Raw genomic sequence first — 106,133 nt, 5'->3', positions numbered from 1 at the left:
GTGAGGACTGACAACAACAAAAGAAGAGGATGCAGACACATATTCACGCCAAGAGGGAGAGGAACTGAAAAATGTCCTTTCGTCCATGAGGAATGCAGCGGCTAAGGTCTGAATCCTATCCTCTATGTGTGTAATAAAACTTGTTCAGAAACCTGGGCTTCCTAGGTGGCATTGGGAATAGAGGTGGCATCTGGTCCATTATCTGGTTGAGACTCCCTCCTGGCGCACAGTGATGTGAGGCATGGTGGTGGCACAGAAAGAAGCAGCAGACAGGCAGTACTGACAATGGGTTTTAATCATAATTCAGTAAGCTCGTGTATGTCAGAAGAAAAAAAAAATGGGCAACGGATTTGAATAGACATTTTTCCAAAGAAGATATACAAATGGCCAATAAGCATATAAAAAGATACTTAACATCATTAGCCACTAGGAAAATGCAAATAAAAACTACAATGAACTGTGTGGCCAGTCTGACTCAGTGATTAGAGCATAGGCCCACACACAGAAGGGTCACAGGTTCAATTCCCAGTCAAGTGCAGGTACTCAGTTGAAGGTCCAATATCCAGCCCAGTCGGGTCTGTCAGAGAACATGGGGAAGGCAACCAGTAGATGTGTTGCTCTCACATCGATGTTTCTCTCTCATTCCCTCCTTCCCTCCCTCCACTCCTCTCTCCATTCCACTCTCTCTCTAAAGGTCAATGGAAAAATATATTGAGTGAGGATTAAAAAACACACACAAATGAGATACCACTTCACACACATGAGAATGGCCATTATAAAACAAAGAAACAAAGAACAAAAATAAAAAATAAGTGTTGGGTGAGGATGTGGATGTGGAGAAACTAGAACCCTAGTATATTCTGGTGAGAATATAAAATGGTACAGCTGCTGTGGAAGATAATTTGGCAATTCCTGGGGCAAAATGTTAAACATAAAGTTACTAAATGACCCAGCAATTTTGTGTCTAGGTATATACCCAAAAGAATTGGTAACAGATACTCAAAAACTTGTACAGGAATGTTCACAGCAGCACTATTCATAACAGCCAAAGGTTGGAAATGTCCACCAATGGAAAATGGGATAAAGTAGAGTACACAGAGTAGAATATTACTCAGTTATTGAAAGAAATTAAGTACTGATAGATGCTATAACTTAGATGAATCTCAAAAACATTATAAGTAAATACAGCCAGAACAAAAGGTCACATTGTATGATCCCATTTATATGAAATATCCAGAACAGGTTAAAGCAGAAATAGAAAACAGATTGGCATTGCCAGGGGCTGGGGAATGGGGAGTGACTACTTAGTGAATATGGGGTTTTTTGGGGTGATGAAAATATGTTGAACTAAATAGAAGTGGTGCTGCACAATACTGTGAATATACTAAATGTCACTGAGTTATACATTTCAGTTAATTTTATATGTATTTCACCTCAATTGAATAAAGATTGAGAGATCTGTGTTTGCTGCTGTACATGCACAGGCTATACACACACACACACACACACACACACACACACATACACACACACACACACACACACACCAAAAAAGAAAAAGAACACTAGGAAAGTATTAACTTGGGCAGTAATGTTAAAAAAATAAAATATTTGTTTAGGACAGTGGTCTGCAAACTCATTAGTCAACAGAGCAAATATCCTAGGAGAAAATTACCTGTGCTGCAGGGTTTGGTTTTAAGCATTAGCTGTGTCACTTTGCAAATTCTACTTCCCAGTCATACTAACTTTTACTAAATGGGGTTGCTATACATAGGTTCAATGACAACATATGTTGAAGTGCTTCATAAATTGTCAAGTGGTGGTCAGAAAGCTTGGCTTTAGAAAGGACGAATGGCAGTGGGGGGAGTCCATGGCTTTAAGTCCCAGCTCTGCCACGTTTACATGCGATAAGGAGGCAATCGGACTTCAGCTGAAAATCTCATATTAGGCCCTCATTAGCTATACTAATATCTGAATTTGAGTTTCCTCATCAGTAATAAGGTAATAATTCATACCTTGCAGGGTTTTTGTAAATATTAGAAATGTACAGAAAGTGCTTAAGGCAGTAACTGGCGAATGGCCAATGCTATTACTACAAGTATATATCCCCTGGCCTATTATAATAAGTATGGGAAAGCAGCTATGCAGCAAATACTTATTGGCTAAGGAAGCTGACATACAAGCATTTCCAAAAAAGAGGGGTAGACTAGTACAAATGCAATCAGGGAACCAGTTAATAAAAGGACAGTAACAGCCAAGAAAACAAACAGGTTAGCCCATAGCAGAGAAGAAAGATGAAAAAACAGAGAGGGCCAAAGGAGGAGAGCTCAGGAAGTAAGGCAGCCTTAAATTAAATGCCAAAATAAGTATCAACAAACAAGTGGCAATAAGGAATCATTGCAAATCAAAGCATGAGAATGGGACTCCAGGGGTACTTGACTAACTAAAGGAAATGGTAATAGAAATAACTACTTAAAGACCACTGATTTGACCAGAAGGTGGTCAGTCACTGGTTAATTCCCACAGTCTGTTTCATTTGCTAATGACAAATACTAAAAGACTTCTACTGGTAAGGCTCTGGTTAGGCAGCCTGGGGCATGCTGATAACCTGAAACTACTCACTGCCCTACAGTCTAGCCTTCTGCTGCAGGCCTCTCTGCAATCCCCTCTTCTTGTGGAAGCCTAGGCTGGTCCCCTCGGCTGATTCCTAACGGGGCTTTTGTACAACCTGTTGCTTCTACCTCACTGTGGAATCTGGCAACCAATTTGCCTCAGCCTCAGGGCTATGCTTTCTATTAGCCAAGAGCTATTACACTGTAACTGGAAAAACACTTTAAAAAAGAAACAGGGGATTTAAAACCTGTTCAAAATGTAAATAAAAGGAGGTAGACAGGCAATAGCTGGACAGGGCAGAAGAGAATTTTGTTGCTCTCATTTTATTTGAGGGTTGGGGATATGTATTCATAGCGAATGGATTTGTTGGAAGTCTGTGGAGTAGGACCGAGCTTGCTCAAGTTTATCACCCAGGAATCTTGTCAAAAGGTAGTTTCTGATTCAGGAGGTCTAGGGTGGAGGCCCAGACAGTAGGGTGATGATTCAGAGAGCTTGCTTATCTCCTTGGTAACAACACTCCCACTGTGGCAATTTCATGCTACCAAGCAGCGTTGGGAAGAGATGTATACAATCAGGGGAGACACAGTAAAGCAGGGGTCCTCAAACTTTTTAAAGTGGGGGCCAGATCACGGTCCCTCAAAGAGCTGGAGGGCCGGACTATATGAACTACTAATTCCTACTGTAACACCTTGGCTGCGCTCACTGCCCAAAAAACCTGGCGGGCAGGATCAGACTCCCTTGGGGCTGCATGTGGCCTGCGGGCCGTAGTTTGAAGACCCCTGCAGTAAAGGCTGGCTCCAGCACATCCACATTGCTGCGTTTCTAACAGACACAGGTGATACAAATGCTGCTGGTCCATGGACCATATTTTGTGTCTAAAGGGAGAAGATAACAGCAAAGGGATTAGGGTAGGATAAAGGAGATGTGAGATGATTTGGGAGAGATAGCATCTAGATCAGGGTTTCTGACATTTTGACAAAGCTCAGTGTTATTGACATTTTGGGCCAGACAACTCTGGGTTAGGGGGTTATCCCTTACATTGTTGGATGCTCAGCAGCATTCCCAGGCTGTTACCCACTAGATGCCTGCATCCTCCTCATCCGATAGTCACAATCAAAAAGGTCTCTGGACAGCTGAAACTGGTTTGGCTCAGTGGATAGAGCGTTGGTCTGCAGACTGAAGGGTCCCAGGTTCGATTCCGGTCAAGGGCATGTACATTGGTTGCGGGCACATCCCCGGCGGGGGTGTGCAGGAAGCAGCTGGTTGATGTTTCTCTCTCATCGACGTTTCTAGTTCTCTATCCCTCTTCCTTCCTCTCTGTGGAAAATCAATAAAATATATTAAAAAAAAAAAAAAAAAAGGTCTCTGGACACCAGTGATCTAGATTCATCTCTAACAAATGAAGGAAGAAGGAATGGGTACCACTTCTGCTAGAAAAGAGACATTGAAGAGGGGGGGGGGAAAACACCAAGCCATGAGACAATGAGCTCTCTTTAGACGTGAGCAAGCTCAATCAAATAGGAATAAAAGGTTATCCGTTTAGAAAGAGTGCAAGGAGGATTGACAGTTTAAAATTCCAGAAAAGTTCTAGGGAGTAATAGAAAGAATGAGTCCAACAACAAAGAAGTAGAATCAGGGATATCTTTGGCTCTTGGGAGTCCAAATTGCCTGGGTTCAATACCACGTACCAGCTGGATAACCTTGAGCAAATTATTTAACAAATATAAGCCTTCTCATAAGAAAACTTCCTAGAGTAGTCGTAAGTACTGAAATAAAACATGGTAAGTTCTGAGCACAAGGTCTGGTACACAGTACATGCTCAATGTTAACTACTACTATCAACATCTTTTATTTTCCTTGAAAAATACCTGCTTCACTTGGCTATTGCTTTAAATTTCTCTGATGAAACGAAACACACGGAAAGATCTGCGGCACTATTTGTTGATGTGCTTTATAAATACTACACTCATTGTGTAAGCAGAAACTTTGTAGCTGAGGAGGCATGAGAGTTGAAGACGCCAACCAAGCATTCATCTACTGATGCTCCAAAAATCGCAATGAATGGGGCAAGGTAAAAGGGAATGAAAAGCCAATAAACCCAGGGAGAACACGTTAAATTTTCACTGCAGCTGGCAGGTTTGCATAGAACTCCAGTTAGCACAAAAGAGGTGTGATGAACCCTAGCACAGCCGCCAACAACGATAGGTTTATAAGAACAACCTGACTTCAAGTTGTTCATCCTACGTAACAGTGACTGTTGCTGCTGGGTTTTTATCTAAGTCAAGAACTGATTACAATACAGAATCTATAAGTAATCCCTTTAGATCTCAAATAACATTCTGCAGTGTGGAGGAGTTACAATTATCACAGTGTTCTCTTTTAGGTTTGAGCAGGTACTGAAAAAAACCTATTTCCAGAGTTCTCCATTTTCCCCTTACTAAAATTCTTGGGAGGTTAAGGTGGGTTCTGACTGTCCCGTGACCGGCCAACAAGGCATGGGAAGCACTCGGGTTTAAGTGGCTCCTCAGTGTCTGCGGAGGAACAATTAGAGATTCTCCAAGGGAAATGCAGAATGCTATGGAAAATTCAAAATGACGTCCATTCCAACATGAAACTTATCAAGATGAGGGTATAAGATCCCCATATAAGATTCCGTCAAAATTCCATCAAGATTCCATCAACCCAGCCTGCTGACGCCAAGCATTTTACATCATCAACAAAAGAATGCAAAAGGGCAAACACTATCAAGCATACCAAGCTTATCTGCCTGCATGGGGCGAAGCCCCGGGAAGAACAGTTAATGTCATCACCGCACAGGGCGCCAGGAGCCAGGGCACTCCGGCCAGCCACAGCCACCGGATGCCCACGCTCTCCAAAAATAGCGATGACTTACGAACAAGTGCTCACCAAACCCCTCACAGGCAACAGGCTCAAACAGACAGTGATGGGTGGTGGTCACGCCTCAAACTGTGGCAAAGGGGAGTGAAGATGCCTATGGTTAGCAGGCACGTGGCCTCAACTAACAGGAGTCCTGAGAAATGTAAATAACTTGCTCTCCCTTAAAATAGTCTCTTCTCTAAATCAACTGTCTCAAAACTAAGATCCCGTGTCCCCCCCCCCCCACACACACACAACTGTTTTCAGTCACTGCCCTAAAAACGGATAGATTTGATCTCTGAAAGTAGAGAAATCCTGACTTAGGTGGGGTGCCGGCAGGCCCTGGGGAACACCTGACAATGCTATTTCCATTAGAAAGCAGCAAACTTCTTCCATTTCGAAGCCCAGGGCGCGGAGGTCTCTCTTACTCCAGAAGCTCTAGAGGAAGTGGGTCCACCTTCTACGCTACCGGCCTCTGAGCGCATGAAAAGAGGAAAAAGGTATCAAAAGGCTTCCGGCGGCGTGGAGGCATCTGACGGCTCTGTGTTGTGAATATTTTATGAAATTCCTCGCTTCCCAACTCGCCTCTGGATACTCGGCACAAGTTTCCCATATTGCCTTGTTTAGGGGGGGGGGGGGGGGGCGATGAGGAAGCGTGAGGTTTTAGCATTTCGAAGTCACATTAGAAGACATTCTCAAATTGCTCACTTTCAGGTGTCTGTCTGCCTTTGGGTTTCCCCCCAAACCAGCGTTCTCTGCCTCTCACCACCTGAGCCAGGAACCCCAGAGCTGCTTGGATCTTCTCCTCCGACCCCAGAACAGGAACACGCCACCCTCACGCCTCCAGCTGGGGACTCGATCTCCCTCCTCCGGACCCGGCGGGGCCCGCCACCCCCGCGGCGGGCGGGAGGGAAGGAGGGAGAGAGGCGGCTCCGGGAAGCGAGGCTGGCGGCGAGGGCGCGGGAGGGTCCCAGGACCCGGCCTCGCCCCGGGGCTGCCAAACGCCGGGCTTCCAGTGAACTCTCCCGGGGTGAGCCTCTCTGAGGCAGCCCCGCCCCAGCGCAGATTTCAAAATAGAAACAAAGTGCAAAGACCACCGCCGCCGCCGCCCCGGGAAGCTCCGCAGCCCCGGCTGCGGCCCGGGGCGCTCCCCCCCGGACACCGCGCTGCAGACAACACAGCCCCGCGCCCGCCTTCAGGCTTCGTGTCCCAAAACACCTAACGCCCCCCGTTCCGCGCCGGAACCCCAAGCCCAGGACAGACTCCAGCCTCCTCCCGAGCCCCTTCCTTCCCGGCGCTCGCCCGCACCCACGCCCACGGCCTGGGTCCGCGGGGAGCCCCTCGCAGCCCCCGCGCCCAGCCCGCAGGCCGCCGCTCCCGCCCGGGCCCCCCACCCCTCCTCTCCGACCCCGAGCCCGCCTCGCCGGCGCCCCTCGCCGCCCCGGAGCCCACCGGGCCGCGGCCATCGGCTCCTCCGGCCGCGTCGTCCTGCTCCAGCTCCGCAGTCATGGCCGGGTCACCGGCCTCCCGCCACCGCCGCCGGCGCTGCCTCGCAGGAGGAGGAGGAGGTGGACACTGTGCCGCCGCCACCGCCGCCGCCTTCGCCCCAGCGCGCGCCGGAGGCCCCGCCCACACGCCCCGCCCATCACCCGCTCCGGTCCCGCCCCCTCCTGAGCGCGCGCCGGGCGCTCTGCGTGCCCGCGCACAGCCGGCTCGACCCCAGCGTCGGCCACGTGACCTAAGCCCCACCCACAGCTAGCGGTCGGAGTGGGCACTCGGGGAGGTAGCGTTCTTGGCGGAGGTGCCCGGGACGTGGTTTTCGGGCGACTGCGTCTGCGTCCCGCACTCCTTCCCCGTCCTCTGCTTCTAAAACGTGCTCATTTCTAGGACCTACTCCCCGCTCAGTTTTCCCCTCCGAGGAGGGAAAGCTGCTCCCCAATTTGGGACCCTGTCTAGGGGCAGCGTAAATAAAGGGTTTCCCATCTGGCCAAGTAGCCATTCCTAAGTCCAGCAGCACAAAAAAAATATTAATCATCTTTTAGAAAAGGAGAGACAAGTTGAATGAGCGGCCTTCCTAAACTTAACCAAATCTCTGTTCACTGGTGCCCAGCGTGGTGCCTAACACTGGCATGGGCATGGCCATGGGCATGGGCAGTATGGACAGTAGCCACTCGGTGTTCTGTTACCAAAAAGGATAGGGTCGAGGGAGAAGGGGTTGCAACTCAGCACCTACAGACCCGGCCAGCCACGAGCACACGCGGCGCTGCTGCCTGGATGGAAAGGAACTGAACAGGGGGGAAGAAGTGAAGGAGAGAGGCGTTTGCAACCATAGAGGCTGATGTAAGCCTAGTTCTTTCTGCAGGGTTCTCTGGATGGCCAAGGTGGAGCGCTGGTTCCAACCCACAGTCCCTCCCACCTATCTTGTCACTCTAAAGTCTTAATCCAAATATGCATCAGGAGCAAGTGCACAAAAACCCTTCTGGGACCCAAGTCCATAAGTCTAGAGCCTATGTGTTTTTCGATGTATCGCTCCAGGTCTTATATTCAAGTCTTTAATACTTTATAAGTTAATTTTTGTGTATGGTGTCAGTGGCTTCCAATTTTCTCAACACCCTTGTATGGTTGGAAGTTAGGGAGTGTGATACTTTTGTACTTTTTTTCTCAGGGTTGCTTTAGCTTATTGGGGTCTTTTGCAGTTCCATATAAATTTTAGGAGTATTTGCACTAGTTCTGTGAAAAATGCCACTGGGATTTTGATGGGGATTGCATTTTGATGGGGAAAGCAACTGTATGTTGCTTTAGGCAATGTGGCCATTTTAACAATGGTAATTATTTCAGTCCATGAACATGGACTATTTTGAGAGTACTATGTTAAGTGAAATAAACCAGACAAAAGAACAAGAACTGAATGGTTACACTTATATGTGGGAAATAAAATTAAAAAAAAATTTTAATATATATTTTATTGATTTTGTACAGAGAGGAAGGGAGAGAGAGCGAGAGCTAGAAACATAGATGAGAGAGAGTCATTGATCAGCTGCCTCTTGCACACCTTGACCGGAATCGAACCTGGGACCCTTCAGTCCCCAAGCCAACGCTCTATCCACTGAGCCAAACCGGTTTCGGCATAAAAAAAAATTTTTTTTAAACCTAGATACAACAAAGGAATGGTGGTTACCAGAGGGGAACGAGGGTAGGGAAAGGTTAAAGAGGGTCAAGGGGGCCGGATACAAGGTGTCAGAAGGAGACCTGCCTTCACGTAGTGGGCGCATGATAGAGTGTACAAATGTTGTAGTATGAGGTTTTACCCCTGAAATTTACATAATGTTATTAACCAATGTGACCCCAATAGATTTAAAAACAATAAAATAGAAAAAAATGCTTAAGTTGTCAAATTTTAGATTTTCTGGAGTTCAAACTAAAGTTTTGTAGTGTTTTGTAAGTTTGAGCCAGATGCTTATGCAGATAGCGTGTTAAAGGTAAGGTGCCCTCAACTGAGTTTTATTTTGAACAATTTGTTGGGAATTGTAACTACTGACCATGTTTCACATTCACACGTATAGGCCAGTGGTCGGCAAACTCATTGGTCAACAGAGCCAAATATCAACAGGACAGCGATTGAAATTTCTTTTGAGAGCCAAATTTGTTAAACTTAAACTTCTTCTAACGCTACTTCTTCAAAATAGACTCACCCAGGCCATGGTATTTTGTGGAAGAGCCACACTCAAGGGGCCAAAGAGCTGCATGTGGCTCACGAGCCGCAGTTTGCCGACCACGACACTAGGCACACTTTTGGCTCTCCAAAATCTATGCTTAGGCTGGGAGTAAAAGCACCTCTTTTCTTTAGGGGGTCACTGCTTTTACCATTGCCCTGATCCTAGCCCCAGGCAGCATTCGTGGCCTTCCCTGTGCTCCCAGCATTGGCATTGTTGTTCGAGTGACTGTGATGTTTCACTGGCAGGTTTTTCCAGTCTGCATGTGACCCCACCTGGTCTGAGGACACAGCTGAAGCTCCCATGGGAGAGCTGATTACTCGCAGAAGCCTGAACTAGGACTAGCGATGGATACTTCTTTCGCCTGGAGCTACAGGGGCCCCCTTTCCCGGACAGGGAACTTTTGAAGAGATCAGAATCTTCCACATTCAACAGGCTGTGTTTTTGTCTAATGGTTGTAAGACTACTTTTTTGTGGCTTTACCCCCTTTCATTTTTTTTAATGAGTAATCGAAACCTAGTGTTCATGGCCTCAACCTTGGGGGTCAGAGCAAAACAAGTTGATTTCTTAGTTTAGCTTATTTGCAGCCTTGCATACTTGTACATTGCTAGAAAGCTCTATTTTTGTGTGTCTTTAGCATGTCTCTGGAACCACTTATTTCATCTTTGCACATTTGTTATAGGAAATTGCTTATTTATTGTGTGCAAGTAGGTGGAGACCTATTACACTTACTTATGAAAACTTCCTTGAAAGACCAGTGAAGACTATTTATACTCATGTCTCTGAAAGGGATATGTACAGACCATGTGGTAAATACTGGCCCCTGAGTTTTGATTAAGCAGCTTTCTGCTATGTGGTTTCAAACAAGACTCCATATTAATAAATTTGTCCTAATCAATTTGAGGGCTATAGCCCCATGGGGTTTAACCACCAGCTGGTCCTGGACATGGTAATCAGATAGAGACACCCAGTCCCAGCAGCGTATTTAATGAACACTCTACGTCAGTGCTCCGCCATCAGCTGGCAAACTACATGGTGATCAAATAACAAAAGTGGGTATCATGGAACATACGCTGTCACCTCAGAAAATCCCTTCTCATTCCTCTTTAAAACCCATTTATGAAGGCTTCACAATAATTACGTCTTTAGTTGATAATCATTTCAAGGGTATTCAGGAAAATATAATATTAATATGGAGCAATAAATAGTTGACCTATTGAAAAGGGGGAGTAATTTTCAGAGTATTTTCCTAAGGAAGAAATTGAATTATGTTTTCCTTTCTTAGAAAACTTTTTGTCCCAAGGCACAGTAATTTTCTGAGACAGTGTATTTATAGTTCTGCTTCTGATTTATCTCAATCTCCGAATATAGTTTGTATTATAATAAGTTGATCCTATTTCAATGTTGTTGAATGCTTCTGTCAAACTTTGTGGGGTAAGTGAGAAGGGAAGGAAGGAGTTAGCAAAAGAAAAAAGGAAAAGGGGAGGAAAAATGTATACTTGCATTTCATTTGGGCTTCACTCTATTAATAGGTTTTGCCACTGGCTTCAGACCAACTGGAGTTGAAAACTGATGGCCGAGGCTGATTGACAGGAGGGGCTGTTCTCTGAGCCATAGGATCTTTTCCAGGAATGACCTAGACAGAAATATCCTTAAGAGCCAGCTTCTCAGCAGTTACAAAAAGGACCTTTCTTACTACGAGGAGAAAAGGAGAACAGCTTAAAGATTTAGATGATGTATAAGTGTTGGGATTAAATTATAGGTGTTGTTTTTGCTAGTTGGAAAAATCAGTTCCAACCTTCCTGAAATTTGTACAATAGGGAAATATGGTTTTTGGAAATTGATACATCTTACAGTAAAGTTCATTTTTATTTTAGAAGTATTTGACCTGGGTATTCAAAGGGTCTTCTTTAAGAAAAAGAAACAGAAATTAAAAATAATAATTATAAAATGGCAATAAATACATATCTATCAAAATAACATGCCTATGTTCCCTTCCTTTTGCTTCTCTGCTCCTTAACAGTCTACTTTATTACCCTGGCCTGCTCCCCTCTGCTCTAGTGAGACATCTTCAGTGTTTCAACTAAGCCAGGGGATATAGTCTTCAGTCTTCCGTGGAAAGTACACTCTCTGGCCAGAAGGAAGCTGGCTTACATGAACAGAAATCCTGCATCTGGTCCCTGATTGGTCTGTCCTCATGCAAAATCCTCACAGGTTGGTCCAAAAGGCACTGTCCTGATTGGTTGGAATAGAGCTGCTCTGATTGGTCGGATCTGTGCAGCTTTGATTGGATGTGGAAAGCCTCAGTCCTATTGGCTGAAATATTCCAGGACCTCCTTTATAAGGGCTGGCTTATCTGGTAGACACATAGTGCAGGAGTTGAGTGTAGAGACACCAGCTTCTCTGTGAAATGCAATTTGTGTGAGAAGACCCTGTGTAGATATGGCTCCTAGACTCTGTTTTTTATTTTTGTTTTTTAATTTGTTTTGTTTTTGCTTGTTTATTTGTTAATCCTCACCCAATAATTTTTTTTTAAGAGGGATAGAGAGTGGAAGGGATGGGAAGAGAAAGAGATACATCGCTGTGAGCCTGTCCAGCATGGCTCAGTGATTTGAGCATTGGCCTATGAACCAGGAGGTCATAGTTTGATTCCCGGACAGGGCACATCCTGGGTTTGTGGAATTTACCCACCCCCCCCCCCCCCAGTGTGGGGCGTGCAGGAGGCAGCTAATTAATGATTCTCTCATCATTGATGTTTCTCTCTCTCTCTCCCACTCTTCCTTCCTCTCTGAAATCAATAAACATATATTTTTAAGAAACACATAAATGTGAAAGACACATTGATTCAATGTGTCTTTCACATTGGGTGGGGATTGAACCTACAACCCAGATATGTAGCCTTGACCAGGAATCAAACCAGAGACCCTTGTTGCATGGGCTGATGCTCTAACTACTGTAAACACTGGCCAGGGCTGCTCTGTTGTTTTTTTTACATTTGAGCCTCGTTAGCCATCAAGAGGCCTAGTTAGTAGGTGTTATTTTTCCCCTCAGGATTCACAAAGGGTAAAGACAAGAGTATCTTAAAAAGCAGCAAGAGAAAGTGATTAGTTACCTACAAGGGAACTCCCATAAGACTGTCAGCTGATTTCTTTATAGAAAATTTGCAGGCCAGAAAGGATTGGCATGAAATATTCAAAGTAATGAATAGCAAGGATTTATAATAAAAAAGACTCTACCTAGCAGAGCTATCATTTAGAATCAAAGGACAGTTAAAGAGCTTCCCAGACAGGAAAAAGCACCAAACCTGTAGTATAAGAGATGATAAAGATTCTTCTTTAAGAAAAAAGAAACAGAAATTAAAAATAATAATTATAAGCTGAAACCGGTTTGGCTCAGTGGATAGAGCATCGGCCTGCAGACTGAAAGGTCTCAGGTTTGATTCCAGTCAAGGGCATGTACCTTGGTTGTGGGCACATCCCCTGTCGGAGTGTGTGTGCAGGAGGTGGCTGATGGATGTTTCTCTCTCGTTGGTGTTCCTAGCTCTCTATCCCTCTCCCTTCCTCTCTGTAAAAAATCAATAAAATATAAAAATTATTATTATTATTATTATTATTATTATTATAAAATGGCAATAAATACATATATATTAGCATATGGCATTTGTATGTATCTATGCCATATGATTTCACTTATATGCAGAATCTAAAAAGACAAAATAAAGAAGCAGAATACAAAAAGACTCATAGAAAAAGACTCATAGATTCAGAGACCATTTTGACGGTTGCCATATGGGAGGGGAGTTACAGGGATGGGTGAAAAAACGTGAAGAGATTTAGAAGTACAAATTGGTAGTTACATAATTGTCATGGTTGAAATAGTCATGAGATGTAAAGTACAGCATAGGAAATATAGTCAATAATGTAATGACTATGTATGATGCCAGATGGATGCTGGATTTATTGAGGTGATCACTTTATAGTTTATATAAATGGCTACTTACTGAATTAGACATCCAAAACTAATATAACATTGTACATCAATTGAAAAATAAAAGGTATTTTTAAAGGTATAATAAAATAGAAAACTAGAATTTCTGCAATCTTTATTTTTTTCATGTATTTTTTGTTGACTTCAGAAAGGAAGGGAGAGGGAAAGAGAGATAGAAATATCAACGATGAGAGAGAATCATCGATTGGCTTCCTCCTGCACATCCACTACTGGGGATTGAGCCCAAAACCTGGGCATGAGCCAAGCTACCCGGGCTGCAATCTTGACTTTTTTTTTTTTTTTTTTTTTTTTTTTTTTTTTTTACAGAGAGGAAGGGAAAGGGATAGAGAGCTAGAAACATCGATAAGAGAGAAACATCGACCATCTGCCTCGTGCATGCCTCCTACTGTGGATGTGCCCGAAACCAAGGTACATGCCCTTGACCGGAATCGAACCTGGGACCTTTCAGTCTGCAGACCGACGATCTATCCACTGAGCCAAACTGGTTTCAGCTGCAATATTGACTTTTAATTGACCAGCATCAAAGACCAGTGAAAATAGGATGGGCTTATAATAAATGGTGCTCAGACTGATAGTTATCCATATAAAATTTAATTTTAGACTCTTACCTTACATCATAAACAGAAATCAATTTTAGGTATATTAAAGACTTGCATGTAAAAAAAAAAAACCACAAAGTTAAAAACTTGTGAAACACCTTTGGAGAATCCTATGCTTTGAGAATAAGAGATCTTTCTTAAATTGGGCACAAAAAGCCCAACCCATAAAAGAATAGATCAATAACTTCAATTATGTTAAAATGAGGAATTTCTCTTCATTAAAATATACGATGAGAAAAATGAAAACATCCAGAAACCGGGAGAAAATATTTCGAACACATATAGCTGACAGCATTAGTATCTAGAACAAGGATTCCCAACTTTGGGACTATTAACATGTTGGACCAGATAATTTTCTGTTGTGGTGGCATTGTAGGACATTTTAGCATCATCACTGGCCTTTACCTTCTAGTTGCCAGTAGCTCTCCCATATCCAGTTGAACCATTAAAAATGTCTCCAGACGTTGCCAAGTATTTTCAACATTTGTATCTCCTAAAGGGCAATATCTCCTCAGAACCACTGATCCAAACTAGGAGAAAAACTCTTAAAATTAGAAGAAAAAGACAATGCAATAGAAAAAGGGGCAAAAGGCTTAAGCAGACACTTCACAGAAAAGAATCCCAAGTGTATGAAAAGATGCTAAACTTACTGGTCATTAGGAACACATGAATTAAAGCCATAAAGATAGCATTTTATGCATGCAATTGGCAACATTTTTTAAATACCACAATAACATGTTGCTTAGAATGTGGAGTGATGGGAGGACCTTACACTGTTTGGTAGTATAAATTAGCACAACTACTTTGGAAAGCAGTTAATATCAACTACTAAAATTTGAAGTTGTGCATCCTCACGGCCAACAATTCCTCTCTCAAATAGTATCCTAGTAAAAAAATTTTTAACAGAATAAAAAATTCTGGATCTGGGTGCATCACCCAAAATCAGAGAGAAGGGAGCCTGATTCCAGGGTGAACCACCCTCTCATAATCTGGGACCCTTCATGGTATGTTGGAGAGCCAGTTTTGGCCCAATCCCCACAGGCCAGGCCGAGGGACCCAATCAGTGCATGAATCTGTGCATTGTCCCTCTAGTTAACTAATAATTGACTAGGGAGATAAACACATGGTTAAACTACAAATAAAGGCAAGTACATTGTAAACACAAAATTCTGAGGGAAGGAAAGAGAAGGGAAGAAATGGGGAAAGAGCATATAAGGATTTCACAGATATTGGTAATATTTTATTTTCGTAAATCAGGTGGTACATACATGAGCGTTTGTCATATCATTTTACATAGATTTTATAACTACTTAATAAAACAAAAGATCAAAAGAACACTATTCTAATAATAAAGATTAAAAACACACCATCCTCACTCTTTAATAATATATTTGTGTCCACCAAAAATACTAAGAAATATAAAGTATACAGAAGATAATTCTTTTATGCTGGCTTATGCATGAGGCAAGCATTTAACATTCTCTCTTATTAAGTAGAAATTATGATTTGACTGTCTTTAAGATAAAACAAATGAATAATGTTACCATTCCATTTTATGCAAAAGTGTGCAAAGAGAAAAAATCCAGATTATTGATGATGTCCAAGGAGTTTTTGAAGCCTATTTTGCAAATGATTTTCTCTTTTAGCTTCCAAAATTTAGGGGAAGAATTCTTTAGAAGCTGCCTGCAGAAAGCAAAAACATGACTTAGAATGAAAACCAGAAAGCTACCCAGAAAAAGCAAATAGAAACTTGTGCAATGTTGCAAATACTGGGACATAAATTGGGACACCAGGTAGCTGAATTTTTTCATCTAGGACACCCCTGAAGTAAAAAGGTTTTACTTCAAAATCTTTTCAAAATTTGAAAGAATAGCCGAGGCAAAATGTGAAAACAAACTGGCCTTTAGAAATGTAAACGTTTTTACTGAGGCTTTATAGATTCTGATACTTGAATCTAGAAAAAAAAAAAAATAGAACATTTTTAGAGAAAATAAGAGCTAACTTTACCCAGCACTTGGAAGTTAGGTGGTGTTCTAAGTCCTTTCTGTGTATGAACCCATTCTACCCTTACAATAACCAATGAAATGATAAAATCTTCATCTGGACATAATCAATTGGAGGGACTATAGATGAAGCTCTTGCACCTTATGTCCTGGAAAAGCCTGAAGTCTTCCCGAACTCTGTGTCTACAACAGAACTCTCTATTGTGGCAGCCCCTGAACAACAAATGAATGGATTACTATGACACATGGTTCTGTGAAAGAGAGGGCTAAGGGGCTGCTTGGCTATAGGAACCAAAACAGCACCATTTGCCTGCCTCCTTAGGCTTTTATTGTAACAACAGCTTGAACTAAAGTTGACTATTAGATACTATCAGCAGGGTAAGCATTCTTTTTTAAAAAAAATATATTTTATTGATTTTTTACAGAGAGGATGAGAGAGGGATAGAGAGTTAGAAACAACGATGAGAGAGAATCATCGATCAGCTGTCTCTTGCACACCCCCTACTAGGGATATGCCCACAACCAAGGTACATGCCCTTGACCAGAATCAAACCTGGAACCTTTCAGTCCGCAGGCCGATGCTCTATCCACTGAGCCAAACCAGTTTCGTCAGGGTAAGCATTCTTGAGAAGACACTTGCGTCTGTAGTGTCCTTTAAACAAGGACATTTTGAAGTCTAAATATAAAGATTCCAATGAAACACCTAGAGGCTCAGACTTGTTTGAAAAAGTCAAAGCAGGGGCTGCTGCCTTTGGTAAGTCCCCCTAGAGGTCCCTGATCTTTCAGAGATTCTTCCTTACAGACTTTCCAACCAAATCCTGTGCTTCCCCACAACTTCCTCTTCCCCTGGATAAAGTACCTCCTTTATCTGAGCATGACGTTCCACAGTTCCACAAGGCTCACCAGGGCTGCAGGCTCTGCACTGGATTGAAATCTTTTCTAGTTCCTGGATAACTTCTTTTTGGTAATACAGTACCTAATCATTTCAGCCTTATGGTCAACAAAAGTAAGTGCTGTTATTATAAACTAGAGGCCCAGTGCACAAAATTCATGCACTCAGGGGGTTCCCTCAGCATGGCCTGCACCTCTCACAGTCTGGGAGCTCTCAGGGCATGTCAACTGCTGGCCTAGGCAGAGCTGGCCTAAGCTGTCAGTTGGACATCCTTAGTGCTGCCACAGAGGCGAGAGAGGCTCCAGCCATTGCTGCTGTGCTTACCAGCCGTAAGCCTGGCTCAGGGTTTCTGGCTGAGTGGTACTCCCCCTATGGGAGTGCACTGACCACCAGGGGGCAGCTCCTGCATTGAGTGCCTGCTCCCTGGTGATCAGTACACATCATAGCGACTGGTCTTTTGGCCGTTCGGTTGATTTGCATATTAGCCTTTTATTATAAAGGATACTAGAGGCCTGGTGCACAAAATTCATGTGCGGATATGGTCTCTAGGTCTGGCCTGCAATTAGGGCCATCTCCCCTGGTTTTTCACAGCTGGCCCTGCCCCCCACTGCCACCCACACCTGGTTTCCCATTCACAATTGGGTTGTCAGAGCTTGAAGGCCAGGGGAAGAAACCAAGAGGCCAGCCGTTCTACCTGCTTGCTGGCCCACTGTGAGTTGCCCTCTGTGTGTGGGGCAACTGGTGGGGCAGGAGCCTTGGACTGGTGCTGCTCGTGTCCCCTGATACCTACCCCACAGATCCCCATTTGCCATCGGGCGATTGGAGCCTGCTGGCCAGGGAAAGGGACCGAGAGATGGTCAGTGTGCCTCATAGTGACTGGTCCAGTAGTTGTTCTGATTGTTCTGCCATTAGGGTCAATTTGCATATTACCCTTTTATTATATATTATTATATAGGATGTGCTTTACAAATGAGTTAACCACTTCAGACAGGTTAAGTAATTTGCCCAAGGTCTTTCTACTGATAAAGGTAGAGCCTGGCATCTAAGTCAAGCAGGCTAGCTTTTTCTACGGTGTGGAGCAAAAGATAAGATTTTGGTTTAGAAAAACTCTCACTGGGAAAGATGAATAATTGAAGGAGCAGCCTGTAAAGACTCTTCTTAGTGCCACCTGAGTTGAGTTGAGAGGCAGGGAAAGCTGATGTGGTTGGGGTAATCACAAGTCCCACTTTGCCTGGGGCAATTCTTGTTTATTTCTGTTTTTCCAGCTTGATTATCAGTAGCTCCTCCTTTCTCAAACTCTCAGGTTGAAATGATAAATTGTAGGGTCACCCTCTTACAGAGCCATTCATCTTGAGTTTAAGCAATGGTTCTAGAGACTCTTAGCATAGAATTTCCCAGTCTTTCAAATGCAGCTAAAACGCAGATCCCTAGCCAAATCTGATAAGCATGCATCATTAACAAAAATTGGCTAATCTGTTTCTGAAGAACATAACCAGAGGTAATAGGAGGAACCCTGCTGAAAGTGGGTGGGATCACTACCTGGAGTCCTGTGCCCTTAAGTACTGCAACTTTTCCAATTTTGTAAGCCAACTTCAATCATCGTTTGAGGCCCAAGTGTCCTCAAGGCAATCGTCAAAGAGCTGGAGACCAAGTGGAGTTAAAAGGAGAGAAAATAGAGGATGGTCTCTGCCAGAGAGGTAGAAAATAAAGCCGGAGATGAATGGAGCTTTCAGTCCCCGTTGGAGAAGAGTTTAGAATTTCAGGTCTGGAATGGCAAAGGTACAAACTCTGAAGTCCTGAAACAATTATTTTTTGTAGTATTTATGGTCTCTAATACTTCTGCAGAGTAATCCATAATGTGAAACTTAAAACCAAAGAAACGGGTGCTGAATCGAGTATCTGGACTCCAGCCATCTTTGTGAAGAGCTGTAACCCTGTAGAGTGGGTGTTGGTGCTTTAAGGAATGCAGGTGAAGAACGGCATTCCTGGGGCCCGCAGATCAGAGAGTTGGCCTACGTCAGTCAAGGAGCTCCAGTACGTAGGAATAAAAGCTTTAGGAAAGTATTTCAGCTTAACGTTACTAGTCATGTTATTTAAAAAACTTTATTTCTTCAGTTTTACAAAATGATGAACAGTGACCTGAACAACTGTTGTTTTATGCTGTCTCATTATTTCATTGGCAAGACAAAAAGAATGGGATGAAGGCAAAACTAATGCTATGACTTGATCATACTGAGTATCTTTTGGTATCTGATCTGGTTATAATATTATATGAAGAACATGAAAATAGTTTGAATATTTTGCAGTGATGCTTGATTAAGTTTTTATTTTTACAAAAACGAAATATGCATTGCTCAAACTGGATAAGATAAAGAGCCTCTTTTCCATCACTTTGTGGTCATTATCAAATAAGCCAACGTATTCATAGCAGATTCTAGAGATTGCTTGAGGGAGGTTGCTTAAAACAAGGTTATAAAACAATAATGTTTACTTATTTTCATGGCTAGGAATTCATTCTCAGTATTTAACCATACTAGAAATGCTAAGATATACACTAAGATATGTGATCTTTGAACACATAATAATCTGGCCACTCAGTGCATATCTGCCAGAAGCCAATTCCAGCATGTCATAATTACAAGAGTTTCATCAAAAGGTTGATGAAACCTGGGGGCTCAACAAGGGCTGAGTCACATGTAATTGCCTGTTGGAGTGGCTAAAGGGCACTTCCCCATACCTGATTGTTTACTGCGGGACAGCTCAGGGCTTCTTATCTACATGTTTTGCCTCCTGTTGGCCAAGCACCTAAACAGCTGTAGGCTATTCCCTAATCTGACAGTGCTTTTGTAAACCCTACCCTTTGAAGAGTATTATCTCCACCTTGCTTTAGGACAAATTGTGTTAATAAAAAGCAGGGGTCCTGAGACAATGAGAATGAAGAACTTAGAACTTTAGCTCCTTTAGCTGAAGCTCCCTGACCTCCAGTGCCTTTCAAAATTATTTTCATCTCTGGACTCTTATTTAATCTATCCATAGCCTTTCTTCAGATTGCTGAACCCTTTGAAATGCTGGAACAACAACCCAGCATATATACTATATAATAAAATGCTAATATGAAAATTGTCCCCTTGATCAGGAGTTCGACCAGCAGGCAGGCCAGCCAACTGCCCATGTCCTCTCCCCCTGCCCAGGCTGGCTGGACCCCACCCATGCACGAATTCATGCATCAGGCCTTTAATACACACACACACACACACACACACACACACACACAGTGGTCAGATTATTATGTGTTTAGAGATAATAATAATCTGGCCACTCAGTATATATTTTGCCCTTTTGATTCGTTTCAAGTTTGATGTTGGCAAAGGGATATGCTGGTGGTTCTCCCCTCCAAGAAAATTTTGTTCTGAGGAGACATTCAGCAATGTATGGAGACAGTTTTGGTTGTCACATTGAGGGGTTGGTACTAATGAGTAGAGGTCAGGGATGCTGCCAAATACCCTATAATGCTCAGGAAAGCTCCCACAACAAAGAATTATTTGGCCCAAAATGTCAATAGTGCCAAAGTTGAGAAACCTTATGATAGACAAACATATCAATGCAGCACAAGAGAGTCCAGAAATAAATTCAGAGTCAAGTGATTTTCAGAAAGATGCTGATTCAATTCAGTGGGGAAAGTAAAGCCTTTTCAATAAATGGTGATAACAAATACTTGTATGAGAAGAAAGTGAAACAGCTTCAATCATTCTTTATACATAACAACTAATTCAAGATGGCCATATATAAATTTTAAATTAAAATTTTAATGCTTCTAGAGAGAATACAACATGAGAGTACCTTCTCTACCTGGATATAGGCAGGTTAGCTTGACAGGACATAAAGTACACTAAACATAAAAGAAGAAATGGATAAATTGAATTAATCAAAATAAAAAAATTATGCTCCACAAAAGACTGTTAACAAAATTGAAAGGTAAACTATAGGCTGGGAGAACATATTTATAATATATAATCTGAGAAAATTATTCATAACCAGCTGTCTAAAGAGCTCCTACAAATCATTGAGAAAAATACAGTTCAGTTTAAAATGGGCAAAATAATCTTGGAGGGAAAAAGAGAGAGGGTGGGTGTGTGTTAAGTAATCAACCAAAGACTATGCATATATGCATAACCCATGGTGGAAGCACTTGGGTGGTGAAGGCCTGGGGTGGGGAGCAGGGTTGGGCTGAAGGGGGTCAATGGGGGGGAGGGGGCATATGTAATACTTTCAACAATAAAGATTTTAAAATAAAAAATAAATAAAAATGGGAAAACAGCCGAAACCGGTTTGGCGCAGTGGATAGAGCATCGGCCTGCGGACTGAAAGGTCTCAGGTTTAATTCCGGTCAAGGGCATGTACCTTGATTGTGGGCACATCCCCAGTTGGGGTTGTGCAAGAGGCAGCTGATCAATGATTCTCTCTCATTGATGTTTCTAATTCTCTATCCCTCTCTCTTCCTCTCTGTAAAAAATCAATAAAATATATTTTTTAAAAATGAGAAAACAACTTTAACATATAGTTTACAAAGTAAGATACATAATATAAATGGCCAATATAGCCTTAGTCATGAGGGAATTACAAATTAAAACTATAATGTAATACTACTACACACCAATTAGAGTGACTAAAATTTTAAAGGCTTTTAAAAAAGTTTTTAAAATTGATTTGTGAGGGGGCAGGAGGGAGAGAAACATCGATTGGTTGCCTCCCACACATGCCCCTGACCAGGGACCTAAGCCACCACTCTTTGGTATATTGGACAACACTCCAATCAATGAGCCACCTACCCAGGCTAAAAGACTTTATAACGTGTTAGAAAGGATGTGGAACAACCCAAACTCACATACATTGCTAGCAGGAATATAAAATGGTAAAACTACTTCGGAAAACCTTTAGTTTCTTAAAAATTAAACATTCACATCTTGTATCCAGCAATCCATTCCTGGGTTTTTACCCAGGAGAAATGAAAGTGTGGATCCACAAGAAGACCTGTTCCAAAATGCTCATAGTATCTTTCTTTAAAACAGTCCCAAATTTTAATGACCCAAATAACTGTCGATAGGAGAGTAGATAAACAAATTGTATAATATCCACATGATAAAATATCATTCAGCAATGAAAATCAAAGGATTATTGATATACATAACAACAATGTGTGAACTTCAAAAACATTGAGAGAAAGAACCCTGACACAAGGGTACGTACTGTCTATGATTATAATTGTAGGAAATTCTAACATAGGCGAAAAACATAAAGGACTTTTTGGAAATGTACCAAATCTTGATGTTGGTTAGAAGAAGTTATACGTTTTCCAAAACTCATAAGACTGCACATTTAAGACTGTGCACTTTAAATTATTACCTCCTTTGAATAGAAACACAACAAAGCACAAAAAGGAAGAAAAGAAAAAGAAGTAATTAAAAATGAGTTGGTCAAACTTAGGGTGAAAACTACAATAAAAATCTTTTTAAAACTGTTTCCAAAAGTCACATGATCATATCAATAGATGCAGAAAAGGCATTTGACAATACCCAACGTTCATTTATCATAAAAACTGTCAATATCCTAGGAATAGAGGGGAACTCCTTCAACCTCATAAAGACATATCTACAAAGCCTACAGTAACGTTATATCATACTTACTAGTGAGGAGCTCTGAGCTTTGCCACTGAGATCAGGCAGAAGGCAAGGATGTTTCCTCTCACCGCTCTTTTTCAACTGGAAGTTCTAGCTAATGCATTAAGACAAGAAAAGGAAATAAAAGGTGTATAGATTGAAGGCAGAAAGAAAGCTGTCTTTATTCACAGATGACATGATCACCTATGTAGAAAAGTCAAAAGAATTGGCAAAACAAACAAGCAAATAAGAAACACTTCTGGAATTAATCAATGTTTATAGCAAGGTTAATATAAAAAAGTCAATCACTTTCCTGTATACCAGAATGAACAAGAGGAATTTGAAATTATAAACATAAAACCACTTATATCACCCTGCCTCAATGAAATACTTTGTATAAATCTAACAAAATGTGTATAAGATCTATGTGTGAAAAACTAGAAAACTGTAATGAATGAAATCAATGAACAAAATAAATGGAGGGAAAATAAATGGAGAGAAACTAGTATGAAATAATATTGACTATAAACTGTAATTTAAAAAATAAAATTTTAAAATAAGTAAGTAAATGAATGAATGAATGAATGAATGAATGAAGAGCTAGCCCATGTTTGTGGATAAGAAACTCAATATTGTCAAGATGTCAGTTCTTCTCAACTTGATCTAGAGATTTAATGGGATTCCAACCAAAATCTCAGCAAGTTATCTTTTGGATATCCATAAACTGATTTTAAAGTTTATAAGGAGAATCAAAAGACCCAGAATAGCCAACACAATATTGAGGAAGAAGAACAAAGTAGGAAGACTGATACTACTCAACATTAGACATTAGAAAGCTACAGGAATCAACACAGTATGGCACTGGGAAAAGAACAGATAAATAGAACAATGGAACAGAATGGAACGTGCAGAATTAGACCCACATAAATACAGTCAACTGGTCTTTGGCAAATGAGCAAACTAATACAGTGGAGCAAAGACCTTTCAATGAAAGGTACTAGAACTACTGGAGATCTACATGCAAAAACATCAATCCTAAACACATGCCTTACACCTTTCATAAAAATTAACTCAAAATGTAATACAGACCTACATGTAAAACACAACTCTATAAAACTCTAAATGACCTTGAGTATATGGGTGATTTTTTAGAAACAACACCAGTTACAATCCATGAAAGAAATAATTGGTAAGCTAGATGTCATTAAAAGTAAAACTTCTGCTTCCTGAAAGACAATGTTAAGAGGATGAGCAGAGAAGTCATGGACTTGAAGAAAATATTTACAAAAGACATATCTAACAAAAGATTGTTATCCAAAATATAAAAAGAATTCTTAAAACTTAATAAGAAAGCAAGCACCCTGATTAAAAATTGAGCCAAAGACCTCAACAAATCTCTCACCAGAGAAGATAAGCAGATGGTGAATAAGCATAGGAAAAAAGGCTGCATATTATTCATCTCTAGGGAAGTGCAACTTAAAGCAACGAGATGCCAGCACACACCTGCTAGAATAGCCAAAATCCGGACACTGGCAGCAGGAACCGCTGCTGAGGCTGTGAAGCAACAAGAATTCTTGTGAACTGTTGGTAGGAATGAAAAATGGTGCAGCAACTTTAGAATATTGGCAGTTTCTTACAAAACTACACATGCTCTTACCATATAATCCCCAAATTATGCTCCTTGTTATTTACCCAAAAGGGCTGAAAACTTACATCCACACTAAAACCTGGGCACAGGTGTTTACAGCAGCTTTATTCATAAGTGCCAAACTTGGAAGTATCTGAGATGTTCCTCAATAGGTGAGTGGGTAAATAAACTACGGTACATCCAAACTACTGAGTATTATTCAGCACTAAAAAGAAATGAGCTATTAAGTCAGGAAAAAAAACAAAACATGAAGAAATCTTAAATTAATATTAATAAGTGGAAAAAAAGTCAATCTGAAAGGTCTGTTTCTAACTATATGACATTCTGGAAAAGTTAACACTATGGAGACAGTAAGCAGATCAGTGGTTGCTGGGGTTAAAAGGGAAGGATAGACAGAGCACAGAGGGTGTTTAGAGTAATAAAAATGCTATATATGATCCCATAATGACAGAGACGTGTTATGATACATTTTTCTAAACCCATGGAATGTACAACATCAAGAATGAACTGCAGTGTAAATGATGGACTTTGGGTGATAATGACATGTCAACGTAGGTTCGTCAGTTGTAACAAATGTACCACTCTGATACTAGGGGAGGCTATGCATGTTTTGGAGCAGGTTGTATATGAGAAATATTTTTAAAATATATATTTCTTTATTGATTTCAAAGAGGAAGGGAGAAGGAGAGAGATATATAGAAAGATCAATGATGAGAGAGAATCATTTACCGGCTGCCTTCTGCACGTCCCCCTACTGGGGATCGAGCCCACAACCCAGGTATGTACCGTTGGCCAGAATTGAACCTGGGACCTTTCAATCCACAGGCTGATGCTCTATCCACTGAGCCAAGCCGGCTAGGGCTGTATATGATAAATTTTTGTACCTTCTCCTTAATTTTGTTGTGAACCCAAAACTGCTCTCAAAAATAAAGTCTTAATTTAAAAAAAAAAAGAAAAGAAAGAAAGAAAAGAAAGCAACATTTAAAAACCTCTATCCGTTCTAATTTTGATAATAAAACTGTGTGCTGTGAACTTATCTATTTTTCTGAAGTTTGTAGCCTCCTCCAAGAGTTAATTATGTAATTTGGAGCAATTCAATCTATATAATGAATATAAACACTATAAGATGCTTTGAAAGTTATAAACTAACAATATGAAGGAGCTGGCACATTTAGCGTTGATTTAAGGCTTTGGTTTGGAGGATTACAGTAGGCCGGTTTCATTGCGACCCACAAAAGTGTCTGGAAAAAATAAATGAGTGAACATATGTTGTTAGGGGCTGAGTTGTGTCCCCTGCAAATTCTCATGAAGTGCTAACCCCCAGCACCTCAGAATGTGACTGTACTTGCAGGCAGAGCCTTTAAAGAGGTGATTAAGTTAAAATGGGGTGTTAGGGTGGCCCTTACTCCAATATGGCCCTTACCAGGAGAGATTAGGACACAGACCGAGGGGTGACCGCATGAAGACACAGCAAGAAGGTGGCCATCTGCAGACCCAGGAGCGAGGCCTCAGGAAAAACCAACCCTGCTGACACCTTCGTGAAAAAATGAGCTTCTGTTTAAGCCACCCAATCTGTGGTGCTTTGCTATGGCCGCCCTAGCACAGTGGTCGACAAACTCATTAGTCCACAGAGCCAAATATCACCAGTACAACGATTAAAATTTCTATTGAGAGCCAAATTTTTAAAACTTAAACTTCTTCTAATGCCACTTCTTCAAAACAGACTCCCCCAGGCTGTGGTATTTTATGGAAGAGCCACACTCAAGGGGCCAAAGAGCCGCATGTGGCTTGTGAGCCACAGTTTGCCGACCACGGCCCTAGCACACTCATACATACGTATTTTTTGACAAGCCTAATAGTTGAATTCAACAACTACTGATTGGACCTCCACCATGCCACTGTACGTGCTGGGTGATGGCTGGGTGATCCTGTAACCTCTGGGGAGGCAGGCAGACGTGGTGGCGAGGAATGTCTACATAGGCCCGGGAGCATATATGCACTATCACTTACACGCCTCTACCTATTTAACCTAACAAAGATACTTTTGGCACAAACTTAGTACCTGGCCAAAGTATCACTTTAACAAAGGCTTTTTAGTTGCAAGTAACAGAAACCAGCACAAAGCAGCTCTGATACATGGAAGGAGGGTGACTTTTTTAGAGACCACATAACAATCTCAATGGAGTCAGCTGGGACGGGTTCTCAGAGAATCACCAGGATTCAGAATGACTTCTCTCTGACTGCTGGCCCGGGTGGTTTCTCCTCCTCACCCCTCTGCCCAGCATTCTGCGCTTCTCTGTGGGAATGGTGGACATTGCCATCCCTCCAGTCTTGGATCCACAATACTTCCCCAGCCCCACACCACTACCCCCGGCTTCAATTCTAGGAGAGAGTCTGGAGGTTCACTTGGACCTGATGTCCACCCCTTGTCCTACTGGCTTTGGTCAGAGGGGTGAGCTAACAGGACACCTATGGCTTCTGGGGCCGGAGAAGAAGGCAATTCTCTGAGAAGGGAGGGCAGACGTGGCAGATAGCCCAACAGTTTCCTTTTATAAGCATCAAATGGAGTTTAATGATAACTGCACGAAGGGAAATGTATTCCATGCATCTGCGTTGGCTTACATGTGCGTTTTTTAGACCTGGCTGCACATCAGAGTCACCCGCGCAGTTTCAGAAACTCGCCAGTCGGGGTCCTCACCCTGTATTCTAGCATCAGCATCTCTGGAGGTGGAGCCCAGGTAATTTTAAAAAAGTTTTTAAATACTCCAGAAGTGGTTCTCAACCTTCCTAATGCCGCAATCCTTTAATAGAATTCCTCATGTTGTGGTGACCCCAGCCCTAACATTATTTTCGTTGCTACCGTGTTTCCCCAAAAATAAGACATTTCTGAAAATAAGACCTACTTACAGGTTTCCTTCTGAGTGAAATATAAGGCATCCCCTGAAAATAAGCCCCCCCCCCCCTAGGCTAAACATGAGAGATTTGGTCCACTGATTCTGAAAGAAATGGAGTCACAAGAAATTCACCAGGAAATTCAGAAATTGGATTGTTATGATGATGTTCCAGAAGACGATGACATGATTGTCATTGAATAAATGAGTAAATTCTTGATACTGTAGGATTCACAGTTTGTCTGGTTTGTGTTGACAACTACCGTACTACCATACCATATACAGGTGATAAATTTCCTTTATTTTCATTTAACAATAAATGTGTACCGTATTCTTCTTCATGAAAAAATAAGACATCCCCTGAAAATAAGACCTAGTGCATCTTTGGGAGCAAAAATTAATATAAGACACTGTCTTATTTTCAGGGAAACAGGGTACTTCATAACTGTAATTTTGCTACTGTTAATGAATTGTAATGTAAATATCGGTGTTTTCTGATGGTCTAAGGCTCTACAGCAGCGATTGAGAACCCACAGGTTGAGAACTGCTAGCAGGGTCACCTAAGACTATCGGAAAATATATATATATATATATATATACATACATATATATTTAATATATTTTATTGATTTTTTTACGGAGAGGAAGAGAGAGGGATAGAGAGTTAGAAACATTGATGAGAGAGAATCATCCATCAGCTGCCTCTTGCACACCTCCCACTGGGGATGTGCCCACAACCAAGGTACATGCCTTGACCGGAATCGAACCTGGGACCTTTCAGTCCACAGGCGGAAGCTCTATCCACTGAGCCAAACCGGTTTCAGCAAACACAGATATTTTACATTACAATTCATAACAGTAGCAAAATTACAGTTATGAAGTAGCAACAAAAATAATTTTATGGTTGGGGGTCGCCACAACATGAGGAAGGCTGAGAACCACTGCTCCAGATGGTCCTAACGTTCTGTCAGGGTTGCAAACTACTTGTTTAGACTTCACATCAGTGTAACTTAAACTTCAAATTTTATGTTTTCATATCTTATTCTTTTTAAAGATAATCCTCACCTGACGATATGTTTAAAGAGAGAAAGGGAGAGGGAAACATCGATGTGAGAGAGAAGCATGGATCGGTTGCCTCCTATAGGAGCCCTGACCAGGAATTGAACCCGAAGCCTTTTGGTGCCCGGGACTACGACACAGCTCCAACCAGCCCAGTCACTCAGCCAGAGCCGGATCTGATTCTTTAAAAATGTGATCAAGTTAGGAACCACGTGCCTCTGCAAAGTTTTATGGTAAACCTTCACTGAGTATTTTGAGGAGAAAGAGCTTCCTTCAGGAGGAAGAGCATTAAGTTGTATATTTCTGTATGATTAGGCTCTGAAAAAGTTGATCGTCAGGTTCCTTAGGGAGTACCTGTCTTTGGAGAGATAAGCAGCGCCCGTCCCTCCTACATCTCCCTGGTCTGCAGTGGTTTTCCCAGACCTGCCCAGGTCCCCTTCCACGGTCCCTGTGCTCCCTCTCGCGGCTTCTGGGTGCTATTGCCCACAAAGGACCACCGAAAAGCTTTGCCTGGGCTACTAAACACTTTGGGAAAAGAGCAGAAAACGCCCGGGAGTTCACTGCCTGCACCCGCCCCGGACAGGTGCGAGTGAGAGTGCCAGCCAGGCTCCCTAACTAAGGAACAAGCTCTTGCTGTTGTTTTCACCATCAGTTTCCTTTCACCACCCTTTCCCTTAACTGTTTCTTTTGTGAGTCATTCTGTAACAAACACGCATACATAAATCCTTTTTAGTTATGCTTCAGAAAAACCCAGTCTAAGTCAACTTTCTGGGATCTTACCCTTTCTAACTAATATTAAAATTCTAGCCCTATCCGGTTTGGTTCCATGGCCATCGTACTGAAGGGTCGTGGGTTGATTCCGGTCAAGGGCATGCACCTCAGAGGCAGGCTCAAGCCCCTGCCCCAGTCAGGGCACATGTGAGAGGCAACCAGTCGATGTGTCTCTCTCACATAGGTGTTTCTCTCTCTGTCTCTCTCCCTCCCTTCCACTCTCTAAAAATCAATGGAAAAATGTCCTTGGGTGAGAATTAAAAAAGAAATCTATGTGGCTTTTAAAAATATATAATTTTATTGATATCAGAGAGGAACGGAGAGGGAGAGAGATATAAAAACATCAATAATGAGAAAATCATTGATTGGCTGCCTCCTGCACAACCCCTACTGGGGATCGAGCCCACAACCCAGGGATGTGCCCTGACAGGGAATAGAACCATCACTCCTTGGTTTGGATGACACTCAACCACCGGGCCACCCCAGCCAGGCTCTATATGGCTTTTAATACTACTGTTTATAACTTTTGGACGACCAAAGCTTTATTTATGCTGCTGTTAGGTAGAGAGTAGAGAAGTTACCCCTTGAGAAGCTGCTGACTTACTGGGGAACGTGGGAGCTCCTAGGGACAAAACAGTTTGGAGGCACAAGAGTAAGAAAGTAGCAGGTAGGAGTCCAATGGCAGTTGTGAGCGGAGTAGAATTAAGTTGCATCATTGGTGTGAGCTGTATTGGGAAACCTGAGAAGGGATACTTAGAGCAAAGAGAAAGAGTGGTGGCATGAATAGAGCATGACATGACTTTCAAGTCACCTAAAAGTGCACAGATAATTCAGCAATGTCCAACTTCTTTCATTGCCCCACCTTCCCCTCCCCTCCACACATATGAGCTAATTACTGAAATTCTGCAGCATACCAAAAATATATATTTTTTTTACCGATCTGACAAAAAAATTCTATATAATAAAAGCCTAATAGGCAAATTGTCCCTTTGGGCAGTCATTCGGGAGGGGAACATGATGGGCTTTGGCAATGTGAGGAGTCTTGCAGGCTACCTGGAGGCAGGGTGACAGGGATGAAGAAGGTGCAGTGAGAATGTGGGGTGTCCACAGAGCTCGCTCTCACTCCCGCTGCTACCCTCCTTCAGTACACCAGGGCTCACACGCCGGGGAAGCCCCCGCGCTCAGGTGCCAGGTGCCCGCGAGGAGCCCACCCTGCACCCGCATGGCCTCTTCTGGGTGAGCCGGGCCTCAGCCGCCAGGACTGCAGGAGCCGCTCAGGCTCCCCGTGGGTTCATGCGAAAAGCCATGGCCAGCCTGGCTTTCGGGTTCAAAGGCTTGGAGAAAGAGCTGAGCACAAATTAAAACACAAGACAAGAAATACAGATTTGGAATTATGGGGCGGGGGAGGGGGGGGGGGGAAGCCAGGGAAAGCTTAACTGTAGTAGTCAAATTCCACTGAGTCTCCATTCTCAGCCGCTTTTATTTACTAGAATACGCAATTGCCTTTTAGGAATGCAAACAGACATATCAATGGTAATGTTTAGTAAACAGTAAGATGATCAAGGTTTTTTTTTTTTGGGGGGGGGGGTTAAAGGAGGGGGAGTTTGCTTTAGACCATTGAGTCAGCAGTAGGTAATAAAATGCAAATTCACCCTGCGAATATCAAAGGAGCCCAGGTCAGCCTTCTGCTAGACTTCTCACATTTATATTAATAACTGTTGATCTTGGTTTCCAGCAGGTTCGCACTGGAGCAGGTCTGCAAGGCCAGCGGGGAGCAAGCTGGCTGCCTGCCCAGCTTCTGTGCCATGCTGCTGGGTGGCCCAGAGGCCCACGCTGCACCCTGGCCCACAGCATCCGGTCATACTCACTGTATCTTTGCGTGGGGACTCGGGCGCTGTGACTCTGGCAGAGGGGGATTCGCAGGGGCCCGGGGGCCAGGTGCTGCCCAGAGCCCAGAGGTCAGCTGGGACCTGCCCTTCCACACCTGCTCACGCTTGGATCACCAGCCAGGCCTAGGGATTGCACCCATGCATGTATTTCATGCACTGGGCCTCTAGTAGGTATAATATTGATTTCTTCACACCAGACAGCTATTGCTGTGTTGGCTATTGTCATTTATTTTATTTGAAAATCTAAGGAAAGAGAGGTCAATATCGATGACTAAATAGTCAGGTATTTTATGTGGGACACCAGTTGAAAATTGCTGGTATAATCCTGTATAATAAAAGTCTAATATGCAAATTGTCCCCTTAGGCAGTGGTTCGGCCAAAAGTTGGACTGCTCACTGTGATGTGCACTGACTACCAGGGGGTGGTGCAGAACAGGGTGGTGATGTGGCGCTGGCAGCAGGCGGCAGTGCAGGTGCTGCTGGCCCCAACGAGAGAGAGCGGGACTGTGCCGGGATGGTGGAGCAGGTGAGTGGGCGGTACCAGGCCAAGGAGGGTGTAAGCAGAGGCCTGATCACCCCACAGATGGCCATTAGCAGCAGCGGCGGGGGGTGGGACTGCTGCCCAGCTCCCAGGCATTGAGAGAGAAAGGGCAAATAGCAATATTAAACTACTTCTTCTAATTATTTCCTTCCAATGTGCATGAATCCATGCATTGGGCCACTAGTAAAATATAATAAATGTTGTTTTCTGGGGCTGCAGGCATGACAGCTGCCACAAGGCGGCGCTCTGACTACATTCACTTTGCTTCCACTGCGCTTTCCACTTCCCCGCTCTGCTTGCAGTCATTAAGGGCTCTAACTAGAGGTCTGTCACCCTCCAGCCATAGTCAGCTAACCTGTTATTAGTGCCAAGCCTTCCTCCTGGAGCAATGACAGTGTGAATCTCAGCAAGGGCAGGAAGGGGACAAATACAGCTGCTGTGCATTTTAGAGTAATTGCTGCAGGCCACTGGGAGACAGCTTTATAATCACAGCACTCACACAGACGTAGACAGTATCTCACTTTTCTATTTATTCCCCTCAACACTTGGTAACGTGAATTTGTTAATCCACTCAACTATGTTCATTTGGATTTACCTGCTCCCCTCACCCCCGATTTTCCAAAGTGAGGCTGGCCAGGTGCTATGCTCTCTTCTCACCATCCTGCCTTTTCACGTGCTCTTCCTGCTGCCGGTGCTCCCCTCTCCCTCTCCTCACCTCGGGGTCTCTCTTTATCAAGCGCAACTTCCCCTCACCCACCCCAAGTCTGGGCTCCTTTTCTTACTCTTCTCTCCCAGGGGTCACTCACCTGCTGGCCTTTATCTCATCGTGTTCTAAGCATTTCCTACCTGTCACCCCCACCCCCAGCTCCTTTAGCTTCCTTACCTTTACCCAGCTCCAGGGTCTACCACAGTGCCCCACAGTGAGGGGATGAATGAATAAATAAATGAGACAAGCTGGAAAGGGTCAAAGACCGAGCCCCATCTTAAGGTCACAGCAGAGATGGGAATATCCAGAACTGTAGACCTGATCCAGAATATCTTGTTGGCTGCTGTGGTTGGCAGCATCCAGGGCTCTCCAGTGACAACTCCTCAACGGGCTGAATGGGAAAGCCCTGGGCCCTTCAGTGAGCACCGAGAGGAGAGGGGTGAGTCCTGGGCACTGGCACAGCAAGGCCCGCAGGCCCGCGATCCACGCAGGGGCCTGAGCAGCAGTTCGCTGGGTGAGACCGGCTGCCTCCAGTGCAGCCTGAGCACTCTGCTGCACGGACACAGTGGGAGGCGGAAACAGAAGCAGTGAGCCCACGGCCCCTGTGGCTCTGGCTTTAGGGGGGACATCTCACTCCAGGCGGCTATGAGACTGGCACCCTCTGAGAGAATCGGGGAGGCGGGAACTGCTGGTATCTGTGCCCATGTTTTTCCTTTGCACTACTTGCTAGCTGGCTGTGCAATCTTGCTTCGAGCCCAGGCTGTCACGCTCACACCTACTTTGGGAGAGGGGTGGTGAAAGGAAGGCATGTGGATGTGGCCGTGGGAAAGCTAGACCCTTCTGTCGGCGGCCATCTTTCGTGTATAAACCAAAGTTCGTTTCTGCCCATTTGGTTATTCCATCCCTGTCTTCCTTCTATTATCCTCCAGCATTCGGTGGGCACTCACCAGGTACCGGGCTCTGGGCTGCAGATACAAAGATGAATAAGATACAGTGCTCTGTCTTCAAGGAATTCACATGGCAGAGCTGAAAATAAACACAGTCACGATGCACTTGAATAAGTGCAATAATGGGGGTACCCATGAGACCTGTGCTTTCCAGGAGCGACCAAGGTGCACTGCAGATGGTCAGTGAGCAGGGGGTGGAGCGGCCTGATGCATAGTGCTTTCTGATTTCCATTGGCACATACCCCCATCGTGGCTGATTCCACACTGCCCCCTGTTCTCCCTGAGCACGCTCGGGGAGGGATGGACACCACTGGCTCCAGGTCACCGCCGTGGCTTCAGCCTCGGGAGACCCGCACAGAGGCACCTGTGCTGTGCCTGGGCTCGGGCCCTCAGAACTGGGAGCTCATGCTGGGGTTAAGCTGCTAAGCGTGTGGAAGCTCATTCTGCAGCCAAAGAAAACAAACCAGAGCCCGTAGCCCTCTTTTCACAGGTGTGAAAACGAAGGCTTAGCAACAGGAAGCAATTTGACCAAAGCCATGAGCATCCAACAGTGAGCAGGGAGGGAAAGCAAAGTGTGCCTGATTTTAAAGCCTGGGTCCCCAGCTCCTGTGTCCTGTGACCTCTCCCAGAACACATGTCATGTGGACCAGGAGGGCCAGAGTCACGGGGACTCTTTCTGCATTTATTTTTATTTTTTTAGGGACCAGAAAAATGTGCATTAATCATTATTAACGAAATTCTGAGCCAGAAGAAAGTCAGATATTGAGTGTGGCTTTGGACTTGAAGGGCTGCCACATGGGTCTTTATTTCAGAGGACAATGCTATGGAGGAAAAGAATTCCATGTGAGGCTCTCCTCATGAGTTATTTGAGTTTGGCGAGAGCGTCCATTTCTGCCTTTCTCCTCTGGCCTGACCAGATGTGCTCAGAGAATCTAGTTCCCTCTGAGTATGTACATCTGTCAAAATCCCTGTCACTTTGAGCAGGACTGCCAAGGGAGCAGACAAAGAGAGCTGGTGATTAACTTCAAAGAACTTTGTTGGAGAGGAATAAAGATATTTAAAGGCCTATTTTGTGAACTAATTGCATTTGCATATTTATGGGATTTACTGATATAGCAGTAATTAAAAACTATTTAGTAGTCTTAAAGGACACATAACACAGTTGCTGTTTGCATAATAAACACTTCCTTATTATATTTGCATAATAAACCCTCTCCCCCTGCTTCCTCCAAAAGACCCGGGTCCATCTGAGAGGGGCCCTATCTTTCCTGGAAACGATGGAGGAGCCAGTGCATGGGCTCACAGGTGTGGAGGGGGACCGCAGAGAGAAGTATGTACCAGGAATCTCCTAAAGACAGGCCTGTCCTGAACCACAGACAGAGAGGGGCAGATCCAAACCTCAGATTAGGAAGTCTTTCTTTCTCCCAGGTGACAATTCTGGTTGTTTATTTAAACACTAATCTGCTTGAAGGACCCAAATGGCATTTCCCCCAATCCCAATATTCATCCTTTCTAAGGAGAGGTATAAGGGTGTGTGTGTGTATGAAATTTTTGACTAATCCATACTAATGAAAGGGTAATATACTAATTAGACTGGGATACCTCCTGGGAGACCTTCCGCATGTCCTTGCGGACAAAGCCATGGTGGTGGGACTGAGGCTGAGGCAGTTAGCGGTGATAAGGCCAGGAGGGGAGGGCACTTGGGGGCAAGCAGGCCAGTGGGGGGGGGGGCAGTTGGGGGTGAGCTGGATGGCAGGCAGAGTGGTTAGGGGCAATCAGGCAGGCAGGCAGGTAAGGGGTTCAGAGCCAGCGGTCTAGATTGCAAAAGGGATGTCTGAGATTAGAGAGGGTGAAGGCCAGGCTGAGAGACACCCTCCCTCACTCTTCCTCTCCGCCCCCCCCCTCCCCCCCCCAGGTGCATGAATTTCATGCACCTGGCCTAGTGGTTATCAGAAACAGTGCAAGTTAAAAGTGCCATATTTAAGGAGTGAGAAACAACAATTTTCATGAGAAAGTATAGCTTGAGCAGAGGAGAGATACCAACTTGGAAGGCACGTAGTAAACCAACCAAATGCAGACAGGATCGTAAAGCTGGAGGAGGAAGACCTAAGCTGCCTGGTTGTACCGGACAGGGTGGCCGAGGAAGGACCAGGAAGCGTCTGTATATCAAGTACCTTGAAGACAAGTCGCTCACACAAAACCTTTCCCTCTTGGCAGAACAATCAGTCAACAAGGAGCTGTAATGGGCAGGAGCACCAGACTGTTGTTGAATTAGCTAATGAAGGTCGTAATGTACCTGTATTACACATCATTAGCAAAGGCCTTCCCGTAACAGATGGGTGTACGGGAAAGTGAGGAGAAGCGGGAGGGTTTGATTTAGAGTCGTGGCTTACTGAAATGCCTGGCAAGAACGTAGTGTCCATCATCGTCTCAATTAAACCTCTGCCTCTGTGCTTTCCCGTGGTGCTGCCTGCAGCTTGCCTTCCTCTGGTCCAGACTCATCTCATAGGTAGAAGCCAACAGTTCGGAGAACTGATGGGGAGTGCTGGGACTCGATGGCCAGATCAATCCCTGGAGGTGATCTTACCTCTTGACGAAGCTCCATTATCTAGAGATAAATATCTCTGAGGAATATTTCTCCAATAAACTTTTTATAACTTTGTATCAAAATTCCTCTACCAGGTACAACCATTTCATTTCGTTTCCTTCAGAAATACCTTCAAATGCACAGAACATTGGAAGAATAGTAGACACCCCCACCTCCACCTCCACCAACCACTTGAGAGTAAGTTGCCATCTGACGCCTTTTTACCTGTGAGCACTTAGCATTTTATTCTTACAGGCAAGAATATTTTTATATCCTCTCCATATAATCAAAGTCAGAATATCATCACTGTTGTCTCATCTACAGATTCCATTTGAGTCTCACCAATTTCCCCCCAAATGTTCTTTATAGTAACAGGATCCAATTCAGAGTCAGAATCTTCACCAACAGGAGTAAACCCATCGGGTACATTTTATTGGTAAGTGAAAATTAGGAAGAGAACTCCAAGGATTCTAACCAAAGGGACTGAATACTTAGGAATCAGGTATATATCCCCTCGCCCAATTTACTTATAAAAACATATGTCACACTTGTGCCTCTATAATCCCATTTATAGTAAGAAGAAGGCAGCTCTTTTTTTTTCTTTTTTTTTCTTTTTTCATTCATTCAACAATCCTTTATTGAGTGTCCACTGTGTCTCTACAGCTATGAGGAAAATGAACCATATGAAGGCAGCTCTTAAAAAATGGTATGAAATGCAGTATTAGTTTTGAGAGCATCTAGGAGTCTACTACTGGAAGATAGAGTTATTATACTATAGGATTATGCAGCTTTAAAAAAAATAATGAAGAGATAATGGTTACTCAATCAAAAAGCGAAGAAAAAAATGTGTTGAATGATGCTAAACTTCAGCAGTCCTCATGTCCACTGAGCCTAGACCACCCTCTCTCATATAGTTACTCTCTGAATTGTGGGCAATGGACATTTAAAAAGCACTCCCACTCATCAAAAATCAGCGCCTCTCTTCCGGAAAGGGGCTTAGGGAACACAAAAAGCCCACGCCAGCGCTTGTCCTCCGTGAGGCAGCACCGGGTTTCCACTCGCTCTGGGTAGTCCGAGGCCGGTAACTCTGTGAATGCTGAAGATGTTCCTGCATGTTTGGAACAGCAATTTGGGTCTCAATTATGAATGAGATTAGTGTCCTCAATGCAAGCAAGAGCATTGCCTTAGGTTGAGGCTGCCAAGGAAATCATATTAGTGTGGAATTTCCCGTCCTCCGGGGCTCCTCTTCGATTACATTATTCACTTAGAAACGTCCTGTCGGGGAATGGCAGTGCTGGCCGTGATTGGATCCTGGGGCAGAAGCGAGTGGAGAAGTTCAGGGTGATCGCGACGGCACCAGTTCCAAAATGTTCCTGTGGCGCTGGGACTGCCTCTGGCTTCCATTTGGTGTTTGCCAAGTGGCACCGGCAGGGACAAGCGGCAGAGAGCAGCCCCGTGGAGAGGAGCCTGCCAGGCAGGACTAAGTGCCATTCCTTCCAACGGGCAGCCTTGCCTTCTCTGCCCGGAGACCCTGGCAGATGCGATGGCTCCTCTGTGGCCCTTGATCCTGGTGGCTGCGTCAGGTGAGTCCTCTGGGGATCTAACAGCAGGAACGCTAACACTCAGGAGCTAGAGACAGTGTCTTCTGCCTTGTGCTATGTGACTACCTCACCTGTCATAGGCCAGTCCTGTGACGCTCCATGGAGACTTTGCTCCTACAGGTACAGACACATGCATACACCGGGCCCCACGGCCCAGCTGCCCACAGAGTGAGAGTGGCCTCGGGGTGCCCTGCTTGCCGAGTCTCTGCTATTCGAGGACCCCTCTCTCTGCTGCAGTTTCCATGGAGCCTGGGGGATGTTCTTTCTCAGGTTTGCTTTTGTGTCTGAGGCGTACATTTTTGTTATCCAAAATAGTCTTGACTTCATCATAAGCTTTTGGTAACCCAGAGAGAGGGTTCCTTGGACGCATCATGCTACAGATGCCTGAAGACCATTTGGTTTCTGGGGCTTCCATCCAGCCACACGGTCTGTGAAGGCGAGTCTGTGTCCAAAGACACACGCTGTCAGCTCACATGTTTTGGGTGCACAGTTTCTCTCTCTCTTTTTAAAAAAAGATATACTTTATTGATTTTTTTTACAAAGAGGAAGGGAGAGGGATAGAGCGTTAGAAACACAGATGAGAGAGAAACATCTATCAGCTGCCTCCTGCACGCCCCCCCCCCCCAAACTAAAACAAAAACTGCGGATGTGCCCACAACCAAGTTACATGCCCTTGACCAGAATCAAACCCAGGACCCTTCAGTCCACAGGCTGACACTCTATCCACTGAGCCAAACCAGTTTCGGCTGCACAGTTCCTCTTAAAATTAGGTAACAATTCCTCTTAGAAGCTAATGTATTTTTCCCCCCTAAAATTTTGGAACTAAACATCCATGTATGAACTCTACTGAATTAAGCCATTTTAGTTAGGACACAATTGATTCTCAGGAAACATGCACAAATAAAGAATTTATCTTTATGCTGCTATTTCCCAGTATCCCCTTTTCTTGAGGGTTCTCCTCGAGCCCAGTTAAAATAAAACTGGAAGTGGAATGAGTCAATTATGGGGATGAAGAAGGAATTTGGTAGTCAAGAAGCTGGAAATGATTTTTTTATTCAAGGGGGGAGGGGTGGGAATAGCCACTTATTATTAAAGTATAAAAATCCTGATTATTGAACTTAAAGGATAAAAGCCTATCTTAATTATAAAAATGAAAACAGAGGAAATTTCATTAAATGCCAAATGGGTTTCCTAGCAGAAAATAATTATGAACATTAAACTAAGATAAAATTGAAAAATGAGGGTAAGAAAACAGAAGAAATTCTTCTTAACAACGTCTCCTCCTAATGTTTTGTGTTATGCTTGATTTTTGTTCTAAATGTTGCAGACAAAGGTGGTTTGACAGTGTCTAGTAATCTGTGCTTCAACATAAATCCTACTGAGCACATCAGTCGCAGAATAACCCACCCTCGGGAATGCTAACGGGCTAGTACCAGGAGGATTTGTCAATATAAGGTCACTGAACCGGCCGCCACTTCACGGCTGCTGCTGGAGTTGGTGTGCTGGGCAGAGGGCCCGGATGAAGAGAGCCTGTTAGTTCCTGCGCCACTGCTCGAGTCCACTAATCTCTTAAGAGTCAGTTTTCCTGCAAGTTAACTATCTAGTGTGTATGTTTATGAAGATCAGACAAGATAGCATGGTGGACTGTGTAAGGTGCAACGCAAACAGAAGCTATGACGGACCTGAAAACACACATTCGCAAAAAAATTACGAGGGGCTGTTTCTGCCAGACAGCGTGCGATGCACCCGTCTCTCTTGGCAAAGGTTGCTCACCGTAGTGGCTAATATTTTCAGGAAGCTGGGCCACAGATCAGTGGCGTTAAATCCCGGCCTCATTGCTTGCCAGCTGTGTGACCTCAAGCGGTACTAACCTCGTCAAGGCTGTAGTCCTTCATCTGTAATAACAGTGACGCATGGGGCTGCAGAGAATCTATGTCACAGGCTGTGGCCAAAGTTAAATGAGATAATTCATGGAAAGCGCCGTTAGCCTCATGCCTGCCATTTGAAAGCATTCCATCCGCAGGAGGTATTCAATAGAACCACACACCTAAACCTCTATTTCCTTGTAACCTCCCAGGTGTATGTACACCTGGCATAATCTTAAAGATAGGATGCTCACTAAAGCCAGAATAGCTCTTTTAAAAAATATATATATTTTATTGATTTTTTATAGAGAGGAAGGAAGAGAGATAGAGAGCTAGAAACATCGATGAGAGAGAGACATCATGCAAACCCCCTGGGGATGTGCCCGCAACCAATGTACATGCCCTTGTCCAGAATCGAACCTGGGACCTTTCAGTCTGCAGGCCGACGCTCTATCCATTGAGCCAAACCGGTTTGGGCCAGAATAGCTCTTTTAATCAAAGTGCAGAACACTGTAAGATAGGTGTGTGTAAGAGAAACTCATTCAAATAAGGAAAACAAAGGAATTATCCTACTGTATTCTTATCTTTTTTTAAAAAAAACACACACCCTCTCTTCACCTAAAAGATTTTTATATCTCAGTTCCTATCACATTCCCCCTTCCCACGATCTTGAGTGAGCTATTGGAAGCTGGTTGTCAGGAGGCAGAGCTAGGCGCACTCTGCCCCGGGTCTGCCGAGAGCGTCCATCAGTGTCTGTTGAAACATCACTTCACGGTGAGTCATTTGGTGCTCGTGGGAATGTCACATTAGCTTTCGAGGGGCATAATTTACTGTTAATTAATGGTCACTTAGATCCTTAATCTCCCTCCTGCTATAGATCTTGCTCCTCAGGCAAATTTGCATGCATCACAGAAATGTAATTTATTATTTCTTCCCATTTTAAACAAAACTCTTTCCTCATACAGTTTACTTAAACCTGCTTCCTTTTGTTTCTTATGTTTCTCCTATGGATGCTCGTTTCTCTTTTGTTCCCAGTTCTGGCTTCCAGAATTTGCTCTTTTTTTACCCAAAGACCTTGACCTGTTCTAGGAAATACGTGTTTACCTAAGGGGACCTGTCAATTGCTTCCTAGAAAAGACGGTAGCGGGGAATCGGAGTCTTTGTGAGCAGAGGGTGTAGGGAACACATGTGTTCATTTCTCAGAATTGTCTTCATTCTGTCTTGGGCAGTTGCCCGTGTTGAAACATGCCCTTTCAGAGTTTCCCCAGCGGGGACTGGAATTGGGAGCTTCCGAGCCAGGTAAAGGTGAGGTCGCCCGCAGCAAAGTTCGCAGGAAAAGCCCCAGACCAGCTTGTCTCTGTGCTTCTGACTTCTGTCCCCTGGGGTACGCCAGCAAGAGGTGGCTTCAGGTGGAGAGTCACAGCACATTTTTTGACAATCAGAGTTCACAAAACACCCTAAACATGATGCCTGATGCAAGCCACGCGCCTTGGCCTGCGCGCCTGACTAGCTCCCGCCACTTCAGGCGCCCCTCAGGTGAGCAGTTAGGGAGTTAATATTCTCATTAGGCTCCCGGTTCCGAGGGTAATGAAAGTGAATATTCCACTGCCCACGACGAGTCTGGAATTGCACCTCCAGCATCGCTGTGAGCATTTTGGTCACAATGACATTGATAAATCATAGAAATTGCTGCCTGTGGCTGCGAGTGACATGGCATCATTCATAGAGAAATGGGTAGAAACAGGACTGTTGCGCAGGGAGAAGATATCTCATTTACAGTTTCCTGCTGAATCCCGCATACCTTCAGCAGCTCATCAAAATAACCATCAAAACCACTGAGCGCCGGCGAATTCGCAGGCAGGACACTACAGATAGATTTCACTCACACGCCCTGGCAGGAGGCACACAATTTGCTTCAGTCCAATGACTTAGCGAGGCTCTGAATCCCCCAAGGGCTGGCAGAGCTTGTGAACAAAATATCTTTCTGCAATTCGGAGAAAGCCCTCACAGATTTGTCACCTCCAATTGTTGACGCTCATTTCTCTGGCTTCTTTCCTCCCTCCCCCAACACCAATCCCTGCTCCTCCACACATCAGGATTCCTGGGCCGGAGGAAACGGGTGCTCCCTGGAACTAGAGAGAATTTCCCCAAATGAAGATCTCATTTTCTGACAAGTGCATTTTATTTAAAGACAGACCGAGTGAGAAAAGTGGTTTTTTTTTTTTTTTTTTTTTTTTTAGAAGAATTGGTATCTCATTAATCCCATTATTTAGAAATCCACGCAGATCTTTGGGTTCATAGGCTCGTCCATGTTTTTGCCTGGGTTTTCTATTTTAACTGTTGAATTAAAAATGGAAAATCAAAAGAAAATTGGCTAAGTGTGTAGGAAGGTTAGTCTCATGTACAGGACGAGGCGGTACAAGAACAAGGAAAGGATCCGTCTCCAAGATGCATGATTGCTTGAAACTGAAATTGTGGGTGCAGCTTGGCTTCCTTGAAGATGGAGCTGATTTATTTATCTTTGCAATGAGATTTCTCTATTGGACACAGAGGCCATCAGCTTACTTACATCAGTTGTTTAAAGCTGTCTATCAAAAAAAATTACCAGCCGGCTCTGGGCTTAGGCTGATTGGGGTGAGCTGAGGCTCTATTCTGCTAGGAATAGTCTGAACTCTCCTGAAGATGCTTAGCTCCTCTTGTTTTCAACTTCACAATGACAGTTTTCTTGTTCAGGAATCCTAGCCATAGGTACTCCTCATCCCAGGAGTTCTGCTCTGCACCATCTCACCAAGCAGCTGCTGCAGAAGTATCATAAGGACGTGAGACCAGTTCATGACTGGACGGAGGCCACCACGGTCTACCTGGACGTGTTTGTCCGTGCGGTACTGGATGTGGTAAGGACCAGTTACCCGTTCCTGTTCCTGCTTCCCTGGTGTACAACTGTGTGCTGTTTTCACAGGAGCTTAGGCATAGTTTTGTTCCTGAGACTCTTAGTTGAGATGGTAGGGGGGTTGTGCTAGGCTCAGTTTTGCAGTGAGCATGAGGTAGAATATTTATTAGGAAAATCATGCTTTCTAGCCCCCAACTTACACTGCAGGCCCGGTACATGGATTTGTGCACTAGTGAGGTCCCTCGGCCTGGCAGATAATCTCGTAGTATGAATTGCACAGAATAAGATGTTTCAAGAATTCTGGTCATGGATCTGGTGCATATTTTATGAGTATTGCTGAAACAAAGAATGGTAATAGGCATTCCACACTCTCCCTCCCTCGCTTTCCCTCCCTTTCGTTCACATTTCTTAGTGATAGTGTTGCCTGAAAATTTAAAAAGAGAAAAAAGTGCTTTGATATTGAGTGTATAAGGGGCCCAAACCTAAGGTTTTTGCTAAGGCTGGTGGGGGAAGATTTGTTTATTAAATCATGTTTTTTTCTACCATATCTGAAAAATGGGTTGCTGTGGGAATGAGAAAAAAATCATATGAATAAATGATAGTCTTGATGATTATCCTTGATTCCTCTTTCTCCTTTTTTTATTTTATTGATTTCAGAGAGGAAGGAAGAGGGAGATAGAGATAAAACATAAATGATGAGCGAGAATCATTGATCGACTGTCTCCTGCATGCCTCCTACTAGGGATGGAGCCTGTAACTCAGGCATGTGTCCTGTGGCTGAGTTCCTGTTCCTGCCACAGGGAATTGAACAGTGACCTGTTGGTTCATAGGTCAATGCTCAACCACTGAGCCATCCAGCTCAGCTCTTTCTTCTTCTTCTTCTTCTTCTTCTTCTTCTTCTTCTTCTTCTTCTTCTTCTTCTTCTTCTTCTTCTTCTTCTTCTTCTTCTTTTTTTTTTTTAATAACAAAGACTTCAATACGAGTAGGTCCCAGATTTAATTTTCTCTTTTTTAAATTTATGTTTTCAATACAGTTAACATTCAATGTTAAATTATTTTTAAGTGTACAACACAGTGATTAGACATTCATGTACCTTATGAAGTGACCCACCCCGATAAGTCTAGTACCCATCTGGCACCATAGCAGACTTTTATTGAGCTTGTTTTGTTAAAGTAGTTTAATGATTGTTTTTCAATTTACTTCTCAAAACTATCTTTTTCTAATTGAAGTATAAGATACATATATTGAAATGCATAGATCTTAAATGTACAATTTGATGAGGTTTGATAACTGTGTGCACCCATATAATCCATACCTATCAATTATCAAACATTTTCATCACTCCAGAAAGTTCCCTCATTTCCTTCCCAGTCAATCCCCATTCCCTCCACCCATAGAAACCACCACTGTTCTGATTTCTTTCACCATAAATTATTTTTGCCATATTTAGAACATTATATAAATGAAATTTTATTCATCTATTGTATCTGGATTTTTCCTGATGTAATGTTTTTGAGGTCACTCATGTTGTTGAGTATTGATAAGCAGTATTTGGCTATGGCTCTACCATGATTTATGTATGTACTCTCCTGTTGATAAGCATTTGGGTTGTTTCTAGTTTGGGGATATTATTAATGAAGCTAGTATGAACATTCCTGTATACATCCTTTGCATTCACATGTTTTCATTTCTCTTAGGTAAAACCTAGAAGTGGAATAACTGAGAAACTGCTAGGCTGACTTATAAAATGGTTGTCATTTTGCTGTCCTTACAGTCAGCACTAGAGTCCCCATTGCTCCACATCTTCATCAACATTTGATACTATCAACTTTTAACCTTTAGCTACTCTGGTCGGGTGTGGTGGTCTGTTATTGTGGTTTTATTTTACATTTCCTTGATGGCTAATGATTTGGGACTCTTTTTCATGTGCTTATTGGCTACTTACATAGCTTATTTGTAAAGTATCTATTTAAGTATTTTCCTTATTTTTATTTGGCTATTTGTCTTTTTATTATAGACTAGAGGCCCAGTGCATGGATTTGTGCACCAGTGGGGTCCCTCGGCCTGGCCTGCAAGGATCAGGTCCAAACCAGCTCTCCGACTGTGGGGTCCCTGATTGTGAGAGGGTGTAGGTCAGGCTGAGGGACTCCATCAGTGTACTAGGGAGGGACCATGGGAAGGCTCCAAGGCATGTCTGGCCATCTCACTCAGTCCCAATTGGCTGGACCCCAGCAGCAAGCTAACCTACCATTCAGAGCATCTGCCCCCTGGTGGTCAGTGCATGTCATAGTGACTGGTCGAACAGTCAAACAGTCGGAAACTTAGCATATTAGGCTCTTATTATGCAGGATTTATTGGAGTTGTTTATATATTCTGGACACAAGTCCTTTGCCAGATATGTACTGTGAATGTTTAGTCCCTGTCTGCAGCTCATTGACTCATCCCTTAATGGGCGTTTTAAAAAAATATATATTTTATTGATTTTTTACAGAGAGGAAGGAAGAGAGATAGAAAGTTAGAAACATCGATGACAGAGAGTCATCGATCAGCTGCCTCTTGCACGCCCCCTACTGGGGATATGTCCACAACTAAGGTACATGTCCTCGACCGGAATCGAACCTGGGACCCTTCAGTCTGCAGGCTGACACTCTATCCACTGAACCAAACAGGTTTCAGCCCTTAATGGGTCTTTTGATAACATAAACTTTTTAATTTAGTGAAGTCTATTTCTATCAACTATTTATGGTACCAAGAAACCTTTGTTACTCCAAGTTCATGAAAATATTTTCTTCCAGAAGGTTTACAGTTTTTAGCTCTTTAGATTTAGTTCTATGATCTATTGCGAATTAATTTTTGTGATGTTATGAGGTTTTTGATGTTGTTTTTGTGGGTTTTGTTTTGTGTTTCTCTTGAAATCAGATAATGTAAGTCCTTGGATTTTGTTATTTGTTTTTAAGATAGTTTGGTTTTTTATGACCTTAGTATTTCTTTATACATTTTATAGTCATCTTGTACAATTCTCCTCTCTCTCTCTCTCTCTCTCTCTCTCTCTCTCTCTCTCTCTATATATATATATATATATATATATATATATATATATATATATATATATATAATTTTTCAAATAATTTAGAAAGTCACAGAGGTAGAAAAGGTGAGCCAGTTGGGCTGTATGGCATCAGGAAACAAATTATAGAGGCAAAGAAAGGACCTTTGAGGGAAAAAAAAAGCAGACAGAAGGAGCCTGGGGAAGGAGAAAGGTGTGGGTGTGCTTCAGAGAGAGAGCCACCATTCATTTCTATTTAAACATTGGAAAAAACAACAACCCCAATTAGAGTTTCTTTCAAATGATAAGGGAAATAGAGATATTTAGGGAAGAATTGACTTTTTCCCATTGATTTTTAGAGAGAATGGAAAGGAAGGGGAGAGACAAAGACATACACACACACACACACACACACACACACTCACACACACGGATGTGAAAGAGAAACATCTAATGGTTGCCCCCTGCATACATTCCAACCAGGGATTGAATCCACAACCGGGGTATGTGCCCTGACTAGAATCAAACTGCCACCTTGTGGTGTATGGAACGATGCTCAACCAAGTGAGCCATACCAGCCTGGGCTCTGATATTGCTTTTTTATTCTTTCAGTGCCCATCAGCAAATAGTGATATTGTCTTTTACATTTCTCATATCAGTAATTTGTGTTTTCTCTTATTTTTCTTTGGCCAGTATTTCCAAAGGTTTATCAATTTTATTTTTTTCATTGATATCTGCTTAGTATATCTTTTTTTCCTTCTTTCTTTTGCATTTCATTTTTCTTCATCTAGTTGTTTTTAAAGTAGAAACTTATTGACTTTGATTCTTTTTCTTTTCTAATTTTGCATTTAAAATGATAAATTTCCCTCTAACCACTGCTTTTTCATTTCTAAAATTTTGAAACATTTTAGAAATGAAACTCATCTTCCTTAAGCAAATCTCTTCCTTCTATCCTCAGTCCCTGGAAGCGACTGAGCTTGTTTTTCTCATTATGATTTTGCCTTTCCATAATGTTGTATAAATTAAATCATATGGCATTTTCCACTTTGTTTTTGGCTTCTTTCATTTAGCATAATGCTGTTGAGATTCATCCATGTTGTGTTGTTGCATATATCAACGGCAGTATTCCACTGTACAGATGTACTGCGATTTGTTTATCTATTTAACAGTTGTTGGAAATGCGGGATGCTTCCAATTTGTGCCTATTATGAATATAGCCACGATAAACATTTGCATATGTTTTCACTTCTTTCGGATAAATACTTAGGTATGGGATTGCTGCGTTGTGTGATACGTCGATGTTTAACTGCATAAAGGTCTGCTGTTTTCCAAGGTGACTATCATGTTCCATTCCACCTGCAATGTATTAGAGTTTCAGTTCCTCACATGATGACCAGCACTTGCTATTGTCAGTCCTTTAACATTTTAGCTGTTCTAGTAGAATTGGAGTGGTGGCTCATGAGGTTTTTATAACTTTCGTTTGACTACAGACTAATGATATCGAGCATCTTTTTGTGAGCTAATTTGCCAATTGTGTGTTTTGGTGGGTAAAGTATTTGTTAAAATCTTTTACCCATTTTTAAAATAGGGTTGCTTATTATCTTATTGAGTTACAAGCATTGCTTATATGTACTTTGGGTCTATTTCTTATATGTATTCTGTACAACTATTCAATATGCTCCTCCTTACACTAGTACACTGTCAGTTACCGTAGCATTCTAGAAATCTTAAAATCAGGTAGTGTGTCTTCTAACCTTGTTCTTCTGTTTCAAAGCTCTTTTGGCTCTTCTACATCCTTTGTATTGCCATGTAAACTTTAGAATCAATTCATCAATTTCTAGTGGAAAGAAACCTGGTAGAATTTCTATTGGGATTACATTAAATCTACAGATCAATTTGAGGAGAATTGTCATCTTAATAGTCTTCCAACCCATGAATACAGGGGATACAGTATATCTCTTCATGAATACAGTATATCTCTTCATTTGTTTAGTTCTTCTTTGATTTTCCCTAGTAACATATTATAGTTTTCAGTGTTTTGTACATATTTGGTTAAGTATATCTGTAAGTATTTTACATTTTAATGCTATTATGAATGGTATTTTAAGTGGAGTCTCCATTTGTTGCTAGCATAAAACAAACAAACAAACAAACAAATTGATTTGTACATTTTGGCCTTGGATGTTGTGATCCTACCATCTTTTATTAGTTTCAGAGGCTTTTTTTGTAGATTCTTTCAGATTTTTTATGTAGAAGACCATATTATCTGTGAATAAAGATAGTTTCACTTCTTTATTTCTGCTTTTTAAACATATATTTCCTTTTATTCTTGCCTATTGCCTTGGCTTGAACTGTCAGTACAATGCTGAATACAAGGATATACTGTTATATAAATATCAATTTAATATATTTGATAGCATTGTTAAAGTCTTTTCTAATTTTTAAAAATTGTTGTTGTTGTTCCATTAATTTTATAGTGAGGAATGTTAAAATCTCCACCTATAATTGTGGTTTGTCTATTCTCTGCTCAGTCCATGGGTGCATACACATATAGGGTTTCATGTATTCTTGGCGAACAGATCCTTTTATTATTATGAAATGGCCCTCTTCATCTCTGGTAATATTCTTTTTTTCTTCAAGTTTTTCTTATGTTAACTTTTACATGGTACATACAAGGATAGGCAAAATTAGGTTTACAGTTGTGGGTACATGAAACAGAGTTGATAAAGCTATTATAATTATCATAACCTGCATATGTTTTTCCATATGAACAACTGAAAACCTACTTTTGCCCCACCGTGTATATTGCCATTCTTTTATTTTCAATCTTTTTGTGTTGTATTCGGAGTCATTTCTTGGAGATAGCATGTAATGGGTCTTGATTTCTTCTCAACTTTTTATTTTGAAATAATTATAAATTTATAGGAAGTTGTAAATCAACTTACAGGGAAGTTTTGTGGACTCTTCACCCAATGTCTCCCAATATTAACATCTTACATTAATATAGTACAGTGTCAATACTAGAAAAATTACATTTGTGCAATCCATAGAGCTCATTCAGGTTTCTTGGGTTTTACATGTATTCACATTGGGGCGTGTGTGCTTCTGTGTAATTTCATCATAGGTATAGTCACCATCACCACCACTTCCAGCTACGCCACTGCCATCGGTATTGGCCTTCCTGGAACTGCTCCTCCCCAGCCCCAGCCCTTTCTCCTCCCAATCCTTAACCACTGGCAACCAGTCAATGTTTTCTTTATCTTTATCATTATATTTTCAAGACGATTATAATGGAACCACTCAGTATGTAACCCTCAAGACTGCTTTTGTTCATTCAGTCTAATTCCATTACTGTTCTTGGAAGCTGTTGTGCATATCAATAGTTCATTCCTTTCTGTTACCAAGCAGTAGTCCAGGGTATTGCTTTTGAAACTGCCAATCTATGCATTTTTATTGAAGTGTTTTATCCATTTACCAATGCCATCTTGCTATTTGTTTTCTAGTTGTCCCATCTATTTTGTCTTATGTTCTTCTTTTTCTCATATCCAACCTTATTTTAGGTAAATTAAAAATTTTTTAATATTCAATGTTAGTTCTCCTATTGGCCTTTTAGTATCCTGCAATTATTATTATAGAATATTTTCCTCCAGTTTATATAACCCTGTAGTTATTATTTGTTTGCAAAGAGGAAAGTTAAACTAATACAAAAAAGATCCCCCTTTTAGAAACCAATTTTACTTTTTCCTAGCTTTATTTTCTCACTCACACTAGTAAAAGTACTAGATATAAGATCCTAGAAAATGTTGTTCAATTAAATGCCAGGAAACACCACCTCTACTCCAAAATGCCTCCTGTTACACAAACTCCAACAGAAAACTTCTTTAATTCTCTTTCCTAATTGGATAATGAACTAGAATTTTGTGAACAATTTCCTGGGGCATTATTGGATGTATCCTTACCTACTTGAGAAATATTAGTCCTTACTACTTAGTTGTCAGTGGGTTATTATCAGACACTGTACAATGAACAAAAGTATGATTTTAATAGTCACATAATATGAACCATGTGATGTGAAACCTCAGGGCAGAGGAATAACCAGCCTTGAGTAGGGGATTAAGACCACCTTCTAAGGCCCTCTTCCTCCTACTTTCTAAATTGATTCACATAGAGTAAAATTGCTCAAACTAGAGGCTTTTTGGAGGTAACTATAGAAAAGGAGTACGGTTTTTATATAAATACTAGAGGCCTGGTGCACAAAATTTGTGCACGGCGGGGGGGGAGGGGGGGTGAGAGGTGTTTCCCTCAGCCCAGCCTGCACCCTCTCCAATCTGGGACATCCCTCTCACAATCCAGGATTGCTGGCTCCAAACTGCTTGCCTGCCTGCCTTCCTGATTGCCCCTAACCACTTCTGCCTGCCAGCTTGATCACCCCCTAACCACTCCCATGCCAGCCTGATTGATGTCTAACTGCTCCCCTACCAGCCTGTTTGCCCCCAACTTCCCTCCTCTGCCAGCCTGGTCACCCTTAACTGTCCTCCCCTGCAGGGTTGATCATCCCCAACTGCCCTCCCTTGCAGGCCTGGTCCCTCTCAACTGCCCTCTCTTGCAGGCCTGGTGCCTCCCAACTGCCCTCTCCTGCTTGCCTGATAGCCCACAACTGCCCTCCCTTGCAGGCCTGGTCCCTTTAAACTGCCCTCTCCTGCTGCCCATCTTGTGGTGGCCATTTTGTGTCCACATGGGGGCAGGATCTTTGACAACGTGGAGGCAGCCATCTTGTGTGTTGGAGTGATGGTCAATCTGCATATTTCTCTATTATTAGATAGGACTAGAGGCCCGATGCATGAAATTCATGCACTGGGGTGGGGGGTTCCTCAGCCCAGCCTGCATCCTCTTGCAGTCCGGGACCCAGAGGGGTCCTTAGCACTGTGCAGAGGTGGGAGAGGTTCCTGCCACCACTGCTGTGCTCTCCAGCCATCAGCCTGGCTTTGGGCAGAGCGGTGCTCCCCCTGTGGGAGTCCACTGACAACCAGGGGGCAGCTCCTGCATTGAGTGTCTGCCCTCTGGTGGTCAGTGTGCGTAATAGCAACCGGTTGCTCTGCTGTTTGGTTGATTTGCATTTTAGCCTTTTATTATATAAAATTTTATCTTAAAACAACTTTTATCAAATTAAAAACTTTTATCTCTACCTACCTTAATAAGAAAAATGAAATTAGATACCTTATGGCAGCTAAGGAGAACACGATTATTTTTTCAATCGTGTTTTTCTCCACTGTTGTAGAATATATTAATTTTCACCAGAATATGTTAGACATATCATATTATTTGACATGGCAAACTTCCCTTATATCCCATTCCTAAATTTTAAAAAATATTTTTATTGATTTCAGAGAGGAAGAGGGAAAGAGAAATAGAAACATCAATGATGAGAGAGAATCATTGATTGACTGCCTCCTGCAGGTCCCCCATTGGGGATCGAGCCTGCCACCTGGGCATGTATCCTTGACTGCATTCAAGGGCATAGAGCAGATAGAGCATCGACCCTTCAGTCCGCAGGTCGATGCTCTATCCGCTGGGCTAAACCAAGTAGGGCTCCCATTCCTCTATTTTTATCCCTATCTTAACTTTATCATCTACATGTGCTCAGGGGTACATTGCAACTGAACCCCTTGTTGTTTCCTGTTTGTATGCCATTCATTCTGCTATTTTCTCCATGAAATGTCTTCCTTTTCATTCTCCAACTGCAAAAGAGTATAGTCCTTCAAATCTTAGCTCCTAGTGTAATTTCCCCTCAGTTATCCAAGCTGACAGCAGTGTCTCCTTTCTTTAAATCCACTGAAGTCTCTATATTTCTCAATGCATATAGTTGTTACAATGTCCCATACCCTAATTTATTAATAAGCTACTTGAGGGAAGGACTTTCTTACTCATATTTCCCCCATTATACAACATTATACCTTTTTAAAAATTTAAATATATTTTTATTGATTTCAGAGAGGAAGGGCCAGGGAGAGAGAGATAGAAACATCAATGATGAGAAGGAATTACTGACCTCCATGTTCATAGGTTGATGCTCAACCACTGAGCCACACCTGCTGGGAAGTACAATATATCTCACTTCAAAGATAGTGGATAGAAATTTGCCTAACAAACTAATTAATTACAACATATAAATACAAATTCTAGGATTGCTTTTATGACTAATACTTGAGGCCCGGTGCACAACATTTGTACACTGGTGGGGGGTCCCTCAGCCAGGCCTGTGCCCTCTCGCAGTACAGGGTTCCTTGGGGGATGTTCACCAGCCGAGGAGCCAGCTCCTGCCACTGCAGGTGCGCTTGCCAGTCCTGAGCCCACTGGCAAGCCCGGCTTCTGGCTGAGTGGTGTCCTTCTGTGCGACCCCCACCTCCCGCGCACCGCCTCCCCTCTAACCCCCCTGACCCCCCCCCCTTTTGTGGAAGTGCACTGACCACCAGGGGGCAGCTCCTGTGTTGAGCATCTGCTCCCTGGTCGCTCTGTCTTTTGGTCGATTTGCATGTTACCCTTTTATTATATAGGATGTTTTGCAAATGACTTTATGATGTTCAGTTGGGCTAAACCTAAAGTTCATTCCAGAGGCAAGGCCAGGTTTGAAGAACTTGATCAGATCACTCACAGATCCTGCTCAGACAAGGACACTCCCAGCATGAACAGATAACTTGTTGGATGCATCTGCTGGCAGCTGAACTGCTGGCAACTTTCGTTTGGAGAAAGAGCTTCCAGCCCAGCTTTCATCACAACACCTCGCTTTCATTATAATGTTCTGCCTCTCGTTCTGTTTCTCTGAAAGACTACAGTCATCTTAGAATTTCTGGGTATTATGAGTACCTTAGGGAAATCTGATTATAGAGATAATCTACTCAACAGTGAAAAGTTTCCATTTGTTTCTGTAGAGTTTTGTCAATCAGAATCGCAGATACCTTTGTATTCCAGTACACTGGGTAGAGCCTCCCGGCCAGACGCTGAGGCATCTGTTTCTATAGTCTTCGGGACTGGGAAAGATAAATAAGAATGTGCGGGAATTATCTATATATTTGCTAACCACCAATTTAGATCTAAATAGACTCCCTCTGTTAGGAAGACTAATGAATTCCAATTCTCTGAAATATCCTCTGCTTTTAACAAGCAAGATGGAAGTTATCTAAAGAGAAAGAGAGAGACACACACACAGAGGGGAAAGCTGTGAATAATGCCACTAGAGAACCAATTATGTTCACCAGCTGGCATTGAGAAACTTATTTCCTTTGACAAAAAAGATTTCAGTTTCAGCCTCAGACTCCTTTTTGACATTGTGTTCTTTAGGGCTGAATGACGAATCCTCCCACACCCCCCCATAAGATGTTAGAAAAGAAATTCTGGACTCTAGTTTTACATAGAATATGACAAAGCAATGGGTAAGAAGAGAAAAATGAGCTAAGGCTTCAATATAGTACTTCATAAGAATCAACCAAAAATAAAAACAAAGTGAAAATAGACATTGAAACACAGAGACCTTCTCCCAGCTGCATGACTGGGTCAACGAGATTCCTGACTTGGCATGGCAGTGACAAACTGCTGAAGACATGTCCTAGATGTACACTGTGTTTGTGGTAAAAGAGTAGTTAACAGCTGTATTTCCCAGTAAAATGAACTGCACTTGGACTTGTTTTTCCCCCTGGAACCCTTGTTGATTGCAACAAAGCCTAGAGGCTTTTGTGATTTCCTGGGTGAGACATGGCTAATTTCAGGGTCTCTCAGCTGGTAAGACTCGAAGGAAGTGGAGTCGCTCAACCTTGAGCTCTCAACAGAGGGCCTTTTATTTTTAATTCCAAGGCCTCCTGCCTTGCTGAGCTTGGCTGGGCGGGAGTCCCCTCTGTTTCTCCTCCAAGCTGTTCCTTGTGGAAAACCTCATGAATTCAGTTTCCCCCCATCTTTGTTTTTATTTTTGTTTTTTTTAAAATATATTTTATTGATTTTTTACAGAGAGGAAGGGAGAGAGATAGAGAGCTAGAAACGTCGATGAGAGAGAAACATCTACCAGCTGTCTCTTGCACATCCCCTACCGGGGATGTGCCCACAACCAATGTACATGCCCTTGACCGGAATCGAACTCGGGACCTTTCAGTCCGCAGACCGACGCTCTACCACTGAGCCAAACCGGCTTCGGCTCCCCCCCACTTTGTATACTACTTTAAAACCGGCCTTTTCCAAGTATCCATTTGGAAGTCCAAAAAATTCTGTACAGTAAGTTCGCTCAGACCAGTCCTTGTCAAGCCCCTAAAACAGGGCCACTCCATATTTGCTCACAATCATTTCTTCTTTCTCAAGGTGCCTAAAAATGCTTATTTATTAGCAACCTGCTATCTTGATTGCAAAAAAGAGGAAGCTTTAATCTAAAAAGTTCATTGTTTCTCTTCCAAACGATGCCTCCTGTGTGTGTCTGTATAGCCTGTGTACTGCACAATTCCAGGGACGCCACCTGCATGGACTAAACAGCAATGGTATCTCTCTACCCCCCACCAAACGTAGACTGAAGAGAGTAGTGGTCTTGACCTGTGTACAAAATTTATACACTTTTCATGTTTTTGGATAATTGACTGGACAATTTGTTTAATGCCATATTTTTCGGACCATAAGATGCACCGGACCATAAGATGCACCAGTTTTTAGAGAAGGGAAATGAAGAAAAAAAGATTCTGAAACAAATAGTGTCCTAAAATATTTTATGTGCATTAAAACCCAACATCACAGTCATAAACACATGTAATCAACCCTGTAAAGTAAACAGCAGCATTTAGAACCATTTAGAACCATTATTAACAAATACAGTCAGCAAAAGACAAAATGTACTGTAAAACACAATAACGAGAGACTTCAGTAATAAATTAGAATAAAGTTGAAGATTTATGGTAAAGGTTCTGCTGAGATCTACAGTACGCCTACCCAGTAGTCAAGCACGGCAACAGAGGGCGGAGAGGAATGATTGGGGGAATAGACGCGGCATTCTTCCGGGCACGGAGTATGGGCCAGCAAGGGGTACAGGCGATGATTACGGTTTGGATTACGCAGTTACCGTACACCGCACCTGGGCTGACATGGAGATATGGCTGCAGCGAGGGCATGGAGGCTGACTACCATTCATGGGAACTCCTCTACCACTCGGGGTTTACAGAGCGGGGCAGACACTCTGGGCACGGAGGAATGGACAGTGGCTGCAGCAAGCACACAGAGCCGTGCAAGCACACAGAGACCACACAGAGCCGGGCAAGTAAAAAAACTTTTTTTTTACAGTATATGTGTAGGCTATATTTGGACCATAAGACGCAGGGACTTTTTCCCCCCACTTCTGGGGGGAAAAAAGTGAGTGTTATGGTCCGAAAAATACGGTATATCCTGTTCTAGGAGGAAATTTGTTTAATATATCCTGTTCTACGAGGAAAATTGAGTTATTTGCTTTATGCCATCAGCCCCCCAAACTCTATTATTTCATTAAAATTTGATATTTTACTAAGTATTTCATAAATACAAAGGTTACCTGAATAACTCCTCAGTTCTGAACCTAAATTATCAAGGGACATGTTTTAAGCATTTTATTTAACATCTTGAATTTTCTATTTCTTTCTCTTTTTTTTGGTTCTATTATACATGGAAAATATGAGTTCAAGGCAATCTCATTAATAGTTTGTATCAGCCTTTTTACCTATAACTTCCCTGAAAATGTCTTCAAAATGCTTTCCTTTTTCTTTATTAATACCATTTTAAAATAGCAGCTTAACAATTTAGAGGTTTTTAGTATTTTCAAAGTTATCCAACCATCACCACTAATTTCAGAATATTTCACCACTTCAGTCACATCCCATGCCCCACCCCCACAAGCCCTAGGCAAATACTAATCTACTTTCTGTCTCTATAGATTTGCCTATCTTAGACATTTTATGTAAATGGAATCATACAATCATCATACAATGACTGACTTTTTTCACTTAGCATATGTCTTTTTTTTACTTAAAATTTTTTTAAAATTACAGTTGACATATAGTATTATATTAGTTTCAGATGTACAACCCAGTGATTAGACATTATATAGCTTATTAAGTTATCACCTTGATAAATCTAGTACCAATCTGGCACCATACATAGTTATTACAATATTATTGACTATATTTCCTATCATATTTTCATCACTGTAACTATTCTGTAACTTCCAATTTATATTTCTTAATCCTTTCATATTTTCACCCATCCCCACATCTCTTCTTATCTTAAAGAAGACCCTTTAACATTTCTTAAAATACTAGTTTGGTAGTGATGAACTCCTTTAGCCTTTTCTTGTCTGGGAAGGTCTTTATATATCCTTCAATGATAGCTTTTCTGGGTAGAGTATTCTAAGTTGTAGGTCCTTGCTTTTTATCACTGTGAATATTTCATGCCAATTCCTTCTGGCCTGTAAAGTTTCTGTTGATAAATTAGCTGACAGTCTCATGGGTGCTCCCTTGTAGGTAACTAATTGCTTTTCTCTCTTTGTCTTTAACTTTTGGCATTTTAATTTTGATGTGTCTTCATGTGGGCCTCTTTGGCTTCAACTTGTTTGGGACACTCTGACTTCCTGAACTTGTATGTCTATTTCCTTCACTAAGTTAGGGAAATTTTTCATTATTATTATTATTATTGCATAGATTTTCAATTTCTTGCTCTCTCTTCTCCTTCTGGTGAATTTTGGTTCACTTCAAGTTGTTCCAGAGGCTTCTTATACTATACTCATTTTTTAATACCCTTTTTTTCTTTGTGCTGTTCTGATTGAATGTTTTCTGCTTTCTTATCTTCTAAATCTCTCATTTGATCCTATGTTTCATCTACTCCACTGTTGATTCCCTGTAATGGATTCTTCCTTTCAGTTAATGACTCTTCCTTTCTGACTGGTTCCTTTTTTGTTTTCTAGTTTTGTTTTTATGTTTCCTATCTCTTTGTTAATGTACTCACTAAGTTCATCTATGCTTCCCTAAATTCATGGAGCATCCTTATAACCAGTGTGGTTTTTTTTAAAGATTTTTAAATATATATATTTTATTGATTTTTTTTTACAGAGAGGAGAGAGGGATAGAGAGCTTGAAACGTCGATGAGAAAGAAACATCGACCAGCTGCCTCTTGCACACCCCCTACTGGGGATGTGCACGCAACCAATGTACATGCCCTTGACTGGAATCGAACCTGGGACCTTTCAGTCCACAGACCGATTCTCTACCACTGAGCCAAACCGGTTTCGGCTATAACCAGTGTTTTTGAACTCTGCATCTGGTAGATAGTTTGTCTCCATTTTGTTTAGTTATTTTTCTGAACTTTTGTTCTGTTCTTTCCTTTGGGACATGTTTCTTTGACTCCTCAATTTGGCAGCCTCTTTGTGGATTAGGTAGAGCTGCTGTGTCTCCCAGGCTTGTGAGAGTGGCCTTATGTAGTAGGTGTTCTGTTGGACTCAGTGGTACAGCCTCCCCTACCACCCACGCTGGACACTCAAGGCATGGCCCTTGTGTGGGCTGTGTTCAGCTTTCTGTTGTAGTTGAGCCTTAATTGCTTTTGGCACATCAAAGGTAGGGATTTACCCCAGATCAATCAGCTGCAAGGACTGGCCGCCACCAGCTGTGCAGAGGACCACTCCCCAGAGCAGTGGGACTCTGGTGCTCACTGAATTTGCTCCTTGAATGTGTCACTGTGGAGGTGGTTCTGGAGCCTCTCAGGAGGTGCAGGTCAAGGTCTGCCACTGCCTAGGACCACCTGGCAAAAGTTACAAAGCAATCTGCAGATGGCTGCTACTTGTGGTGGGCTCAGAGGTGCCCAGGAGAGGCTACACTGTGACCAATGCTGGCTGCTGCCAGTGCTGGGCCTGGGCCACATTAAAAGAAGTATGTGGCACACTGAGGCCAGATGCTGCTTGTTTGAGAGATTTTAGGAAAGTCTGAAACATAAGCTAAGACAGACCATTTGTATGGTAAAGTCTCAGGAACCAGCTTGGATAGGCCTGCAAGTTAGTGGATAAGGGTGGGTGAGGTATCTCATGAAATCACCAAGGCAGGGTGAACAGTGATAACCAGGTTGATGAAGACTAAGATTTGGCACCCACCTCAGAAAAAGAACAATGGTTTTTGCCAGTACTTCTTCCTGGGAGAAAACTACCCCTTCAGCTCTTACCTTGATGCTAGACAATCCAGTTCCTCCCCATATGTTCCTGTTCCTTTGTAGCTGCTGCCCCAGTACTGCAGCTTAGAACAAGTCAGTATGAGTAAGGCCCTTTAAGCGGAATGCCTGGGACTCCAGAAGAACTCTGCCTCCCTCAGCCATAATCCCAACTGGTTTTATAGTCAGAAGTCATGGGGACTTCTCATCCTGGCTCTGGAACCCTAGGCTCGGGCACCTGGTGTCAGAGTGGGACCCCTTCCTCCACTAGAGGGACTTTTGCAGCTGAGCTATCTCTTTCAATTTTTATCTGCCACAGATGGATGTGGAACCTGCCCATTCTGCGTCTCTACGCCTCTCACCAGTCTCCACATGGTTTCTTCTTTGTATCTTTAGTTGTAAGACTTCTGTTCAGCTAGATTTTAGGCATTTCTGAATTATGGTTTTTCTATAGTTTAGTTGTCATTGTGGGAAGATTTGAATACCACATTTACCTCTGCTGCCATCTTGACCAAAAGTCCTTAACATATGTCTTCAAGGTTCATCCATGTTGTAGCATGTATAAGTATTTCATTACTTTCTCTTGCTGAATACTATTCTATTGTATAGATATAACACAATTTATTTATCCATTTATCAGTTGATGGACACTTGGGTGATTCCCATTTTTGAATGTCATGAATAATGTTGCTATGAACATTCCTGTACAGTTCTTTTGTGTAGACTTAGGTTTTCATTCTCTTGGTTATATACTTAAGAATGGAATTGAGCCGAAACCGGTTTGGCTCAGTGGATAGAGCATCGGCCTGCAGACTCAAGGGTCCTGGGTTCGATTCCGCTCAAGGGCATGTACCTTGGTTGCGGGCACATCCCCAGTGGAGGGTGTGCAGGAGGCAGCTGGTTGATGATTCTCTCTCATCCATGTTTCTAAACTCTTTATCCCTCTCTTTTCCTCTCTGTGAAAAGTCAATAAAATATATTAAAAAAAAAGAAAAGAATGGAATTGATGGGTTATAACTATGGTTAACATGAACTATCAGACTTTTCTCAAAGTAGTGCACCGTTTTATAAACCTACTAGCAATGTATAAGGGCTTCAATTTCTCTACATTCATGCCAACGCTTGTTTTTTTTCTGGCTTTTTTATTTTAGCCATCCTAGTGGGGTGAAATGGTATCTCATTATGGTTTTGATTTGCATTTCCCTAAAGACGAATGACATCAAATATCTTTTCATGTGTTCTTCAATCATTTGTCTATTCCCTTTGGAGAAATATCTATTGAAGTCCTTTGCTCATTTTTCAAATTACTATTTTTACTTGGATAAAATACACATAACATAAAAGTTGCCATCTTAGCCATTTTAAGTGTACAGTTTAATGATATTGATTACATTCTTATTGTTGTGCAACCATCACCACCATGAATCTCCAGAATTCTTTTCATATTGCAACACTAAAACTCTATGCCCAACAAAGACTAACTTTCTATTCCCTTTTTCTCCAGCACCTGGCAATTACTATTCTACTTTCTGTCACAAAAAATTTGAGTACTCTAGGTACTTCATATAAGTTGAATCATATGGTATTTGTCCTTTTGTGACTGGCTTATATCATTTAGCAAAATCTCAAGGTTCATATATGTTGAAGTATGTGCCAGTATGTTCTTCCTTTTTAAAGTCACATTAATATTTTGCATACCACATTTTGTTTATCTATTTATTTGTTAATGGACGTTGGGGCACTTCCATGCTTTAGTTGTTATGAGTATGCTGCTATGAATGTGGGTATATAAATATTCATCCAAGTCCCTGCTTTCAATTCTTTTTGGATATTTACTGAGGAGTTAAATTGATGGACCACATGGTAATTTTATTTATATTTTCTTTTAGGAACTGCCACATTATTTTCTATAGCAACTTTATATTCCCTCCAATAGTGAACACGATTCCAATTTCTTCACATCCTTACCAACACTTGTTTTCTTCTTTTAAAAAACAGTAACCATCCTAATAAGTGTGAATTTCATTGTGACCCTTATTTACGTTTCCCTAATGATTAGTAATTGTATTAGCCAATCAGACTGCTGTGACAAATATCATAGATGGGGTGGCTTAAACAACAGGAGGTTTGGAAGTCCCAAGATCAAAATTCTACCCAACTTTGTTACTGGTTAGAGTTGTCTTCCTGGCTTGTAGATGACTACTTTATCACTGTGTCCTCACATGGCGGAAAGAGAGAGATCTTCCTCTCTTTCTCTTCTTCTAAAGCTACCAGTCTTATTGGAGTAGGGCCTTATCCTATGACCTTATTTAACCTCAATTACCTCCTAAAAGCCCTGTCTCCAAAGAGTCATAGGAATTTTGGAAGGACACAGTTGGTCTATAGTAGTGACGTTGGTCATCTTTTCCCCTGCCTATTAACCATTTATATAGTCACGTGTTGCATAACAATGTTTTGGTCAATGATGGATGGTGGTGGTCCCATAAGATTATACTAGGAGCTGAAAATTTTCTTTTTTTTTTTTTTTTTTAATTTATTTATTTATTTATTTATTTATTTTTTACATATTTTCTTGATTTTTTTTTTTTATTGCCCCCCTCCCTCCCTCCCACACATCCCCTCCCTCCCCATAGTTTTATGTCCTAGTAATATCATAGCACAACCCATGACTCACGTGTCTGTGATGATGCTGGTATAAATAAACCTACTGCACTGAATCATATAAATGTATAGCACATACTCTATGTACAATACATAATACTTGATAATGATAATAAACAACTATGTTACTGGTTTGTGTATTTACTATATATATTTTTATTTTTATTTTAAAGTATACTCTTTCTACTTATAAAAAAAATTTACAGTGAAACAGTGTGCTGTGTTATACTGGCAGAGCCACATGCATCTCATGTTACTGCAATTGATTGCATCATTTCCTCTGGTGCTTGATTTATTCCCCTGTTATTTTGTATAGTAACATGCTGGACAGGCTGTAGTCTAGGATCAATAGCCTATATCATAAGCCTAGGTGTGTAGTAGGCTATACCATTTACGTTTGTGTAAGTGCACTCTATGATGCTTGCACTATGATAAAACCACCTAATGACACATTTCTCAGAAATTACCTAGTTATTATCAGCGTATGACTACATATATTCTTTGGAGAAATGTCTATTCAGTCCTTTGGTCATTTTTTTCCTGTAATATATTTTCTCATAGAGAAATTACATTTTGTCCTTACAGTTAAAAAGAAATCAATTGGAATTGTATATTTAACCATGAAGTCAATAAATATTACATAAAGCACATAGCCTTAAAGCCTTTGTAGATGTCCTTTTGTATGCTTTATTTTGAATATTGAAAATTTCTAATGAAATACAACATTTCAGATTATTTTTACTACAAAGCTTTCTCTTCAAATTGTTATATTGTTTATGGTCAAATTTGATTATCATTTGAAAAGCTAATGTTGTATTGTAAGTAGCTGCTTATAATCTCTAAGACTTATAGTGCTTGCCAAAGCACTTACAAGTTGTTCTTTTGTTTTCTTTTAAAAATATTTTACATTTTAATTTAATAAAACTAAAATAACCCCCCAAAACCAAATACCCCCCACTTTCTACCTCTTGGAACCACCAATCTGTTCTCTTTACCTATAAACTTGGATTTTGTTGTTGCTGTTTTTTATTTTTAGGTTCCACATATGAGAGACATCATATGGTATTTGTCTTTCTCTGTCTAATTTATAACTTAGCATAATACACTCAAGGTTCATCCATGTTGTTGCAAATGGCATTCTACTCTTTTATGGTGGGATAATATTCCATTATATATGTGACACATTTTTTTATCCATTCATCCATTGGTTAGCACTTAGGCTATTTTCACAAATTGGGTCTTGTAAATAAATGCTGCAATAAACATGGGGTGCACATATATTTTTAAATTAATGTATTCACTTTTTTTGAATAAATACCCAGAAGTGGAATTGCTGGACCATATGGTAGTTTAGATTTTTAATTTTTGAGGAAAGTCCATTCAGTTTTGCATAGTAGTAGCATCAATCTGCAGTCCCACCAACAGTGTACAAGGGTTGGTTCCCTTTTCAAAACACCCTTGTCAACACTTATTATATCTTGTCTTTTGATAATAACAATTCTAACAGGTGTGAGGTGATATTTCATTGTGGTTTTGATTTACATTTACCTGATGATTAATGATGTTGACCATTTTTTCATGTGCCTATGTGTGTCTTCTTTGAAAAAAAAATGTTTATGCAGATCCTCTGCCCATTTTTAATTAGATAATTTTTTGTTATTGAGTTATAAATGTTCTCTATATGGATATATAACCCTTATCAGATATATATTTAGCAATTATGTTCTCTCATTCAGTAGGTTGTCTTTTCAGTTTGTTGATGGGTTTCTTTGCTGTATAAAAGCTTTTAATTTTTATGTAGTCCTGTCCCACTTGTTTATTTTTGCTTTTGTTGCTTTTGCTTTGGGTGTCAGATTTAAAAAAATCATTGCTAAGAACTATTTCAAGGACCTTACTACCTATATTTTCTTCAGGAGTTTTATTGTTTTGGGTCTTACATTCTTTAATCCATTTTGAGTTAATTTTTGTGACTGGGGTAAGATAGTGACCCAGTTTCATTCTTTTGTATGTGGCTGTCCAATTTCTCCAATGCCATTTATTGAAGAGCCTATCCTTCCCCCACAGTATATTCTTGGCTCCTTCGTTATAAATTCATTAATCATATTTGTGTGGGTTTATTTCTGGGCCCCCTATTCTGTTCCATTGATAGATGCCAATACCATACTGTTTTAATTACCATAGCTTTGTAATATAGTTTGAAATCAGGGAGCATGATGCCTCCAGCTTTATTTTTCTTTCTCAAGATTGCTTAGGCACTTTGTCTATCTTTAATTTGGGTTGTCTGTTTTGTTGTTGTTGAGTTATGAGTTATTTATATATTCTAGATACAAGGCTATTACTAGATATTTTCAAATATTTTCTTCCATTCTGTGAGCTGCCTTTTTACTTCTTGATGATGTCCTTTATAATGCAAAAGCTTTTAATTTTGATAAAGTCTCATTTGTTTTTTTCTTTTGTTGCTTGTTCTTGTGGTGTCATAGCTAAGAAGCCATTACCTAATTCAGAGTCATGGAAGACTTACTCCTGTGTTTTCTTTAAAGGTTTAATAAATTTTCACTCTTAAATTAAGATTTATGATTAATCTCAAGTTAATTTTTATATGGTATAAAAATTTTAAATCTCTAAGGACATAGTAGTTTTAGAATGTTCTTTACTAGATTAGATTTAAAAATTAGTAAGGAGGTTTTATTTTGTTTGTTCTTTTTGGGGGTCTATTAAAAAATCACTGACTCATTGCAGACATGGGACATCACATCTATTTATATCATCAAAATATACCTCATTTACATATCCTCATTTAGTCTATTTATAAGAATGGAAATCCAAACATAAGGTAACTGAGGAATGGCTGCCAATAGTGGCTGAGATAACAGGCATTGAAAGACATGAATAATATCTTGATTATAAATAAAAGCTGGGTCTCATCCTTTTAGCCCAGAATTTGCCACAAGTAAATATCATTTTTTAGTCTGATTAATGGCAGAGCAACTAATTAGAGTGGGAGAGAGATTAGCAAATCATTCAAGATGTCAAGTGCAGTCAAAGTGCCATTTTGTCACAGATAATATAGTAAAGCTCACAGTGACAGGTGTACGTAATAAACAGGGAACTGAAAATATTCCCATCTTAAAGAGTCAAGATAATGTTTCTAAAACCAGCACTATTAATTTACATTTGATTTCCTTCCTCGGAATTGTCATATTGTCGAGTTGGGCTTTGACTTGCTGACATGCTAATGTTTGGTGTATATTTTCTTTGTGCTTTGCAGGATGCACAGAACCAAAAGTTAAAGACTAATGTCTGGTACATTGAGGTAAAGGACTGCTTCCTTCTGTGCATGCTGCCCTTGATCTGTTGAAACATATTACTACCCTGAGGATTGGACTTTATCTTTGTGTTTATAGTTCCTTAGATCTGCAGCAAACCTAATTAGTTAGGATCCAGGTACATGTAGGCCATGTTTCCTGGTTGAGGCTACATCTTTTGGGGTTGGATGGGAAGTCCTCTATCCTGACAGTACCAACGGGCTGATCAGTTAGGCTATTTCTCCAAATCTCTTTTCAGTTCTTTGGTAAGGTTGATATTGCCTCTTTTTGATAAGTTTCCTTTCTGGCTACTCCTAACAGGTTTGGGATGATGAGTTTTTATCATGGAACTCCAGCATGTTTGATGACATTAGCCAGATCTCCCTACCTCTAAGTGCCATCTGGGCCCCTGATATCATCATTAACGAGTTGTAAGTGCATTGGCTATATTTCTGTGGGGTTTAGACGGCTTAGAATATTCAGGATAGCTTCTGCTTCCGTTCACTCATTGTTGCTATTTTTTGTTTCTCAACTTAAAGACCAACATATTGTTGGGAGTATTCAGGTTAAACGTACCACCATAGGTTGACATCACTTAAGATACAGATTTGGTTACTAATGCTTGAGGTTGCTCATGGGTTGTGTTTGTATTGTAACAGTAGCAAGTGAGTTCATTTACGAGGTGTCATTGCTGAGTCCATCTTTGCTTAGAGTGAATCGTCTCGGGGAAAGGTGACCCTGTCTTTGCGCTTCTGGGTTAGTCCTGGGTGTCGCAGTCTCTACCATCTCATAATCAGTTCTGTGCATCGGCTAAAGCTCTCTAACAACGAATCCTCTGGTGTTTCATACAGTGTGGACCTTGACAGACTACCCGACCTTCCCTATGTGTATGTGAACTCATCCGGGACCATTAAGAACTCCAAGTCCATCCAGGTGGTCTCTGCCTGCAGTTTAGAGACATACGCTTTCCCATTTGACATCCAGAATTGCAGCCTAACCTTCAATAGCATTCTGCACACAGGTAAGCTGGGAGAGGCACAGCCTGCTAGAGGCACAGCCTGTGCTGGGTGGTTGGCACACACAGGTGTGATTATATTATGCTACTCTTATTCTTGCACATAATTAACCTTTTGTAAACCTAAATTTCTTGCCATTAGTTGGCTCATGCTGTAATTCAGACCAAGTGCAGTGCTGTGGCCAGATGCACAGCCCAATCGCCACTTTTTAAAAATATATATATATTTTATTGATTTTTCACAGAGAGGAAGAGAAAGGGATAGAGAGTTAGAAACATCGATGAGAGCTGGGACCGGTTTGGCTCAATGGATAGAGCGTCGGCTTGGGGACTGAAGGGTCCCGGGTTCGATTCCGGTCAAGGGCATGTACCTTGGTTGCGGGCACATCCCCAGAAGGGGGTGTGCAAGAGGCAGCTGATCGATGACTCTCTCTCATCGATGTTTCTAATTCTTTATCTCTCTCCCTTCCTCTCTGTATAAAATCAATAAAATATATTTAAAAAAAAAAAAAAAGAAAAGAAACATCGATGAGAGAGAAACATTGATCAGCTGCCTCCTGCACACACACCCTGGGGACGTGCCCGCAACCAAGGCACATGCCCTTGACCGGAATCAAACCCGGGACCTTTCAGTCCGCAGGCCAACGCTCTATCCACTGAGCCAAACTGGTTTCAGCATCTGCTTTTTGTGTAGGAATACACTATCCGGCCTCTACAGCCATTGGGGATCTTATAGCAGTCACAGGGGCAGCTCCATCATTCTATGGATAGTGGAACCCAAACCCTACACCCATAGTTGTTTTTTCCATGGCTAGAAAGACTTTATTCCCACCCCTTTACCCCTAATTCAAATGGTTGTATGGAACTCCACCTCCATGAGGCTGTACCCGGCGGGCAGGAGTGAGAGGACTGGTTTTATGTTGGCGCCGTTGCTCCTGTGATTTCTAGTGGAAGATGTAGACCTGGCCTTCCTGCGGAGCAGAGAGGACGTCAAGCATGACAAACAGGCGTTCTCCAATGACAGCGAGTGGGAACTCCTCTCTGTGTCCTCCGCCTACAGCACCCTGCGGAGCAGCTCCGGAGATTTTGCGCAGCTTCAGTTTCACGTAGGTCCTTGCCCTTCCCGTCGCCGCTGCCCACTTCTCTGCCCTCTTTGGCCTTCTCTCCTCCATTGCTTATTCTCACTCACTATCACTCGGGAACAGCCGACTCTGGACGTCCACTTGCCTTCAGCATTTCAGAGGCCAGAGGTGCAGGCCCCGGCCCTGGACTCCGGCGGGAGCTGTTCCACCCGTGAATATAGAGGGAATGGTTTTCAGACACCAGACACGTGAGCTGCCACAGCAGGAACTCAGGCCTTTAGTTCACACCAACGCTGGCACCTACAATCCCTACGGAGGGGAACCAAAGAGAACCCACGCACAACAGCAGCACCTCAGGAGAACGTGTCTCTTCAGCGCTATTGTCCTGTTTCCAGTTTAGTAAATTATTAATTAATTCCAGATGCAGGTGCATAAAATTACCATATTATTAACTTGGGTATCTGGAGGGATTAGCTAACAAATCACCGGCAGGATCCGCAGGTACCGCTGGTGGTTTCCGGATCAGAGAGAACAACTGCCCTAAAAGGCTGTGATGCAAACCCCAACTGCTCAGACGTGCCACCCAGATGCTCTGGGCGGCCTTGTTCACAGAGGATTTGTCCTGCAGGGCTGGGGGCTGGGGGCTAGGGGTTGGGGGTGGAGCGCAGGACAGTGAAGCCCACTGCTCTGCACTCCCGAGAGCCATTCTCCCTTTCCCGGCCCTCCTGGCCAACCACCCTGGATGTGAGCAAAAGCAGGTTCCTGCAGCCCACAGACTCACAGCACTAGCACGCAGCTCTGCTTTCCTGCACAAAGTCTGCCAGTGGTGGCGGCAGTGTGGGGAGTGGTAGGAGGGGGCATCCTTTATGTCAGGAAAGGAATTCCATTGAAAAACAGAGACTACAGGCAGACCAGGATACACAAGATGAATTGTCCTGAAAATAAGGTTTTTGAGTAAGAAGGAAGGTTGAGACTAGACTAAGGTGCTATGGTTACAATGGATAATTGCATGTTAAGGTGTAGCGGCTGTGAAAGGCTGTGTCATTGTGGGCACAGACGCCACTGCATTGGAGAAAAGGTGCATGCAGCTCCCCAGGAAGGCTCTCGTTAAGTGAGAACCCCTGAGAGACAGCTGCTGTGTGACCCTGGCCCCTGTGTCCCCCTGGGCACTAGCTGATAGCCACTTATATCTTCCTAGTGGTGGGTCTGGGTTCTGGCCTATTTTGCTTGGTTTTTAGCAAAGCCTGTATTGTGGCTTGTTTGTCCACTTTTTTTTTTTTTTTTTTTTTTTTTTTTTTAAGTGAGGGGAAGGGAGTGGAGAAAAGAGAGCTTTTTAAATTTCAATGAGTTTCTTGGCTCAGAGTAAACACCTCATTAATTTTAAAGATATCAGCCCGCAAACATTATTAATGCAGCCGAATAATGGAGAGCATTAAAGGGAAATGTGAGGGAGCAGCACATGCAAGGTGGGGCACAGTCACCTACCAAGCACCCCGAGAACGCTGCACACGCCATTACCTGCACTGCACGGAGAGGGGGGGAAGCAGAAATGGGCAGGTACACGCACACACTCTCTGCATAGGCGGCCATTGTTGGTAGACACATGCCACCCTTCGCCCTCAGTACTAACCTGTCATCTCGACGGTGGCTGAGGACTGTGTGTACTACGCTGCCCAGCTGGGGAGAAAGACTGCCTACGGGAAGCTTCTGGGCCTGTGGCTCCCAGCACTTGGTTCTCCACTCACAGGGTCTGTGACGGGCGTGGCGAAGGCAGGCAGAGATAAGGTTTCCGGCTCCGAGAGCTCTTCCCTGGGCCCTTTGCCCGGGGCCTAAGGTGGGTGATCCAGCAGGGCTGGCGGCCACCTGACCCTCCAGAACAGACGGGGGCAAGAATCCTGAGCAGACTCACAGATCACATTTGGCTGGGCAGGGAGTTAGACTCGGGAGCTTGAAGATATTTGGTGGCTTTCCCAATCCTGTCTTCGTTGACTGCTGCCAGCCTCCCTGCTTCCCCAGTCCTGCTCTGTGCACCGTGGCTGGGCTCAGCTGCCCTGACTTCATCCCACACATCCTACTCTGAGTTCAGCGGCTGAGGCATGTGTCCTTCAGCACCCGTGGCCAATGACAAGACATTTGGAGCCCGGTTCCATTCAGACATTGGGCAGAGTCACCTCCCTCTGAATCTGATCACCTGCTGAGTCCCAGTCCAGGCTGAGACAGCAGGGGGTTGGGGACAGGTGGGCAGGCAGGAGCTACAATGATCTATCTGTTCCAAATACGTTGTCTGCCACCTGGGCCTGAGGTACACTGCTGCCATCGAAACCAAATCCAATGTTCTGGCTGCCCCCCTAGTTCCAGCTAATGTGCAATCGTATCTGCCAGCCATGGGGCACGTACTGCCGAAGCCTGGCATGGGGCTGCAGCCCTGGGGTCCCGAGCACAGCCCCCCTACCTACGAGGGTGTCTGCGAGCAGCCAGTGCCGCCGGAGCCAGCAGCCCCTGGAGGGAGGGTTTCTTCCAATACCCCTCGGAGGTGCTAGTTCCCAGAAACAGCAGGGCCAGCAGTCGGTGTCTGTATGCTGGCATTTTTGTTTTTGTTTTTTAAAGAATGAGGGTAGCCTTGGCCGGTTTGGCTAAGAGGATAGAGCATCGGCCTGGGGACTGAAAGGACTCGGGTTCAGTTCCGATCAAGGGCATGTGCCTTGGTTGCGGGCACATCCTCGGTAGGAGGCATGAAAGAGGCAGCTGATCAATGTTTTCTCTCATCGATGTTTCTAACTCTCTATCTTCCTCCCTTTCTCTCTGTAAAAAAAAAAAAAAAAAAAAAAAAAAAGGATAAAAAATAAAAGAATGAGGGTAGAAGGGGAAGAGGTAGGAATAAAATTAAGAACGCACGTTGGATAGAAGAGAGTGGACACTATGAGAACTAACATGAGTCCAACCACAGAGCCGCACACTGAGTAAACGCTCATTCAGGCAGGAAGGGGGGTTCACAGGCAGCTTCCAGGAAAATGCGGAGGGCCATTTGGGAAAGAAAGGTGCCTCATCTTTTTCTCCTGACGTGATTTTCTTTTCTAGTTTAGGATGAGTTGTTAGTTCAGATACCTATTCAATGCAGCTCATAAACTTGATAGAAGATCCTTCTGAGCACCACCAGGCCAAGAATGGGAGAGATGGGGAGAAGGAGGAGGAGGAGGAATGGCAGGGGATGGGAGGGGTGTGGAGAGAGAGAGAGAGAGAGAGAGAGAGAGAGAGAGAGAGAGAGAGAGGAGATATGAATTTAGAGCTCTAGAAATCTTTCCAGGGTCACTCAAGTAATTCCAGAATCACGGGCTCTGCTAATCCCCCTGAGCTATGGTCCAAATTTGAGAAACTCTCCCTCAGTGGAAAGATCTTAGATAGATGGCAGCCACTTCCCCATTCTTTCTGAATTAGGAATGTGGAGAGGGGCTTAGGAGAAGAGGAAAATGGGCTTCGGTATGAAGCCTGAGTCTGGGCGTCAAAATTCCAACTATGTCATAAAGACGGTCATGCAAAATTGAGTACTGGTGGGGTCTACCATCACAGAGGCAATTAGAGGCTAACCTTGGGGCCTATTCCATCTCCAAGGAGCTCTCCACACACACATTCTGAATTAGATTGATCTCTTTCATTAACAACAATAGGCTCCAAATACCTTTGTGTACTTATTATTACCTGGCTTTAATGGATAATGAAATTGTGGCATAATATTGCTAACACCTGAAGGGTGTCTAATGGAGAACACAGACTGAAACTAAAGTGCTTTTCCTTCCCTTTCTGTGAAATTTAAAGGCACCGGCTCCCTTAGTCCATTAGAAATGATGGGCTCTAGGTAGGGGCAGCTCCACAGAGAGCAGCGTCTCACTGAGCTGGCGGTGACGTACCTCCCCCAGAAGCAGGGCCATTGCCTTTGGCGTACCCATGGAGAGGTAGCCCTCAGAGGGTGACCTCAGCTGCAGAGCCCCCATTTGGGCTACTCCCAGGATCCCACCCCATTGAATAAAAATAGAATTATCAATAGACTACAATGCAACTCAACAAACAGCCTTTAAGCTCTTGTCTGTGCCAGGCTCCACGGTAAGCAAGCACGGAGGACACACACATGAGTGAAACAAGGCTCCTGGGACCTGTCATAGACCTCACAGTCGCTCAGGGAGACATACGAACAATCACCACGGGCGTGAGCATTTGCTCTGTGTCAGGCCCCGTTCTACGAGTTTGTACACGTAACCCCCACACCTGGAGGAGATTGGTGCTCTACGTGTCTGTGCTTCTACAAACGGATGAATTGGGCTGCAGAGAAGTTAAGTCATTTACCAGGGTAATGGGGTGGCTAGTGGAGCCTGGACTTGAACCCAGGCAATCTAACACAAGAAACGATGCCTAGTCCCATGTGATGATGATACAACTAAACATAACGCAGCACATCCAGTCCGTTCTTTGGCATCTGTGCACTGTGCGTTACTGCGCAAGGCCCTGCGTCAGTTTCCCAGAGTTGCCTCAACAGAGCACCACAAACTGTGACTGAAAAGCAACAGAGGTGATTCGTCTCATAGTTCTGCAGCCAGAGCCTGAAATCAAGGTGCCAGCAGGGTTGGTTCCTTCTGGGCTCCCAGGGAGGAGAATCAGTCTGTGCCCCCTCCTGGTTCCTGCTGTTGCTGGCAGTCTTCAGCAGTCCTTGGCTCACAGAGGTAGCACTGCGATCTCTGCCTTCATCTGGACACGGCCTTCTCCTGTTTGTGTTTCTTCCTCTTAAAAGGACTCTAGTCATATTGGATGAAGGGCACGTCTTCCCCAGTGCTACCTCCTCTGAACGGATCACCATTTCCAAGTTCAGTGACACGATGACCTTCCAGGAGGGCATGGGTTCTTGGACTCACTATTCAACCCTCTGCAGTCCACCACCCTCTGGCTCCTGGAAATTCGTGTCTGTCCCAAAATGCACTCACCCTGTCCCAGCTCCCCCAAAACATCTTAACCCACACCTGCTCCAACTCTAAGACCAAAATATCATCTTAATGTAAACTCAGAAGAACCCAAATCTCAGCATCTGAAGCAGGCACAGCCTCTGGCGAGGCCCATTCCCCTTCCTCTGGAGACCTGGGAAACATCTCACGCCAGAGTCTGGCTCCCGACCCCATGAGACGGGGAAGTTTCCTATGAACAGTCCTGACTCCAACATTTAGGATAGAGTCTGACACTCTGTTCATGCCCAATTCATGTCTCCTGAACAAGGGAATAAAGGGCTCTGAGGATTGAAAGAGATAATAAAAACAAAACATTTCTGAAAACTGGGGGATAAAGTTACTAGTTCTTTAGGCTATCCTTGGCTTGTAGAGAAAATTAGCCTGGAGAAAATTAGCCTGCTCCTAAATCAACCCAGAGGGAAAGGCGGCTCCTTTGCTCTTGAAGAAAACCAAAAACTACAGGCACTATTTTGTGTTTTGGGTTTTTTTTTTTATTTTGTTTTTAGTCATTAATACCAGCTTTATTTTAAACACTGGGCTTTCTGCTGCATTAAATACAAACTCTTGAACAACACGGGAATTAGGGGCTACCCCACGTGCCCAGTGCAGCTGAAAATCTTAGCATGGCTGTTAAGTCTCCCCAAACTAAACTACAGTCATCCCTCGGCATGTGTAGAGGATTGGTCCCAGGACCCCTATCGATACTGAAACCCACAGATGCTCAAGTCCCTTCAATAAATCCTAGTCAGCCCTCTGCATTGCAGTTGGTTTAAATCCATAGATGCAAAACCCAGGAATATGGGGTGGAGGCTGATTGTATATTTATTGAAAAAAAAGTCTGTGTATAAGTGGACCTTTGCAGTTCAAATCCACATTGTTCAGTGCTCGACTGTATTGGAGTCTTGGGTTCAAATTAGTCAGTAGGCCCAAGGAAAATTCAGCAAGCTCTGTACAGGCACTATTTTGTCTGTCTTCGGAACGGGAGCTTCCTTGCCAAAGGTAGGAAGATGGATGAGGCTGTTTTGGAGGGCCTGTCTAGATTCACCATTTTATAAGCCAAGCACAGACAGGAGGGGTTTCTGCTCTCTTACACCATAAGCTGCCTCTTTCTGTTCCCACCGTTTTCCTTCTGCTTTCAGCTACTGTTGACCCAGCGATGAATACCCTCCCAACAGGACTGGCTACAGAGTTTGTGTGACCTTAGTGCAAAGTGAAAGGCAGGGCCCCTTGACAAAAAATCACTATGACTTTCAAAATGGCACCAGCAGAGCATTAACAAAGTGCCCAGCTCCATGCCCGGGAGCCACCTGCCCCCCGACCTCTTCGCTCTTGCCACAGCTCTCCCCGCAAGTGCATCTTCCTTGGTTCTGGCCCTGCTTTACCCTCATTCCCTGCAGCCGCTTCTGGCTGGGGAGCAGTCATCTCAGCTCCTGCTTTTTCAGAGGAGCTCCACTTGAAGAGCTTTACCATAATCTCAACTGCACCCAAGGTGCTCAGCAAGGCTACAGTGAACTGCTCTTTCAGAAAGGGAAGCAGCCTGGCCCAGCCAGTGTGGCTCAGTGGTTGAGCACTGACCTATGAACCAGGAGGTCATGGTTCATTTCCCAATCAGGACATATGCCAGGTTGCAGGGCTTTATACCCAGTGTGGGTGGGGCGTGCAAGAGGCAGCCAACCAATGAGTCTCTCTCATCATTGATGTCTCTATCTCTCTCTCCTTCTCCCTTCTTCTCTGAAATCAATATTTTAAATAGTGAAAATCAGGCATGGAGAGGTTAAATATCTCACCCAGGACCACTGAAACCAGCACGGGTAGGACCTTGGGCCGAGGGCTCTGGAGCTCTGTTCCCTGGACTACGTCTGGACTCTCTGCTTTACCAACGTGCCCGCCTATACTTTTCTTTTCACCCCTCATGCAGCAGCCACCATGAAGCCTCTATGGTCTTCTGCTTCTACTCACCAGAGACAGCAAGCTTGGTCACCCCCCAAGCCCAGATCACCAGCCTGGGCCCACACGCCAGGACCTCATGGACTCTGCCCACTAGGCACCCTGCTCACTGCCCCCATCCAACCACAGCCAGGCACAGCGGGATGAGGGGGAGCTAGGGGTGCAGGTTGATGACAGCTCATTTTGTTGTTGTTTTGCTGTTGATTGCACTTCGGTAGAAATGGGTTTTAACCAAATTATTGCAAAGCAGTGAGTGCTGCTCTGGTTTAGGTACCTGCAGCCAATTATGTTTAATGTGAAAGACAACAGCCAGACTGCAATCCGCCAAACACTCGGCCTGTCAAGCACCACTGAGACGAAATATGCTCTCAGACCCAGTGGCAAAGGGGGGGCGGGGGGGAGGGGGTCCCGCTCTCATCGGTAAGGTGCTGTCTGACCTCCCCCATGCAAGCTCTAGCCCTGCCACTGTCTGCACCATCCCTGGCCTCTGTCTGGCTTATTTCTCTGTGGTTCTCTTCCAGAACAGGAGACAGAGGGGGAAGAACACTGAACTCAACTCAGAGGTCTGGCCAGATCGAGAGTTGTAGCTACGCTGTATGAAAAAGAACCCTGGGCTGGAATCGGGAGACATCGGGCTCTTCCCAGCTCTGCCGCTAACTCACCTCACTGAGGGCTGAGCTTCACTTGTTAAAATCTGTACAGCAGGACTATGAGGTTACCTGCCAGCAAGCGCGCAGGGAGGATTAACTAAACCACACCATGTGCCTAAGACCACTCCGAAGGGTACCCTCTGACACGTGGAAAACCTATTGCTTTGAGAATCAGAGAAACGGGAAATTTCAGACATTGTTTTTTTCCCCAAATCCAAAGAGTAAAGGTCCCAAACCAGCCATTTGTTCAGCAAGCACTCATGGAATACCCACTGCAAAATAGGTGTTCCTTTTGGCTCTGTGGGAGATCTAACACATTGCTTTTCACCCTCAGAGGGTCCAACGCCTGGTGAGAAAAGCAGCCCTGTCAGTCCCTGGTTTATCTCAAGGGAGGAAACAGTTTGTGTTTATTAAAGACAATTCCTGTCATCATCCCAGAGAAATGTGATTTTATGAGGCTCAGATTTCCAGCTACAAAACCCACTCAGCACCCACGCCGCAGGCCTCGCTGGGCCTCTCCAGTCGGCCTGTGGCGGGTCCCCTCCTGCCCCTGCTCCCTGCTCCGGAGACTGAGCTGTGGCCTGCAGGGACGGGAGCCCAGGCCTTGTTTGGCCAACTGGGACTCAGGCAGAAGATTGGAGGGAGTGGGTGCTTGTCTCCCCGTTCTCTCTCTGTGGAGTCGCAGTCAGGCTGGCTTTGTCCCTAAGAGGAAGGCACAACTGCTGCAGCCCTGTCCACACAGCTTCTCTCAGGTCCCTTCAGGCCTAAGGGGTGGAACAGCTCACCGGTGCCCCCGACCCTCTGGGACACTGCCCTCCTTCCTGTGGCTTTCCTGTGTCCCGCCCACACCCTGTAAACCGTCTCTTTATTAAGTCCTCCTCAGATTTCCCAAGTCAGTTATGCTTTGCTCCTGCCCAGACTCCGACGGATACACTCACAGGTGCTAAGCAGCTCATGTTCCAAGCAAGAAGACAGACTAGATCCCAAACACACACTATGCTGCATCACACGTGGTTTAAGAGGGAAGATTTCAGTGTAAGCCCTGGTTTTAAACAGTTTCCCACTCACCAGCTCTGTGAGCTTACACAAGCAATTTCATCTCTAGGAACCTGGGATTTGATGTCTGCGAAACGGAGATAATAATGCTCAGCCCTAGAGCTGCTGGGAGGATTGGCTGAGACAAAACAGGGAACTCTTAGTCAGGTGCCTACCAAACAGTAGGTGGTTCTAACCTACAAAACAGTCTCCTGTTTCTGAGCCACATAGACTTTTCACATTACACAACACGGTCAGGACTTCTTGGCTTTGGTTTTGGCCAAACGTTAGTCCATCGGCTTAGACCCTCTTTCAACAGCTTCCTTGTCCCTGTCCAGGTGGTGATTCGCAGGCGCCCGCTGGTCTATGTGGTGAGCCTGCTGATTCCCAGCATCTTCCTCATGCTGGTGGACCTGGGCAGCTTCTACATCCCCCCCACCTGCCGCGCCAGGATCGTGTTCAAGACCAGCGTGCTGGTGGGCTACACAGTTTTCAGGGTCAACATGTCGGACGAGATGCCACAGAGCACAGTGCGCACCCCTCTGATTGGTAAGCAGCCTTGGGGTCGCCAGACATTTGTCTTGCATGACTCGTGGCAAAGATTTGCTGCTGCGTTTCAGATCTGGGGAGGGAGGGGCCCCCGAGACCCCAGCTAACTCCGCCTCCTGGTTCCTTCCCTCAGGCATCTTCTTCACCGTCTGCATGGCCTTCCTGGTGCTCAGCTTATCCAAGTCCATCTTGTTGATCAAATTCCTTCACGAAGAGCAGCACAGCGGGCAGGAGCGGCCCCTCTTATGCCTTGGAGGGGACACCGATGCTGATGGGCTTATAATGGATCGCAGGGCCCATCTTGATGGGGTGACAGGTTTGTGAGAAGCTTTGAGGTCCCGTTCCCACTGATGGAGCACTGGGCTGCGTGAGAAACCTGAACCATCTGCTTGTCGGCCTCTGTGCTGCGTTTGACATGGCCTTTCTGGGGACTGAAGGCCACTGACTCCTGCTGGCTTCCCAGAAAGTCTCATTTCAGCTTGGAGGTCAGGTCCTGGATTCCCTTAGCTTGTTTTATTTCCTAAGTGCCGTGTGCACGGGCGCATGCATAAACACACTGTGTGGCTTTGGATTGCAGTAGCTTAATGTGCAAAGGTTTAAAAATCATCTCTGCCACGAAGCTCCGCTTGGGTCAACCTGGGCTGTCCCCAGCTCCGAAAGCCTCCTGCATGGGTCTGGCCTAGACACCCCACACAGATATGCTCTCCAGGGCTCCCTTCGGCAATTTCACCTCTAGGAACCGGGGATTCCCGGTCTATAAAATGGAGATAATAACATCCAGCCCTAGAGTTGCTGTGAGGATTGACTAAAACAAAACATGGGGAACACAGTCCGGTGCCAAGCAAACAGCAGTGGGAAGTAAATGGTAGCTTCTTCTAGTTATTATAATTATTAGTAATATTGATATTAGTTTTATGTAAAAACTTAAAAGGATTTTTTTCTACATTCTAAACCCCTGAGCAGGTGGGAAGAGATTCCTCGCCCCCAACTCAACCCACTGCCCAGTTTCACCTACAACCTTTCTTGAAGGGGGAGGCCATCAGCCTCAGTGGGAAGTCTGAGGGGCCTGATTGACTGGTGTTGTCCCTGGTTGACTGGGGTGTTCTCCTCTCTCATGCAGAGTCCACTGTCTCTCAAGAGCACCAGGCCCACTCCGGGACCCTGAAGGAAGTCTTGTCCCAGCTTCAATCCATCAGCAAGTACTTCCAAGCCCAGGACCAGGCAGCCCAGCAGGAGGTCGGGTGGTTGGCCCTCCTGGAACGAGTTGACCGGCTGCTCTTCCAAGGCTACCTGGTGATGCTGGGACTCTACGCCGTCACGCTGTGCTCCCTCTGGGCTCTGTGGAGCCGCCTGTGAAGGCGGGTGTGGCTGGCCTCCGTCCATGTGCTTTCACAGCAGGCGGAGGCTGAGAATTTTGTGGGGAGACTAGAGGAGAGGAATGGTGGGTTAAAAGCTCTCCAGCCCCTGCTGCCTCTTTTCATTCAGTCCAGGCATGCACACCTAATGAGAGATTAAATGACCCAGGAGTAATGTAGTCATGATGAAAATGCATAAACAGTTTGGGGCATACAGGGAACAGTGATCCCTGTTAGCAATCTCTTTCAGAAAATTCCCAAGTACATCCAGCACTTAGCGTGTATGTTTCTGCAGGTTTATTTAAGTGTAAGATCCTTCCATCTCCCAGCCCTGTCTTGATCACTTATTTAGTCAGTCCTTCAACAAAACCTTTATTGGGTGTCAAATAAATTCTAGGCATTGTATTAAGCATACCAGAAAATACAAAACAGGTTAGTCACAGCTCATCCTTCCCTTGACTGGATTCCTGACCTTGCATCAACCTTCAGTTCCCTTACGTCCAGGCACCTCCCTGCCCTGTTCCCTGGCTCACACTCCATCTCAGCAGCCCGAGCCTCTCCACCAGCCTGTATCCCGAAGCTCTTGTCCCACTGTGAGCCATCTTCCTCTGCTGCCCCAGCAGCCAGGGCATCACTGATGGAGGGAAACCAGGTGCTGAGACTCCCAGCGCAGTCTAGGTCACACAGCCAGCACACACCACTGCAAGGCACTGAGCTGGGGGACAGGCTCAATGCATAGCCCTTGGGTTCAAGGAATTTATAATCTGCTATCCTGTTTCAGTCTGCTTGGGCTGCCATAACAAAATACCACAGGCTCGGTGGCTTAAGCAAAGCTCTATTTTCTCACAGCTATGGAAGCTGGAAGTTCAAGATCCAAGTGCTGGTGGAGTTAGTTTCTTCTGAGGCCTCTCTCCTTGGCTTGTAGATGGCTGTCTTCTCCATGTATCCTCATGTGGCCTTTTCTCTGTGTGTGCCTGTCCACATTTCCTCTTCTTATAAGGACACAGTCATATGTGTCCTCATGACCTATTTGACCTCATGTCCTAATGACCCCATTTAACTTTAATTACCTTTCTAAAGGCCCCATATCCAAATACAGCCACTTTGTAAGATATAGCATATATATTTTGTGGAGACACAATTCAGCCCATAACTCTGACGTGATTATGGAGGCTGGAAGGCTTGAGACCCTGGGAGAGTTGTAGTCTGAGTCTAAAGGCAGTCTGCTGGCCGGGTTCCTCTCGGGGCAGGTCAGTCTTTTCCTATTAAGCCTTCAAAGGATTGGATGAGGCCCACTTACTTTCTGGAGGATAATCAGTTTTATTCAAATTCTACTGATTTAAATTTTAACCCCATCTAAATAAATAACTTCACAGAAACATCTAGAATGCCACAATGGCCTAGCTATGTTGACACATAAAATTAAACAACCCCGGTGGCTTCTTAGCTTCCTATCTGTGCCCACAGCTCCTCGTCCTGAACAAAGGAACCCTGATCACGTGGCACCTGGGTAATAATCCACTTCTGGCTCATACTCTTTCGTAGCCAAATCTGCATTGATTCACCTTTTTTGTGGCAGTTCCAGTGGCTTCACATCCTGAATCCAAAGATTAGAATTCAAGCCTTCCACAACATTTCCCTCCCCCTACTCTTAACTCTTCATTTCTCACTGCTCCCCATGACAGTCTGCGGTCCAGCCACGCCGACCAGCTGGCCATCTCCTTGGGAGGCCTTTCCTTCCATCTCAGCCTCTCCCCTAAGTTCACTCACCTGAGTGTCACTGAGAGTCCGGCCCACAGCAGCCTCCTTCTCCCAACTGTTGTCACTTTGTCACCTCATGACCCTTCCCTCTTCTCTACCTTCAGTCTTACATTCCCCGTTTTCTTACTCCCTTGGAATGCTTTGTGGCCGTGTGTGTGTGTGTACATCACTTGTCAAATAGATCACGCATACCTAGGACAGTAATTCTGTTTTCTATTTCTAGTTTATCCCTCAGCTCTGCCCAGGTCCACACAGAGTTTTGCTTATGGTGATTCTGCAATAACTATTACAGAGCAACTCATTCTAGCTCATGGACGATGTACATGTTTCCAGTGTGTCTTCCCAAGTCTGAGGGCCAACACCGACTTAAGGCCAAACATCCAGTCCCTCACCATCTCTCACTCCAAGGCAGCCAGGGAGTTGGGTTGGAGAGCACAGTGGGCTGGCTGACACTCACCAGTCCTAACACTGCCACAGAGGATGCAGAAGTCCAAAGCTGTTTGCTGAAAACTTTTCCAGCACTCAAATTGCCTTTTAAAAAAATCTGCCTCCCTCTTTCCCCCTGCCCCCAAAGAAAAAGAATTTAAATTCAAACAGCCTTTACCTGCATCCTCTCTCTCTCATTACCTCCCAGTTAGTGCTCAATGCCAATTGCCCATGAAATTCCACTGCTGCTGTTAATGAAATGAGGAGCATAAGAAGTTTGTGAGCAGGAAGTGTCCATGCAAACCTCCACCTGTCTCCCTCCTCACTTCCTACTCTGTGTCACTGGCTTCCTCCGCCTCGGCCTGCTCAGTTAGCCTCTGAGTCCATCTCTAAGTCCCCCTCCACTTCCTCAGTTGCTAGAGGAGGAAAAAGCCAGTGGCGAACTCCCCACTATGGAGTCTCCTTCCTTTCCAGTCGTGTCTTGGAGAAAGCACCTGATTTTGATTGTGGTTCCACCACCGTCTATTGAGGGACCTTAAGCTTGACTTCTTGGAGCTTCTGCTTTCACTATTTGACAGTGGGGCTCTACCCACATCACAGAATTTTAAAGATCAGCATGAAGCAATGTATTCAACAGCACTTTGAAGAGTAAATAATACACCGCAAAATAAAATACCTGCTTGCTATGAGCAGATGGGTTCCAGGTTTGAGTCTTTGTGGGCTCCCGATCCAGCCACCTCTATTAGAGTCCAGTTATTGTCTCTGGTACTTCCCGAAGCGTTTTATTTCCAAGGTCAAGGCTGGAGCCATCACATGCCTCCTTGTAGGGGACTTCAGGGGAAGGGGGCTGCCAAAGGGACTTTCTATCCCACTTCCATCACAGCTCCTTCCTTTGCTCCCTTCCCAAAGAAGATCTTTCAAGCCCTGGTTGGTGTGGCTCAGTTGGTTGAGCATCATCCCATGCACCGAGAGGTCACTGGTTTAAATCCTGGTCAGGGGCACATGTCCAGGTTTTGGGATCCATCCCCAGTAGGGGACATGCAGGACGTAGCATCTCTCTCTCTCTCTCTCTCTCTCTCTCTCTCTCTCTCTCTCTCTTTCTCCCTCTCTCTCTCTCTCTCTCTCTCTCTCTCTCTCTCTCTCTCTCTCTCTCCTCTTTCTCTAAACTCAATTAAAAATATTTTTTAAAAAGAACATCTCTCAGGTTTTTTACATCAGCTTCTGAGAAGCAGCCCTTTAGGAGTGAAGCTGGGCTCCAGTGTGGCCTCCTCTGTTCACGTGCCAAGTGATGCTGATCTCAGCACGGCAGGCAGGCCAGGGCCAGCTCTACACTGGAGCACAGCCGTTACTAACAAGTGGCACCTGACTGGCATGGCCCAGTGGTTGAGCATTGACTATGAACCTGGAAGTCACGATTCGAGTCCCAGTCAGGGCACAGGCCTGGGTTGTGGGCGGGCTCGATCCTCAATGTGGGGCGTGCAGGAGGCAGCGGATGAATGATTCTCTCTCATCATTGATATTCCCATTTCTCCCTTCCTCTCCCTTCCTCTCTGAAATCACAACACACACACACACACACACACACACACACACACACACACACAAGTGGCATGAAAGTCCTCCTTCTGGGATGATGTCCCTCTACCATGGGAGGAAGACGGGGTGCTAGGAGCCCGTGTTTACACAGCAGCAGTAGCTCAGACCCTCCATGTGTTTATAAATCTCATGTTGCCTATTTCATGGGGGAAGGAAACTGAGGAACAGAGCAAAACCGGGATTCTCCCAGCTGTGAGTGCTCCTACCATCTGCTGCTTCCCAGAACCTAAGCAGGCTCAGCACTCACCGAGAAACCACAGCTCCGATAGGGGATTGGGGATGCGGGCGCCTGGAATAGTGGTCGTTAAGCACGGCCCCCAGCTAGACGAGCAGCCTCTGCTCATCCTCACGTCTCAGAGTAACTGCTGGGGCTGCGGCTTCTCGGAGCCTCTGCAGCCTTTCGGGTGACCGTTCGAGGGTCTTGCTCTCCTCCCAGACGGCCCATCTCCTTCCTGGTTGTGCAGAGGAGAGGAGCTTTGGTGGGGAAGGAGCTGTGCCCTCACCTCTCCCTGGTCTAGGACACAACCACCTGCATAGTCTGCTCTAAGCCTGGACAGGTCAGACCAGGAAGCAAACGAGAGAGCTGCCAGGGTGAGAGCGCAGGGCAGAGACCCTCCCTCAGCACAGGGCTCCCGGTCCCCTCACTTCTCAATTTATAAACACACGGAGGGTCTGAGCTACTGTGGCCCTGAGGTGTCTCACAACTCCACATCTTGGGCTTGCGGGTCAGGAGTTTCCCCACCAGTTCCTGGACGGTGGATGGTCACCGCGGGGCAGAGGCCTCAGTGCCATGTTCCCTCCAGAAAGGCGGTGCCTCCCTCTCTGCCAGGCCAGGCACCTCCCTGCCCTGTTCCCCGGCTCACCCTCCATCTCAGCAGCCTGAGCCTCCCAGCCTGTTATTTACCTGCGAGGGAGGCGGTAACAGCTTCGTAATTAGCAGAGCAATAGCACGGAAGCTCTTATGAGCAGCCTCACCTCGCCACGCTCTGGTGTCTGTAATTGAAATGACCCCCGCCGGCAGCTAGATTGGGGGACTGAGCAGCCCAGTGTGCTGCCCGGCCCTCCCCTGCCCTGTCAGGGGGGTGATGTAGTTAAGTTTGCGCTTCATTTGGCAGAGTCAGTAAACGGGAATGCAGGGAGGGCTCCACAGCGCGGGGGAGGGACTGCTGGACAGGGGCGAGCTCTGTGACAGGCCTGACTCCAGATCTGGAATCAGGGCCAGCGGTGGGGGGGGAGAGGAGCCCCCTTGGCCTCCCTACCTCTCCCCCGGCCCAGTGCCAGGCTCCAAACCCAGGAGTGCTTCCGGGCTCAGGGGGCTCATCAGCTCCTCTCGGGGCCACTGGGGAGCAGGCTGCACGTGGACGGCCGGCCCCGGTCAGACTGCACTCCGGTCACCCAGCGAACCCTCATAGGAACGCTCCAGACCGAGAGCAAGGAAGGCCTTCCACTGCCCCTCCCCTGAGAGCAGACAGCCTCTTTTCTGGAGGACCCAGTTGCCAGCACCACAGTCAGGTGCCTTGTTTTCCCGCAGCACCCCCCGCTGTAGGGGCAAACCCCGAGCCAGCCGGCCTCTGTGTCATGGCCTCAGTGCCTCCAGGGTCCTCCGTGGGCACCCCTCTCCATGTGTGATGTACAGACATAGCCCCTTAGTTCAGCCAAACCCGCTCCTCTCCCCAGAGCTCACTCTGGGAACATGGGTGGAGGCAGGCCTGACACTGTCATCCTTCCTGATCTGTGGCACCTGTGCCAGCCTGGCCCAGAGAACGGGCACAGGGTTTAAATGAAGGAACATGTGCCCCCGTTTCCCAAATGGAGGCCAGCAGTAGAGGAGGCGCCTTGCTGCCCTCACCCATCACAGCACTGGGTGGGTGTAGGGAGGGAAAGAGCCCCAGGTGACAGGGTAGGCCAGCTGCTGCCACCAACCATTACCCTGAGCCGCTCACTAAAGCCGGCATTCTGTCTCCTCTTCAGTCCCCAAGGCTGCCCAGTGCCTGCTCTCACCGCCACCTTGTCTCAGCCCCCGTCCCCAGGAGAAACCAAAGCTCTCTCCATCAGACCTGGCCCTGCTGGTGAGCTTTCAAGTGCCCATTAGGTTTTATGGGCGCTGCTTGCAGGACTGCAGGAGGAGATGGCTCTGGGGCTGCAGTGCAGGCCCCCCGGGTCTCCATACAGCCTGCCCATCCTTCCGGCCACTCACCCTCCCTCTTGCCTTTCAGCTGCCAGGACACTCTCCCGACACCTGGACTTGCCTCTGGGGTACCAGGCAGAGCCCGGGCTTGCCACCGTGGCTTTGTAGGCCTGGGGGCTCCGGGCCTCTTTTGGCAGCAGGGTGGGCATGTGTGTGGGCATGTGTGATTTAGGTGGTAACTCAAAGCTGGAGAGGAACGAACCAGCTCGTTCAAAGCTCTCATGTTGTAGATGAGGGCAAGAAAGGATAACAATAAGCCCAAGATAATGATAAGACGGTGGTAATGATGCTGATTACCCACTGCCTGCGGGTTCCAACATTGTGTCTAATGTGGCCTACGGTAGGGTAAACGTGTAGATGCAGAAACCAAGGCCCAAAGAGATTAAGTAACTTGCCTAACCTCGCACAATGAGTAAGTGACAGAGTGGAGTTTGAACTCAAGGTTATCTGACGTAATATCCAGCTTTGTTAGTGTCCAGATGCATCCAGTACCGCTAGTGTTTAGAGAGGTGATGATAATAAGTGCCTCTCTGTCCCAGGGAGCTGTGGCAGTTACAGGAGCTGTGGGGGTGGGAGCCACAAAGGTATGAGCTGAGCCTGAGGAGACCTGGGGTCTTCTGCTCCCCAATGCAGCTTGAGGTTTGACCTGCTGTAAAGATGCCCCACCCCAGTGCCCTCGAGGGTCCTGGACCAGAATCCCGGGGTCCCCATCTGCTCCCAGCCCCGCCTAAAGAGAAGCACTCAGCTTGGTGGTGACAGAATTGGGAATTGGGAAGGCTCCCATGAAATGAGAGAACATGCTTTGCAAAGTGCTGCTGCTCTCTGGGCTCCTGGAATCGCCTCCAGGGGAGCCAGGGGCGGGGAGTGTCCAGGATGACAATCAGGGGCAACAGCAAAGGTGCAAATGTGATTGTGTCCGCAAATGGGCAAAGCGCTGGACACCTTTGGGGGCCTCTTCACTGAAGGCTAATTAGGCACCTGGAAGCAGGAAGTCAGAGGGTCCTCTTGGGGAAGCTACTCCAGGCCAGCAAGGCACTTCAGGGCCTGGTTCCAGTGTTTGGACAGCTCCAGAGAAGACGGAAGTGGGTGGCTCAGCTCGGAACCACACTCCGGAGGAGGAAGCTATCAGGGTGAATCACTCGGGAGGTTGCAGGGTCCTCCCGCCCCAACCTTGGTTTCTGAGGTTTTGTATGATGTGAAAAGACAGACCTGAGTTTGTGCCTGAGGAATGGTGTGTGTTAGTTTCACGTGGCTTATTACCACAGACTTAGTGGCTTAAAACCATACAGATATATTCTCTTGCAGCTCTGGAGGCCAGAAGTCCAAATTCAGTTTCACTGGATTAAAGTCAAGATGTTGGCAGGGCTGGTTCCTTCTGAAGGGAGAATTCATTCACCAGCCCTTTCAGCGTCCAGAGGTCACTCGCATTCTTTGGTTTGTGGCCCCTTCCTGTACATGCGGGGCTCACCATTCCAGTTTCTCCCTCTGTCAGCACAAGACCTTCTCCTCTCTGTTATCAAATGTCCTTCTTATTCCCTTTTTGCTACAGAGCAGCAAAGACACGTCATATAAGCCATCCATCTATCTATTAACAAATGTCTGTTCATACCTACTGTGTCCTAAAAGAGGTGATTCAGAATTGGGACTTTGCCAGGTTCTCTGAGTAAGACATTCACTCAACAAATATTGATTGAGCCCTAGTAGGTATCAGTCTCTATGACAGGTATTTGGGATACAAGTACCTATCCTATATAATAAAGATGTAATATGCAAATAGTCGTGAGGCTGTGAAGCCTAATGATCGGATCACGGATCAGCAGAAGAGTGGGGCATCGAGCTATAAGCCGGCAGAGAGCTACAGGAGCGGGCAGGGCAGCGAGTTATGAGGGGGGTCCAAGGGAAGGTGAGGTGGGAGGAGCTACAGGAAGGCAGGGGAGTGGGTGGAGAGCTACTGGAGGGTGGCAGTGAGCTACTGGCGAGCTACTGGTGCATAGATTTGTGTGCAGGGTTACTAGTAGTAGATAAAGCCCCAAAAGCTCCCTGCCCTCCCTATTGGTGGAGACAGAGAATAAAGAATCAATGTAAGTCAGTCATGTGGAATGGCACAAAGTGATGGGACCATGGAAAACATAAAGAAAATAGGGCAGGCTAAGAGGGGTAGGGCCAGGACAAGTGAGGAGACTAATGAGTAGTCAGGGTAGCCCTCATTGAGCAGGTGAGATTTCGGTAAAGATTCGAAGGAGGTGAGGGGGGATTAACTAAGTGTCCATGGGTGGGGGCTGAGAGCTTCAGGCAGAGGGAAGAGCTGTAAAGCAGAAGATGCCTGGTGTAGAGCGAAGGCTGTAAAGCAGAAGACGCCTGGTTTGTTAGGCACAGGAAGAAGATTGGTGGGCTAGGAGGGCCTCCGTGGAGCCAACCAGGCCAAACCCAAAAAGTAAAAGAGAAGATAAAGCAACTCCAGGTCTCTAAACCCTCTGGTTTGGGACTCTGGAAATTCTCTGAACGGGAGCCAGTTCTGTGGTTAGGAATTGCATGACCTTGGTGATGTCACTGATTCCCCTTGAGGTTCACTTTCCTCACTTTAAATTATGCCATCCATTCACGTCCTTCATTCACTCATTCATTCATTCACAGAACTCAGTCACTCATGAGGGCCCAGGCACACGGCACAGCAGGCTCCAAGGAGGGTCATGTGCAGTGTGTGCCCTCCCTGTCCAGGGCCCCCCTGCTCCAGTTCTCTGCTGCAAGAAGTGAGGGCGTGGTCTGTCGACAAGAAGGCATGATGGTGGAAGGACTTCTTCTGAACACACCCAAAGGACAGCACTGAATGGGTAGACGTTTTAAGGAAACCGATCTGGGGATTAAAATAAGGCAAATATCTGCAAAAGTATAACGGGCTGTCATGAGAGTTTCCCTCGTCCTTAAAGGTCTGCAAGCAGAGCTGGAAAGGTAATTTTCTGGGATGTGAAAGAGGTTTGGGTGTTGGATGGAGGCTGGACTAGATGGTTTTAAGGACTGAGGGGGTTTTCTTTGATATCTCTAACTCTAGGTGATATTGATTTGAAAGTATGTTATGTCTAAACACTGTAGTATGAAACTCTGGAAAATTCTCTGAACTGGACACTAGTTCTGGGGTTAGGAATTTTGTGACCTTGCTGATGTCAGCAGGTCCAAGGTGAGATGTGTTGAGGGCCTTGCTGAGGGACAGACTGCTTTCCCATAGATGCTGAGGTGAGGAACACGGTGAATCTTAGCCTCATCTTTTGGATATGACACCAAAAGCAAAAATAAGCAAGTGGGACAACATCAAACTTTCTGCACGGCAAAGGAACCATCAACAAAGTGAAAACGCAAAGTATGGAATAGGAGAAAATATTTGCAAACCATATATCTGATCAGGGGTTAGTATATAAAATACATAGTGAGCACATACAATTCAGCAGCATAACATAATAATCTGACTTAAACATGGGCCAAGGACCTGAATAGACATTTTCCCAAAGAAGAAATGCAAACGGCCAACAGGTAAGTGAAAACATGCCAACATCACTAACCATCAGAGAAGTGCAAACCTAAACCGCAATGAGCTGTCACCTCAGACTGTCATAAATGAGAGAAGAAACACATACTGGCGAGAACATGGAGAAAAGAGAAGGCTTGTGCACTCTTGTGAATTGTAAATGTAAATTGGTAGTGCTACTATGGAAAATGGTATGGAGGGTCCCCAAAAAGTTAAAAATAGAACTCCTTATGGCCCAGCAATCCAAAATTTGGGCACATCTCCCAAGGAAACAAAGTCAGGATCTCGAAGAGATATCTGCACTCCCATACTTATTGCAGCATTCTCCACAGAAGCCAAGATAGAAATGGACACAAGAGAAGAGTCTGTCCATGGATGAATGGATGGAGAAAAAATGACATATCTCTACCTAGAGATATGGGTATAATAGGAATATTTATTATTCAGTCATACAAAGGGGAACTCCTGACATTTGCAACATGATGCTAAGTGAAGTAAGCCAGAGAAAGACAAATACTATATGGTATGACTTTTATGTGGAAATGTCCTGGCTGTCCTCCCCACCGCCTCTGAGAGGGGACGAGGACGTAATGGCCGCGTCTGGGCCCTCCGGAGAGAGTTTGTTGTTCTTTCCTCCCAGTAGGTCTCCCCTATGACTTTCTCACTACTTACTCCTATGGGAAAGGAGAAAACAGAGTCAGATCTCACAGGGGCTGCCCTTGCTCGGTGCAGGGTTCCAACAAGGCCTGGTTACGTGTTAGCTGAGTGACCTTGGGAAAGTCACCACGTTTCAGTGTTGTGGTTCTTTGTCTATAAAACAGAGATCATTTCACCTTCCACAGGGTTTCAAAGTGGAAGAGAGGACAGGCATGGACGTTCGTTTACAGACTCAGTGACGTGTGTGCGAGGGCGAGTGAGTGTCACTGCTCTCCGCTCTGCGTCCCTCTCCGGAGGGCCCAGAGCCGGCCACCGCGCCCTCGTCCCTCTCAGAGGCGGTGGGGAGGACAGACAGGACATGGGAGACGTTCCCACAGGATGAAAGGAAATTACTCCAATTTTACCAAGTGCACTTAAAAGTTAGATATTAGAAGAAACTTTGTTTTAAAATCCCAAAGGGACTTGTGAGGTTCCTTTCTTTGAGAATTTCTCAGAAAATTCTAATAACAACATATTAAGATGCTAATATTCCCAGAAACAAGGGAATGGGGATGGATGGAAAGACCTTTCCAGGCCTTTCCTCTCTGGAAATTAGAATTCAAGTAAGAGAGACATTTAAGCCAAATTATCTTCTGTCCCAGGTCCAGCACTGGGGTGGCCATATGGACTAATGGCCAGTCGCCGGCAATGAGATGGCCTCTCTGGTCCCTTCCTTCCTGAGTTTAGTCATTCTCTTGAGTTGGAGAGAAATCTAAGCCCAGTGACATTCTGTGCCAGGGTCCAGCTTCGGGTGAACCAGATGGGCTACTGACTCATCACCGGCACCATGAGGCCTGGCCTTGGCGACCAGCTTGCTAACACCGGGAGCACTTCCCAGTGACCTGCCCTGGACCCCACCCTGGATGGGGCTCTGCTGTTTGGGGCACATAAAAAAGGGTTCCACCCTCAAGGAGGTTGGAAAGCTGGCCTTTGAGAGAGATTTGGGGAAAGGGGTGGGGCCAAGTGTCCTGTCGTGGGGAAAAATACTCAGGAGGCTGGAGTGTCCCTTCGTGGGCACCTGCAGGAACTAGAGGGGAAGGCGGGGAAGTGGGGGGTGAAGGGCAGACCCCCTGCTCTGCTGTTCCTCATGCCAGAGGCCCCTCGTGGCTTGAGGGGAGGGTGGCTACCTCCCTTATGAAAACAAGTCCCCACAAAGGTCTCCAGGCAGGAGGTCACCGTGCTTCTCTCTCTCTCTCTCTCTCTCTCTCTCTCTCTCTCTCTCTCTCTCGGACCGTTGCCGCTGCCACCACACTGGGCTACACAGGAGCAAAGTCTCCCTTCCATGTGGAGGGTGAAGGCTGGAAAGTCAGACATAAGAACACACTCAGGGACAAGACAGGGGACGTGGACTGAACCAGAGGCCCCGTTCTCCAAGGCCTGTCCACTCCTTCCCCGCGGCCAGAACCCTTCCTCGGAGTCCCAAGAGACCAGCACAGCTCCTGGCCTGAGTCTCTTCTTTCCTTCTCCCCGCCTGTCTGTGTGTGGAACTTGGCAACAGCAGCACACACCTTCCAAAAACAAGATCCCCAGTCATCTTGCCCCTGGGGGCCAGCCCCGAGGGAAGAACCCCGCTGTGCTGCTTACTTCCCGATCTTATCCTGTCTGGTTAAAAGGCTAGAAAAGGCCTCTTCCCCAGGTGACAGGAGACAAGAAATAAGCCCAGACTCGGCAGAGTAATATCACCCCTCCAAACGCCAGCATCGCCGCCGGCCACGGGGAGGCCCGCGGAAGCCCAGGTTCCCCGTGAGCCCCGTAGCTGACATGAGCGGGCACGGCTTCGGGGGACCAGGAGGCCGGAGCGCAGCATTGCCGAATCCACGCTGCACTGGGAAACGCTGCACTAATCGCTGTGTATCCTCACTTATGGCACGCTCCAATAAAAATATCTTTAATTAGCAGGCTAACGTGGGGCCCACACAATGGGCCTGCCTTTCGACGAGAGTAATCATGGCAAGACCACGGGCCCATCCGTTCCAGGAAGGGAGCCAGAGCCCAATCCGCTGGGTCTCCTCCAGGAGGATGCTCTGGGACTCAGTGTTACCAGGTGTGCCAGAGCTTGGGCTTTCGGATCCTAAGACCCAACACCACACCCTTCACAGACTGGCTGTGCGACCTCCACAGGCTGCTTCACTCCTCTGTGCCCCGATGTCCTCAGATGCATCATGGAACTAATAACACGTTCTTCATAGGAAATAAGGATTGAGTATGACAAAGAGCTTAGCACAGAGTCTGGCATGTAGTTCGTGCGCGATCAACAGCAGGTGCTGCTGCGGGAGGGTGCAGAGCCGGGCGGTTCCAGGGACCAGGCCCTCGATGGGACAGGACGGCATAGCAAGGTCATTGCCATGCTCCCTTCCCCCTATAACAGCCACTGCTGTCTCTTTAGCAGGGGAACTAGGCAAACAGAATCAAGCACCTTCTCATCCTGCTGGATTCCCCACGGGTGGACAGCTCCTGAACCTTTTAACCTCCTTGCCAGCATGTGTCAGGCCCACAGGAGTAGGTGGAGAAAGGCTGCCCCATCTGTCCTCCCTGTGCCAGCCCCAGAGCATGGAGGGTGGGTCTCCTAGGGACCCTGAGTGGGTGCTGCGTCTTGGGTCCAACCAGGGTGCTTCATGGAGCCCTCTCCCCGAGGCGATGGGGAAGATACAGATCGTCTCCCTCTTAGCACCAGGATGACACCCCTTAGCCCTCCCTCCGCTCTTTCCTGGCAGGCGGCCCCTGGTGCAGCCAGATGTTACTCGGGATTGCAGAGTTTGGGGAAGTTTATAGGTTTTGAAAGGTCAGGGTCTTTGGTGGTAAAAGTTTTACAGACCAGTAAAACTTTACTGCGGAAGGCAGGAAGCACAGCTGCCATGGAAAAGGGTGAAGCTGGAACTCAGGGGGGGGGGGGCGGGGCGCTCAGCTCCATCGTGTCCACCTGTGGGGAAGGGCCATGTCGCGAAGGCTCTCTGGGCTCCGTGTTTTAACCTGGAAAATGGGAACAAGAAAAGTGAGGTGGGCGGATGGGTGGGAAGCTCCTGGCACGTGTGAGTACAGTCCTCCTCTCCAGGGTGCTGGGGGCAGCTGGACACAAGGGAGGCCCAGGCCTGCGGCTCCTGCAGGCGCGAGCTTTTCATTACACTCGCTGGATCGCTGCCATCTGCATGTCTGTCTCCGCTCCTTCGGAGGAGCCGGCGGTCTGCAGCCAGGGCTCGGGAATCAAATTAGCCCTGCCTCCGCCTTCCCCTGGTCCCCACGGCCCAGGGCAGCTCCACGGGCCTGGAGCTAATTCTTGTTTAAAAGGGGCAAAAGTGACTCCACAGTTTCATTGGAGGCAATTTACACCCCACCACTGGCAGCAGCTCCAGCTCCTCCCTGTCCATCGTGCCACCAGATCCATTAATAGGAAGTTTCTTGGGGAAACGTGATTGCTGCTCCAGCCGAGAGGCACGCGGCCTGCCTGGCGCGCTCTAACTCTGTTACCTAAGAAGCTAATTCTCTAATGTGCACCCTGTGCCCAAGACATCCTCTTCCTTCTCTAACGCGATCGGGCGGTCCCAGAGGGGCCGGAGCTCAGTGCAGAGATGAGGGCCTGGGCTCAGGGGACAGGGTGTCCAGGCTGTGGCACTGCCCCCCAGATGGCTCTGAGCACGTGCCCGTGTCTGGCACGCCACTCTACAGTGTGGAGAGCCCTCCTTCCAGACTCCCCTGGTGTAGAGGGCCACCTGGGAAGACACATGGACATTCTTTAGATTGTTGTTGGCTGGGCCCAGGACATTGGCGGAGTCATGTCAGTTGCACTCCTGCCCTGGGAGTGCGGAGATGTTCTTAGTTCCTGGCTTGTGTGTCTGGGAGGAGGAGTGGGTGGGAAGGCTCCTTGTTTTTCTGTGAACCCCTTTGTGGGTTGGAGAATAAACAGATGTGCTGCGGGGCTCAGGAGGGCGGCTCAGGAGGTGTCTGTCTCTCTAGCAGAGGAGATTGGCGGCCTTCCCAGCTCCCAGCTTAAAATCTCTCTCTGTGTCCTCTCTCTTTATTTCTATTATTTCTCAGTCCCTGGGCACCTCCACTTAGAACCGGTTCGTTCATCGCTCTTTCCGTGCAGGACTCGGAAAAGGGAGATCCCCGCAGCATCAGGCCCCCGCACCATGGTGGGCCGGAGTGAGCCCCCTTCAGGCCACCCTGGGCTGACAGCTCAGACTCTCCTGCTGCTGTTGCCTCCCCCTCCCTTCTCTCCCTTTCCTCCTAGACTTTTCCTCCCTCTCTCCTTGCCTTTTTCACTTCTGTCTTCCTCTTCCTCCTTGCTTTCCCAACAATGTTCCTTCTCTCATCTTCCTTTTATTTTCTACTTCACTCCCTTCTCCTCTTCAGATCCCCCATCTCCTATCATGTTACCTCCTGTTTCTTTTCGCCTCTTCCTGCCCTGTCCCCTCCTGTTCCAGCACTGCCCCTTCCAGAGCAAGTTCAGTGCCGGGTGCCTCTCGCTGCTCTCTGTCTCCGCAGCCTGGCTCTGTGGAAGGGACGGGCCAGGCCACATGGGCCTCGGCGTGGAGGGAGGTGGGGATATGCCTCATGAACATGCCCAGGGAGCATTTGGGGTAGCAGTCAGTGTGTGCGGGCATCGGGGGAGGCGGGAGTGGTTGAGTGTCTGTTCTTCAATGATGAAGCAACTATCAGGAAACCCCAAGGGGGTTTGTTACCGCCATAGGAAGGGGCCCCTCAATGAATGGGATGGTGCTAGATGCGGACTTCACCACGCAAACCAGCAGAGGAGAACGCCCTCTAGAAATTCGCAGCGGATTTCTAAGTGGCCACGGAGGTGAGTGAGCAGGAGCCTGAGCGTTCATTCCTGGCTCCGATGTGGGCTCGAGGCTGCATTTGGGAACTCACAGCCGCTCTGAGTCAGCCTCCGCACAGCCTGAGCCTGCCGGGGGGACCCACGCAGCCCCGTCTTCCTGTCCGGCCCGTCCTGCGGGCAACCCTGGAGTCCGGGCACATTCTTTCAGGGGACAGGAGGGGGTGGCTCTAAATTCTCTACAAGTTTGGGGCTCCCTGTTTTCTCCTTTTCTGTCACTTCTCCCCATCTCCGTTCCCCCAAAGGGAATTCTTGGAGCTGGTTCTCCCTGTTTTCCTAGATTGTGCCGTGAGAGAACACATGGCTGGAAAGAGGGGTAGCCCATTCTTGAGGGAACATCCCCGGCCACCCCCTGGCTCGTGGCCCTGTGAGGGACCCACCAACAGAGGGGAACACGCAACACGCAGTGCTCACATGCACATGAACAGGAGGGAAAACCCAGACAGAACCAGAAAGGGCTTACTTCTGATCCAGGTGGGTATTTTTTAACTTAACTAAAATTCAGAAAATCCGCCGGGACCGGTTTGGCTCAGTGGATAGAGCGTCGGCCTTCGGACTGAAAGGTCCCGGGTTCGATTCCGGTCAAGGGCATGTACCTTGGTTGCGGGCACATCCCCAGTGGGGGGTGTGCAAAAGGCAGCTGATCGATGATTCTCTCTCATCGATGTTTCTAACTCTCTGTCCCTCTCAATTCCTCTCTGTGTAAAATCAATAAAATATATTTTTAAAATTCAGAAAATCCTTTCTCCTTGCCTTGTTCTCAGCCCGATCTACCCTTCAATTCAGCTGGAAAAGGACTAAATGTCCTGTGGTTGGAGCTTGCATGACTGCACTTTGATGCAGGTGCATTTTACCTAGAAAACAGTCCAGATAGAAAAGTCTATGCAGCCCGTCCGGCCAGTGTGACTCAGTGGTTGAGCATCGACCTATGAACCAGGAGGTCACAGTTTGATTCTGGACAGGGCACATGCCCGGGCTTCAGGCTCAATCTCCAGCAGGGGGCGTGATTCTCTCTCATCATTGATGTTTCTATCTTCCTCTCCCTTCCCCTTCCTCTCCCAGAAATCAATAAAAAACATATTTTAAAATAAATAACAATTTTCTTTAAAGGAAGAAGAAAAGTCTACATCTATACATCTATTTGCATGGTGAGGTGGGAGTGGGATGCCTCTAAATAAACCTATAGCCGTTGTTTTCCCAGACAACCTGGTGGCACCCAGTTCGGTATCGGAGGGATAGATACATGCTTATTTTACTTACAAAACAAAAGAAAGACACTTCTTTCAAGAAAATCACATTTAAAGGAAAAGTTGTGACCGCACGTGAAATGATACTAAGCAAAACATGGGGGCAGGACCCAAATTTACATGTATGGTAACTTACTTCATTGTGTACATATTATAGAATATGTGTGTATTACAGAGAATATACACCGAAGTCTGAATGGTCCCTGGGCAGTCAGTATGCCTATGGATGATTTCCATTTTCCTTCATTTCTCCCACAGTGAGGATGTATTGCTGCTGTATTTTAACTATGCATATCTACTTTGTATGATAAAAATACATAAAATAGTTATATATAGCCTCAAAAATTGTATTGTATAAATATATATGTATATTACATCTTGGCTTCTTAAATATGAGTATTTCGATGAGGACAAAAGGGCAGTGGAGACTCCAGGTCCCCTTTCTGTCTGCAGAGATGCCCAGTCACCGGCCTAGCGAGGGGCCCTGTGTCACCCTGCTGAGCGAGAAAGTGGCCCTCCTGCTCCTCCCACCTCACACACCCACCCAGCCCAGTGCCAGGAAACATACTTGCCTGGGACATACATGAAGGCTGCTGCCTGGAGCGCCTCCCAGCTGATAGGGTCTCTCTGGCTTCCGGTCCCCAAGCCAGTCCCTGGGGAACTGCGCAGGGCACCTGGCAGGACAGAAGGCCTGAGCTTTCCTGAATGACCCAGCTTGCCAGTCCCCCCACCCCGCAGTGGTTCCATCCCCTCCCCGCCCACCCTGAAACCTGATTCGAATGAGGGATTGATTGCAGGGACACTTGGCAGCTTCCCAGCCTGGTGGCTCGGGCAGTGCGGGCAGTGCAAGGCTCAGCCTCAGAAGTGCTGGGAGCACCCGGAGAGGCAGGCCGGCGGGGACACGGGCCGGCAGAGCGCAGACAGGCTGGCCCTCGGCGGGGCTCTCCCTGCCCGCCCGCCGCCCGGAGGCGCCCACGCCGTGGAAGCTCGCCATGCTGCTGTGGGCCCCGCAGGCGCTGCTCGCCCTGCTCCTGCCCGTGCTCCTGCCTCAGGGAGAAGGTAAGCGGTGGGGGAAATGGGAAACACGGAGGACGTGGAAGGGTGAGTGGGGATGCAGGATGAGTGGGGATGAGTGGGGATGAGTGGGGATGAGTGGCCACCTACCGAGGGGCAGAAGGGGAGGCTCGATTCCTGCCAGGGGTGAGGGCCGGTGGGCTTTGGAGAGGGTAAGGCTGCAGGAGGTCGGGCTCTCACCCCGAAAGCACATGCGAGCATCCTGAGGCTCTGTGGCACAGCTGGGAGGTCGAGGCTGAGCCCGGTGAGAGCAGGGCTGCTGAGAGGGGCGCAGCCTGCTGTGTGGGACACCCGTGGACGGGGCAGGAGTGAGGTCTCTGCTCTTTGCCCTGCCCCTGAGCTCACCGAAGGAGAGCTGCGAGGCCCCTTGTTCTCAGAGGGAGCGCTGTGGTCCGGGGGATGGCATGCTCAGGTGGCACAGGGTGAGCAGCAGCGCCGGCTTTGTTGCGTGGGCTCCTGAGGTCTCTGTCTCCCAACGTTTGCTTCCGGGGCTAGCCTCCGATAACACCAACCCTCTCTGCATCCCCACTCATCCCTCCCCACCTCCCCGGTGGACACAGGTGTTTTCCTCACAAAAGGGTTGCGTCCTCTCTCTGCAGACACTCTTCATTCATCTTTGGCCGTTTTCTCATCATCCAGAGCGGGGCTGAAGCTGGGGACAGGGTATGTTAGGGTGGACGGGGAGCTGGACTCGATGCTTTTCCTCCTGAGAGCTGGCACTGGGGAAGCTCAGCAGGACGAGCAGGGGATGACTGGTCCGGGCTGCTTGGGCTGAGGAGCCCTCTGAGTCCCCGAAACGGCCTTTCTCTGTGGGCCCAGGCTGGTCCTCTCCAAACTGGCCCGAATCCCAGACCACAGGCTCCGGGCTGCTGCTGCCGCGGGAGACACCCGGGCTCCGGGGGTGGAAGCAGGGCTATGGTAACTGGTGTTCTTCCAGAGGCAGCACCTGTGCATGCTCTCCCCCGTCTCCTCTCCCTCTCAGCTCTGTCCTGAGGGCAGCTGGGGGTATCAGGGACAGGTGGCGAGGGGCAGGAAGGAGACCCTGAGGATCGATTTGCTGTACAGGCTGTGCACACAGAGCCAGGCCTGCTGGGACCTGCGCTCACACTGCCAGGCCCCCCCAGGCTTCCACCCTACACCCTAGTCCTCCCTCTCCCACCCTGTTTTTCACCTGTTTCTTGGCACCTTTCGGGAAGTGCTTCTGCTGTTTCCCAGAAGGCACCTGAGGCTCACAGGACACCCCAGAGAATGGGGCTCGGGCCTCAGAGTGGGGATTTCGCCTCACCATTTGGTCCTTGCAGGCCTTCTGTGCTGGGGACAATCGGCTCCCGCTGGCTTCCTCCACACCTCACCCCAGCCCTCTCCCTAACCCTAACCAACTGCCCACACAGCACCCTGTGAGGGACCCGGCACCCTCCCCCAGGAGTCTGTGCGCCCTGGCAGGCTGGGTGGCGGGCTTCTTGGGGTGTGTTTTGCAGGAGGGAAGAGGAGATGTGAGTTTTCACTGGATGCCCCTTCTTCCTTCGTCAGTGCAGGCTGGGGGCCAGGAGCTGAGGGGCTATACGGTCACTGACATCTGACCTCGACAGAGGCAAACCCTCACGCAGACCTCCGGGCTGAGGAACTGTGCACTGGGGGCCACTTTTTTGTACCCCTCTCAGCTCCCGGGGCCTGCTCCCCTTTCCTTCCCCGGAGCCCCTGGACCAGGGCCCTGCAGGCTGACCTCGGAGCCCGGGGCCTCCTTCACCCTCACCTGTCTTATGTCACCTTCTCTCCCAGTCCGGCTCCCTCTCTCACGTGAATGGTGTGTGGGTTACCCTTAGGAGATCGCACCTTTGAACTTGGGGAGGAGTCTGCAGACACAATGGGAATTTCCATGGTTGGGCATCTGGAAGTTCTGTGAGGTGGGACTGGTGAGGGCACTGTCCTTCTAGCTCCAAACCAGGGCGAGAGGCCCTGTGTTCCGGCCAGATGTCCACCTGGAACTGTTCTCCTTCCCAGCCAGGCGCAGGGGCGGCCTCCAGGCCCACAACACCTCCAGGCCCGCGCTGTGGCGGCTGTCGGATCACCTGCTGACCAACTACAAGAAGGGCGTGCGGCCCGTGCGGGACTGGAGGAGGCCAACCACCGTCTCCATCGACGTCATTGTCTATGCCATCCTCAACGTGGTGAGGGCTCAGCCCCAGATGCCCCCAACTCAGAGGGGGAGGCCCTGGGCACCTGGGGGACATTCGGGTACCATCGTACCTGTGGCCTGGCACCATGACTCAGACAGGATGCAGCACCCCCACTGCAGAGCTGCCCAAACCAGGAACCTGGGGCCACCTTTGCGGCCATCCCTACCACATGCCTGCAGCCAGCGGGCCACTCACCGTATGATGGTACCACCTCCCTGTGCGAGCTGTGTGAGGGTTCAGATCGTCCTATTCATCTCTGTGCCCTGTGCACACAGGTCCCTGGTACATGGTGGGTGCTACTCAATGGCTGTTGAAGAGTTCATCACAAATCAATTAATTGATTCCTCCGTTAATGACAGTAGTAGATGGAGTCCACTGCCCAGCACAGGAGGTTGGACATGGCAGAGATAGCAGAAAGCGACTGCGGAGATGCCGAAATGGGGGCATTGTGCTGTTAGGGTGGGCCATGCGGCTGTTTGGAAGGGAAATTGGGGACTGGATAGGAGGGAGAGTGATGAATTTTTAACTCTACGTGGCTTTGTACCTTTTGACTTCATTCTACAATAGGATAGGAGATAGACATATAGAGATAAAGATAGAGATAGAGATATACATATACATGATATTACTAAAATATGATTTGTATTCTCTTCTATTATGTCATATTATCTTCTATTATGTATATCATATTTCTTTAAATATAGATAACATAATAGACATATATAATATGTATGGCATAACAGACGATAATAGAGGGCATATATACGTACATGCAAATATAGTTTAAGAATCAATCACTGTATTTCTTTCTAGCTGTACCCTAGTAAAAGACCAACTTCTCCCAGCCCCTTCTCCTTGCCCCTTTGCCTCACTCCCACTTCCCAAAGAAATAGGGATACAGAGCAGCAGCGCCTTCTGGGGTTTGTGTGTGCAGAGTGGACCCTCAACCCACAGGGCCCCCTGTGCGACCTCCTTTTCCTTTCCCAGGACGAGAAGAACCAAGTCCTGACCACCTACATCTGGTACCGGCAGGTGAGCAGCCCCGCCCTTGGCCTCCTGCCTCATTTCCTGGCCTGGACTTACCCTTCCGGGAAGAGACCCACCACCTGGAGCATCAGGGAGCTGAGATGCAGAAGCCTGGACTTCCCTAGCTCGGGGCTGGGGGTGGAGGGGGACGGAAGGCTCAGTGGGGGCAGTCTTTTGGACCTGCTCTGGTCCGGAAGTTCTCCATGGAACCCCCAGCAAGTGCGTGTCCCACCTCTCGATTGAACCCTCCAGTGACTGGGAGCTCAGGGGCAGCCACTTTACTCTCACGGAGCTTGAATGGCTCGCAAGTCTGCTTCCTATTGAGCCAAATTGGGTGATTGAAACCGTCTTCACCCAGTGTCTATTGCCCAGTGTCTGTTTGTGTCTCTAATTCCAGCTCCTGGCTGGCATTGGTCAAGCGCTGGCGTGTGCAATCTCTAAGGCCCCAGGCAGCAGTTCTGGCTCGGAGCTGGTGGGGGAGAGCAGGCAAACAGGGGAGGCTGCTGTCCACCCTGTGTCCCAAGCTGGTAGCCCCCGGGGCCCCAGGTACCTGGAGAAGGTGTCAGAACAGAGAGGAAGCCAACAACATGGCTAAAGAGAAGTGGGCAGGGACATGAGGTCAGTTCGTTGAGGTCAAGCCTGAGAGATGCTGGGGACACGCCTGGCAACGTGAGTCTCCATTAAATCCCTCCAACTCTCCATGAGCACCCCATCACAGCCAGCTCATGGGACAGGAAGTGGGGGTGAGGAAGAAGCCAAATGCTGGTTCCTGCGGTTCTGCTCCCTTTCTACCTCTGTGAGACCCCTAACTGCACAACACTCGCTGCCTCAGGGAATGGACCCAGTGGGACACCATGGCCAGCTCCCATCTCTGCATCTCTAGGGTCACTTGTCTGCCCCAGCAGTGAGGGCATGCCAGTCTACCACGTGCTGAGGTACTGGAATTAGAGACACAAACTAGATCAGGCCCTGCCCACAGTGAGCTCACAGACTGGGGCAGACCACACACATGTGAGCAGACAATTCCATGCAACCCACACAGCAGGCAAGATGTCAGCCACGGAAGCACAGAGGAGGCACATGAAACCCACTAGGGATGGGGTTCTCAGAGGTTCTTGGAGGATGGAATAGACGGGTGTCTTGGTTAAGTCTAGAAGGATGAGTAAGACTCACCTTGATCAAGAAGACAGAGATTGCCGTACAGTTATCAGTGATAATATAGTCTATTAACTTGCGAAGCATTCCACCCACGATTGAGTATTCCAGACCACTCCCACAGACCCGCCATCTTTTCCCCAAGCTTTCAAGTAGAATGTAAAATGTTAACATATGTATATCTGTTAGGTCCGCCATTCTGGCAGGATTGTGGAGAATGCATCGAACAGTAACCATCTCTCCCCTGAGAGGTGCATGATTTCATCCCCACTTACGTTTGTGCAGACAAGAGCAAGAAGCTGCAGCCTCAGATCCCTCCGTTGGTGGCTAGGGGATTCAAAATGTTAGCAATGCCCGACCACTGTCCCTGGGAGGCTGCATCGTATTTGCATGTAGGAAGTGCGTGGGCACAAAGGTGGGGGACTCTCAGGTGCTGCTGAGTGACGAGGGTGCCACTGACACCCAGATTCTCCCAAGAAGATGCCTGCCTTTCTCCTGGGCACTGAGAGGTGGAGATGGCCTGTGCTGGGGACAACCCCGGTGCCCACCCTAACGGGTCCTGCTCCTTCCCTAGTACTGGACTGACGAGTTTCTCCAGTGGAACCCCAAGGACTTCGACAACATCACCAAGCTGTCCATCCCCACGGACAGCATCTGGGTCCCGGACATTCTCATCAACGAGTTGTGAGTACCGCCTTCTGGTCCCGGGTGGCCAGGTAGCTGTGGGCTGGGGAGGGCAGGGGCAGGGAGCTCTTTGCCATGCCCCACCCAGACTTGTAGCGCTGTGGGTAACATTAACTTGGGCCCACATTCCCTGCTTTTCTTTTCCTTTTTAAAAACTCCTCTGTGCTTAATGGTGAAACTCTGCACTTCCTGACCCCAGGGCCCCTTGCTGGGGAAAGGAGGCCAGTGAATGAATTCACATTGTTATAACAGTCAAATGAGGGATGGCTGCATTTTTAAAGGGACAGTAACGTTACTGGAAGGAATGAAGTGCTGGCCACTGTTGCTGGCCACAGGGGAGACTTGCAGCTGGGTGACACTCACATTTCTCAAGTCTCACCTGCGCCTGACCCGCCATAGATTGCACCCTCAGTCTGAAGTGGGTCCCACTAGCCTTTATTCTCAGCAGCCAGTTTCTCTGGCTTGGCCAACATTCCTTCTCCCCGCCCTCAGCTACCCTCTGGCTGAGGAGACGGGTGGGAGGAGGAAGTGGAGGGGCCGGTCACCCTCTGCCAGGACCCACTGCATTGCCCGGCTCCCAGACTGGTTTTCATAGAGGCAGTTCACCAGGAGCCCCATGCCCTGCATCGCTCAGGAGGGAGGGATGCGGGGAAATTCCAGTTTCTGGCTGAATCGGTGAAACAGCTATAGTCTTGAGTTCTCAACTCTCAGCCTGATCCCACAGAAACCTGCAGGCTCTGAGCCCCAGGCCCAGGCCCCTGCATGCCGCAGTGGTCACTTTCTGCCCTGTGCCCCTTCTTCTCCATGACGTTTCTGGTTCCTTTTTCTGCAGAGATGATTCCTCTCACTTCACAGGGCTCCTAGTAGTGGGAAGCCAAGAGAAGCCAGCGTCAGGATGGAACCCACCAAGCCTGCCCCTGGCCACTGGGCGGGCATCCTGGGAACTGAGCTCTGCCCAGCCAGTGGGGGGCAGTGTAGGAACAGCTGGGCATGCTCTTTAGGGTCTGTGGCGTTTGGGTCCAGGGATCCTTGTCTGCGTTTTTGGCTAGGTTGCCAAGGAATAAACGAAAAATGCCTTTATTCAGGAATGCATGGAAAGTAGTGTTGATGGCAGGGAAGGAGGCCAGAGAGACAGGAAGGTTAGAAAAACCGAGTCCAGACAAAGCTGTCCTGCTGCCCTCGCCCCTCCCTGGGTTCCTTTCCCTGCTGGGCTCTCAGAGACCCTCAGACACTGGGCTTGACGTGCTTCTTGACCCCTCTGCCCTGGCCAGCGTGGACGTGGGGAAGTCTCCAGATATCCCGTACGTGTACGTCCAGCATCATGGCGAGGTCCAGAACTACAAGCCCCTCCAGGTGGTGACTGCCTGCAGCCTGGACATCTACAACTTCCCCTTCGATGTGCAGAACTGCTCGCTGACCTTCACCAGCTGGCTGCACACCAGTGAGTGGATGGGCTCTGGAGGCAGGGGCGCAGGCTGGGCCCGGGGCACTTGAGTGAGGAGCACATCCCAGAGGCAACTTCCTTACCCAACTTACCTACCACATCTTTCTTTCTCTTTTTCTTTCCTCCTCCTCCTCCTCCTCTTCATCCTTCTTCTTCTTCTTCTTCTCACTGGATGATATTTTCCCCCTTGATTTTAGAAAGAGTAGAAGGGAGGAGAAAAGGAGAGAGAGAGAGAGAGAGAGAGAGAGAGAGAGAGAGAGAGAGAGAGAGAGAGAGAGAAGCATTGATGTGAGAGAGCCACATCAATTGGTTGCCTCACCAATGCATCCCAACTAGAGCGGGGAACCTACAACCAGGTACGTGTCCTTGATTGGAATCAATGCTCTAACCCCTGAGCCATGCCGTCCAGGGCACCACTCATGTTCTTAATGCCACCGAGCCTGTTTCTTTATGCTCCAAATGGGAGTAACCTGGCTGCCTGGTGCCTCCCTCTGTCATCATACCAACTGACCGAGGCCATGCAAACCGACTGCAAACACTCAGTAAGGCCCGTTCTTTCCCAGGGTCACTCACGGGTGGCACGCCATGTCTCTCAAAGCCCTCACTTCCCCTCTCTGCTGACGCACTCTCCCCTAACTCAAGCCAACCCAATCTTGTGCCCAGGTTTCTGAGGTAGCCTCCTAGCGGGTCCCCCTCCTTTATTCTTTTTTTTTTTAAAATATATATTTTATTGATTTTGTACAGAGAGGATGGGAGAGAGATAGAGAGTTAGAAACATCGATGAGAGAGTCATCGATCAGCTGCCTCTTGCACACCCCCTACTGGGGATGTGCCGGCAACCAAGGTACATGCCCTTGACCGGAATCGAACCCGGGACCTTTCAGTCCGCAGGCCGACGCTCAGTCTATCCATTGAGCCAAACCGGTTTCGGCCCTCCTTTATTCTTATTCCCCTCCAATTCATGCTCCTCAGAGCAAACGAAGACCTTATTAAAATGCAAATCTGTTTAAGACTCTCGATGGCTTCCCAATGCTCCAATGCTCCTGAGACAGACTCCAAATCCTTCCCCTGGCCGTGGGGCCCTGGGCTGGCCGCCCGCAGCCTATTCCTCCAGCCCCTTCTGCACATGCCCCTGCGATCTGCTGCAGCCCAGCTGCCTCCTTCCCGGCCCCTGCAGGCCCGTGCTTTCCCCCAATCACAGGCTGCTTCCCCTCCGAGGCCACTTTGCCCTCCTTCCTCTCCTGCTTTTCTATTGTCCCCCTCCTGCCCAAGCCACACCTGGGTTAGCCAACTCCTCTGCTCACCTTCCAATCACAGCTCAGGGCAGCTCCTCGGGGAAACCCCCTCTCGACCCCCAGACTAGGCATCCCCAACGTCCAATGTACAGCCTCCTATTCGTCTTCCCACGTCTATTGTGTTTGTAAGCACTTGTCCAATGTGCACTTCTCTACCAGATGCACACAGAGAGAGGGCGGGACATGGCTTCTGCCCCACCATGGGTGCACAGCACGGCGCCTGGCACAGAGAGAGCTGCTGACAAACACATTGAGGGGGTGCATGCTAGGTGCTCGCTGAGGTCTAGTGAAATGAGCATCACTTTACTGCAAAACGGCATCCTCCACGACATTCTAATTTTGACCCAGACCCAGAATTGCAAATGGTCTTTGACCTCTACCCTCATTCCCAAACCCTTTGCCAACTCCCCACACCAGGACTTCCCAGCTTTCAGCAGAATAAACTTCATATGCTATGCTCTTCCAGATCCTCTTCTATCCTCTGCCCCTATACACATGCATACACATCTATGGAAAGTGCATGGAAATTATTCTTCATACATCATTTATGCTACTGCTACTGGCTTCTTTTTACCCAACAGCAGATCTGGGACATTTTTCCAAGCTACTGCGCATGCAGATCTCCCTCATGAGTTCAGACCGCCGTAGACTATCCTGTGGTCTGGATGCATCAGGGTTTGCTCAGCATTCTCCTGATTCATGGACACGTCAGTCACTCCTGCTGCTTGACAGCAGTGGGCGCTCCTGCCCTCTGGTGCTCTCGTACACCTGTTTCTTTAGTAGACAGAGGCGCTCAGCTGTTGTTCTGTAAGCGAGTTCTGCTTGCCTCCCAGGTCAGGAGGCTTTCTGCGGTCAAGGTGAAGAGTATTGACTTTTGTTTATTTCCTGAATTGGTAATTATAACAAGAGAACCTAGAAAAGTGTGTGTGTGTGTGTGTGTGTGTGTGTGTGTGTGTGTGGCGATGGGGGAGGAGTTTTCTAATAAATAGTTTGTTGGTTCTTTGCATTTTGCTGTGTGTTTCACTTCATACTTCCTTTCTCACACTCCAGGCCCACTGTACAGATAGGTACAGTGTGCAGTTACCTCATTGGGTAGCTGAGGAAACTGAGGCTGGAGATGAGGAGCTGAAGTGAGCTAAGCCATGCAGGTGCGCCACACGGCACCCCAACATCGCAGGCTCTGGGGTGCTGCTGGCGTGGACTCCAGCGCTGGCTTGCTTTCTGTCTCCCAGTCCAGGACATCAACATCTCCCTTTGGCGCCAGCCAGAGAAGGTGAAGTTCGACAAGAGCGTCTTCATGAACCAGGGCGAGTGGGAGCTGCTGGCCGTGCTGACCCAGTTCCGGGAGTTCAGCATGGAAAGCAGCAGCTGCTATGCAGAGATGAAGTTCTACGTGAGTGGAACGGGGAGGGGTGTGGTTAAAATAAGGAATAGAACCACTAAACCGGCACACCTAGGTAGACGTGAGGAGACATGGGGAGGAACCTCCGTGGCCCTGGCCCAACGGCAGGGTCACACTCATCTGCTGGACGAGGCAATGGGGCAACCACTGAATTGTCCCCCCTTATCCTAGCAGCCAGAGCCTGGATCCAGAGGCAACATGTGGGGTCTGTCCATGTCCTTTTCTGAGAAATGCAGGCTGAAAGCGTGGCCAAGCAAGGGGCCTGGGGTGGGGGGCTGTTCCTGGGCACAGGGCCTGTCTGCCCAGGCCTCCCCAGAGCTCTTCTCCTGCTCCCAGGTGGTCATCCGCCGGCGGCCCCTGTTCTATGCAGTCAACCTGCTGCTGCCCAGTATCTTCCTCATGGTCATGGACATTGTGGGCTTCTACCTGCCCCCAGAGAGTGGGGAGAGGGTCTCCTTCAAGATCACACTCCTCCTGGGCTACTCTGTCTTCCTGATCATTGTGTCCGATACGCTGCCAGCCACCGCCATCGGCACGCCCCTCATTGGTAAGGCCTGCCTCTGGGGAAGAGCTCGGGGTGGCCAAGGAAGCCAGGAGTGGGCCCTCCCGCTCCTATGTGTCTCCCTCCCCCCCTGCCCGGGGGGCACAGGTGTGTACTTTGTCGTGTGCATGGCTCTGCTGGTGATCAGCTTGGCTGAGACCATCCTCATCGTGCGGCTGGTGCACAAGCAGGACCTGCAGCAGCCCGTGCCCGCCTGGCTGCGGCGCCTGGTTCTCGAGCGAATCTCCCTGCTGCTCTGCCTGGGGGAGCAGCCCACTTCCTACCGGTGCCCAGCTGCCTCCCAAACCAGCAAGACTGATGACTGCCCAGGTGAGAGGGGAAGGGGGAGTCCCTATGCAGGGGCCCTTCCAGTCTGGAGGCAGGGGAGGGGGGTGTCTCTGGAGGACGTGCTTGGGAGCTCGGCAGGACCTGGGAAGTGGGGGCTGTCCTGCAAGTGGCACCCCACGCACCACCTCACTGGGGGCAGGGCAGCCTGAGTGCCCATCTCTTTGCACCTGCACATGCTCATCAGCCTGGACAGAGACGGGGCAGGATGCAGGGTGCAGGGGACCCGCTGAGGAGTTGCCACAGCCACCATTTGCTGGTGGTCATGCTGGGTGGTGTGTTGGTCTGTCTCTTGAGCACTTTGGGCCAGGCATGTGCAAAGCATTTCCTGAGGGATCACAGGTGATCCTGATGGTGACCCAATTGGATTTTCATTCTCATTTTTCAGTGAGGCTATCTGGACCCGGGCTGATGTTTTCTGGGAGGTTTTTTTTTTGTTGTTTTTTTTTTTTTTTTTTGATTACTGCTTCTAGTTCATCTGTTGTTATTGGCATATTCAGGTTTTCTGATTCTTCCTGATTCCATTTTGGGAGATTGTGGTTTTTTTAGGACTTTGTTCATTTCATCCACATTGCCATCATTCTTACTTTTCAAATGAGAAAACAGGGGCACAGTGAGAACAAATAGCTTGCCCTAAGTCACAGAGCTAGGAAATACTCAAGTGTGATTTGAAATCAGCCCATCTGACTAAGCTGGTGTTTTAATCACTCCACCCCACCGCACTCCTCCTTGTCCTCCCTTCTGTCCTCCCTTCATACCTTTTACAGATGTTTCGTTAACTATGACCATCGCCTCATGATCTCAGTAGCCAGAGCAGAAATTTTCAATTTTTTCATCTCATGGCACATATAGACTAGTCACTAAAATTCTGCAGCATAACAAAAAAAATGTATTTTTTTGCCGATCTGAAAAAAATAGGTATACTTTTGATTCATGCACACTGAACAGCTATTGTGTTGGCTATTTGTGTGTGTGTGTGTGTGTGTGTGTGTTAATCTAAGGGAAAAGAGGTCAGTGCCCTTGACTACATAGTCAGATACTGCATGTTTTAAAAATTACTCTGGCACAGTTGAAAATCTCTGAGCTAGAGCACCCACCTGCTGCCTGATTTCACTGCTCACCTGGGGAAGGCTGCCATATCTACAGGTGTGTTTTCTGGTGCAGAAGGCCTCAGAGTCATGAAGAGGAGGGCATCGAGGCAATAAGACACAGTGGAGAGGGCAGTGGATTCAGAGCCCAGATATCTAGGCCTCGATGGCCTTGCAATTAAATGACGCTCTAGCTGTGTGACCACAGGCTAGTCTCTTACCCTCTCTGAGCGTTCGCACCTTCATACAAAGAGTGTGGGTAATAACTCATCCTCCTCTGCTCCTCCACAGGTTGCTGTGAAGCACAAATGAAATACTAGTAAGGAATATCAAAGCTGGGGAAAGACCATGAGTTAAAAAAGAAGTGCATGGGAAGGATAAACACACAAATTGGATGTTGGTGACTTGGGGAGGGGGCAGAGGATGTGACTAAGAAGAGGTGTACAGGAATCTCCCATTATACTGGCTTTCTTTCTTTCTTTATTTCTTTTTTTTTTTTTTAATATATTTTATTGATTTTTTACAGAGAGGAAGGGAGAGAGATTGAGAGCTAGAAATGTCGATGAGAGAAAAACATCGACCAGCTGCCTCCTGCACACCCCCCACCGGGGATGTGCCCGCAACCAATGTACATAACTCTGACTGGAATCGAACCTGGGACCTTTCAGTCCGCAGACCGATGCTCTATCCACTGAGCCAAACCGGTTTCGGCTGTACTGGCTTTCTTAATTTGCTTAGGTTGGGTGGTGGGTCCACAAATATGTAGGTTACTCCGATGCTCTTTATGTCTGAGATGGCTCGTAATAAAAGCTTCTTGCAGGCCAGAGGAATGTAAGGGACGGTGTTCAGGCCACCTGGCTGGACCTCCTCCCTTGCCAACGCTCTGCCCCTCCTTCTAGACGTGGGGAACCACTGCGGCCATTTGGGAGGACCTAGGGACGTGGACAAGATCCCGAGGGGCAAAGACAGCCCGCCCCCGCCGCCACGGGAGGCCTCCCTGGCCGTGCGTGGGCTGCTGCAGGAGCTGGCCTCCATCCGGCACTTCCTGGAGAAGCGGGAGGTGAGCCGCGAGGTGGCCCGGGACTGGCTGCGCGTGGGCTCCGTGCTGGACAGGCTGCTGTTCCGCATCTACCTGCTGGCGGTGCTGGCCTACAGCGTCACCCTGGTCACGCTCTGGTCCATCTGGCAGTATTCCTGAGGAGTCCACCCGAGCCAGGCTGGGGGATCTCAAGGGCCAGGGGGTGCCAAGGATGTTCTCAAGTCACATAGACAGCTCCACCCCTGTTTCCAATGCCAATTGATCTCAGCAATCCCAAAGCAGGGCCTTAACTCTCTCCCAAAATATTGGCATCCAAGGTCCTTACGTCCTCGCCCGCCCCCACCCACCTGCCATGATGGCTTTAAAAGAAGTTAGATCAAAGAAATCCATGCATTTTCTAACTTCACTCTATATCTATGCAGTAAGTCTCAGTTTTCCCACTGGCACCTCCCTAAATAAGGCACTTTGGAATTCTGCTCATCTCCCTCAGCCTTGTTTTTGAGATTGAAGGTCATCCAATTCTCTAATACATGGGCCTGATAACTGCTTTAGGTTTATCCAACACTAACTTTGCCCTCTTCACCTTACCTGTGACCACTTCCCTGAATACTCATGTTCCATCAGATGGTGGGGGTGGGGTGGGAGGGAGAATAAAATGCGATAAATCCCTGATCTCTCTTCTTGACCATTTGTCATGAGGATGAAGAGGCTTAAAGTTACTGGTGAAAGTGAGGTTGAAGAGTCTCTGTGGTTTCTGCTGTTTGGTGCTTCCTGCCCCCAAGGAATGGTGGCTGTTATGAAGGAGAATGTGGGATTTAAAATGGGAAGGGGGGATTTAAAATGGGAAGGTCAGGACCATGAACAGAGCAATGGAGAGGTGTGTGTGTGTGTGGCGGGGGGGGGGGGGGGGGGGGGGGGGAGCTCAGTTCTTGATCTCTGGCAAGATGCTGGACAGACCCAGCGTCCTCCCTGCTCCAGAACCCTGCTGTGCAGATCAGAACATCAGCACCACGGCCAGCGCC

General features: G+C 46.2%; 3 protein-coding genes across 7 annotated transcripts in view; 2 read left to right on the top strand and 1 right to left on the bottom strand.

Moving 5' to 3' along the window:
• Positions 1-7,102, bottom strand: part of USP28 (ubiquitin specific peptidase 28) — a 65,934-nt gene extending 58,832 nt beyond the window's left edge. For all 4 annotated transcript variants that reach the window (XM_084893567.1, XM_084893569.1, XM_084893568.1 and 1 more), the window contains exon 1: positions 6,943-7,102. In XM_084893567.1, coding sequence (XP_084749693.1) covers positions 6,943-6,999 — 57 coding nt within the window. In that variant the 5' untranslated portion in view covers positions 7,000-7,102. The remainder of the gene's footprint in view (positions 1-6,942) is intronic.
• Positions 7,103-36,943: 29,841 nt separating this feature from the next.
• On the top strand, positions 36,944-75,574 carry HTR3B (5-hydroxytryptamine receptor 3B; the record flags this gene model as incomplete). The annotated part of the gene is made up of 9 exons (XM_084893909.1): positions 36,944-36,983; positions 41,600-41,760; positions 62,916-62,960; positions 63,274-63,383; positions 63,804-63,973; positions 64,916-65,073; positions 74,008-74,218; positions 74,352-74,534; positions 75,339-75,574. 9 exons carry the CDS (start codon positions 36,944-36,946, stop codon positions 75,572-75,574), a joined length of 1,314 nt encoding a protein of 437 aa, XP_084750035.1.
• A 17,259-nt stretch (positions 75,575-92,833) lies between these two features.
• On the top strand, positions 92,834-105,270 carry HTR3A (5-hydroxytryptamine receptor 3A; the record flags this gene model as incomplete). 2 transcript variants are annotated; one of them, XM_084895336.1, is made up of 9 exons in its annotated part: positions 92,834-92,900; positions 94,917-95,083; positions 96,080-96,124; positions 97,848-97,957; positions 99,229-99,398; positions 101,929-102,089; positions 102,435-102,645; positions 102,748-102,969; positions 104,972-105,270. In XM_084895336.1, the coding sequence occupies 9 exons, from the start codon at positions 92,834-92,836 to the stop codon at positions 105,268-105,270; spliced, it is 1,452 nt and encodes a 483-aa protein (XP_084751462.1). The 2 variants fall into 2 exon arrangements, with proteins under 2 accessions (XP_084751462.1, XP_084751461.1); XM_084895335.1 differs by having other exon boundaries at positions 102,435-102,969.
• Between the last annotated feature and the right edge of the window lie 863 nt (positions 105,271-106,133).

Source organism: Pipistrellus hanaki, assembly GCF_964339955.1.
Source record: "Pipistrellus hanaki genome assembly, chromosome: 9".
In the NCBI taxonomy this organism is placed as follows: domain Eukaryota; kingdom Metazoa; phylum Chordata; class Mammalia; order Chiroptera; family Vespertilionidae; genus Pipistrellus; species Pipistrellus hanaki.
The sequence above is the reverse complement of the archived record's forward strand: the minus strand, read 5'-3'. Positions and strand labels throughout refer to the sequence as shown.